Raw genomic sequence first — 114,768 nt, 5'->3', positions numbered from 1 at the left:
TGGTTACGCAAACAACTGTCGCATGAATAGAGCCTTCATTCTAAGAGGAATGGATGATGAAGGTTTTATTCTGGAGGTTGTCGAAAATAGTTAAGTGTGTTCCAGCATAAATGTAGCCCCCCCCCCCCAAGATTCTTGTGTGGAACTCATTACAAAGTGATTACCCTCAACACTCAACAACACACTCAACAACTTGTGAAATAGTGCCTAATGAATAGCCCGTGATCAATACTCTCTTACTGATTCGCAGCAGCCTGTTTCAGTCTGCAGCACCTGTGCTTGGCACCATATAGCATCTCCTGCTTGGTTCCCAGTTCTTTTCAGGGTTATTGCAGTATTTTCAATAGGTAGCTACCTGGATGTAGCTAATAACCTTTATATCTGTCTTTTGTACTGTTGCACAGACCAAATTTTAGTTTTTGCCTTTCTAGTAACTTCCAGCTGGTTCAGGGGCCCCGTTTAAATCCCATGTGTCCATCGATGGTTTTTGTGAGAAGCTATGTCAGCAGGTCCCTCACAGCGATCTGGCCAATTTCTGAAGTCTTGGTATGAAATGCTCAGCGCTCCGCTGCCTTTCCCCAACATACGCTCACAGCAGGTGTACTGATAGCCGAAAGCTGTATGTGACAGCACTTCAGCTCACTGATGCTTTTCTAACACATTATATCGACCATAATAAGTAAATAAATGGTCTACTGTATGTCAGAGAAAAGAAATCAGGAATTCACTGCTGCTTGTCATTGCATTCGGTGATTGTGCTGGTTATCACTGTAACTAATTGCTTATGGCTTTAGTATCTATGTTTAGAATTTCTATAATGTTGACCACTAATTAATGAGGCATACTCATACAATAATATTCTTAAGAATAATATTATTGTACTGTTTAAGATAAGTAGCAGGTTAGGGATCTGGAGTGTTGAATGCTCACTTGCCTTGTGCTCTGACTCAAAAATTACTTTCATTAGTAAATACATGTGTCTCAGTCTCTCATGGAAAGAGATGGGATATGTGAAAACTACCAGATTTCCCCATGGAGATTATTAAAGTACCTCTATTGATTTTGGATTTCACTCACTGTTTGCTCCCTTCGGTACTTTTGCTTAAGTTTATTGATTGCTCAGTATTGGTAATTTGTCCTTTTGGTTACAGTTTCTCCTCTTCCCTTTGGTACCGTCGCCTTGATTATTTGTGTAAACGTTGTTGTCGCCTGCTGTGTAGGAAATGCCTACTGTTTGGTTTCTAGTGTGATTTGGGCTCTGTGGGCTCATGTGGTAGATGGGGAGTTAGGTACAGTGTCTGTAGGTACCACTCTGATAGTATGTGTTGATAATGACATTTCTTTATAGTTTATAATACTTGACAACTGGGTAACTCTTTGGGTAGAACTGTTGTCTTATACTGTACAGTTAGGTCCATATATATTTGAACACTGACACAAGTTTTACTATTTGACCTGGAATATATTCCAATTGAAGTTACACAATGACCATGGATATAAAGTGCAGACTCTGAGATTTCATTTTAGGGTATCCACATTCAAATTGGATGAAGGGTTTAGAAATTTCAGTTCATTAACATGTGCCACCCTCTTTTTAAAGGGGGCAAAGGTAATTGGACAATTCACTGAAAAGCTATTTCATGGACAGGAGTGGGCAATTCTTTCATTATTTCATTATCAATTAAGCAGATAGAAGGCCTGGAGTTGATCTGAGGTGTGTTGTTTGCATTTGGAAGATTGAGGTGTGAACATACAACATGCGGTCAAAGGAGCTCAGCATGCAGGTGAAACAGGCCATCCTGAGGCTGCGAAAACAGGAAAAAACAATTCGAGAAATTGCCACAACATTAGCAGTGACAAAATCCACAGTTTGGTGCATCCTGAGAAAGAAAGTAAGCATTGGTGAACTCAGCAATGCAAAAAGGCCTGGACGTCCACTGACGACAACAGTGATGGATGATTTCCACGGTGAAGAGAAAGCCCTTCGTAACAGCCAAGCAAGTGAACAGGACCCTCCAGGAAGTAGGCGTATCACTATCCAAATTTATCATAAAGGGACGACTGTATGAAAGAATATACAGAGGGTTCACTGCAATGATTCTGTTCTACCCACTGAGTTAAAGCTGACAGTCTGCACTTCAACTGCATCTGACTCGTTTCCTTTAAAATTTATTGTGGTGATGTACAGAACATAAAAGCTGAAACTGTCCAAATATTTATGGTCCTGACTGAATGTTTGAGGTTGTGGGTTTGATATCCTCCCTTGGCTGTTTGTGTTTGTATCGATTTTCTCTAGATGTTCTGGGGGGGGTAAACCTGACATGACATACATCCATCCATCCATTTTCTGAAACCGCTTATCTTGTTCAGGGTCACAGGGGGGGTCCGGAGCCTATTGTGGAGGGTGTGTGCACAAGGCGGGGGGGTGGGGGGGGGGGGGGGTGGGGGGCGCCAAAGCATCACAGGACACACTCACACACCATTCACACACACATCTGCACTTAATCCTGACAAAAAGAGCTGCCATCAACAGACTATTGGAAAAAATGGTTTCCTGTAAAAATAGGGTGCAAAAAGTGTAAAGCTTTGTGCCTTTTACCATTAAAATTGGAAATATTAATGACTCCATAAGCTAATTATCAATTTATTTGAAAGAAAAAGATGACACTGTGGCCACAATAGAGAGAGAGAGAGATGCCGTGGTAGAAAATGCTCAACTAATCTACAGTATGTGCAAGTAGATTACTCCAGTTTTATTTGACATTTAACAGACTATTTCTAACATAACGGATGCAATATTTCACATGAATTGTTCTTTCTGAATACATTGTGGAACCTGTGTTCCTGTGCAAGACAAAATGCATGGGAATTCCTGTCTGTCCATGTTCTGCCATTGCAGGGTGAGGGTTAGGGTTAAGGTCGCTATTACCTTTAAAGCTATGGCTAAAGCTAGGGTTAGGCTTTCTATTCAGGTCAGAGCTGCTAATATGTTTAGGGATGCTGCTAACGTTACTGCTGGGGATAGGGTTAGGTTGCTATTAGCATTAGTGCTATGGTTAGGGTTAATGTTGCTATTAGTGTTAGGGTGACGTTTTAGCCTGTTAGCATGGAGATCAGGGCTCAGCTGGGGGTTCAGCTACTGCCACAACCTTCGATTAAGTTACAGACAGCCTCTGTCCTCTGGACTTGGCTACCATAGCTGGAAACACACCCTAACTGCCATCCTTCAATTAAATGCAATTGTGCAGTTACATTGGCATAGAGTTTTCTTTGAGTTGCACTAATGCCATAAATGCTGTAAGCTTGAAATCAGATGACTTTTAACAATTACTCAGTAATGATCTGAATGGCTTGCTATTAGATACAGTGTCTTTTTAGCTGTGATAAAGAAGCCTAAGCTCTTTTTCCCTGGTTCATAAGAGCAAAGAACAGAATTGAATTCAGACTTAATCCTTGTGTGCTCTTCCTTCTGGAAACCGTCTCAGCTGAACTGGCCTGGTGTATTTTGGCTGGTTTTGTAGTAAAAACAGAAAAAAAACTGACATTCTTCTAAGTCTGGAAATAATTACACATCAAGTCCTTCCTTGCAAAGCAACAGGCCTTTTTTCGTACTGATGCTGTCACCATCTTCATTTGAAATTTGTATTCAACTGCAGTGGGTCTATTATGTATTCTAATTTGAAGCTGTCAATTAGATTTCAGAAACCAAACATAATTAACAGTCAGAGCAGCGCCAGAATATTTCGTGAGAAGTAAATTAGGACTCTTGGTGTATCAGATTAGTTCTTTCTGGGAGATACTAGGCCTATTGTGAACAGCCAAGTGGAGAACCAAGTGATCTGTTTTTTGGAGAAATGGAGGACTGGTAGACAGGTCGCTCTTCAGCCTCCGAACCTCCATTCCCATTGTAGCTGCCACCATGCACATGTTAAACACAAAGTGCTGGTCTGCAAGGCATCAAAATGGAGAGATACCTTCTGCTTCTTATGGGTTTCGTAATGAATTCATACACAATCCCCCAAACTCCAACAGAATCTCCATTATCATCCCTTATTACACTGTTTCATTTTTTGAATATTTTTTTTAAGACGACAATTTGACTTTTGTTTTTTTAGAGATTTTTTCCCCCTTAGTTTCATAAGTACGTTATTAACAGGGATTTGCCTTTAAAAGCGATACGTGTGGCAGTCGATTGATGTAACAGCATGAATGTATTAAAATATGTATTTTATGTGGATTTGCGCCGAAATTATCATGCATTTTAACCTCTATACTGCTAATGAATCTGATGTAAAATTGGGCGACTGATTAGAGTTGTTTCACATTCTCAGACGGGAATAAATTCATATGACGCTCGCAGATGTGCACAAACACCTTGTCTTTCCCTGGGCCCAAAGTCAAAATCACCTGACACTGCATCAATAACAGCTATGAAAACTCTCTGTCGAGCTGCTATCAGGGCTGGAATAATTTTGTCCAATATCCCAGTCACCCACCTCCATTTTCCCAGACCCAGTCTTAATTTTCAATGCTAAACTAAAGTTCAAACCTTCTTTACTGAGTGAAGAACAGATTTCAAGATGTCAGCAGCTGGGGTTACCCTAAGTGAGTAGAGCACTCTGAAGGCATGAAACTATCACCACAGCCAGCATACTGACTGCTAGCTGCAACTCTCTTCAAGTACACAGTCTTGATTGCTTGTCAGCATCTTATCTGTCCAAATTCTTTTATGACTCCGAATGCTGCACTTTCAATATAATTTGTGACTTTTGATTGACAGAACTAGCAGTATTTGGTTGGTTTTGTGCCTTTGTCAGGAACATGCATCATACAATGCCTGATTTATTTTTCCACTGGAAAACTATTAGAATGCAGTTGCGGCAGGCAAGGGGGAATGGGATGGGTCTATTTAGGGAACAAGAGACGACCAAGGGGCTGTGGTCAGCCAATCGGGGCGAAGAACCTCTTCCATCAGATGGGCTGGGATGGGTCCTTTAGGTGGGTCAGCTGGGAGATAGAACTCCGTTTAGGGCAGTAATTCTCCATGCTGTCTCTTTGCAGGCTCAGAGAAAGTGTGAGCAACTAATTTATACTTTTATACTATTCTTCCCTGACCTTCTTCCCAACACAGGCCTCAAATCAGTCCCGGCCTCCTGGTTGGGGCAATTAGCAGCCACCATCTGCATCCTGTTGGCACTGTGTGGACACCACAGTAACCATCAGTTTTTGTGGTCCTGGTTGCCCCTGCTGGTATGCGGGAGATCCGCAGTGCACGGTCACATCACAGCAGACGACCAAGTACAAATTATAAGAGCATAAGAAATTTACAAACGAGAGAAGCCCATTCTGAAAGAAAGAAACCCTACTCAGTTTGAGTAACGAGAGTATTTGTGGTCTTTTTCAGCCCTGGCAAGGTGTTAGTCTTCTCTGCATTGGTTTCACGTACTTCACCAGGAGCAGAAAAGCATTAACCCACGAAGGTCCTGCCAGCACAGGTGGGTTGGTCGTCTCTTCATTCAGTCACACAATAACAGCAGCTGATATGATATGAAAGGCTGAATTCCATTAATGGTCTCATACAGCTCGTCATACCGTGCATATTCAGCAGATGAATCTGAGAAAATTAACAGGATGTCACCATGCTGTTCTGAAACTTGGAATAAACGTAAAACGTCTTTCACTTTAGCGTGAAATCACAGAGGAGCCCATTTTCAGGATAATACCTAAGATTAGCTGCATTGTTACCAAATATGGTAATATAGTTGACCTATTCTCAGATATATATTTATTAGCATCCTTCATGACAGCAAGAAATATACAGTAACAGTAATTTATGTATGTCTGTGAATCTGTAGTTTGATATGTCGTATATGCATTTTAATTCTTCATATTTTGTCATTCAATTTCCATGTTTATTTTTAAAGTTTTATTTTTAAAGCTTTATTTAGGATATACACCATTGATACCTATAGTTCTTCAATAAAAATTGTCACTTGTCCAGTGACATTGCAGACTCTTTCATCTGTAATGCCTTTAAATCAAACAAAATATATACATCGCTTTTGTGCTTGACCAGAAGCACAATAATTGGTTTTAAGAAAATTAGTAACTAATAAATAAGATTTTGTTAAACCTTTTATGGTAGTTTTAAGAAAGCTCTTCTAATAGGAAGCTACTGGGAATTAAGTAATGAGTCTAGAATTTTCCCAATCTATATTCCTGCCTTTTTTTCTTTTTCTATCCATAAGGGGTGAGGGAATCCCATCCCATGCAGATGGGTCTTAAAGGGGGGTTCTAAACGTTTGCCGTTTTGTACTTGTGCAAATACACGCACAGTCCTGCAAACAATCAAGTATTCTGCAGACTATTCGTGATTTTTAATTCCCCTGCCCACATAATGTTGACGAATGCGTTTGCTTGCTCCGTCAGCTTAGGATTCTGGGGAGAAAACTTCGGATCAATGGAGGGCTGGAAGATGCGGAAATCAATATGAAACAGGTGCAGATAAAAACGCTTTCAATCTCGAAGTCAAGTCTCAGTGGTCGACGGAAGATCGTCGTGTTGTCATTGATTTTACCCCAATGAATCACGAGAGGATAGTTTACCAAGTAAGAACCTGTTTCATACTGTATTTAACGTGCTTCCTCATCAATCTTTTCTGCCAATAACACTGATCAGTATCTACACTATTATATTGTCTAACAGTCCATGTTAACCATTCTTGCGTTAGTGGGAGACTACATAGGCTAATCAAAATTTATATCTGTGAAAGACAGGCAGAAATAATTATTTCGGCATAAGGTTTGTATTTAATAGCCTATGTCATTATGACTGACATAAATGCTTTAATATTTCGAATTCAGCTTTATGTATTGTAATTTTCTGTGAACAAGCGATTGATTTCTCAATTTGCATAATATAATACAGAAATTCCAAACCAATAAATCTAGAATGAAACAATTAGTTGCATGAGTGCATATAGAAGAACACTAAATAGCCCTAAATGGAAAAACATTTGGCGACTTCTTTATCCAACACCCGCTCTATACTAGCTCTCAAGGCACTGAGTCGGAGATCTGTTAACTGTGTTAACTGCCCACATTAGTACATTACGGCATTTATTGCAGTATCCATCTAGACACATCCGAGAAAGACTAGATAGCAAATGTGTCAAGAATAACAAAACATATCGGACATAATAATTACTACTTATTTCTGAAAGGGTGTGATCTTAGTCGCCACTCGACATGTAATGGGGGCGACAGGAGAGAAAAGGCAATAGAGTAATAAATTCGTTCAGTTTCTCGACTTTTTTCCACCCCAGAATACGTATGACAGGATAGATAAGGGGGGATATCTGGGGAAAGAGTTAAGAGGTTTACCTGCTTCTGTAAACGTCAGTATGTCCGTGCATCTGGCCGCGCAATCAAGGGTGGCGAGAACAACTTTGAGGAACGGGGGTGGTCTTTAATTTTAGACAATTGGCGATACGTGTGAGGATGCTTGGTACAGCAGCTCGAAAACCCACACCGTCGCCAGACGCGAATGCAGCATTTTCACTTGGATTATGAAGCATCTGATATTCTGCATTTGTTTTACAATAGCAAGTGTTGGTAGTTCAGACTGCCGTGTAATAATTTTGAGCAGATCCTCAGTACTACGTTCGCACTGCGTGTAACACTAAATTGTGGATTCCTGTTGTACCGAACATGACAAGCAGAGTGCTGGGTTATTTCCTACTTTTGTCGATCTTCCCTACACGGTAAGTGATATTGCGGTTACATGTTGAGTGTTAAATTGTTATTTTATTCGAATCACTGCTTTCTTGCAAACAGTTCCAGTATTAGTTAACACACACACACACACACACACACACAGATATATATATATATATATATATATATATATATATATATATATAGACACACACACACATGCAGTGAAATATGTTTCCTGATAAAACTTTAATACTGCATGTTATTTCAAATTTTATCTATGCAAATTAACCTGTGATTTGCTTTACAAAAAGATTTGAATATCACTCAATAAATCTGTTACTTCATTCACAGATTGAATACAGACTCTTGGTTCTCAATAATATGTTTTGCAATTGCCCAAGTCTGGCACCAAAAATCTTATCAGGAAAGGTTTCAATTTCAGCAACAATGATATTTATTATTAATAATCTTATTGATATAACAGGTCTTCCCACACAAAACACAGTTAAGTCCGTAGTTGGTGCAGCAAATGCAAAATGATTTAACAAATGTTGCTTCTGGCGTAGATTATCTGATTTGTTATATTTTGTTGTACTTTGAAGAGTGAGATTACAGGAAAAGTTTATGTTAAAAAAAAAGATATCTTGGGTTTGGTCGGCAGCCTGCCTCGTCTCTTTCTCGTACTCTTACTTTCTGTTATTAAACTGGGGTACAGTATGCATCATTGCCGAATGAGAAAAAAGCTACTAAAATAGTATTAAACGACTTCTGTTTTGTAGTTCCCAGACTCTCGAATATGAAGAGGAATACGAAGATGTTACAGTAAACCAAATGCTGGCACCCAAAACTCAACAGAGAGACGCGACACAAATATTGAACAATTTACTGAAAGAGTATGACAAGAAACTTCGGCCGGATATCGGGAGTAAGTAGCCCTGTTACGTTTTTCCGTGATAAACGTGCTGTATAGCGGGGTCTGTATTACTCAGGGGGTGGGGGACTTTGCTCTGCGCATGCGCCAGCGGGGTTTCGAGACCACATGCGCGCACAGAAGAGAATGGTGTGTTTCTGTTACCTGAAACTTAAAAAAAGATTGAAACCTATGCGTTAAATATGAAATATTGCTATACAGTTGACTTAAAAGATGTAAGGTTGTACTTAAAAGTGATTGATTTTGTAGACAGGTAAAATTGTTACCGATGTTTAGATTTTATGGGCGGGTGCAAGTTCTGTGGTCGGCAGATTGATCTTATCACACAGGGAGTCTGGAGCAGGTAAAACTGCTCAAAGTGCGTCGGATACATACCTGACCCTGTGCTTGTATGCCATGCTTCACTTTTACTTCTGTCCGTATGTCTCATAGGAAGGTAATATGGGATGCAAGAAAATTAAAGAATCCCTGTGTCGGCCTACTTGTAGAAATGGCAAAATAATTCAGTCTTATAAATGACGCTGATTAACTGTTAGCATTTGCCTTAGGACTTAATAGAACTGGTTTGAGATTGTATTCTTACAATGTGTCTGTAGTCATAACCATTCTTCTTTATAGTAGAATGACTTGCCCACTGAGTTTCCCCAAATATTGTTTGATACAACTGAAGTTTGATGGATAAAAGTAAATATGAGATTTAGGTTTCCTCAGAAACCGACTGCAGTAACTGAAAGCTTTAGGTACATAAATTAGTTGAATTAATTAGTTTCCTCAGACCTTGGCCATTGAAGGATGACGTATAAATAATCATCACACCAAGCATGTATGAGAGTGCGGGGATAAAAGACTGTGGAGGGGCTACTAATGGTAACATTTTATTTGGGCGAATTAAAATATCCATCCATTTTCCAAACCGCTTATCCAACTGGGTCGTGGGGGGTCTGGAGCCTATTTTGGATGCAATGGGCATGAGGCAGGGAACAACCCAGGATGGGGGGCCAGCCCATTACAGGGCACACTCACACACCATTCACTCACACATGCACACCTACAGGCAATTTAGCAACTCCAATTAGCCTCAGCATGTCTTTGGACTGTGGGGGGAAACCGGAGTACCCGGAGGAAACCCCACGACGACATGGGGAGAACAAGCAAACTCCACACACATGTGACCTAGGTGGAGACTCGAACCCAGGTCCCAGAGATGTGAGGCAACAGTGCTAACTACTGCACCACCATGCAAATTCAAATATAATTTTTATATTTTATATAGAAATATACTGTAGTCTTCTCCTTATGGATGCCTCTGGAAATCCCCCTCTGCCCTTTGTGAGAATGAGTTTTGCATGTTTTTTGTGTGGGTTCCTGCTTTGAGAAACATGCAGTTAAACTGCGTGGTGTCTCTCTATTGTCCATGTGACTGTTGGTGCCCTACAATGGACTGGCCTTCTGTCTAGGGTGTACCCCAGCTTTGTGTCCTATATTACCTGGGGTGGCCTTCAGGCAGTCCTGACCCAGATAAGCCGTTAAAATATGGATGGATGGTTTTTTATTAATAAGACAAATGAAAGTACAACCTATCTCACATATAAAGAATGCATGGAACATCTCTCATTTCCCAAAACCACTTATCAATGTGGCCCCGGTTGCATAAACAACACTACACAAATGTATTATTCAATTTCAGAAAGGATAAATATGAATTGTATGTTTGTGAGTCTGCGATTGGCCCACATTTTCATTTATAAATATAATACTAGAATGTGAGATAATCTTGTTTCTTCTGCCCTGGAAGAGATCCAGTTTTTCTGTGTCACAGATGAATGGCACAAAATCACCCAGCTACCCCGTCTCATCTATTTTATAAATAAGCAAATGTGCTATTCATATCCATACGATTCACACAGTAAAATGCTACATTGTGCACAGATGCATTTTGTGACAGAGGCAGCTCCATCATAACTCATAGACAATGACAGAAGTCGACAGGGACCAATATATGCTGAGATGTCAACCGGGATCCTGCAGCGATGGGAAAAGCTTTTACCGCATCCTGATGCTCTGTTGGGAGACAGTCACCACCCTGCTGATTCATACTCACATGTCGTTTTGCTGCAAAGTGGTCATGTGTCAGATTGTGAAAAACATATCAAAGCAGTTATACTGTAACAACCAGGAATAATGCAACATTGCAAATGACTTGTATCCGTTGATGGCAACGTTAATAGAAATGACGAATATTTTCTATTGATAATACTGCATCCATTTCAATAACTCAATTCTTAACTTCTTAATAGCAAAGTAGTACTTATCTTCCTTAAGTGATAAGGAGTCAGTGATGTTGCTCAGGACAGTAATTCCTCTGAGTCAGACAGTCAGGTGACTCCCTGTTAGGCTTCTTCTGGTTATAATCCAACAAAGTAGGAAGATTGTAGTCATAGTATTTATTGAGAGTTCTGCTGACTGGTGAGCGAGCACAGCAAATGACTTTACAGCCTTTAAATGCAAGCTTGCAGACAGTAAAGTTAATTTAAAGTGTTCTCCTCTACATCTGAGTACTATATGTAAATGGTAATGTGATCATTATGGTCTGGCTGGAATATGGTGTTGCTAGCCTCTCCAAAATGAATGTATCCATTATATACTACCAGCGTAGTGCTGTGAAGAATATTCTATAAAACATGTTTGTATTGCAAGAAATGTAATTTTGTGTTTGTACAGTAGGATTATTTTATAATGCTGTGTTGTTTTGCAAATGTATGTGAGATGGGAAAAGCCGGTCTGAGGTAAACAATCCTATAAAGTTGGCTTTAAACATTTCTCAGTTCTCACTTGCACATGGCAGATCTCAGTGAGGGCTTTCAACATTTCCCAGTGACCTTTGGTTTCAGAAGAACCTAACCAATACAGTATTACGTCCAACAGGCAGCCTTTAAGGAAAGGTTACATCGCGCTATTGTGAGGGACTTGCAGGACGCTGCCTCTTCACGGGGCCCATCAGCGCCAGTAGAAGTCAAAATAAGCGGCATCCGTAGTGTCTCTGCAGGCTCTTGGTTTTAAATGGGAACACTGATCGTGCCTTTTATGCCCGTGAAGGGGATTCTGATATACAGAAAACTCGTTCTGGCAGCCACTAATCTGTCAAGACGTTGTGGAAGACCACCGGACACCCAAAACTGACGTGGACCATGCTTGGATAAATGATCGGTGTTCAGCTTGAGCATTCCACAGGGTGCATGCCTCCGCATTACAGAATTACAGCGTCTTTATTGTTTGCCGTTGCCCAATATTGTGTAACTGTACAAATAAAGGGACAAAAGCAACTATACAAAAAAATATACAAAATAACCTAACGATATTGTTGCTTGTCTGTTCGTCTAACGGACAGTTTCCTTTGGACCTTGGGGCTTTCCAGTGCTGCAGTGGTGATGCTGTTTGCCAGTGGGGAATGGGGATCCTCCAAAGTGGGTCATCCTCTTTGGATAATGTGGGAATCCAATATAGCAGCTCCGTCTGTATGTAGTGGGACTTGGAAGTTATGATTGACAGCCGGCCGCCGGTCTGTCAGTTGTAATGTACTGGAGGGTAGTTAGCCTTAGATGTTACTCTGAACAGTCCATAAATACTGTACTATGCATGGTGACTCGGATCTTAGCTTCAGGGTATCGGGGAAATCCTTTCAGTAAGCCTTCGGAACAGCAGACTGAAAGCCGACGTTTTTCCAATAACGTGGCCAGCTTGCTGCAGACGACACGCTTGCTAATATGTGACAATCGCTGTTTTAATTCCGATCCCACGTAACACATACCGTGTGCAGTCATGCTCAACCGGCTGCTGTTCTGATTGGCGCATCTGCCCCAGAGGCAAAACGCGAGGGTCTGGCACGCTGGCGACGTCTGTCGCACAAACGCAGACATCTGTGTGCATTTACAGCAGGACTCAGAATGCAGGGGCTCTGCATTCGCCCACAGCCTGTTTCTTAAATAGCCACATTAAAACTTATTGCACTAGTGATGCTGCTTTTTGTTATATTGGTTTATAGTTAGTTCTCTTTCTCAAAGTGTGGCCCTAAAGGTTTGTGTTAAAGGTAAATTCTGTTTCCCAGAATAGCTCATTTGTGTACTGTATACTGTTCAGTTTGTGTGTACTGTACCACGTATACTTGTTTGCACTTTATACTTGTTTGCACTTTATACTTGTTTGCACTTGTGTGCTGTCTTTGCACTTTATACTTGTTTGCACTTTATACTTGTTTGCACTTTATACTTGTTTGCACTTTATACTTGTTTGCACTTTATACTTGTTTGCACTTGTGTGCTGTCTTTGCACTTTATACTTGTTTGCACTTTATACTTGTTTGCACTTGTGTGCTGTCTTTGCACTTTCTCTGTTTTGTACTCTATGCATGCTTATCTGTGTTCTGCACACTTGCTTCTGTACGCACAAGGATTTCTCTCTGGGAACAATAAAGTTATCCTTAATTTTAAAAGTGTGTTGAATTTAGTAAAAGCACGACATCCACGTTTTTTTTCCTTAATTATATCTTTGTGGGGACTCTCCATTCATTTGTGTGGGGAAAGCTCTAATCCCAACATGACAACCTTAACCCCCCACCCAGCCCTAACCTTAACCATAAGAAACCAAACAAAATATGAGACTTTTTTCGTTTATTTTTTTATTGCGGTCACAGATCTTGTGGGGACCTGAAAAAATGATCCCCACATTATGCACTAAACCCAAGTACACTCAAGCAAACCACACGCCCCCCCCCACTTTGGAGGTATGATTCAGCAGTGCTACCCATTGAGACTCCATGCTGTCCTGCTGAACTTTGAAATTATTTATTTTTTTATGCATATGAAGCCATATCCTTTGTGAAACTGTCAAAAATGAGGATATGACAGAATGTCTCATTAGCTGTGTAAATATCCAGACACTTTTTACGGAATTTCTATTAAGCTAAAAGTGAAACTGAAACATCTTAGTGTTGCCTGATGCTTCCGGGGATCTAATAAATACCACTGAAGAATGTTTATCAGCCGCAAAAAGCACTAAAAGCCAAACCCCTGATTCTGTTTTTTAATTTGCTAAATGGAATTGAGAATAATAAAATCTGGCACGACTGCAGTAGACGAGAGGGAGATTATCAAACATTTTTACAAATGGTACATGCTACGTAACACAAACACAGTATGAAATCGGGAAATTGCAGATTTTTCATTCTATCCTGTCATCAGCTGGAAATTTTCCATAAAACCAGAAGGAAGCATTTTTAAGTCTTTGCAGCATATATATTTCACTGTTATACTGGCATTCATTTTTCTTTGTTAGCCTTAGTTTAACTTTTCACTTTTCTCTGGATGGATATTAGGAGAGTGCTTACTCATACAGGGTTACATGGAAGACTCTCTCATGAGATTAAGCCGTGACCTTTTGGTGCTCATCCCACACAATTACCTTTCCCGCTCACACTCCTAGTATTAGTCTTAATTTGCACAATACACGGGGTTGAGGCTGAGGCACTGGTAAGAGAGATGTGCCCACAGCCTATTTTTATCCCTGTTTAAAAGTTTCATGAGCAGTACAGCGGCTTTATGATGAGGCTAGTGATGTGGCATCATTCATATTGTACTTCACTGGATGCAGTTCTTCCAGTTCCTTACAATGACTGAGGAGAAAGGTCTCCCACTGCACTACTGTATTCCAGTGGTCCAAGACAGATGCTGCTTAAAATCCATTCTCCTGTCTTAGCCAATCGCATTATTGATCATCCGGGTAACATTTCTTGCCCACGAAAATCTCAGGCCTTCGATAATCTTTCAGATGCAAGCCTCATCTTTAATTCCAGGCCTAGTTCATCTGACATCCTATAATTTGGGATGTGCACGGAATGCCTTTTTTCCAGCATGCCCTGCACGTGCACGTGGCGGAACTAAACTGGCATGGAAGTGTGTGAATGTGTATGCAGTTGTGCTACGATGTGTAGTTCAATATGTGACGCTTTCTCCTTCTGTCTGAGGAGGTCAGGAGTAATTATAGACCTTTTGGCTGGAAAGTAAGCAGAGTCTGACTGTTCTCCAGTGACACGGAGAGTGGTCCATCTCACCCAGTTTGTTATATGAAGTCTCTCGGTGTACCAGTACTGTGGTGTATTGGGAACCACTGTTTTTGCACCCCTCTCAGTTTGGGGGTTGAAATCCAGCCCCTTACTATGTTGTCATGTTCATGTCAGTGCTTCGATCTTCTCATGCGGTCCGAAGATGTGCAGCCCGGTGTGTGTGATGTGCCAGTGTGTTGATGTTTGTGTGCCCTGCAATGGACTGGCATCCTCTCTTGGCTGATTCCAGCCCCCCCTTGCAACCTTGTACTCATTAAGTGGGTGGAAAATGAATGGAGAGATAAGAATAAAACGTCTTTGTATTGCATTTAATGTTTTTGCAACTATTACATTTACTGTTACTTGAGTGGACGATGTTTTTGCTCAGCTATAAATAGAATCATAGCAAAAACATGCTTCTCCGTAACTTTGACCTACCTCATTAGAAGAGCTGCACACATGGAATGATATTAATGTCCCTAAATCATCTTCAGATTGATCGAAAAATATTGTGCTGAAATGGCCTCTTCAAAGGGGATGAGAATAATACACCTATGGGAAAATGGTGTCCGACCTGCTTTTGAGATTTTATCACTTCAAGTACTATTACGACCAAATGGCAGGGATTGCAGTCCTTCTCCATTATTCCCTGATGGTCTCTGCATCTTTTTCTACAGAAGTGGAGACCTGAGCCGTTTTGCCAAGGGCGTGTCAAAGCTAATTTAGTCATTTGCATAAAGCCAACGTGGTGCCTAGTTTATTTTATACATTTTCATAAAAGCAGATATTTCATTGTGGGACACATAGTCTATCTCTATATTGGGTCAGCATGTTCCTGATTATATTTTATGTATTATTATTGTATTTTTGCGTTTGCTCCTAAATATTGTACATTGATTTATGAGTAATTCAGCAATACGTACTTCATTCAGTGCATAAATATCACAAAGAAAGAAGTAATTATGTGCCCAGCGATGGGCTGGCCCCCCATCCTGGGTTGTTCCCTGCCTCGTGCCCATTGCTTCTGGGATCGGCTCCGGACCCCCCGCGACCCAGTAGGATAAGCGGTTTGGAAAATGGATGGATGGATGGAAGTAATTATGTATTTTTGTTGCCAGTTTGATGTATAACTCTCTCAGATAGGAGGCAGCGTAATGTTCCTGTCACAGTTACTGTAATGTCTTTAATAAACTTCTTATTCTTAGCCTTACTTAACAGGAAGAAGAATGTGAATATCATTCAGCTGCGATTACAATGTTTCCTAAATTACTGCTGTGTCAAGATGTTTCAATCATTGGAATGATTGCTTTCATGAGTAGCAAATGCAAGATTAATCAAATGACCCTAACTTCCAATTAAAAATTAATTTAAGAATCACCTCTTAGATTGATTTCGCAACAATAGTAAATAATAATACCATAAGTTTTAGGAATCAGCAAAATACATTTCAAATTAATGTGTCAAAGCCAAATTGTCATTGATCAACATGAAGGCTTATTCCTGTGTAATGATCTGTGTTTGGGATATTTACATGCATATGTTATTGTCGTAGCCTTTGTGAATTCTACTTCTAAGTGAAAGGAGGCTGGTAATTGATTATGTATGTCTGGGACTTGTTGAAATACTGTATGTAACCACCTTTTCCATGTCGGTTAATCAAATTGCTGCTCCTCCAAGCAAGTGCTGTGTTACTTAAATCAGTGTTTCTCAAACCTTCCGGGAGCTGAGAGGGAGCAAAAACATACAGTAAGGACCTGGTTGAGAAACACTGAGTTAAATAAACAATTTAATTTCATGTCCCATGAAATTGTATTGATGAATAAGTTTGGTGCACTGTCTAATAAATCTGTTGTCCTAAGGTGTGTGTTTACAAGGTGTATGGCAACTCAAAGGTTTGTAACTGCTGTAATAAAAAATGCAGGGACCTATAGACTAAAGTATATTTTAGGCCCTTTGAAAAAAGAAGCATGTGTAGTTTTAAATTGCCATCTTGACACAAATCCAGGAGGTGCACTTATAATTTATAGGGTTAGTAGCTTACAGTAGTGCTGAGAGAATTCTCATCCTTATGACACTTGATTAAGAGCTTTAGTCTATTAAAGAAATAAACAGCAATAATAATAAAATATCATATTTTCCCTGAATGATGCCACAATAAAATGAAGGCTTAATTGTTTTGGTTTTTCAAAGCAAAGAAATAAGTGCTTAACGTCTAATTGATACATTGGGAATTCTGTAAGCAAATTAAATGGGAGCAGAGCTCTGCGTGTTTGTGCATATTTCATTTACATATTTTAAGAGAATGAAAATATACTAGATGCGGAAAAGAAAACAATGTGTGTGTCTGAAAATCTATTAAAATGCAACCAGTGAGTAGGTCAGTCTTTTATAGCATCCAATTAAATCTGGCTTCAATAAGGGCTTAGAGATGAGAGGTCTCCCATTAACAGCCAACAGTTCAGCTGCTGTATCACACGACCTGCTTATCTTTCATCTGCATCACAGCATGCTATTCCTGCCACTGCTATTTAATTATATTTTTCTGTGTAAATTACCTTTGACCTGTGTAAGATAGACTGTTCTATGCCATCTCATACAGTAGGAATGAGTCATGATCATTATCTTTGGTTCTTATGGAGAACATGAGGAGGCACTCAGGGCAGAGAGAGCAGGTGGCTGGCCGGACCTGGCAGCGGTCAGTGGGTCTGCATCTCTGTAAATAGTCTTTGGAAAGGAACAGGTTGGAGAATTTCTGGTCCCAGCTCAGTCTTCTGAGGTTTATTGTTGACTGCTGTTGTTTCCGGTTTTGCTCCAAGTGCCAGCCAGGCACCGATGTTGCACTTTCGTAAAAAGACTCAAATAGCCCATAATGGAAGGTGTTCCCGCTACTGGCTTCTTGCTGAAGGCTCTTATGCACTGGCAGTCACATCCCATCAATGGTTCGCTCCAGCTGAATGGGCAATATCGCTCAGCCTGACATTTCACAGTGCGGCAAGTCTGCGCTCCGAAGCTTTGTTGGTCTGTTCGTTATAATTTACAGAGGAAACCAAATACTGCACGTCCACATGCTTTCGGCAACGTGCTGCATTAGGGGATGTTCATTCAAAAAGAAAAAAACCTTTAAAGTATAATGAAATTTAAGTAAGGAACCCTGCATACTGTAGTGCCAGTGGAGTCAACATGTTTTCCGGTTATAGATTAATAATGACATCTGTGCTTTTTCTCCATGTTGAGAGATGTAAAAAAAAAACTGTGTGAGTGGCACTTGGAACAGGAAGCTGACAGACTTACATTTTGATAACTTTTCAAATCACTTTTTTAATAAGAGCTGTAGTTAAGGCTTCACCGCAGCTAATTCTAATCATGGCTTCACTTCTCCTGTTGAGGGTTCCACAATGGCTAACCCTGCTTACAGTTTCACGATAGTGGGGACTGGCAGCATTTGACACATTGACTGACTAGCTGTGTTAAGAGTCAGACGATATTCCACCAGTGGCTTTTGTGTGTGTTTTTGAGAGAGTGAGGACCCACACCACTCATTGCGACTGATACAGCTCATAACTGGACCACAGTTTCTGAAAATAGAGAGGAACATTTTAATGACTTAAAATTAAGCTTTTACTTTTCATTCCAGGCAGAGATGAGTCAGCAGTGAGGCTCCTTTGATTGGGTGGAGATGCATTAATTTCTCTCTGAGGGAAGGCCAGTAAGAGCTGGGGAACAACTTAAATCTCACAGGCGGATATTTTAGTCAGGTTTCATTTGGCAGAAATATTATAACAATTAGCAATTGCAGTAACACTTTACTTAAAGCTATTATATATAATGTATTGGAGATACCTTCAGGATGCATTGTAATGGTCAGTATGAGAATTAATAAACCATTATAGCATCTTTTGTTGACAGTCATAAGACTTTATAGTGTTGATTATAATACTTCATAAGCTCCATTATAATGGTTGGTATAAGAATTCGGATACTTTGTACTCCATTATGAATGTATCTATACTGCATTATAGATGAGAGCTTCATAAAACATTCATAATACATAGTAAACTTGCTTATAATGTGTTATGCCTTTTTACATTCTTGACATGGGCAAAACCTACATTCACAAGTAGATGTTCAACAGAGAAAACATGAAGCTAATTCTGGTGGTTATAGCTAATGCTAGACAGCTCAAAAGATCCTCCAATGTCAGTTAAATCAGTAGTTTGGGAACATTTTGGTTTCCTAATAGTATTAAATTATGCCTAAGAGAGAGTATAGTTGGTAAGACCAAGACTGTCAGTTCTGTTATACTGAACACAGATATGCTGCTGGAAGCACATCAGACATGTTAACTCATATGAGACGACGTCATCCAGGTGTGTGTATGACTGGAATAAGGCAGAAGCCACCTCTGCAAGTTAGTGTCCAAGTGGCACTGTGTTTCATTTGACAGGAAATTCAAAATAGGTTAAAAAACAAAACAAAACATAAAAAAGACCGTGGTTATGGGGTGTTCATTGTTATAGATATGCAACGATACGCGGTTCTAGGGAATACAGGATTTAGTTCATTATGAATGCAATGATGCAGTCTTCCAGCCATCCATCCATCCATTTTCTGCAACCATTTATACTCTTCAGGGTCATGGGGCGTTTGGAACCTATGGGTGCCTGACGTGGGGTGCCAACCCATTGCAGGGCACGCTCACACACCATTCACTCACACATGCACACCTACAGGAAATTTGGTGACTGACAACCTTCTGAATTCCAACTCAAAGAGCTGCCCCCCCCCCCCCCCCAAAAAAAAGAAAATAAATAAAAAAATAAATCATCTTTGTCTATGTGTGTTCTGTATTGGAATATATTGATATTTTTAAATTGCATTGCTGTCATTCACTAAATGGATTATAACTTATCTGCAGTCTGTGGTTGCATTGTGGATAAGCACCTGAGAGTGGCATTGCAGAGCTGATGGAGCCGAACAGATCTCAGGCAGCACAGTGAGGGTCAGTAGCCAGCATCTGCTAATGCTGACATCTCCCAGGGGACCTACCATTCATAACATCTGTTTTTTGCAAATTCATTTTGCATAGGTTTTCTTCAGTGCCAGATATTTTTGGTTTGCCTTCATTGGACAAGAAGACTTTTTAAGGTCTGAATGTGTCAGATATCAAACACTTTGTTTATTTTACTTGCAGTTAAGCCGACTGTCATAGACGTTGACATATACGTGAACAGCATCGGACCTGTGTCATCAATCAAAATGGTAAGTGAATGTAATTCATATTCACACATACACAAATGCTTAGACACACATGCACACATTTCATCACTACATCCAACTGAATTCACAAAGGGATCCTTGTTTTGTTAAATACCGAAGAATCTTCTAATAGATGCTTCCATGACGCTTGACATTAACTGCACCTTCCTAATGTCTTTATGATGCATTCATAGAACATTTAGTGCACCTCCATAATGCATCCATAATAAAAATAAACCATGATGAGGTGTGCAGTTTTACGAAAAGACTCAGTGGCAACTTGGCATACTGCAGTCTGACGTGAATAGGAATGTATGCCGATGGATTTCCAGGCTCAGCAGTCTCTCTTCTTTGCCTGTTTTTCCATCTCCTGTAAAACATCCAACCAATAGCAGACCAGCAGTCAATAACAGTTCATTAATAAAAGAGATTAAAGAAGGCTACATAAAATTGCTCACACCTACAGTCTGCTCACACCATCTGGCAGTCCAGCACAGTATTGGTGTTTAAAGATACAAATTCCAAATGATACCGTACATAGAGTTATACTTATTATAGCAAAAAAAAAAACTGTTGTTTCAATGGGCTAATGACGCAAAAGACATTGCTGGATTGGCAACAAAGTGTTTCCTGGTCTGAAGAATCCAAGTTCCTTTGGTTGCATGCCGATGGGAGACTAGGATATGGAGAGAAAAAGGTATCCTTATGTTTACCTTGCCATGTATCAGCATTGCAGGCAGAGGAGATGTGACGTACGGTATGAAGAGTGTTTTCTTGTCACACATTGGGTCCTTTGATAAAATTGGAGCTGTGTGAATGCCACAGTGAATATCACTGCCAGTCTGCTACATGTGGTTTTTATGTCAGCAATGTATTTGGCTGTATGGATGTTTTTCAGCAGGATAACGCACCACATCACAGGTGTAATGGTGTCCAGAAATGATGCAGTGATCTACCCAGTCTGCAGATATCAATCCTATTTAGCATCTGTGGAATGAGATGGAACCGGCTGTTGGAAGCTTGTTGACTGTGTGTTCCAACAAACCGAGAATGTCCAGAGGGGAAGAGAGGTTGCAAAGAAATATTTTGAGGCATCCGGAATGTTTTACATATTTTCAGATGCATTTCTAGAGTAAAAAAAGACATAGTCAATATTGTGGAATATGAAAGTGGTTCCTTGTGGTATTTATTTATTATTTGAGTGTACAAATATATCTTGCAGTATGTGGTCCTTTACCACTGGATTTAACATACTGTATACTTTTTGCTTATATTAATTTGTCCATTTGGTTATCATATGACTATGAAAAACATTTGATTATGATTTAATTTAGTTAGCTTAGGTGACATTAGGCTACTGTCCAAGGCTCAACATTTTCATCCCAGGTAAAATCACTTGTGTTTAGTAGTGATAACAATAGATTTTAATATACTCAGTACGCTTTGTTTGTAATTTGTTTAGTTAAGGTAGTTTCATTAGAAAGCAAGACAAAAGAGAATTATTTCCACATTGCATTAACTTTTTCACACATTGCTAAAAAAGGGTTGACATCAGGTAAAACAATTTTTGTAGACAGATGGATAAAGAGAGAACTGGGCGATGGCTTGAATTCACATCAGCATACATACACACACGGGGTGTTTGAGACAAAGGGAAATCGTGGACTTTATTTCTGGCATTCCTGCTTTTCAGAACAAACTGGGATGTGGGGAGATGGATATGAACTACAAAACAAAAGTGAGGCAAAACAAAAGTCTTTTTTTAAAAAACAAGAAAGGTGCATTTGACAGGAACTACCAACAAAATGGGTCTCGGGCTGCACAGTGGCAATGCACTAAACTATTATACAGTGTGACGTACTTTTATCAGGAAAAGCTCATTCCTGGTGACAAATGAGTGCCTATCAAGGCAAGACGGTACACAGGCAGGTGACGCCTCCATCTGCTTATCCAGAAATACCACAACATCTCCGGAAAATAGTCTGAGCAGCCCATCGAGGCACCAGACCCCAGAACCTGAAAATTCCTGGATAGGAAAATATAATTAACATAGATATCACTATAATTAAAAGCCCTACAATAACATTAATTATCACCTACTGAATGAATGACAGTAACAGCTCTTTAAGATAATAGACCAAGAACTTGTCTGCACAGCTGCATCTCAAGCTCCCTGGTAATGCGTTTCTAAGAGGTTAAGAGGCAGCCTGTTTACACACACACACACACACACACACACACACACACACACACACACACACAGTGGCTCTTAAGGTGCCAGATCATAACCATGTTAACATGAGTGTAAATTTTAATTATTTTGCTCACTTCTGTTTGCTTGTTGCTAATAGCTGACTAACTACAGTACCTGATGTTTATGATTATGTGACTGGTTTGAGACAGACAGCACTAATTTACTGATGGAACCATAATGAATCATTAATTAACCTCTCCAATGTCTATTTTTTATTACCGTGCTGTTTAGGTCACTGCAAAACATTTTCTGTTAACATGCAGACCCTGATTTTCACTCCGTTCATTCATTAATCTCCAGGCCACGTTTCCTGGCCAGAGCTTGACTTAGTGATTATAAGTTGTGCATTATATTTAATTACAACTTAATTTTAATTACATTTTATATTAGCAATTTTGACAAGCTATGTCAAGGCCACGAAATAATTTGAAACTGTGTGCCGCGCAGTGCTGATCATCTAAGTGAAAGCACAATGCTATTGCTATTTAATAATTTCAATTTTGAAAAATTAGTCATAATTTTTTCGGAGTGCATGTCCTTGATATTCTGTGTTAGTGGTAATATTGTGACCTAGGTTTGTAAATAAGGTCTTTGTCTTGTATTGCTTAGATTTTGTGAGACAGAGTCACACTAACACCTGGCTTGGATTAAACGCAACATTTGGGATTCCATAGTGGTTGATCTTTTTCCCCAAGATAACAAGTGCCAGAGGTAATGAAAATGAATGGAGTTGCTGGGTAGATGTAGGAACATGGAAAGAGTTTGAATGTGTTTCCTGCTGTTTAACACTTACAGTGTGAATCTGATTTAATCATGCTTTGTGGGAGGGTTAATTGGCATTTTTCAGCTTTTATACTTGGTTCTTTTCCCTTTTAAATGGCTTTGTGTGTAGCGATATTTTAGTTACACATTATCCTTTGGTGCTGGCAGTTAACCTGAACTTCAGGAAAATACGTTGCAGATGGAATCTTCATTATTGCAATATTGCATGGCACTATGGTTCTGGCTGAGGTTATGAATGAGTTCCAAACAAGCACTACAATTTGATTGCTTCTCAACAATTGGCTTTCCTCATTAATAAATATATGTCTGAAATACTGCTAATGTGGGATCATACAAAAAGCTATTTTTAAATGTCTGGGTAATTCTATTTCCAAGGCAACGGTGTGCAGATCACGTGAGTGAGGTTAACCCTGGCAACATGTGAGTCTGAACAGTTCCTTTGGGGGAACATTGAAGGTAGACCAGCAAAATAGAAAGACTGGATCGCAAAATACGGTGACAGACAACAATTCATGAAGAATGTCCTTGATCTGCAGGGTTCATTTTGAGGTTTCACATTTTTCAAAAATGAATTTTAAATTTAACACCAGTGAAATACTGAATATGCATCCATCATTTTTTAGAAATTTAGATAAAATGTGTAAGTTTGGTTTTCCCTGCAAACATTATTGACATGAATTAATGACAACAGGTATAAAACTATGTAGTAAAATTTTCTGACAAATTTAAAATAATTTTTTTTTTTGTATAAAAAAAAATAAAAAATTGTAATAAAAAAAGGATACATTTTAAAAAGGCATTTTGCGAAATCTCACATTATGTTGCACTGAGTATCGGTGCCTATAGTTGATATAAAATGTAAATAAGTCTAATTATGGCTGGATATATAGTTAAAATTCAAATATTTAGTGAAAAAAATCGTTAGTCATTAATCTTAATTTATTATACAAATTCCATGAGGACATGTAATACATCTTTTTAATATGTTGGCATAAAACCTGTATTATCCTTAACATGTTCATTTTATTATTTTACTTCAGTGAATGTTTTGGAATAATTATGAGTATCATTTCAAATAGTCCTTTGAAATAATTCTTGTTGCATAAATGCATGATTTTTGGAAGCACTCTGCAATGGACACGTCTTTGAACAAATATCCAAGTGAGACCATTTCCCATTGATTTCCTTTGTGTCCCGCGGTGTGTCTGGGGATCTGCCCTTTCATTGTCAATCATCTGCTCCATTCCTTCAATCTCAATTCTAGATATTTAGAGGCAGTGCCCAGTGGGCAAACCTTATTGAAAGACTCACTTTGGAGAATATAAAGATTAAATCCACTCAAATGAACTCAACCGTACAAAATACAAGATTCATATAATATGAATGAGGCACCAGGGGTATAATAATAATAATAATAATGTTAATGGATCTTCCTGATTACTGTTGAGATTTTGTGTGACCAAGTGAGGTTGTCTGTCAAGATGACCCCCAGGAATTTGAAGCTCTTCATTGGTGCAGACCGTCGTCGTGGGCAACCCTCTGCTTCCTTAAGTTAATGTCCAGGTCATTAGTCTTGCTGATGTTTAGGGAAAGATTGTTTTCTTGGCACCACTCTGTAGGTGCCCAGTTTCCTCCATGTGATCCACCTTTGACGGTGATGTCATCGACAAACTTTATTATGCAGTAGGAGCTTCGTCTGGTCACACAGTCATGGGTAACAGTGAGTGCAGAAGGGAGCTCAGCTCATGGGGCGAAAGTCGTTGAGGGAATCATTGTTCTTTGAAACTGGGACAATATTGGTGTTTTTAAAAACAGTAGATTTTGTCATGGAGTGATTAAAACTATCTATAAAAATAGCTAAATTGTCTCTGCAGGTTTTTTAAAAAAACAACCTGGATATCCATCAAGATCAGCATCTTTGCGGATGTCGACTCATTTAAAATTCATCCTCGTGTCCTTGGCAGAGAAATTGGAGTCGTGTGGTGCTCTCGGAGATTGCACCAGAGGATCCTTGTTATCAAACTCAAAGCAGGGGGAGAAAGCATTCACTTCGAGATGGGATTTAATTTTCATTTTATGATTTGTGAGAGTCTGAGTGCCTTGCTACAACTATTGAGCAGGAGTGCTGCTGTGTGAGTTTACATTTTGGTGGGGTATTGCATTCAAGCACATTTCATTGCCTTTGGAGAGCATAGTTGCATTTCTTGCGGATAGTTGTGTTTCTGGAATCGCATGGTGCAGTACACGCCATCATTTTCTCGTGTATGCAGTGATTCCACGGATTTTGGTTTGGAAATGAACATATTGTCTTTGTTGGAACACACTGCTCTGTGTGTGATGAATTCCATGGCAACTGGTGTGTATTCTTCCAGATTAGATGAATATCCTCTGAACATGCCCCAGTCCAAAGAACCAAAAAGGTCTGGTCACTTCCCACATGACTGGCTCTACATGCTTCAGGTAATAACTGAAAATAGTACAGAGAGGTGGTCTGACTAGCTGAGGTTCCAACATGGTAAAAACAGAAGGTATCTTTGCTTGCAGTGTAACCGTGCTCCAGCATGTTCACATTGTCACTACAGGGTGCAGGCCATGTGCTCTTAATATTTGGCCAGACCTTTCTGAAATTTGCTTTATTAAAGTCCCCAGCTATGAAGAGGTGTTCTTCAGAGTGCACATTTTCCTACACTGCTCAAAACACTTAAGGGAACACTTAAATCTTGATGAACAAAATAGTCAAATTATAAATCTTTATTGATATATATGTGCAATGCATTGCAAACAAAATGACGTAAGACCGGTCAATAGAAACCAAAATCATTAACCCACTGAGGGCTGGATTCAAAATCACACCAAAAATCGAAGTAAAATAACTTAAATCACAGACTGATCCAACTGGCATGAATTTCATTACAACAACTCATAACGTGGCTCAGTAGTGTGATGGTCTCCACCAGGAATTCATCAATTCCAATCCAAACCAGCAAATGGAACTGGACTTGGAATTTAAATCTTCCTGATCCTTCCGAATTTCCTACATGGGGCAACTTAAATTCCAATCAGGAAAAACTGCGGCAAATAAAATCAGCAATATTTGACCATCGCCCTGCGGTGTCTTGCCGACTACCCAGGGCTGGTTCCCGCTTGTGCCCGTTACTCCCGGGATAGGCTCCGGTCCCCCCTGTGATCCCAGTTGGGATTAAGCGGTTTCAGAAAATGGATGATTGAATGGATATTTGACCATCAGGTACTCCAGATCAGGTGAACCAGTAGATATTTTTACGTCTATACTCTCTACATTTTCTATGAGAAAGCACACGCTATCTACTTTCTTCTTTTTGGATTTCTTATGATACACATAATATATACAGAAACCAGTGTAGGTAGGTAGGTAGGTTTATTTGTCGTTTCAGCCAAATACAAAGTATACAGTGAAATGAAACATTTGTTCCTTCAGGGTCAAGGTGCAGGAACAGAGGGCAGAAGGACAGAAGCAACACAGGGCTACACAAGTGCGAAACCTTGGAGGTCAGCTACAGTATGTGTCCTGGTGCATCTTTGGAATTTTAGTCTTAGATTGACCAGTTCATTGTCCAGCAGCTGAACGTCAGTCAAAGCACGGCTGAGTAGAGGAGGCCAGTGTCTGCAGAGTTTCATCCACACTTAAAAACCTGTGTTCCATCTTGTTTCCCTTATTCACGTTTTTCAGCACTGTAGGAAGACGACTTGTTTACCTGAGATACTATGAAGATGAGATCCTTTGTTTATTTGCTGGTGGGACAGAACCCGTGTTGATCCACTTGAACCAAATGTTCAGCCATTTCTCCAAACCTCTTATCTGGTAACTCTGATCTTAGTTATACAAGGTATCTCATACTCTCAAATGATTGTTTAACGCTGGGGTCACACTAGTTTGCTAACTCAGCCTGCCTTTCATGTAACAGTAAAGAAGCTCCGTAACCACAGAACCCTAACAATCTCTGTTTTATCCAATAGTTCACTTTTACTTGATGGACATAAATTTAATTATTGAGTTGATCAGCAGGGATGTGCTCAATTTACACAATGGATTCTAGCATCACAAACCCCAATGAGGGAATGTCTAGCATTTCAAGGGCTTCTTCACAGTTTAGCTTCTACCACTTCACTATGCGTTTGGTAAAAATTAACATTTTGCTAGTGTTACCATTGCAGTTTTGGCTACACATTCCCCCAAGCTCTTAGAAGATGCAAAATAATGTTTCTAGGCCATTGATACTTGCAGATACCTGTAATCAGTCTCCTTGAACTTTCATAAGTCCCCTCAAGACCAAACTTTTACTTGTACTGTGACCTGATTTTCAACCTTGTGCTTCTCAAAAAAGGCATTCTCACACAAAATGTTACGTATTTCACAAATTTTGGTAAATAATAGGAAGTATAACACAAAATCCAAATATTATTGCAGGCAGATTATTGGAATATAATTATACTTCAATTCAAACAGATGGAAATGCTTGCAAATTAGGGAATTTCTTTATATTACAATAATTTTGCTTTGGGACGTGATCGTAGTCTAAAAATGATAAAGATTATCCAGACTTGTCCTTTCTTTTCCCTACTGCAGATAAAGACAGTGCACATATTCAAGGATCAAAATTAGGGCAGTGGAACTGGGTCTTGAAATGCTAATGAACAGCATTACATGCTTGGATGCGATTCCCCTTTGCCACATGCTTGGCTGCATAGCTTGGAGATGACTGGCTGAGGACCCCTAAATAGTATGAGGGAGAGTCATCCATTGGATCTAATCAAAAGACCCCAGCAGTGGTCCTAATCTCCCACCTCACATTTCTCCGTCTCACAGTTGCCTCTTCACAGCCTCACACCACACAAAGGGGGAGACTCTGCCAAGACCCTCACAGCAGCACCATGTAATTTGTGCCTGGAGACGTTCTGCCTGCTCTAGCCACATGGCAGGGTGCTCCACAGAATTTGTTTTCACATTGGAATAGACTCTCACTCTGTCAACCCATATGTTAAAAGAGGAAATTATTCAGAAGGAAAATAACAATTTTGGTAATGTGCCGTTTCAGTATTTCACGCTGCTGCATTGATGTGATATCCACAGAATCTATATGTGCGATTGTAAGTTGGGTTTGGCTTTCCGCTCTCCACTATTACGCCTGTCACTGAGCATTTAAATCCTATCCATATCAGACTGTGTTTACAGATCCCCCTAGTGGCTAATCTGGGCAATGCTCTCTAGAAAAACACAAGCCGCTATTTAACACGTGCTTTTAAATCTGATTTATTAATCGCCTTCATCACACTTAAAAAAAAAGAATGATTAATATAAACAAACTGTTATGGTTATGAATGCGATTAAATAACGTGAAATATTATCCTTGTTCTGCTTTGACCTAACATTGTCCCTCCAATAAAACAACCAGTGACGTAATTTAATTTTGTGCATTTGTTTCACTGCTATATGTCAAGTTTATGTTATTGTGTTTAATTTTGTTACCCATGAGGGATTTCAGTAATAAAGCAGACAGAGACCCATTATTGTCAGATTTCCTGTCACAGCTTTTTATCATTTGCGTTATTGTCGATAGATTCTGAGTTTGGGCCAAATTTATGTGGTGTTGTAGCTCTGTGTTGTATTATTTGTCTAAAGTGTCAAGGCAGAGACCATGAGATGCATTGTGTGGTTGTGTCATGCGCTTTGATGAGAATTTCACTTGAATCTGTCTTGAGACAAAGGATCCTTCGGGGATTCGGAGTTAGACCGCACACACATACATCTAAACAAAAGGGACCACGACACAGTGTCTGCTAGACACAGGAGAAGCAGGTAAGAGTTCTGATGCTGCAGGAGCGATGGCCTTGTGGCTTTTAAACAGTACCGCTAATGGAACTCAGCCTGGCATCTGTCACAACAGGGAGAAGCCAAGTCTGTAAATGGCAACAATGTACAAGTCATGTGGAGTTGCTTGGAGAAGTAGCAATGTCCCCTGACATGGTTAACTAGCAGAGGTAGGTGACAAGGAAAGGGAAGAAAGTTTACTGGTGATATAGGAGAAGTGTTATTTACATGGCTAAAAAGTTGAACTAAGGGACGTCTGGAAAATTTGATTAGATGCACAAAGAAGGTTGAATCTTGTCAGGGTCTCTTGGTTATGTGGTTGTTCTTTCTGGTCCCCATGACTTTCCAGGGCTGCTTGGAGTCCTTGCCTGTGTGAAACAATGGGAAATGTGAATCAAAAATTAGTTTACATCAAATGCTGCATTCAGCTTTATTGAAATGTCATGAACTCTTAACCTCATCGTCATAACTAACTGAAAAATAGAAAATATTACAGGCACATGTTCAGGCTCTTAAAATGACTGTCGTTAAGTTTCAGATTAAAATCACTGTGACAGCCACCGCTGGTGCCCCCGCCTAAAACCAATCGTCTTGCAAAAAGGTAGTTAATGTAATGTAAGTTGTTACTTTATGCTAATTACAAAATTAAGTATAAATTAGGCATTCTGTATGGTTCAGCCATTTCAGTGCTGGCTCTCCATACACAGAGAAATTTGCCATTAATATAACTCCAAATAAGACCCTTTTTAGTCGTAAGAAGGAATATGCTGCACCATCCAGGGGATGTTGTTGTCGAGTAACAGCAAGAGACGCATGAATGAGATGGATGGATGGATGGATGGATGGATGATAGATAGATAGATAGATAGATAGATAGATAGATAGATAGATAGATAGATAGATAGATAGATAGATAGATAGATAGGATTAATGACGCCATTTTTGTTTCTGTGGCAAACTTTACCATTTTTATGGACCAGCTTTTCACAGTTAAAATGAATGGATGATACCGATGAATAAAGAAAGAAAGAATAAGCATGTATCTGTTTATGTGTTTAAATGACAAAATGAGCAATTTACTTGGATGACTGACTTTAGTCATTGGAGGGTATAAATAAGACACGAAGGAAAAGTAACAGTTGGGTACACAATAGGATAAGAGCATTCGGTTTGTTTCCGTTTAATCATGCAAGCACATATGTTTGCCAATCATGCATGACAATATGTTTACATTACAGCAGAGCCCGTTGTCCGAAACAGCATACCTGTATAACTGAGGAAGCTTGGCATCCTGGAACTTGATCAGTGAGCGTCCAGTACCCCTGCTGCAGTTGGGGTTAGCAGTTGGGACATTCCCACACTGCGTAATCAGTGCAGTATGTGACACTAATTTATTCTGGAATAAAAAAAATTCATTTGGTCTCTATATTAACTGTGTAGCTATAGGACATAATACCCAAGAATATCCAAGAACTTACAATACAAATATTTAGATTGGCTTTTTGTCTAGTGTTTTTTTCCAAAGCATGATGTTGCGATGACCGGAATGGTGGCTCAGTAATTCACAATGGTGCTTCACAACTCTGGGACTGGGCATTTAAATCCCGCCCCTACACCCATAAGTAGGGAGTTTGCATATTTCTCCCATACGACTCGGGCTTCTTCTGGGCACTCTGGTATCCTTCGGCTACCCAAAGACATACACTCAGGTAATTTGAATGTTGAAATTGCCCATTGTGTGTCCCATTCAGAGTGTACCCCTACCTTGTACCCTGTGCATGGATAGGCTATAACTCCCTCATGACCCTGTACTGCAATGTTCCCCTGTCCGGTCCTCAGGGACCTGTAGCCGATCCACGTTTTTGCTCCCTCCGAACTCCCTGCCAGACAGACCACATTTTTGCTCCCTTCCAGTTCCTGGGGAGGTGGAAGGGAGCAAAAACATAAACCGTCTGTGGATCCCCGAGGACTTGATTGGGAAACACTGCGCTACGCACTGTAAGGCACTGAAATTTGAATAGATATTGCTGTATAGAGCAGTTGCTCTTTATTAAGTGTGTACCTGCTTCAAGGATGTACCACTGATATCCATGCACCCCAAAGCCTCCTCTCCACTTCACTGGAATGGTGAACATTTTTGTATTTCTTGTGATTTTAATATAAAAAGATTGTGTAATATTTCTTGAGTAATTTATAATACACCACAAGATGTAGAAGGGAATATTTGTATGTAACCATAAAGCAGGGTTTCTTATAATCTGAATGAAAACAGATCCACTTAAAATGTGGGGGAAAACTATTGCATGCATTGATCTTTCAAGAAAAACAAGTAAGATTTCTTGGTGATATTGTTCTGTTTTTCGCCCTTGGCTCAATAGCAACATTTCAGGCATCATGAGATGTGTAGGATGTGAAATATGATTTCCCATTTTCATATCCATACAGTTTATTAAACCATCCTCTTATTTTATAAAGTAAAATTCTCCTGCCACTCATAACCCATGCTTTGTTGACGGAAAACTCTGCCGTTCTTAGCATAAAAGCACTAATGGAGATATGGATAATTTTTTATTCATCTGGGTTTCTTCTGCTTACAGATATTTGTATTTAGGAAAAGCACAATGGGTTTAATTAGCACAAAGGAGTGAGGAGATAAATTAAATCTTTCATTTTAATTATGCAGTGTTCACACGCAGAGTCAAATTCAAATTATTGCATGACAGCAAAATGATCTCTGATCCTTTGGTTTAAGGCAATACTGAAAGGGAAGATCGAGTCTTCAGCTTGTGCCAAAAATACCCTTTTCCATGCAGTAAATTGTGTACATTTAATGCGATGCACAAATTACAGCGTTATAAGCCATAGTATGTCTATGCCTTGCCATCAACACAGCTATGCAAAGCTAATAAGCTAACAGCTCAGCAGGAGTGACAGACAGTATGTAGCCGCATGAAATCACAATATAGCAATTAATTAATGAAAGTAATCATCTGACATCCAAGTTCTGATGGAGAATATATGTATGGTTTGTTCAAAGAATGATCAATCAATGTAAATCAAGACGCTATTATGTTTTCTAAGATTTACATGACTAATTCGATTGAACGGGGGGGGGGGGGGGGGGGGGTAGGTTTCGCAACTATAAAGACAAATTTGCTCAGTACTTAGTGAATGGAGAGTTATCAAAAACACACATTGTATAGCATGTAAATACGCTGCATTCTACATTCATGCTTGTGATTTTCTTTCGTAGGGACTATTTATGATTATATTTGTTCTTTTCCCTCTTATTTTAATTAGAACCTACGTGACTTAGCAATGGAAGAACAGAAAGCCTTATGATTAGTCGTATTCATGACGTTTTATTTAAGATATTGTGCATCATTCACTGTTTTACACTGTACGTTATGCTTTCAAGCGTCAATTCAGAAGATGGTTTATTTCTGGCCCCTTCCAGGTATAAAATAACATGCAAATCTGTGATCGTGTTTTTGCTTAATGACGGTTATGCAGTTGTACATGATTTGTTGTTCTAGAAACATTTTACACGACATTTCACACAAAATTCAGCACTTTACAAACCTTCCGCATATGGCAGCTAATATTGATGTTCACTTCATAATTATAAAAAAATATTTTCTCCTTCCTTAAATGCGTCACAACCCCCTTAGTCATTTTCAGTTTTGTCATGCTTTTAAAACTACAACATGTCATCAGAAAGAGTACAAATGTTTATTTTTTAAATATATGACATGGCCTCAGTTTATCGGTAGCTTCTAGTACGATGTACGTAACTGATTTTGAGTATTTCGGTTTGTAATTTGACATCTGACACTACAAGAATAGGATGGCCTGCACTGCTCATTGAAAAAATTATATATGTGATATGAGTGTGTGCATGTGTGTTTGTATAAATCAAGCGCGAAAACAAACAAAAAAACAGGAAAAGGGCTTTGAGGAATAACAGTAAACAAAAAGACATGGATCGTGGGCTGCTGCACACAGGTAAGTGCATGGATTAGAAGTTTAATGACTGAACAAAAAGCTTCGCAGTAACTGGCCCACATGTTGCAGGTGCCAGAAACGTTCTTCTGTACTGTGACTCATTTGTGTGTTTTATCGTTTACAGGAATACCAAATCGACATCATTTTCGCCCAGACATGGACAGATAGCCGCCTTAGATACAACAGTACAATGAAAATATTGACTTTGAACAGCAATATGGTTGGGCTAATCTGGCTGCCTGACACCATATTCCGGAATTCCAAAAACGCAGACGCTCATTGGATTACAACACCCAATCAGCTGCTCAGGATATGGAACGATGGGAAGATACTTTACACACTAAGGTAAATACAGCAGTCTTTCTTTTATAAAGAGCCACACACACACACACACATATATATATATATATATATATATATATATATATATATATATATATATATATACACACACACCACATCTTGGGTCAGCTAGATCCCTAACCCTAAAGGTGAGTTTTCAGTCCTCCCTTATACAGTATATAAACATAATGACTATGACACCACTGCCATGTCATGCCTATTATTTTTTTTCTCCTGGTCAGTTTCAGTTACTTATGAGGTGCAAAATGGTTCCTATTAAGGTCCCCAAATTGTAATTTTATGTAATTATCTTTAGCCAAAAAAGGCTGATTATAGCTTGCAAGATGAATGCAACAGATTGAATGTAGCAGATGGTTTACAGACAAAGGTGACAGCAGTGAATATCTGTATTTGTTTTGTTCTAGTGTTGCGCCATTTCACATTGCATTCAGATTTCATTGAAATAATTGCATTTAAATGTTAATGGGATAATTAGCTGGCTTATTACCTTTTTTTAAATGCAAAGTGGTTTGTAGCTTTTTCAATAATGCCAAGTTTGATTTCCGAATAAATATTTAGAGTAGAACAAAAACATATTTACTAATAAAGCTACTAATTGTGGATTTTTTTAAGTAAGGATATACAAGAAATTATGCAAAAGGGTTTTATATATTTGGTTGTTCCCCTCCAAAAAGAAAAACAATCATATTTTTATTGTTAGATACTAAATCAATGAACCCTAAGATGAGCCCACATTAATCTGCAAACACAGACAAAAGCATAATCATTAATCACTTTCCAAATAATGAACATGATTACGTATATTAAGGTTTGATTGAGATAGATTAAAACAAATTGGTGAAAACACTCTACGTCATATCAGTGACTACTATCAAAAAACATGTATTCCTGGAATATAAATATTTCTGAATACATATCCATCTAATTTTGTGAACAGAAGTCCATCAGATTTTTAGAATTAGCTTTAAACATTTTTGTTTCCTTAACGGTCTTAAACATAATATTCCTAAAACTTTAATGACTTATATATGTAAGGGAAGACATGGACCTCATCTTGGCACAGCATATCCGTCTGACTCCAGTGCATTAAGGACTATTTCGACAGCGATTCTATGACTGAGTTGGGTTAACGAGACTAAAACCTGGACGGGAGCCGCACTTGGAAATCGGCGTTCATGGCCACTGGAAAATTTGTATTGGCAATATCAGACAGTTCACAGATAGGGACACCTAAATGTCACTTTTCATTTTAATTCTTCCCGCTCTCTCCCAGTAATGCCAAAGTAAACTTGGGTGGCATTTTGTGTTGCCTCCTGAGTGCTTGTTGGCTATGAAACCGTCACTGTCTTATGGCCCAGATCCACATTGACGGTGCCAGTCAATTCTTTTCTGACATTCCCTTATGAATCAGAATGTTGTTCTAGGAGAGAAAAACATGGGTATCTCCATTGTACTAATACTATCAAAGTGAATGTGACTATTATATATATATTTACATTTAATTGGATCGGCTAATTTGGCATTTTGTTTATTTGATATACAAGAAATTATGTAAAAAGTAATTTATCACTGCACGGAACATACAAGCACTCCAGCGGTATGTGGACTTCAGTAGAAGAAAATTGTTCCTGCATTTAACTGCTCAGTACAAAGTCTGTGGATTATCTTCAATAACAGGGTCATGATTTCTGTTAAGAGACATTGCTGTAAAATTTTTCAAATGTAATTCTCCGCACTTTAATCACCACAGAAATAATGCCATTCACTCCCATTATATTCCAGGGAAGCCCGACATTTCTACGGAAAATATCTCCAAAATTAGGCAACTCCCAGCAGAACAACCTAGATGGATAGACAGCACTAAAGCCCAGCTTTAGCTGTGCACATTTTTTTTAGAGATTTGGACCCTTTAAATATTAAAAGCAGTATATAAATTATTTTATTTATACTGGAGGATGTGCACAGATTATAGCCAAATATGACAGCATTCTATATAAGAGACTTGACCATCCATGAATTTTGGTATTGACGAATGTTACAGTTGGCCATGGTGAAGGGGTGATCCATGTATTGGCTTAAGCAAACAAGGGACTTGATTTTAACTCAAATAAATAAATAAATAAATAAACACACAAGAAATAAGAACCACGAGGGATCAAAAACCAAGCAGGTAGACAACAACCAGTAAGGTAGGGAGCAACACAGAAACAAAGTAGCAAACGAAGGGCAATAACAGCTACAAACAGAGATGATGAGGGTAAAATGAGGAACAGGTGTGAGCCAATTGCAATAAAACAAACAGTAAAGACTTGGGGCAGCAAGAAGGAAATGTGGGCCAATTCACAAATCACTTCAGCCTCAAACTCTAGGAAAAGGGGTGACCAGCGACACCTTCTGACCAGGCAGGGAAACAACAGGGCAGGATCCTGACAACAGGAGGTTCTGGAACCAGTCCCCCCCCCCCCACCCCCCCGTGGATATGGAAGGATGACTGTACTAAATTTCAGCATTGTTTTGTGTGACCACTGGAAACCACTGGAGGGAGGGTGTTTATTTATAGAAAATATGGGGGGGAAGGTAGAAGGGGCACTGGAGGTATAGGGTTAAGGTAGCAAAAGCAGGGAGCCAGGCTCAGCTCCTGGGTCGCTGGGGGTGAAGACGGTGTCCCCTTTGGGTGGTGGTCCTGCAGGATGTCAGTTATCAAAGAGAGAGGAACACAAGCAGCTTACTCACTATTCATGCTCTCTCTCTCTTTTCTTGCTCATAAAGTACTAAGTCGCTCTGACTGGCAGCCATGTCCTGCTGGTACTGGGGATTGTGTGATAGCTATCGGAGAGCATGATGCCGATCATTGTTCACTGGGATTTTGTACACCCTTTAACCAACATAGAAGGCTTAATTATCTCCTCGAAAATTGACGCCGCAGTCATTCTTTAAAATTAAACATTTAATTAATTACTTTTAACATGTAAAATCTTATCCCATCAAATGGGCAGACAGTGATTCTGTTACATACACATAAATGCAGCATAAAATATTTAACTTTGCTTGATTAATATTTCCAGAAATTTTCATTGTTATTTTCTGAACAATCCATTTGTATTTCCCTTTTCTTCATTTGAATTTTGAATGTCACCTTAACGAAAGGCTTTAATGTTTCAATGTCAATCACTGGTTCACTTTTTCAGGCTGACCATCAATGCTGAGTGTCAGCTGCAGCTCCACAACTTCCCCATGGACGAGCACTCCTGCCCTCTCATCTTCTCCAGCTGTGAGTCCTGGCCAGGGGCAGGGAAACAAACTGTCAGTTACCATTCAGCTTCATCTTGCCTGCACCGTTTCACTGGAGTATTGTTGACTCCAGGGATGGATTATGGGTTGTGTGGGCCCCTGGGCAAAATGTTCCCCCCCCTCCCCCCACCACCACCAGCACCACCACCACAACCACCACAATTCAAGGGCCCTTGGCAGCGAAACGCCCTCCCTATAGGGTCAGGGGCCCTTGTAGGCAGAGGATCAAAGAATGTAGGCCCTCTAAAATAGACAAACGAAAATACATTGTTGATAAGCGTTGCAAATTGTTTTGGGCTAGGGGCCCCACGGGCCCCCTGCACCCCAAGGGCCCCTGGGCAGCGGCCCCGCTGGCCCGGTCCGTAATCCGTCCCTGGTTGACTCCCATTCTCATCACATGCCCAAAAGGAACTCTGCCAGATTACATTGACCATGGCTGCAGAGCTCAGTCGTTTTCAGCAGATCTCCACTGGTTTGTGAGATTTTTCCAGCTCAGCGGAAATAAGAATGCTTACGGTTTCACCGAGGAATATTCTTTCCACACTTATTGTCGAGACAGATCAACAACAGTTTTTTTGGCTGTGCAGTAAGGTAATATGTCTTAAGTAGAGATTTAAAAATCGAGCCAAAGGCTTTAACACCAACAGGTATTTAATTTATCCGTGAGGTTGCAAGGTCAGTTGCATTCTGTGATCTTAGTGTATGATGTGGATCGTACACATTACTCAGGTTGTTTAAGTAGGCAGGTGTTAGACCTTTAAGTGTCTTATATGTAAATAAAAGAACTTTGAAATCTTCCACCTAACAGGTTACCTGTGAATAAGCTTGCATGGGTTATACGCTCATACCGGCACCAATTATCAGTTGTGCCCCTCCCGCATTTTCAGCGAGCTTTATGGTTTTCAGTGCATAGTCTCTGGTAACAGAGCTTTACAGTAGTCTAACCTAAGCATGTATTGGCTTCTCAGTGTCTTAAATAGTTAGACACAGTTTTCTTATTGTATAACCTACAGAATCAAAGAGCAGTAAGCAATTTCAGTGAAAGCATCTCTCAATGTCGATACGTAAATCCCCAGGCATTATAATTTTCTCTAAACAAACAAAGTCAGTGTGTACAATGCATATATTGTAAGAATATATGCACAGGCTGTTCAGATTTTAAGTAGCATTGTTTCACATATAATAAAGTCCGTTACGGTTTTTGATTAAATTTTTATGGATGCATAAAGATGCCTGCCAGGGTACCTCCACACCCAAAAGATCGAGGCTTTTGTAACAAATTGAAGCTTCAGCTAAAGAACTGGTGTTTGTGGGTATTACCCACGTTTCTGTTAATATTCACCGGCCTGAACCGGTGTTGAGCACCATGTCGGTAACATTCAATAATCAGCGTTTAACGGTAGCTTCACTTTGTAACTGATTTAATTGCATCAGTGGAGTTTAAATGAAAGTATCAGCACATGAATTTCCTGTAGGAATGTCTAGCAATAGCCGTTAAACTCTGCCTACATTCACTCAGCTCTGCTTTGGAATACATATGTGATTTAGGGGATGTTATGATGCTGAGAATCTCGGTGCCAGAAACGCGCTCAAGGTGGAAGATAAGCAGCCTTCGATTTATGGTCACAAGGCCAAGGCACGAGTGGCTCCCGTGATAATCGGCCAGGCAATTTTGGATGATTTCAGATGGCATAAACTATCCTGCGCAGCTAGGATGGAGACCTCTCCGACCAAAAGAGGTCCCAATTATTAATAAATGCCGTGCTTCCAGATGCATACCAAGTCTCCAAGTAACCAGCGGTTCAGAGAGAGTTCTCTAATATATTGTAGGTTTCAACCCCTCCCTAAATAATTAGTAAGTGACCAGAAATAATTATATTGCGACATTTTCATCCTCTTTGATACCTCTGGTTTTTGGGACTTTATATCATTAGTGCCAGCGTGGCCACAGGGTGGCAATTTGCAGTAACCACTGCTTTACAGAATTGTTAGGAATTCTATCGAGTCTCCAAATGTTAGCGCCTTATCTGCTTCGACAGACGCACTGCTAAGAGCAGATAACCTATTTCGGAGCTGAGTCAGGGACTGGTGTAGAGGAGGTCTGGTCTGTGAGCTCTTGGGTCCCTGTCTGACCGTGACCCAGGAGTCACATGTGCTTGTTGCTGGTGCCGTCGCTGAACTGGAGACGGTTCAGGGTGCAGGAGGGACGACCGCCAATTCTGAATTGGCTGAGTTCTCCGATTGAGCCGTATCTATAAATCCCTCGATCTGTTTAATCTTGAACAAAATGCTAATGTGCCCCTGCAATGTGCGATTCCTGTCCTCCAACTGTACTAGAACTCTACAACTTTGGCATGTAAAACTGGCACGCTAACGGAGCACATATTTAAATCTGATATTGTGAAATGTTTCTCAAGTCGCACCGCCTGTTTGCATTTGAGGGTGGTGCTGAAAACGGGAGCTCTGGGGTCAGATATGGCCCTACCTGTTTCTTTCACTTGTAACGGTGGATGCAGATATTTTGAAATACAGAATACAGGAAACATTATATATTATATATAATTGGTAATGAGCTATAGGTGAATGAATGAGTCACCTTTCCCAGAAATGACCACCTCCCACAGTGTGATTTCGTCATGTTTTGTTTAAAACACATTCTCAACTATTTTGATATTCCTTAAATCAACATGGTGCATTAGTCTGATTGCAAATAAAATATCTGTAAGAGAAGCTCATAATTTATATCCAGGCACTATTTCTCTGAGGAAAGAATCAATGCACGTCAATATATCTGTACCACTAAGGCTAAAACAGATGATTTCATAACATACCACTGGGTGCATTTGATTGGATAATTACAGAGGGAATGAGCCAATGCTGTAATACTTCATACTTGTACTAGGGAATGATATGATTACTTTTAAATGAACTAGGATTAGTCCAATTAGATTATTCTTGGGGAAAAAACCTCTGTTATGTTCTGCTCCTTTAGCTATTTTCAGACTGAAGACTTTTCTAATCACTTTCTTTCAAGGTTTGTGGTGACATTTACATTGAAAATCAGAGACTGTCATTATCTAGAATAGTTAAGAGTCTTGGTGAAGGGCCGAATTGTGAAATCATTCTCCAGACCACAGGATTTGAACTTATAACCTTCTGATCGCGGGTCCTGACTCGCATTGCCACACTCCCCCGGCAGTTAGGTCACAGCTGCCAAGCAAGGGCTGAACTGGCTGTCATCTGACGAGTTATGGAGCATCTGTCCAGTTCACTGAGCAGCTGGTAACAAAGACCATGAAGCTTTGAGCAAACAGGGCTTTTTATACTTGGACGTTTATAACTATTAAACGGCAAACTCTCCAGTTCAGAGATGTATCACAGACGGCAGATTGAAACCTGAAACTGGGAACGTCACGTTTGTGTTGGTCTCCTTTCAGGTCTGAATTGCTTTCCGAAAAGACTTCCTGTGATCTCTCAAGGCAGTTGGCTACTTGGGAAAACGGCATCACCATAAAAGCCCTTTTTTATTAAACGTGTAATTGGAAAAGAAATTGAATTTGTTTCTATCCTGCATAGTATCTGATATTATAAGGAATTTTGGACCTGAACAGGGTTGTTTTCAGACAAAAAAAAAAGAAGATTTGCAGCTGTTCCAAGTTCATTAGTAATACATTTACCTTGAGATTTATTGCAGTAATAAAAAAAGGACTTGGGAATGTTTTAATTTACACCTTAGAGGGGAAGCGGCAAAGGAGTTTGTCACATGTAGCCCTTAGTTATCAGAAGCGCCGGGGACATTAGCTGGTTTGCTTTCACCTCAGCAGGTCTCATCCATTAAACAACTACTATGGTTTATGATTCTGGGGGAGGATGAGAAAATTTAATTTCCCTGATAGTGAATTATGGACAACACAGGTTGTAAGGGGCACTATTCAACTTTCTCAGAATTATATGATTTTTTTTTTTTGTCAACCTGTTAAAAGCTCTTAATTTGTCAAAGTGAAACAGAAAAAAATGACAATTGAATAACCCTTCCAAATATTTGAGTGAAAAGTGTGTTTTACACTATATAAGATTCTTATGTTAATTCCGAGGAGTATGCACAAATAACTCCCTCTTAAAGAACAGGAGATTTACTAACAAAAACAACTTTTCAAGTTCATCATAAAACAGCCACCCTTCTGATTAATCTGATTTTCAGCAATTTTACTGAAAGCAAGAGCATAAATCAAGCTGAGAATTCCATTTGTCCATCTTCCAAACCAGTTACGGTGGTCAGGACACACAGCGAGGCCTGCAGAAATAGGCACGAAGCTGGGGTACAGTCTGACAGCTAACAACTAAAAGGAAACAGTAGTTATTAAGAGTCACGCGAACATCAGTCGACATCTTCATGATCAGTTATCCAGCTGCAAAAAGCCCTGCTTACTTTCAGTGGCATTTATGAGACATTCGATTCCAGGGAAGATGGAATTCAAAGAAAGAATCAAGTCCTTAGTCCAGCTTTGGAGGCTCTTCTGTAAACAGAAACTTCAGGTTTTACGCGCACATCACTCCTGTGTTTCACTCTAAATGATGTTTACTGTGTCTACTGACTATAATTATCGTCTGGATCTGAATGACTGTTGACTAAGGTTGCAGTTCGTGTTATAGTTAGTATAGAGGAAATATGCTGACAGAAAATTGGTTTTCTACAACATCCACCTACTACTGCCTGATTTCCACACCTTTAGGTCTCCTGGAAAATTAATGGAGGCAGTGGGGCATAGAGAGAAGCACATTCATTATGCGCCGATGCGTCCTTCGTGCTTTTCGGGAACGTTGCAGTGCTGCATCGCGGCCGCTCCTGCTTTTTAAGTGAGGTGGTTCGGAATCTGCATTCAAAACATTGTCATGCTGTGTTCAAGACTGATGCCCTTCAGTAGCTAATGGAATGCCAGAAAAGCGATTTGCTAGTGGTTGCCGTATGACCCTTTTTAACCACTAAAGGAGCACAATCATCTACTTATTTACTTTGCACTACAAGATACATATTTATTCTGAATAGTGGTATTACCTGAATGTAATATAAAAGGAACCTTCACCCAACATTGAGGTATTTCAGCATAACATAGCAAATTAGTATGTACTGTAGTACGTAGTAATTCCACTACAAAGGAATTACATCTGTGTCTAAAGCATTAGTGTTTGCATAAATGTATGCACACATTTGCAAATGTCACCGATAAAGTACCTAATCCTGACCTGTTTTCATAATCAGAATCTCACAATCAGCTTTTGTATTGCCGCCAGATATTTACATTTATTATTACATCCTTAGGGCAGAGTCACAAAATGACACCTGTAAGCAGAGAATTCAGTTTAGCTGCCATTCTTCAATTACAATCTCCATGCATGTAAACCGGTGGCGTTGCTGCAAATTCAGTGCTGATTGAAACATCGTATAAAAATGTGTGAGACGATGGCTCCATTTATTATCAAGTCTCAAATGCTGCAACTCAAATACCGAAAATGTCAAGGGTCATATTTATTAGCGTATAACTTCCATTTTGCATTAGCCGTTCACACATTGAACCTTATACTTTATACAGTGTCCAGGGAGGACATGGCAATAAGCTGTGAATGGATCATGCATTTTAGAAGAAATTAAAAAACGATCAGTGATTCATTACTGTTGCATGCTGGGTAGCAGTTCAATACAAAAGACTTGACAAAGACAAATACATTATATTAAACAGTGAAACAGTTCAGAAATGCCATCTGGATGTATATTGTATGACGAGCTTAGAGGGCATCTTAATAGATCTGTCACTGATACTATGATTTCCGTTATATCTCTCCGGAGCCTGAATCAGACTTTTGGGGAACAATTGTGATATGCTAGTAGGTATTTGCTTTTCTTTGTCACTGTGTGATGAGTATGTATGAATGATGCAGAATTCAGCTGCAGTAACAAGCCCCCCTTGGCTATAGACGCCAGCTGTGTATATAATCTCCCTTTGGTCATGCGGGTTTCTTCTGGGCATTTTGGTTTCCTCGCATAATTCAAAAAAATTCCCATTTGTGAGGATTAGTGTTTGTAAGTAACTTTGTGTGTGTGTGTGTGTGTGTGTGTGTGTGTGTGTCCTGTGATGAACTGGTATCCCATCCAGGATGTTCTCTTGTGCTTTGTGGTTCATGGCTAAGTCCCAGGTAAACCTAGACCCCACACTGGATAATCGGTAAGGAAACTAGATTTAAAAAAAAAAACATGTAGGAGGACATTTTTGAAGTTTATTTAAATATATATATCTATCCACCCACAACCCAATGCACACCAAGATGCACATAAAAAGGTAATTAACACTGAGTGTTTGCTGTCTTGCGGTAGGAGCTGGTGTCAGTACACTGGTCACAGGAACCATGCCCCCAAAAAGAGGTGATGTTCAGTTTTATTCATCCTGTCAGATATTGTTATTTAGGAGAAATGTGGAGAAAATGCAGAGGTGTAAATAACACATCTGCTTTCCTTATGAAACAGTAAGCTCTCATAATCCATGGATCGGCATCATCACCAGATAATATACAAAGAAACACTCTTGAGACTTAAACTGCAATGCTTTTCATAATTCATAATGGTTTGCTTGGACAGTACAGTATTCACCAGTGTTATTACTGTGATAAATCATCTGGCAGTCGCATCTTTCTCAAGGTTGTTTGTTTTTTTCTGCATACATATAATTTGCTTCTTTTTAAGTAACCAAGCCTTCGGGCTTCTCAGGAATTTATTAAGCAGCAACTTAGAAAGTGAGTGTTTGAGACAGAGCAGAGAGGACGTCACTGATATCGGACAAACAGTTTCTCAGCTGAAGTGTCCTTTCGGCCCATTTAGTAAATTATTTATTGACAGACAGAAGGGCCGGTATTTAGTTTAATTCTATTTACAGCATGGGGTTGCCCCGCTAAAAGTCAGAGCTTTCTAAAAATGAAAGAGCCATTGTCATCTCTTCTGCATTTTGATTCCTTTTATAAATTCGCTGTCAAGTACGGAAGGGATATGTGACAGAAGAATGAACGGTGTGATAAAATGTCACAAAATATCATAGGATATACAGTAGAGCCTAACCAGCAACTGGGCAGCTCTTAAGGGCTCATTATGAATGTGGACGTTTCTCCGGGTATTTATGTTGAGTTAATCATAATGGCCAACACATACTGTAGGCCTAGTTATATATTTGCCCCTAAATGTCGTTTGGACACCCATATTTGTTTTGTGAAGCTATTTATAAATTGCATGAGCTATGCTCATCATAGAACAGTGGGTTTTAATTAAATTATTTGGCTTTAGTTTTAGAAAACAAAGTAATATGAACATGTGGTTTAACAAACAAGTGAGTTATTTTTAGTAAAATTGATCTTGTGCAGAATCTTTACATGATGTGCTGAAAATTTTATACCTGGAGGTAAAAGTCAATCAAAACCATTTACTTTTGCAATGACATGCATGTTGTTTAGCATTTTTTTTTCCCAAAGCGACATACAAGCGAGACAAATTAGCATATTACAAACATATGGTTGTCAAGGCGTCAACTAGACATAGGTGCAGCTAGACTGAGTTTTCATTCAATGCCCAGGTACAAGTGTAATTTGTACAGGAACAAGAGCTACATAACGTCTTCCAACAAAGTACAAACCTAATGAGACAACTACTGTAAATAAGGAGAAATGCAGTGTAAGAACATTCCGAGAGCATAGAGGGGTGTCAGGCTAGCGGAGGATTTCCTGAAGCAGACGGATCTTGCGGCCTTTCTTGAAGGCAGAGACTTTTCTGGTCAATAGGATTGTTTCAGGTTTTTAAAAAAAAAGTTAATTATGTTGATGTTCCCATTCATTAAATGTCAAATGGGGCAGTGGATACTCATAAAACCGGAACAAACCAGCTCTTCAAATCCCCTCTGCACCATTTGAGATCTATCCATCTTCCAACTGCTCATCTTTGATAGGATAACAGACAGCATAACACAGAAGGCTGGGACACGCCCTGAACAGCATGTCACTCCACTGCAGGGCTTATACACACACAGTACAAACTACATTCAGCATCCATGCATATATGCATGCGTCCATCCATCCATCCATTGGTCAATCCATACCTTTATTGTGAAATGCTTAACTACATACAAGAAACGTACTGGCAGACTTTCAGTCCTCTTGAGGTGTGAGGCAACAGTTTGCTCCCATACTAATTGAATTGCATACTACCTGATAAAACTCTGTTATCCCTACATTACTGGTACTTTGGAAAGTCAGATACTATGTTGTGAATGCAAGGTAATTATTTATGATGAAGATTTATGAAATCCTATTGTAAGAACATGGATTGAGATATTGCAATACTGAGACAAAAATAGCCCCGGAGGTCAGCCATAACATGAAGATGGATTAAACACAACACTTGCTTCCGTGATTTTTTTTCCCTCCTCAGTTTCAAATTAGCTTTTTATTATCTGTCTACAAGCAAAAAGAAAAGTGATGCTCTTTAAGCCCTGCGGCCTAGAAGAGCAAGTCCTTCGTCAGTCTAATGGATGTCGCAGTCTAACATCACACACTGTTTGTGAATACAGATGGATACCCTCAAGATGAGATGGTGTACAAGTGGAGGAAGAACTCAGTAGAGGCTGCAGATCAAAAGTCATGGAGACTTTACCAGTTTGATTTTATGGGCTTACGAAATACCACAGACATAATGAAAACTTCTGCAGGTAAGGAGAGGGTAGTAGTATTATCATAACTATTTTTTCCATGAAAATGTGTAACACTTTGCTTAGTAACTTTGTCACTACAAATCATGAACAAATATAGTAACTACATGAAATACATCATGATTGAGCAATGATGAATGAACATGGAATCGGTACGTAACTAGCACATTGTTTCTAGTTAATCAATACATTAAGTAAGAGTGTACTACTACATTATTTGTGCCCCCTCAAGTAAAGTGTTACCAGAACATCGTGTCCCTGATTGATGCTGATGTATTTCTGCAATTTTATCTATTGCAAGGAAGCTAAAATTGTCTGGTAGCATAATTCTAAAATCCATGCGCTCAATTTCCTGAGCAAAAATACAGTACATGTACAATCATTTATCCTGGACAATGTCCATCCATCCATCTTCTAACCTTCTATCCTGATCGGGGTCACAGGGGACCTGGAGTCTATCGCAAGCAGCATAAGGCGCAAGACTAGGGTCCGGCATGGTCAGGATGCCAATCCACCGCAGTGTTCTCACATAATCATGTTTTATGGACACTTTAGAGACCCCAGTTAGCCTAACTGCATGTCTTTGAGGAAAGTTGACTAGCTGATGGAAAACCACGCTACATGGGGAGACTCCCCACACACAGAGCAGAGGTAGGACTTGAACTTAAGTCAAATGAATGAGACTCGCATATTGGACAATCACAGATAGGGAGAATTTGATTACTTGGCTGAATGTAAAGCATGTGTCTCAGTTCTTGTACTCCTCCGTGTGAATAGCAGTGTCCTTATCATATGTGACATCCCTCTTCACACCGTGAGTCCTTCTGGTCTGACTTTTTCCGCACTTTTAGGAGACCACACTGGAGTTTCAACAGTGGTTGTGCGCACCCATTGGAAAGCAAGACTTTCTCACGTAGGTCCTGCTGTTCAATGGAAAACTGGAGACTGTACAGCTTAATGCTCCCACAGGGAGACAGCAGGGTAGGGAAACTGGAGGAGCTCCCTCTGACCAATCAGTGTGCACTACCGTGCAGGAATGTGTGGTGCTGCCAAAAAAGCGAAGGAGAAAAACAAGTAATTAGATTTGCACAGGAGTTCCTGAATCTTCTGTTAATGAAAGATCGATGTGTCTACTCTTAATTACTTTTAAACATTGTATAATGTTGATATTGAACACTGCGATGGGCTGGCTCCTCATCCTAGGTTGTTCCCTGCCTTGTGCCCATAGCTTCCGGGATAGGCTTCCAGACCCCCCCGCAACCCAGAAGGATAAGCAGTTTGGAAAATGGATGCATGGATGGTATTGAACAAACCTGTTCTTTGTGAATAACACAATAATTACCAGGTCATTACATGTGCTACCCGAATGTACATAATTGGTCAAAATATAGAAAATCAATTTAATGTGATACCAGGCTAGAGATGTACTGGTGTGACTGGTATTTAAAGTTGCTCAGCTGTCGGTTCAGTTCAGTCTTCACCAACATTTACTTTTCATCTGAATGGATTTACTTTTGCCTTCAGCACAAAGAGTCTCAGATCAATCTGAAGCTCTAAAATGACTTTCTCTCCCAGTGATGAATATAATGTCTGTTACCATCCTTGTGTCAGCATTGAAACTTGTTGAGTGCAAGTGCAATTCTCTTTAAAAAATAATGGACTATGTTCTTTCCTGCGGTGTAATATTATAAGATGTTGTATGTACTTTATTCTGTGTATAGTTCATGGCATCTTAATAATCTAAGTGATTTAGGTAAAAAAAAAAAAAGATTGAGTACTATCATGGGCGAAGTTAGGAATTCAGGGCTGCCTGACAAAATGTCATCTGGTCCCTCCCCCCACAGTGGGGGGTAAAATCTGGGGCCCGATATAGTGCTGAGCACCTAAATCTGCCAGGAAACCCATGCCCCTCCCACACTGCCACAATGAGTTAGCATCACCTTTTTTTCTGATTTCCATATCGGCATAAATATCTGTCCTGCTGACTGGTTACATCTTCTTATTTATCATTCATATATGTAGTAATTCGTACAAAAAAATATTTATTTTATACCCAAAATGAACCATGCGCACTTTGCATTGACGCATCCAAAAGGTTCTTTAAAATGCATAAATAATGTTTTCTTATTTGTTTGTTTATTTAGTGATACCTGAAGTTTCCTTTGCTTCAGTGTAGTTTTACCTACATTAAATGGCCACCGCAAACACATTGAAATAAGTGTGGTAGACGTTTTCTTATTTATTTACTGTGAAATACCTTATCGTGTATTAATGCACAATTTAAAGTAGTTTCCCAGTTCACTCTTCCAGATCCTTATCTAAGTTGAATTAAGCATAATTTAAAGGATCAGTATTGGCTACAAGTCAAATTAAGATCCACTTCAACTTTAATTTATCTTTCGCAGAGTGTTTGTATGCTGTTGTGTAGATGTGATGTAGCCCTAAATATAAATGCTCACAACATGTGACAGTGAGACTTAAAATTAATCATTCAGACAAGATGAAATAAGTTACCTCAGATATTAAATCATGCTAAATATCTGTGCCGTGAAGGCACGAAACTCGCAGGCTAAGATCCCAATAGCGGACTTTACAAAAACCAAATCAATAATCAACCCAGAAGGAGAGTGAAGGTACATTAGGCACTGAAAGAGAATTTGTGATAATCCAGAATCATATAAATATGAATAAAGCAAAGATTAATATGGAACATAATCAGAAATGGAGACGTTCACAATTTCTTTAGTTGCAAGGGTGTAAGTAAGCAAGCTGGTATTGTGACACGAGTGAAAACGGGTAAGTGGATCAGACTAATCAATACTCAGTGAGATTGAAGTTTGCTAGGGTATTATAGTCTGCAGTGTAGAAATATTTTAAAGTGCAAAATGAAAACAGTCCAATAGCCTCCAGTAGTATTTGCAATGCCACTGCAATGGCATCACAAGGTGGCATCAGCACTGTGTCCTCGTAGGTCAAGCAAGTGAACACACTGAAATAAAAAACACTGGACGATTCTTTCAAAAGACAAGGAAACTTTCATTGGCAAGGAAGTACAGAGAGGATGGCGGAATGAATTACATTAGACGACCACACTCAGTGTTAGAGAATGCCGGCCTTTGCCGTCTCATGAACATTTTTACTTCAAGTATTTTAGTTTGTTTTTGTGATGTTGAAGTTGCTGCTTGTATCACGTCTAAATGGAATTAAAATTTAACTGATGCCCCTTGGGGAGTCTACTCAGTGTTTTTATTTATAATAGTTTTTTTTTTAAATAGTTTACTGTGGTATTTGGTAAAATATATCGTTAAAGGAAAGATGTGGGGTATTTTCTTTATATGTAATTGCAATCTTCCAGCAAATCCTAAGTCATCTGGAGTGGTGTCGCTAATGTTAATGCATTTGAAGTCTGTACTGGTAGTTGTCTTACAAAAATGAAAAATATCGTATATGGAATGGAAGCGAAAAATCAGGGCAACACTCACTAATTGCGAACTTTCAAAGCGTTTTCAATAAAACAAATGGTGTCACAAAAAGAAAAGGTCATGTTACCGTAATGCAACAGAGAGCAAGTGATTTATTTAGCTCATAAAAAAAGTATATTGAAATGAAAAACTATGGACAAATTCAGCAGATTGTGTGAAACATATATAAAATCTTAACACACCGTATAATAAAAACTGTTTTGTTCACTTAATAAGGATTTCTCGCTGTATTCCCAGTTTCCCCCTGTTATCTGCTAACAAATACTCCAGTCAGTCTCAACCATAGGGACTATAGCCCAGCCTGATATGCTATTATAAAAGGCAGGTTAACACACAGTAAACTTAATCTGAAAGCTGTATCAAACGCATAACTAATTGGCAATTATTTTCTGTTGTAACTTTGCTGGCAAAATGCAGCACTTAATATATATATTTTTTTTCCCCCGTCTCCAGGTGACTATGTGGTGATGACAGTATACTTTGATTTAAGCAGAAGAATGGGCTACTTCACCATACAAACCTACATCCCATGCATTCTTACTGTGGTCCTGTCATGGGTCTCCTTCTGGATTAAAAAAGACGCCACACCAGCCAGAACAGCATTAGGTAGGTTCTCAAAGTAAATGCATCATGGAAAGTTCTTGCGGACACATTCTTGCTTGTACTGATTTGATTAATGAACCAGAGATGAGATAAACTGAACTTCTATATCAAGGCGCCGGTGTTTGTGAAGACCAAGCAAACAGCTCATTCAGATTGTCTGCCGTGATAAAATGATTCAGCAGCGTGACAGTGAGGTCAAACTCTGCTGGAAGATAACAGAAAAGTGAAAAAGTAGCTCCGTGAAAGTCAACGGATTTTTTTCTTCTTCTTCAGGGAATGTCATATCAAAGAGACACTTAAACACTTGACATAAACCATGAAAAATATTAAAACTAAAATATGATCTGGAGATTTTAGAGATGCACTCAGTTTTAAATTCAAACCCAGATGGAATGTGCTCACTCTGACGTGGCATGTGCGTGTTTTAATGCTTCTTTATATATGACACTGTGTTAGCTTTTCTTTATTGGTTGTTTAAATAGTGTGACATGGGATGAGAAGCATCACCTACTAATGCAAGGCCGTGGTACTTTCTCTGAAAAGAGAGGATCGTTTCTTTTAGGTGGGGGGGGGGGGGGGGGGTCTGCCCTTAGTGAAGGAGTTTAAGAACTCGGGATCTTGAGTGATATTAAGAGGGAATCTGCGACTGACAAACAGATTTGTTTTATGACTGCAGAGGCCTGTATAACGAAGCTGCGTTTCTTGCTTAGCCGGATAACTTGTCAGATTTAACAAGTTATCCGGCTAAGTAAGCAAGAAATCCTGCTTCATGATCAAGCCCTCTGGTTTGTGGGTACAGAGGAAATCTGTGGAGAAGAACAATGGGAATTTAGCTGCCAGATGAACCTAGTGGATCACTGGTTAATCTGAGTTCCTGTCCTCACCTCCAGTCACAAACTGTGGGTAATGGCTAAAAGAAAAAAGTCAAGAGTAAAAACAAGGTTCCTTGGTCTTACTCTCCATGACAGGGTGAGGATGTCAGATATCTGGACGTAGCTCAGAATAAAGTTGCTCTTTCAGTCCGAGAGGACATGGTTTGAGAACTTTATATGGACACTACCTAGATAGCTCCTAAGAGAGATACTCTTGGCAAGTTCCACTGGGCAGAGGCCAGGGGAAGACACAGGAAATGCTGGAGGCATGGTGTGTCCAAATGGTGCTGGAATAGCTCCTTAGCAACAACTCTAAGTTTAGAAAAGAATGGATCTTAGCGATGGACACAATCAATATTAAAGGTGTTGTGTAGGATAATAAGCATTGATTTAAAATCAGAGGGAGATTAAAAATATGATTTATGTCCAATATTCTTTATGTTGTTAAGAACATTATAATGTAGCTATCAAAATAATAATCAGGGATGCACCTTGCATTTTGTGACTGCAATGAAAACATTGGATGAAAGTTCATGACTATAAAATGTGAAGAATTCCCCTGTTCGGGCTTAATTGGAATAACGCTGACAGAATTGTATGCCTGCATGTCTTCTGTGCACTTTCTTTCAGGCATAACAACAGTTTTGACCATGACCACACTGAGCACGGTGGCGCGGACCTCTCTGCCCCGCGTCTCCTACGTGACTGCCATGGACCTCTTCGTTAGTGTCTGCTTCTTGTTCGTCTTTGCAGCTTTGATGGAGTACGCCGCCTTGAATTATTACTCCTATAGCACACGTAAACCAAGCTGCAGTAAGGCCAAAAGATCGGTAAGATTGCATTCATGATCTCACTTACGATATACACAACCACGGAAAAAATTAAGAGACCACGGCAACATTTTTTGGTTCACTCGTTTCTCAATTTATGGGTGCGCATCTGTGAACATTTTTATTTTTTTTTGCAAACTGCAGCCTGGTTCTTCCCTGCTTCTCATTATTGAAGGGTTCTTCCTTGCTTTATGGGACTTCAGTGATGCTTCTAGGAGCCTGATATAAACTATCCCAGCAGTGCATCTCACACCTGCACTTAATGTTTCCTGTTCTGCTTGAAGGTCACTTGATGTCATTCTACGATTCATGAGAGACTGTCGGATAAGTTAATGGCCATCTCTAGCATTAGAAAATTGCTTCCACCCTTTACCTGGCTGGTTTCTGGTCGTTCCCAGTGTCTCCTGCTTCACCTTGCTCATGTGTACGGCTGTTTTAGAAATTTTGAACCTGGAAGCATCCTGCTGCTCAGCATAACCTTCTGCCAGCAGAAGAATGATTAAACCTGGATTTAGAAATTCAAATTAGTTTAAAAATATAGAGTGGTTTCCAATAGTAATTAAATTATGCAAGTTGTTCTACAGCTGACACCTGTAAGCTTCTAAATTTAGATTATAAACAATGAACTATTAGCATAATCTAAAGAGACTACAAAGAGTGTTTAAATGAAGAGTGTTTTTAAATGCTGAACATGAGTGTATTTTTACGTAAAACAAGCTCTGCATATTGCATAAATACTGTTCATACATTTCTGGTCTCGTACTTTGTATATTGTGTATTTCTGTATATAAATGTGTCTTTCTATATCTATTGTCCTGTCTGGGCATATTGCATATGCTGTACTGGTGGCTGCTGTGTTGCTAAATGACGTGTAGGTGCCCTATGTGCATTGACAAAATTCTGATCAAATGTATCGAGCTGGAGTTTCCTAGGAAAAGTAGATCTCTAACATACCTTAGTATAAATCCATATACTGTAAGGTATTAAAGATGGTAGTAGCATATAACGCATGGCTACTTTGTATTTTAGTTCATAAGAACTCTTGCAGGTTTGCCCTAAAATTGTTAGGGAAGCATTTGTTCAGCCAGTTATCTGTGCTTTACAGGAGTTATACGCCCAACTACTGGATAAACCGCATTGCTGCATCAATCATTACCTTTTCTGCACCTCTAAATGAAAGCATGGAACGACATTTTTATAACTTTGGCTGTATAGATGAAACAAAGATTCCTGTATACAGTGCATCTATCTTGTATAAAGTACTTCCTACATCCTGCAATATATTTATGAAGCAAATTGGAAACTGTGCTAGAGTTTCGCGACTTAAGTCGCGAGCACAAATCCACCGAGACCAACGAGGTTTTTTCAGTCTGCCCCACAGAACATGGTTACGATATGCTGTCACTTGAATCTAGAATTACTACAACTGATATATTACCACAATCCCAAGGAGGGAAGCCAGCCATTCATTATTCTGACCAGTGATGTTTTATGGCCATGATGTTGTTTAGACACAGACTGAAAAACTGCATAGTAACTGTTAGATTGCAGGAAGACGCAGACGGAACACCTCTTCAATTTTGAAAGAGAACTGCTGTTTAGCATATGTGTCATGCCCGGCTCGTGCGATCCTCGTGTGTGACACGCCCCCTGATCATTCGCGTGTGTTTCCCCAATCATGCCCAGCTGTGTCTTGTTATTTTCGGCTTGTCTTTTGTATTTAGTCAGTGTCCGTCTTCCCCAGACTTGTCATTGACGTTAGTGAATGTTCGTTTGTCGCCATCTGCCCTGGCTCTTCCATCCCTTGATAAACCCCGAATCCCCTGCCTGCCTGCCTCGTCTATCCCCACTTCCTGCTCGCCCGTCCTACCCAAACTCTGCCAATATGTTTCTGGAGGATAAATTATACGTTTATAATAACTAATAAGGTTTTAACATAGAAAGATAGAGATAGAAAAGAACATTTACATTAATGTTCTTAGTCACAGAATTGTTAACACAAAGTCAATCTGAATAATGACAAACACAAGCTATTTAAAACAGAAAAGCATTTTAATGGCTTAATAGATACAGGACCAGATAACCAAGAAGCTAATGTATCCTGTTCACTTTGGGGTAAAAAGGTTACTTACTCAAAATATGTATTGGGCATGTTTTCGTGTAACATTATCAATGACATTTTCCTTCTGTGGGTGGTGTGGGGGCTCAGTGAAAAGCACTGTTTCCACGGTTGGGGGTTGGAAACCGGCACCTGCTCTGCGTACAAAGTTCTCTTGCTGTCCCTGTGTCCTAGGTTTCCTGTGAATACCCTTTTGTGTATTTTCATTTTTATTTAACCACTATTTAACCAGGCAAGTCACTAAGAACCATTACTTATTTACATTCATGGCCTGGCAAAATAACGTTTTAATGACAAGGGGTAAGAGATATGAAGATAAACAGAATAAAACAAATACAAATTACAGTATAAACATGCAATATTTTCATCAGTAACTATTCAGATTTCAGTTGTAATCTCTGTTAAAAACGCTGTGTAAACATTTATCCAGGTTTGTACTAAATAAAATGTATTCTTTAATTTCACCCTGGACAAGGACCCGAGTACCTTTGCAAAAAAACTTTATTTGAAGAACACAAAAATAAAGTTGGGTTTGAGATCAGTGTAAATTCTGTCCTTATCTGATGAGACCCCAGGAGCATATTGTATACGGCATTGTGAGGCAAATATAAATTACACTGACCATATCTGCCCAGGTTTTGAGGTGGAAAGGCTCACGTTTGGGGACGATATCTTCAGATATTGTCTTATACTGTAGCTTTGAGTAACAGCATCAGCAAGCACATATGCATGCATGAGAAACTACTGTATATACTGATGAACCCATCGTAATATTCCGATGAACCCATCGTAAACTGAAAATATGATACAGTAAGTCAAATATGAATTCATAGGTATAGCGGCCTTGTGAGAATTTGTTAAACAGAAAAAAATGCAATTGTTAAACACCGTATCAGGTCACAATGACTTTAGAGACTTCTGTCACCCAGTAAAAGTATAAAGCATTGTACTGAGCATCCAGGAACAGAGCTACCATGCATCGCTATCGTAAGATTCAAATATGAAGTGGAGCGCAGCCGTTTGCCGGAAGTGAGTCTGAAATATAGAGCGGCTGGGTTGGAAGGGATCAGCCATGATCTTCTCATGGCCCGAGACTCGCACAGCATCGGCAGGGTAGGCAGATCAGCAGATCGGACTAGACCTCGCTTAGTGTACAGATTATATTCTTGACAGCTCAGCTATGCAAAAATGCTCAGCCGTGCCTGTTCATACTAGCTCGTGTACATTTAATAACAGCCTACTAACTGAGCATTCTGCTTTCTGTTCTACCTTGCAGAACTATTCGGTGCTTGACATGGGACCTCCCCCAACTGTCATCACCTTAAACAATTCCATGTACTGGCAGGAGTTTGAGGAGGCCTGTGTCTACGACTGCTTGGATGGAAAAGACTGTCAGAGCTTCTTCTGCTGCTTTGAGGAGTGTAAAGAAGGAACATGGAGGAAAGGACGTCTTCATATAGATATCCTAGAACTAGATGCCTACTCCCGTATCTTCTTCCCCACATCATTTCTATTGTTCAACGTCGTCTACTGGGTTGGCTACCTCTATCTTTAGCCGTCTCCTGTTATGAAGAGGAGTCAGGTGCGCCCATATTTACAGAGGAATGACAGAAAGACAGGAAAAAAGATCTTCTGCACAAGCCACAGAAACAGCTCACTGCGTTCACCACAAGAATGTCAGTAACGATAGCTATAAAAAGGTTCGATGTGAAAAAGGCAACCTAATTCTTGAATTTCCTCAAGAGTTATAAAGAAACTTGGGAACTGCTGACTTGGTCAGGATGGTAATAAGTGGGCTATTTTATTCTGATGTTTCCCATCAGAAGTTTCTGCCTTGAACTTCAGGTACCAGAAGTAAAAACACACAGAAACATCTGAAGTTCCCGGTTCCTACTGATGATTACGAGAATATGTAATAATAATGTTAGAACATAATAACTTTTTTTTTTTTTTTTTTTAATGAACTTTACAAGTGCATTTTGTATGTTCCCAACAGAAAATGAAAACCACAAAAATTCCCTCTAGTCATCTCTGGCTGATCTGTTTCCAGCTCCAAGGCAAACCATTGAAATCGTCCTCAGTGCCTTCGTCAGGAATGGCAGCCATCTGCTCATGCAGAGGCACCAACTCAAAGGCAAGGGTGGGACACTCTTCTGTAGCCCATGCAACTTAACTCTAGATGGTTTTATTCCGATGTCTCCCTGTCTTTGATGACCTGCTGTTTATTGCCACCCTCAGCATGTGGTAAATATTGCGGAGTAGCATGACACTCATAATAGTGACAAAAGGAGAATTACTTATTTTTCCGTTTTCACCAAAGCAAACAAAAAAATAGCACGACTACTGACCCCTGCCCAAAGCTATGATTAACGATAATTGATATACATGTACATTCATATATGCACATTTTATTTACAGAATTATTTTAGTTCCATTACATTAAGTAAACACAAAAGGTGCAGACATACACATACTGTAATAACATCCTATCTTACTAGAAGTAAGAAAATAAGCTCCAGAATCTAGTAACTTGTCAAGTAGATAGAAATTTGAGATATTATCAGGGCTGGACCGGTCATCTGGCATACTGGGATTTTTCTGGTGCACCAGCAAAATTTATTTATTGTGGGATCCCCCCCGCGTCCAACCCAGCAAAATTACTGTGGGGTGAAGAGGACCCCCACACTGCTGAACCGAATTATTTAGTGTATGCATTAGCCTAGTGCATTTTAAAAATGGGTGGCGCTTGTTTGAGCATTTTTATATTTTCAGAATAATTTCTTCTTCTTTCTCTACTTCTGTTTGTCAGCTTCATCAGGAAATTCATGACTTTGTAACTTGCCAGTCCAACAGGTTTCATTGACTGGAGAATTTCTGTCCAGTTCAGCACATTCTGATTCAGTACAATTCAGTTAACTAGAATCTATTTCATTACAATTAAATTTTCTCAATTATAATTCATTAGTTGAATTCAGTGTCCTTGAATTTACTTTATTCAAATTCACTAAAACCCACTTTACATTTTAGGTGTACACTCCAATTCATTCCATTCCCGTTTTGCCTTGTCAAGTTAGTTTATATCTGTATTAAATTCAGATCTGAGTGGCCGTTGTTTTCCTGAATTGCTGTATGTATTATTCTGAGGTCATTGCTAAGCAGCCATGTTAGGCTGTTTATTTTTTGGATTTTTTAGGAGAGTTACATTCTATTCCCACATAACCTGTCGCGTTTCTTTATTCTCCGATTCTTATCCTTTTCACTACATTGGTATAGGGAGAGTCCAGAGATTTCTTACTGATATATAATGTCTGTATGACCTGCTCAGTCTTTTAATAAGGCATCCTGCCGACCCCAATCACACCCCCCACCTCAGTAAACAAACTGAGCTTATAATCACCTGATATAAAACATTGACTTGTGGTTACTGTTGACACACAGTCAGTGTATGTTTACTATATCAAACAAAATTAACAGAGTATTAAAAAATCTGGTCCAGAACTGATAAAAAAAAGATAATATTTTGAAAATGATTATAAATAAGGTCAAAGAATTATTACTCGCTCTATCAAATAATTTTTCTCTGAAAGAACACTGAAAGAATACTGAGACTGCATGCGATGTTACGAAAAGTCTAACAGTCATCAGGAGTCATTCAAAACAAAAGGCTACCTGGAGTTGGTTTAATGGAATACAGATTTACTATTTAAATACCATGCATTACATTTCAGTATTTTGAATCCTTATCAAGTCTGTTGAAGCATATTCAATATAAACATATTGACGTAAGCACATATCATTTATTGACATTCAAAAGGAAGTGTTTTAAAACACAAGCAATGAAGCCAAAGAAATAATGAAAGTCACACTGACATACGAAGTAGTAACCAATTAAAAAACAAACAGACATTAAGACATTAAAACGCTTTTCTGTTTTAAATAGCCTGTGTTTGTCATTATTCAGATTGACTTTGTGTTAACAATTCTGTGACTAAGCTGTAATTAGAAGTATTCATAAACATGAGAGTGATTAGAGGTGCTGTTTGAACAGTTTTGTCTTGGTGGCCTGTTTTTCTCGACTGTATGAGTTTAAAAAATTGTATTCTGGATGTTAGTTGTTAAATTAAGTGTATTTTACCCTGAAAACCAATACTGAATTTAGACAGCAATGTTATAAGTCAAACTATAAAAGCACATTAATATGGGGGACACCAATCACTCATCGGCCATCACTGTTTTTTACTGCCCCATATGTGCTCGCAGATGCCTCAGTCTTCAAAAGGAAATAAATTACTTTTATTACATTACATGCATTTCTTACAACTTTGATGCAATTACGATTCAGAGGATATTTCCCAGACCACCCCTGCCTTAAAGAAACATTAAGCATACGACAACAAACTACAGTATGAACTCATCAATTGTGTGTCATTGGTATTTGGAAGATTCCGCCTTTGACATGCATTTGCATGTTTTGACATTGTAAGCATAAGAATCTGAAGGAATGAAGAATTTATCTGAGAGATATTGTGTTGTTCTCTAAGTATAATTACATCACTTACGGTTCTGCGTTGCATACAAGAAATATTTATGTATTGAGACTGTGTATCGTCCGCCATCATTTTCCATGCAATTTCCATATGTTATTTTTATATTGAAAATGTACTTTATAAGGTTAATAACAAAAAAAAAACTTTGTTAAAAGTTGTTCTTTCTGTATTAGTCAAATGTCTTTACAAGGAACAAACACTATTTTATACATAGATACTGTGATGTCAGTTTGGTTATAATTACTAAATAAATGTTTTTACATAAGCCTTTAGATTTGCTGCATTATGAAAATATTGGTGAATTCAATATTGAATTTAAGTTATTTTTCCCTACATTGTAATATACTATGTATTCTACATTTCACATAATTATATCCATGTGCATAACAATTCAACAACATTAAGAACTATTTGAAAGTCTCTCCCTCAGCTAGTAAAGTAATCCATGCCAATATGAAGACAATAGAAAACTTATCAGGAAAGTGATACTGGCATTATATATATAAAGTAGCCATGTTGACAAATCACTGTAAATATATTTTGCCCCTTTTGCAATATGAGGTTCAATACAGACCAACAGCTGCTCTGTTTTCCAACTGAGTGAAACATAAATTACTTTTGTGTTAATATTGATTGGTGGGGGAAAAATATGAAATTAAACACATCGACAGTAGAACTTTTTTAATCAGAGAATTCCGAGGCTCCTGTTGGGTGGAATATTCAAATTATTTTTTTTGTAATGAAAGGAACAATTTATTATCAAAGAATTAAAAATGACCCCAAGGCCTCCTTAAATTAGGAGAACAAGGTGCATGCAAATATATAAAAATTAAATTAGACAATAACCCAACCTGCAAGTGCAAGAAGCTCAACAGCAGGCGTACAACGGACGCTCCTCTGCCTTTTTTTCAGCTTCCACCTGGTTAGAACATTTTTTCTTAGAAGACCAATTATTCAAATCAGGACCAGCTGGTCTTGATTACTCAAAATACATCAGTTGGCAGGGAGATAGTTATCAGAGGCCATAACAATGTTAAATCACCATCGCCCATGTGGTCCCAAGCTGTTATTCCACCTACCTCCAGCTCCAAATAATATTTCCCTGCCTAAGTTTTTAGTGTGTCTAAGGCAGGGGTAGGGAACCTGATGCCGGTGCGGGTGGGTGCGGGTTTTTGGGATGGCCTCTCAATCAGCCAATAACAGTGGATTCCAAGGACTGGAGCTGAGAATCGCTGCTTTATTATTGGCTGACTGAGAGGTCATCCCAAAAACCCGAACCCAACACCGGCTCTCCATGGATCAGGTTCCCTACCCCTGGTCTAAGGTGAAGTACTGTATATGGAATTGTAGTGCCCAGGATATATTTGTAAGGATTGTTAAAATTGAATCACGTTAAATATAAATAAAATGTCATGAAGTAGTTTTTAATTAATTGACATTGTGACAGTAGAGTGTAACATGTCTATAAAAGTGAGACATTGCAGAGCCTAAGAAACGGAGCGGTTATAATTAGAGATGTGATTTAGCTGGGATCTCGTCTGGCCGTGTTTATGAGGTAGCCGTGTCTTTCTCCCTCTGCACATAACGAACCCTGATTATTTATTCATCTGACATATAAGCCCTGAAAGAGAAATTCCTAGTTGTGAGCATTAATATACGGCACTCAGTTTGGCATTCAGTTGTAATGTACATTTACACTTAATGAATTCCTGTGCTTTTGAATGATAATCCCACTATAGCCTAAATCAGCTCTGGTCCTGGAGGACCCACAGACAGTCCATGTGTTTGCCTTCTTCCAGCTCCCGATAAGGAGCAAAAGTGTGGACTCTGTGGCAGGGAGCGGGGAGGGAACAAAAATGTGGACCGGCTGTGAGTTCCCAAGGATCAGGTTGGGAAACACTGAGCTAAAGAGTAAGATTTGGAAAATAAACTGAATTTTGTTTTCCTTCCAGCAAAAAGATAAATCAAAGTTATGAGCCAAGAAAATCAACACTCCCTGTCATAATTCTAAATTTCTGGATGTTTATATGGAAATATCATTCACAGAATGTAATTAATATAATCCGTCTAATAATATTATAAAATATCAGGTGCACTGAAAAACCTGGTTTATGTGTCACCCAGATTTACAATACTGGTCGGGTCCAGCATTTCCAGTGGCTCCATTATTAAAACTACATCTAATATTTTTCATAGTAATTAAATTCAGGGCCGTATATATTGGTAACCTGAAGTATGTGCGTGGCAGATTGCTTTGGAAACAATGCGCAAGATCTATGGAAGTTGTATAACATCACAATTTTTTAGGACTAGGTTTCAAATTAGTATCCGTAGACTTAAAGAAGACTATGGAGAAGTAACAGTTGTTATAAATATCTACTACTGAATAATAACTGTATTAATGGACGTAAAAATAATATTTTTCATATTTCCTGTATCTTCTTCCAGCTCCAGTCTTCCGCATCATGTTAATAAAGGAAGTGATATAACAGATATATTGTCAAATGTTAGATATTTTGGTGGAGTCAGCCCTTAGTGAGAGATACATATACTGCATACTTACACACCGCATATAGGTAACTGACTTAGAGATATTTTACAGTAACTATGAACTATAATAATGCGAAACACAATTTTCATATGCTTCAATTAACCAAAGCAACCCCAGTATGGATGAGTAAGGCCAGCTAGATAAACAATGACTCATATTTAAATTACTTATGAAAAACATGTAATAGAACATCAATTTGAATAATAGAAACCATATCCTTTGCATTAAACTAATATCATGGACATTTTTGTTACTTTTTAATGTATCTGCTACGCTCTGCTCTCTCACCTATCTTGGAATCTGTGACACTATCGGTCATAAAATTATATTTTTCAGCTTAAACGATAGATATTTGCTTGCCGAACGCTTAATGCCCCTCATCTTCCGTTTAGATATGTGTTGTAAATAGCTTTCACAGAAATCCACTGCTTTCAGACAGTTTCCTCCTCTTCGTTCTACAGATAAAGGTAAGCGATGGATTCCCACCAGTGGCCTTCTCTTCATTATATGACCTCGTCTTCACCTTTTTGTACCAGGACCTCAATCTCGCTGAAGTAGCAGCTTTATTTTAAAGTGCACTTTCTCTGATTGGTTAAATGATAGAACCTGGGAAGTGTTGTGTGATTTTGCAGATGTATGGTTGTGGTTGCGCAGTGCTGTCTTCAGTCCTGCGGGTTATCACACGGGCTGCCTGTCAGCTCTGTCATCAGCCTCCTGCAAACTAGTCTTCAGCACTTTATTACCTAGTAGCTCTGCCAGTATCTGCTATGTCCATGAACCGCTCCAGGTACAGGGCAACCGGCCATTTGGAGAGGAGAAGGAAAATGGAGGGTATTACAGATGCTCAAATGCGTTTAACAAAAGCTTAGACAAAAATAAATCAGTGGCATGTTCATGTTGTTCCTAATGTGCATTTAGATTTCTCTGGTAAACAGCTCTTTCACACTAGGAGATGCACTTCTTTAAGCTGCAGATAAAGGTGACTGATGGGCCTCCATCAGTCCTTCATTACATAACCTCATCTTCTGCTCCAGCTGCCTTGATTATGGTAGATAGGTCTTCAGATTCTACTTAAATAGTGAGACCAAAGAGGCACTCTTCATATGCGTTAGCAGACACTTCTATAGACCCTGTGACCTGTGACCCAAACTGAAGGACCTACCACCAACACTTATTATTTATGTGTGGAATTGCAAGAAGGCCCACATTCCACATTTAGAATAATCATTTCAGTTACCTTAGCAGGGAGCTGACCTGTTACTGCCATGTATGAAAGCAGAAGAATTTTAATGTCTATTCTGTAATTAACCGCAAGCCAGTGAAAAGGCAGAGTGTATGCATTGTCAATTTGCTGCAAGCAGAGGTACTGGAAGGAGTTTGACTTTGGGGGAGAACAGCCCGGCGGTCAAATTCAGTCACTAATTCTAAGAAACACAATCCAGTTTCCAAAACTTTTACTTACCCATGCTATTATTAGTGTGATGAAGTAAGTTATGTACATTACTATGAATTATTCATTAGTTATTATTAATTCATTAATTAAGGTCAATGGTGTTATTGAGGCAGGAGTGATGTTAATAAATTAACTGTTTTTTTCTGTTTCTGTTTACAAAAAACAGTTTATTTAATTTAATACCTCTCCTGCCTCAGTAATATATAAAGGGATTGACATAACTTCACATTCACCTTTAAAAGCACCACATGTGGCAATCGATTGTTGTAACAGCGTGAATGGAAACTTGTTTAATTAATGATGAACATGAATGTGTAATGATGTGCAGCCACTTTATATGCATGGTTGATTAATCGTAACTAAGTTTTGGTGGAAAATTGATTGGGTTTCATGTGATTTGTAACTTTCCATGTGATATGTTAAATTGTCTATTCTGCCTATTCTGAAAGCTAAGGGCACAAGGCAGGAAACGCCCCATGACAGGGGGGCCAACCCATTGCAGAGCACACTCACACACCATTCACAGCTATGGGCAATTTAGTGACTCCAATGAGCCTTGCCGTGTCTTTGAACTGCGGGGGGAAACTGGAGTACCTGGAAAAAACCCCATGACGACATGAGGAGAACATGCAACCTGGAGACTCGAACCGGGGTCCCAGAGGTGTGAGGCAACAGTGCTACCCACTGCACCACCTTGTCACCCCCCATTTTGAGAACTATAAAATTGCAAAATGATGTCCTCATATACGTACAGTAATTACTCCAGGATTCACAAAAATGTTCTGGGAATTTGTAATTCTAATTATGTGATAAATACACTCATTTGTCTTTTAAGATCTATATGATAACCCTGTTTTTTAATTACAATGCTGTCATGGTCTAAGAATTGTATAAGACCAAAAACTGCCATAAGTCTGTTTAAGGTTCTCTACATTTGTATCAGGGGGTAGGCAAAAAGTTTCTGACATTAATGATACCATTTTTATAGCAGGTGCAAATCACTAATGGTTACACTCACTGAGGTAAGTACTGTTCTTTAAATGGTTCCTGGGATTAAAAGAAAACCAGTACCATTCCTGAGACCTGAGGAGGAACTCCAAACACAGTGAGAGATCTAATCAGACATTTGCAACCTTTGTCAGTCCACTGAAATTAAGAAATATGTACGGACATTTAAAATCACTTTTTTAAAAAATCAATTAAAATTCCCTGGAACATTGACAGCATATTGATATTGTAAAAAAGCATTACTGTATATTCCTTGGGTTGTCTTGTGTGTGGCTGCATGGCTGCTCAGTAATTCTTTCAATCTGTTTCTTTTTTCCTTCTCTCTCCAGGTTGTGTGCCAGTGTGCTTGGTCTGTGCTCCTTTCAAACCTTTTGTCAGTTCCCTAAAACCAGGACTGGGGCTGGTGTGATTTGGTGTATCCCATACATGCCACCCACAGGAGGACAAAACACTAGTTAACAAGTGCATGCCAATCGCTGTATTTATGAGTCGGATAGTTAAGGTAGGATGCGTTATTCTGGGTTATTAGTACACTAGAGTTTTTTTGTAGTTCGCTCCTGCTTGGTTTTGATCGATTTACTCCTTTGCCATTACCTGTGGTCTCTGCCTGTATCAGATTTTTCCACCTCCGTTTATTCCTCCTGAGTTTCATGATTCTTATATATATTGTAAATAGACACAGTGATCACGTGCCCTGCTGAGCTTCCTCTAAAACGGCAGGACAGACCATAACACACGATCATGCGAAATCTATGAAGCCATACTGTACATCAATCACATCACCCGATTAGTGTTGTATGAGTCCCAGGCTGCAAGGAGCTGAGGCTCACCCTGGATAGCTGATATCCAGCGCAGTACAGCCGTGGCCAAAAGTTTTGAGAATGACACAAATATTAATTTTCACAAAGTCTGCTGCCTCCATTTGTATTTGGGCTATTTGCATATATTCCAGAATGTTATGAAAAGTGATTAGATGATTGCAATTATTTGTAAAGTCCCTCTTTGCCATGAAAATGAACTTAATCCCAAAAAACCCATTTCCGCTGCATTTCAGCGCTGCCACAAGAGGACCTGCTGACATCATTTCAGTCATTCTCTCAGTAACACAGGTGAGAGTGTTGATGAAGACAAGGCTGGAGATCATTCTGTCATAGAATAGCAGACTGGATGCTTTAAAAGGAGAGTGGTGCTTGAAATCATTGTTCTTTCTCTGTTAACCATGGTTACCAGCAAGGAAACAGTCATCATTGCTTAGCACAAATACGGATTCACAGGCAAGGATATTGCTGCTAGTAAGATTGCACCTAAATCACCCATTTACCGTATCATCAAGAACTTCAAGGAAAAAGATTCAGCTGTTGTGAAGAAGGCTTCTGGACGCCCATGAAATTCCAGGGTTGGAATTATATGTAAGGAAAGGCAGAGGGACCACGAGCAAATCAGCTACAACAATCACCAAACTACAGTACTGGGAGGTAATCTAGTACCTATCAAAGTGTCATGGAGAGATGCATATACAATGCATGTAGTTTGACAACTCAGTAGGGATTCAGAATATTTTTTTCATTAACTTATTAGGCAGATACTTTATTTAACACAGTTTGTGTATTTAGCCAGTCTGAATGCATAATAAAGTATGCACTGAGTGTTTTATAGAGCAGTATATATCAACGCAGGCTGGCTGTATGAATATGAGAATGGGAGAATAGGGAATACATTTGCGGACAGGAGTGGAGATGGGTGTAACAACAGCAGCATGGAAGAATGAAAACAAAAGTCAATTTGGTTTAAGAAGAGTGAAAAAACAGGACAGAAAACAAAATGGAGCGATGAGTCATCGAAGGCCTAAAACTGAGTGTGGGGTGGGGGAGGGAGGGGGGGGGTTTGGGGCTGCAGGTGGATTTAATTTGAAGTAGAAGCTGAAGACAGAAATCATTCTGAAGCCACCTGACGGAAAAATACAAAAAACCTGAGAGACACATGAGGGTAATCTGACGAATGGCTGTGTTTACGTCACAATTGTGTGGAAGACCATGGAAGTGATATTCCTGAGGCAGAGAACGCTGCCCAAAGAATCACTCTAGTGAAAGGAAAAGTCACAATGTGAAACATGATTCAAAGGTGCACAAAAGTGATTACTGTTATCTCTCGCCAAACAATCAAAGGATAAACAAAAGTAACTTTAATAAAGACACACAGACTGTAACAAAAACTGCTCTGAAACAGTACTATATATCTATATATCTATATATCTATATATCTACAAAGCGGACTTGGCTGCGAATCTCACTCACATCAGTGAGCCGTCTGCGTCTCCAAGGAAAAAGGCCATGAAGCTTTTCTCGCGAATGTTAATTCACCCCAGGTACCGTCTCACTGAATTAATTCATGAACTTAGCCAAACATCAGACGCAGAACCCATACAAAGACACGGTCGCAGAAAAGAATATATGAGGGAAACTTTTGTACTTGCGAGTGTTCAGTGTAATGAGCGATAATATCTAAGTATTGTGTGAGGACGTTGGAGTTCAGAGTTTTCCACGTAAGATACGTTTTGCAATAGAAGGAGATTTTAACCTGAAATGTCACAGTATACTTTTCGGAAAAAAAAATATTTTTGCTAAAATGTATTTGTTAAAAAACCAAGATAATGTATAATCTCTCTACACACACACATATATACACTCAGTGAGGAAAAAAAGTAAAGCGCCCAGATGGAGTGGTGAAAATGAAATGAATCTGCATATGATGAAAGGTCATGTGACTGTACAGCAACGATTACGATATCAGATCAAACGGACAACAGAGTTGGCAGCATGGACAGACTGCTGGTCCCGTGTCAGTAGGGTGTGGCTGCCCCCCCCCCCCCATCGGGCCTGGATACATGGGAGTCATACAGCCGTTGTATCCTTTCCTGCATCACGTTGGTCCACAGCTGTTGTAAGTGGCCCTCAAGATCCTGTAGATTGGGACTGAGCTGACGTCTGAACTGATCTCACACATGTTTGACTGGGGAAAGATCAGAGGACCGGGCTGCACTGATGCCATCCACCTGTGGGTGTGCGTGCAGCCCTCCACCGACAGCAACTGCAGCAGAAGGTTCTGTATGATAAATCGGCGGCACCACTATCCCCACTTCAGGTGGGGGAGAGGGTGTACATGAAGATAAATGATAAATGGATCCAAGCGATGGTTGTGAGGGTCAGAGGGGAGCCGCGGGCTTTTGACGTCATCACATCCTCGGGTGCTCACTGTCGCAGGGACAGGAGACACCTTCGCCACAACAGAACTCCCACCCCTGATCACCATCGGGATGATTCCAGTCTTTATGATGGCGACGGGGGTGAGACTGCAGAGAGTTGTGCGGAGCATCATCCAGTGGTGGGCCTGGAAGAGGAGCAGACATCTGGAAGAGCACAACAGGCCTCCCCCACATGCGCTGGTCAGTGTGTGCAGCTACCGGAGCGTCTGAAGGACTACGTGCTTTCCTAGTACTAGTAATGGTTCCGAACAGTTGTTTGACATTTTGTCATGTTTAATGGCATGAGTTCCAGTAAGGTTAGGATTGGCACTCCTTAGTGTTTTGTATCTGTATGGGATTCTTCAGAGACGTGACAAGCAATAAACCAATCAGAATGGTGTGTCACCTCACCTTTATTAGGCGACGGCGCATGATTTACTGCACATTGCTATGCAAATGGAGCAATGGTCTCACTCAAAGAAATGAACCTGATGACAGGTAGTGTCATGCACCACAGGCACTATTATGCATGAACACACCCGTAGCACATGAGCCATAACTATTTACATTACATACTAAGGTATAAAATACATGTTTATGCAACTGTAGCATGCCCGTGAGGATGCAAGTTACCTTACCAAGCCTTTCAGCTCCCTTTTCTCGAGTTTTTCGATCCGCCACAGAAGTCAGCTAGGATCTGGGCGGATGAGCTCATTACAGTTTGAATTCACATCTTGCAAGATTCAAGTATATGGGCACTTGATCTCTCTGTAATCTTTCCTGATGGAAGAGCATTGCAGCCAAATATACTGACTACAGAGTCCTCTGTTTGATGTTCGAAGTCTAAACTCTAAATTGTCTGTGAATAGGCTGAGAAAAAAAGGTATTCTTCTGCAGATTTAGTTTTCTAATGTTGTTTTTACTATTTTTCCGTCATTATAGTCTAACCCAGTTGTTCTACCGAGTGAGCTTGATTGTCACAGGTGCAGGTAATTACATCCAGATCATTAGGAAGCCATTAATAATTACTGAATATTCTATTTCTGGGGATTGACTAAGCAATTTGAGATTTATTTTTTCCAAATTGAAATACAAGGACTGTTGCCACTGATTGGGGTCTTACGTTTGCAGAAAAGCGGAGAATTGTGCTGTTAGAAGAAAGGGCGTGCACTGCCGATTCAGTAATATTGAATCTTTTGTATCATTTGAATCCCCAACTCATACTCTTTAAGCATAAAATAGACTAAAATTTCACTTCTGTAAGCTAAAAAAAGACAAAACACACGTCATAAGGACCTGGAAGTACATCTCGTCTTGTTTACAGATCCCTTCTTTGAAACACCCTATTTTTGGTACGTTCCTCCATAAGCACCTCATATCTGCTGGAGATGTACGTCACATATATCTGCAGCTGGTGATTTTTTTTCTGAAACTTTGATGGTTCGTTTGGATTTCGCTCCCCAGGCACTTTCTTTGCAGTGAACAGGTAGAAATAAAAAAATAATAACGATAACGCATACAGTGTTCTGCTTCATTATGAGTTACGGAGCTGTATTACTCATCAGTCACAGGTGTATGTAAAAAGTTTAAATATGGTGAATGTTAAAAAAATGTCACATTATGAGAAATGCTCATGTTGTCACACCCTAGTATAATTTTGGAAGTTAATCTGATATGTATTGTTTATCACTTATTTTCATAATTTCATGAACTCTCAGGATTTTCCCCTGTTTTTCCTGAATTGAAATAACATCAATGTGTTATCAGATGTGACGTTTAAATACATTTTGTCCGTTCAGTTAACATGATCAGTTATTATCTACAGCAGCTTCCCGTGAAGAGAGGCCGGAAATTGAATTCACCCAACAAAAATGGAATCTTAATCAATAACAGATAAACAACACAAGGGCAGAGTGTGGTATCGAAGTTGTGATCTTCACCTGAGAGGAAAAGACGTAGCAGTGTGGCGGGCAGACAAACCCGTTCCAAAGAAGGTTACTACTGTGAAAATGAAAACTAACAGTAAAACAATCTTAGTGAAATGAAATAAAAAATCATAAGTAATCAGAAGATGGTGATGTCCTGAGTCAGCTACGTCTCTTCTGAAGCTACATTAGCTGACCTGCTGCAATCCAAAATCCAATTCGGAGTATGATCCACTTTAAATGCAAAGCAAATCTGCTACTATATGCCGTTATCTCAAAATCTCAACGAAGCTAACCATGTAGAGAGTGGTTGTTTAGTTATAAAGGGTTAACTTGATTTTTTTTTTGGTCAGTTTTCTTCATTTCAGGTCAGAGTTACGGGAACCTAATCTCTGTGATTATTTTAGGATTCATAGGTCATTAAAAAGGCAGAAAAATCATTTAAATTCATTTAGCCAAAATTAAGGTTTTATATGCCATTAAGCAGAAATATGATTCCTAGATCTTATTTCCGATTTTTAGTGCTAGTGATTTGCCCTGGTCTTTATAAGCGTATTGTATAAAATATAAAGTGACTGTATAAAAGGAATTCCAGGTTGATAAGTATTCAGAAGCATGGAAAGATGAAAGGTTCTAGCGGTACCTTGTGTCACAGGCTCCTGATATACAGCAACAAAACTGGAAAGTAACCCAGACAAAGTGACCTGCATTTAGCAGAAGCCCAAAGGAAGAACCTAGCAAAGGTTGACAGGCACTGATGAAAGCTGCACTTTTCTCAGGTCGGGCTGTTACAGATTAAAAGGTCAACTGGTGTCAAAAGAAACTAAGGCATAGATAGAGCTAGGGGTTAGTGTCCCATTTCTGCTCCGCATATGTGAAGGTTGCATGTTCTGTGTGTCATGAGGGTTTCGCTTGCAGTCAGAAGGCGTGTCTTTAGTCTGAATTAGCATGTGGTTGTATGCATGTCTGCGCCCTCTGCTGTCGTGGAATCCCATCCAGGTTGAAGCCCTGCCGTTCGGCCTGTGCTGCCCAGGGGATGGTCCAGCCCACCTGATCCCCACAAACCGGGTCAGTATAGGCTGTTGTAAGATGGATGGATGATGCAGTTTGCAAGCTGGTATGTTGCTGGACACATCTACCCATAGAAATGTTTATTTGTTCTATTCTCTACATTTTCGAATAATTATAAAGACATCAACACTATAAAATAACATACATGGAATTATTCACAAACCAAAGTAGTAAAGCAAAAATGTATTTGTTGGCGGCACTCTGTGGGTAGGGACTCAGAAGGTTGCCGGTTCAAATCCCATGGTCATGGACTGGCTGATCCTGCTTTCTCCTCTATGGATATGAAGTGGCCTCCTGGGATGCTTTTCCAGCTGTCCTGAAGGAGGTCCCACATATTCTCATCGCCCTATGTTGCACCTTTTCCAAGGCAGCAATGTCCTTCCGTGATCTAATATGTGACTGTTGTTTGTAGTTCTTAAAACCCCTCCCCTTAATAACATCCGCTGACTGTTACATGCTTGCAAGAGTGCAGGTTTGGTTTCAGCATCAGTAATAACCAAGTCAAGCCGAACCCCCACCCCCATAAAACACACATGCTACTCCCACAACATTGGTACGGACATGCCGCCCCACATCCATACCCAAATCTACACCCTTGCCTGCTTCACACCACGCCTTTGAGGATGTCACTGTCTGATGGTCACAGCAGGAGCTTGTAGCATTATTTGAGACCCCCAAACATGGACTGAGTTTAGGGCTTCCTTGGTTACAGAATCCCAGGTCTCTTGGGCACAGCGAGCCTGGTCAAACTGGGGCCCTTCCTGGTCAGCCTCTTGTTTTTCCATAGGTGTTAGTCTGACAGCAGTTAGTTTCATTCTAGATTCCAAGTTAAACTGCCGGAAGCCATAATGCAAGCTAAGGCCCAAGATTCCTTCAAATCTGAACTTGACAAGATCCTGCTAACTTTAAATTATTAGATTAATTCCCTGCACGTGAGCTTGACGGGCCGAGTGGCCTCCTCTCGTTTACAACTTATGTTCTTAAAGCAGAGTTTTCTGAAGGATACATTCTGAAGAGCATGTTCAAAAGTCTGCTTTTGAGGGTTGAAAACTGTGGGGTAGTGTGGACAAAATGTGAAAACGGAGAATAACGTTTGCGCTTTTTAAGAAAAGTATAGCAGTGTGTTTGTAGCCTAAGGTTCCCTGTCACTATCAAGCACTATTTTAACTTTGAATGCCTTGCAGTTGAATTATCTTTTTTGATCAAATGTGTGTATTCTCTGTTTGGGAATTTATTTTATTAATATTTTTCATGATTTTCAAAATAAAAACTTTATAATTATTTGGAAAAATATTTCATTAAATAATTACTGAAATACTTTACATTTTATAAATTATATAGGTCTTTTGCACCATGGTCATTTATGATGTTTGAAATAATATTAAAATTTCCATTTAGAAAACTCAAAACAGGGTATAAAACTCAATATAATCTTATAAAGTGCAATAAAATTCTTTGATCACAAATAGTTGATCATGGAAACTTAAAAAGAAATATATGTGAAATGATGACTAGCAGCTATTTTTCTGAGGGTAAACACATAGCTCCTGTTCCTTCACCCAGATCCTCATCTACAATCTTGGAGATAATAAATCAGAGTGGACAGCCATAAGGTTGCAGTCTGGGCAGGATGTTACATCCTGTGGCTTTTGGGGGGGGGGGGGATTTCAATTTACTGGGTTTGAATTTACTGACTTGACCTTTTGCTAGTCAGCATCTCATTTTCCCCAGCAAAAGTCAGGTTTTGTTTCTTCCTGTCCAAGTGAAGATTCCAGTTAATTACTGAAGATAAAAAAAGGAAAAAAATGCATATGACTGCCCGGCAAGAAGCAGACTTCAAATCTCGCGGTGGTTTGGATACTGTGCTGTTTTGTTAAAACAAAGGAATGGTTGACATAATATTCTTCTCAATGATTTATACTATGTAACATTCATCCATTCATCCATTTTCCAAACCGCTTATCCTATTGGGTCGCGGGGGTCCGGAGCCTATCCCGGAAGCAATGGGCACGAGGCAGGGAACAACCCAGGATGGGGGGCCAGCCCATCGCAGGGCACACTCACACACCATTCACTCATGCATGCACATCTACGGGCAATTTAGCAACTCCAATTAGCCTCAGCATGTTTTTGGACTGTGGGGGGAAACTAGAGTACCCGGAGGAAACCCCACGACGACATGGGGAGAACATGCAAACTCCGCACACATGTAATCCAGGCGGGGACTCGAACCCGGGTCCCAGAGGTGTGAGGCAACAGTGCTAACCACTGCATTTGTATTTGAATTTTATTTTACATTATTACACAGTTGTTTCTTATAAAATGACAGAATGTGGCAATTCTTACACCAACACAGATGACAGGCTTAGGTAAAATAATTTATAAATACACTATCCCTGCATTTTTGTGAAACTGAGACCTCCTGCAGCTAACAGAATAGTATCACCACTGGGCTGAATCCCTACTGCTCCAATGATGCTGGGCTCATTCTGCTCTCTCTCCCCAAGATTTCTTTGATTCTATATTGGTTTGGTTAAAGGCATCTGCTAAACGTAAATAAATGAAACTAAAATAATAACAATAATAATCTAATAAGCTGTTTATAGGCAATTGTTCTAGGTAAATTTTGTGCTATGTATCCTTCATATTTGTGCTCATCTATCACCTTATTAAGAAGAACAAAAATCATCCAGTGAGTGATGATGATTCTGTGAGCAGGGACGAATGGTGACGAATGAGGTCAGAGAATGGTCAAGCTGACCAGATGGCCGCAACAGCTCAAATAGCCACTCTTTACAATAATAGTGAGCAGAAAAGCATCTCTGTATGTACAGCACGTCAAACCTTGAGGTAGATGGTCTACAAGAGCTTAAGATGAGGTTCTACTCCAGATGCAGATGGTATAGTCAGGATCTAACACAAACAGCAAGCATCTATGAGACTAATCATCTACTGTATGTGGACTGTACAGTTTGGTGTGAACATTGATGATGTGGGGAATGTTTTGTTGGCACACATTGGACCCCAGTACCAAACACTTAAATGTATGACCGTTGCTACTGAGCAAGTGCATCCCATTATGGCAAAAAGGTACCCATCTTGTGGACTGTTTCCAGCAGTATAATGCACCATGTAACAAAGCAAGTGATCCTGTTCCATGAATATGACAATGAGTTCAGCGAGTCCTTCAGTGAGAGAACTTCAATGGTCTCCCCAGTCCCCAATCCAAATCCAATACAGAGCCATTACAATGCAGTAGAAGAGAAGATTTGTAGCATGACTATGCAGCTGATATAACTGCAGCAGTTGCTTGATGCAGTCATGTCAACATGGAACAGAATTTCTTAGGATTGTTTCCAGAACATTCTTGAGTCTATGCCATGAAGTATTTTAGCTGTTCTGAGAACAAAGGGAGGCGTCCTACTCAAAATAATAATGGTGTCCCTACAGTATTTTCCATGTGAGTATGAAAGTATAATAAATACATATTTTTTTCCTAGTTAGTTGTGCAGCTGCCTCAATCTCAGTGTTTGAGACTCGTGAAAATTGGGGAATGGAAACGGTGAACACCGACTCTTCACCTCGCATTTGGCACAGGGGCCTGAAATTCAGGGTTTAGGCAACTTTATTTCAGTTAAGGGAAACCGCAAAAGGCCACAGGCAGCAAAAATGCTGAAAAGGAAATAAAAAACATTTTCCGCCTTAACAAAAAAAAAGGGTTAATTGCTCCATGCAGCCAATTTAATTTCACGATCCTTAGCAGCAAGTGAATTTTCAGGAACCTCTTTATCTTATGCAATCAGGGAAAATCCTCTTTTCTGTCCCCAGAAACAACCCGAGAGAGCTGCAAATGCTAGACTCCTAGAAAACTGAGCAACAAAATGTAAAAAAAATGCAATTAATGCAGCTAAATCTTATTTATTCCCCTTTGGAGAACGTTTTCGTTAAAGTGTTCTTAAAGCCCGTCAAGCCAGAGACAGCTAATCTCCGCTTTTCATCTCAGCATTGGATTGTCATAGATTTTTATAGGCTGTTTCCTTCTCCATGCACAAGCCAATCAAAACTGTGCAATCAAGTGAACCTCATCTGCACCCACACTTAATGAAGGTGGAGAACGTTATTCCACCGAGCAGCACACAGCAAGCCTGGGCCACTTTGCTATAAATAAGCAGAAACTGGGTCATTCTCTATCCATTATAATGGTCTTTAGGGCTCCAGTAAAAAAGCCAATGAAAGGTAATTCTTCAATAATGATTCTAAGGAAACTAAAGAATAAAAATAATCACAAATGAACAGGTTCTCCCACTTATTAAAAGACAATTGCTTTCTTTATCACGAAGTCTAATTTCACGATACATAAATCCAATGTATTTTTGTAAGGAAACAGCACCTCAGAAAGATTGTGTATCCCCCCATTATAAAGGAGTTTAAGATCGGGAATGATATTATGTTCGTGTTACGTCCTGGATGTCTCAGTTAGGCCTCCTATCTGAAGAAAGACATAGTGAGGAGGAAGTGAGGTCTTGTGATTTGAGGAGATTCTATCAGCCTTTCGTGAGTCACAGAAAACAAGAAGGTCTCATCTAACAGGTAATCAACGTTTTTCACTGTCAGGTTTCAAAGTTTTATATTCATATGCACTATTTTGCTCAGTACAGTGTGCGGTGAAATACACAGTTGTCAAGCCCCAAACTGGAAAAGTTTAAGGGACAAGAGAGGTATTAACAAACATTAAACATTAAATAATAATCATAATCACAGTCACTGTGGTTTCAGTGTCCTGACATTCTTTTGGTTCTTTCAGGTCAACCGTCATATTGTGAACTGCATGGCATTGCTTAATAGCAAAGTATCCAGGGATGGAATGAATGACAAGTCAAACAAATTAGCAAATGTTAAAGAAAATGTGATAAAAATATAAAATGCTAATATTACTGACAGGGCTTTGCCATAATACCGAAAGAAATTGTATTTTATTTGACAATAAAGTATGCAGCAAACACACCAAATAGATAGATAGATAGATAGATAGATAGATAGATAGATAGATAGATAGATAGATAGATAGATAGATAGATAGATAGATAGATAGATAGATAGATAGATAGATAGATAGATAGATAGATAGAAATGATTCACTGAAACACGAGAAAAAACATTTATTACACTAGCACAGCGGTTCTCAAAGTCGGTCCTCGGGCCCCACTGCCCTGCTTGTTTTCCAGCTATCCCTGCCCCACACACTGCTGATTACCTGGATCAGGTGTGTTCTGTCAATCAGAAGCTGAAAGACTGCTGGGACTTGTGTGTGGGGCAGGGATAGCGGGAAAACAAGCAGGGCAGTGGGGCCCGAGGACCGACTTTGAGAACCACTGCACTAGCAGAATAGATTTCATTTTTCACCTTCAGATTTAGGGTTCGTGCACCATAAAAACAGAAGAAAACACCAGTAAAGTGTGTAAAAAAAACTCCCCATATCCAACTCTTTTAATTTTTTGGGTTCCATAAAAAAAGTGTTTGCTTTTGAGTATATTTTGAGCTTTCAGATTTTACAAGTCAAACCCTTATTTGCCTTAATTGCAAGGAATGCAAAGCTCATACATAGAAATGATGTATCAGGTGTTTAAGTGACAAAGCTTAGCATGAAAGCCGACTAAAATGTTAATAAATTATGGCCACGTCTGGATGTTCTATGTGCCGCCTGACCCACTACCTCCGTACATCGAGCAAATAATGCGTATCGTACATTTAACAGGATCGTGGTTCTGTCCTTTCCCAGTCTGTCAGAGATAAAAGAGTCAGGCATGATAAAAGAGACAGATGAAGTCTTCTGCTCTGAAATATAATGTGATTCATGTGCTACCGAAAGAGCTGCACCTGTCATCACGTTGCCGACATCAAAATGCACCAGGCTAAGCAGCCTAGCATCATCAGACAGAGAGCTATGACCCTCATCTTTGAGACTCACTTAAAAGAGAGGTTCTTGCTGAAGGCTCATCAAGTGCTTCTGTAGAGCCCCTGCCAGCTCTGTGGGTCACCATGACCACGCTTACATCAACGCTGGGCTGGTGCCACTAAAGGTTACACACCTGCTTGGCTGCTCAGAGCCTTTTGATACCAGCCATATGTAAGACTACTGCTGCCACAGCTGAGCTGCTGACAGTAAATACTAGATTCTATACAAAATAATGATTCTATATATGCAGTTAGAAAATTTCTTGTTGTCTTTCTGTTTGTTTTCTAGCTACTGAAATATGAGATTCAATTCTATCTACAGTCCAGCCTTGCATATAAAAATTGTAAACTGCTATGGCATTGACACTGAATATAGTGAATTTAGTGATTTTTTTTTGCTATTGTATATTTTTTTGCATCATTGGTCTTTGGTTTGTTCTTCAGTAGATAGACACACTTGAGTTGGGCTGTACATTAGCTTGTTTTCTGCTAACAGAGGGAGTGCAGAATGAAATAGCACTTTAAGAGTAACGAAAAGAGAGACACACGTGGCTCTGACCTTAGCTTTGTGATTTATTCCACAAATATACAAGGTCCAAGGTAGTGTTTGGCTCAGTAGGCAGGGACGCTGAGTCAGTGATTGGAAAGTCACTGGCTGAGTAACTCCTCTGTTGGGTTGATGAGCAAGTCTCTTACCACGCAGTTGCTTCAGGGTCTGTTGGATGTTGTTTTTTCAGGAATGTATGTCGCTTTGGATAAGAACATCTGCCAAAAATATTAAATACATTTGTCTTATCATTCACTTCACTAAATTGCATTATGCTACTAAAATACTGTATCAGCAATAGCATGCAAACAACTTGCAAAATATATCCTGTTTCGTTATTCGTTTTAAGAACAACTCATTTAATTAAATGACAACCGTTACTTGTTAAAAAATACTTTTTCCCCATTAGTAGTTTGAATTTTGAAGCATGGATTCAAAACTCAAACCATTATCTGGAAAGAACAATCAACTCCGCAAATTAAATAACTGAACTGATAACCAATGACAGAATATGTCCCTACAATAGCCCCGCTATTGTGAAGCTGTGTGTTCTGTAAATAGCACATGCAACGGTGCACAAGGTGTTCAATATAAAAATCAGAGCAAGGTTCTGCTGGTTCCCAGCTATAGGGCTGAACACAGCACGATCTGAAATGACGTGCAGTAGAAACACAGCATTTCTGCTTCTACCCATGCCTTTGCAGACCACAGGGACATTATCGCCCCATGTGGAGGCTTTGCAGCCTAATCAGACTTGTACTCCAACTTTTATTTCCACTATTAACCATTGATGCCACTCAGCCTGTGAAACCGTTGCAGTTTTGTTGGCAACATTAGCATGAAAACTAGTTCCACCAAACAGGTGGGGAGGTGTGGAAAAATAGCACATGCATTTAGACTCATTACTAATGTTTCAGAAATCATTTCACATTCAATTTTGGCGTTAAGTTTCAAAAGGCTCTCAAATCAAGTCTTTTTGAAAGTGACTTGTTATTTTTAGATGTTGATGCTGAATGAGTTTTATATATCATGCATGTATGGAAAAAGGGAAAATATCCATTTCTCATTCCTGTACGAAAGCAAATCCTGGCCTTTTCTAACACCCTAAGCTTGACCCCTTTATACATTTTAAGCCACTAACAGCACCTGTCGCTTTCTGGGTAGGTAGGGTTAGGGTTAGGCTAACTACATAGTCTAAAGCTCATAGTGTAGATTTAATATCATGTCACAACCATGTCTATCAATGACAAGTTAGTCTAAGCTTGGGCTGATCTGGCCTTTAAACTGATCTGGTGTAACATTAGTGACAGGGCACAATTCCCCAAGACCCTCCATGTGATCCTCTAGATGAGGATGCTGCAGGATCTCTTTGTTCTTATGTTGCTAGAGAGCCAGTACTTTTCATCACAGCTTCTCTGACAAATGTCCCCAGTGCCACACCTTTTGGGTTGGAAGTCAAATCAACAATTCTCCTTATCGGCAGATCCGGCCTCCACCTCACACATGCAGTTGGTACTCCATGAAACATTTAATTCCAAACAGGGCTCTTAGTTGCTATAAATTTGCTGCGTTTTTTTTTTCCTCAAGCTTTGAAGCAAAGGAGAAGCTCAGTTGTGACCCGTGAACCATGAAACCCTTTAAAGTATCCAGGGTTCTTCACTCGCTTCATCACGACTGACAGACCTCCCTTGCTGAGTGTATCAGGTGTCACTAGAAAAGATGAGAACTCAAAGCAAATGTTTTGCTTCAAACTGAAGCTGAAAGACTGCATCACTGCTGGAGGTAGAACTTATGTTTAGCGTTCACCAGAGTTGAACATTTCAGGTTCAGAAAGTAAAAATCCAGACCAAGATTTTGTTTCAACCAACCAGTTGAGTATAAAGAGTCACAGTCACAGCTTTGAAGCAAAGGAGAAGCTCAGTTGTGACCCGTGAACCATGAAACCCTTTAAAGTATCCAGGGTTCTTCACTCGCTTCATCACGACTGACAGACCTCCCTTGCTGAGTGTATCAGGTGTCACTAGAAAAGATGAGAACTCAAAGCAAATGTTTTGCTTCAAACTGAAGCTGAAAGACTGCATCACTGTTGGAGGTAGAACTTATGTTTAGCGTTCACCAGAGTTGAACATTTCAGGTTCAGAAAGTAAAAATCCAGACCAAGATTTTGTTTCAACCAACCAGTTGAGTATAAAGAGTCACAGTCACAGAGGACTCAACTGGTTGGTTGAAACTAAATCTTCTGCACAAGGTCAGTAATCCTTTGAAGAGATACTTACAACTACACAGCATGTACTGTCACAACCTTCACAGAAAGCCACTGCCTATACGTACATCTGCATTACTAGGTTAGACCAAGTTATCCTTGATAACCACTTGGAAGAATGGAGAGGCAAAAGAACTAGTGCACATTGATTTTCTTGTCTTTCATTTTTTTAAGTACTTTTAACAAGTGAAAACAAATCAAACTACAGATGAAGATCTATAGCTGTTCTCCATTCCTCTGCATGCAGCATTACTCAACACTATAATGTTTACACAAAAAGTAAGGTAGGTCCCTCACATGCTCTTCGCTGTCCCTGTACATTAATCGCAGCACCTGCAGTCCATTTCTGTGTAATGAGGCTACGCTAACAGTGTTATACCTTCTATTAATCTTACTCTGTGTGTGAGACTATAATCATTTGCTTTTAAGTAAAAAAAAAAAAAGAAAAACACGATGGATGTTAATGACCGGACTGGGGAAAACATACCTAACACAGACTTTTGACTAATTGGACCAATGACAGCAATAAGAAACAGCTGGTAAACATGGGGATTCCGCACACGGGGTAGATGAGGGGGCGTGGCACACAGGAGGATTGGACAAGCGGGGCACGACAGTTTGACTATTAGTTAAATTATAAGATACATGTTTAAACAAACATTATTAAAACTAGCTCAAGGTATATGGTTTTGATTTCCTTTCCATATATTCTTCTAGTGTTTACATTGTGTTTCTTTAAATGTTACATCTATATGACACCTTTCAAGACACCCTAAGCACTTTACAGAATCAATGGGGAGGGACGTCCACCACTCTCTAGCCCCCACCTGGATGATGCGGCGGCAGACCACAGGATAGGCAAATCTTTTGGCCACACCAGCACTTCTTCCAGCAGCAACCCAATTTCCTAGATGATTTCTCATCCAAGTACTGAACAGACCCAGACGTGTTTACTTCTGATGGATCATGTAGTCTGGAGGGCAGGTGGTATGGCTGCTGGCATCTGCATGCTGGGCTGGTCCTTGGTTTCCCCTTGTCCAAAAACATACAATTAAATAAACTAGTGTCTCTGAATTGCCCATAATGGCTGATAACATATGTGAGCATATGTCATGAGGATCACTGTTATCCTGTAATGGATTAGCAGACATACACTTCAACCTAAATACAGAATTGCATGGTGGAAAACTGCTAAAAAACTCTGACTCACCCAAAACAGCTGCTTATGCTCATGTTTATTGCATTTATTATTAATATCATTATTACTACAAAATAATGCTTGCGGTTAAACAGACACAGGTAAAAAAAGAAATCTGATCAATAATGTCTATAAGTACAGAATAAAAATGTAATCAAGAATCTAAAATCTAAACTTTACTACCTGGGGTGTGGCAGTAGAGCCCCCCCCCCCCCAGGCATATTTGTTTATAACCAGAGAATGAATTCAGGGAGGCTAAAGGGGGCTTCAGATATTTTTTATGTGTATTCAGATAAACCTTCGCAGGTAATATCTCATGCTGAACGTTTTTGCTTGTTTTACAATCTGTGAGATTTTCATTGAATGGCCTTGATAGCAGCAAGCACAAAAAGCCGGAGACTCGGGGATAAAATGTGAAACTGTGCACCTAAAGTATGAGCAGTTATGGCAAATCAAGTGAAATGAAATGACAAACTCAGGCCCGAATCCTGAGGTCCCATTGATTATAAGAAAACATGGCATATGGAAAAAAATATGCTCTCTAGAAATCTCTCAAGCCAGTTATTTGGAAACATTGTCATAAATATCATTTAATATTTGGCTCAGAATTAACACGCCATGTAAGGTAAACTGCAGTCCTCAGATGTGTTAGATTCTATTCTACATTTATTAGAAATGAAGTATGCAGTTTTGGATACTGTCTGTGTGCAGTGACTTCAAATAAACATTGAAATTATTACTTAAATGCAGCAATTGACAGCTGTGAGAAAGACTGGAAACCAGCCAAGGAATTAATGTTTCTGGCAGCCTGGAGTTAAAATATATGAATTATAATAACTAAATGGTGACATACTGACTTATGCATATAGATAATCAACAGAAATTAAGTGTCATTGAATCGGAAAAGACTTCACACATGGGATGGAAGCTCCAACTGTTCAAATTCTCCCCGTGACAAGAACTGATGCTGAAAACTGAGAAAGCCTGCAGAGATGGGATTCTGTACTTGTCAATCTAAATATGTTCATCAGCCTAAGAAAGTGACTATATAGTTTAGTAAGTAGACTGCAGAGGAGAGGGAGGCTCTAATCAATCAGCATCCTATAACTGCAACCTCTTCCATTAATGCGACTCTGTTAGCTCTGCTCAAACACATGATTTTTTTATACACCAATGGTCTTAACGTATCAGAAGCGTATGATGCACAGAGATTATCTCTGGCTTTCCTGATGACACCTCTTGGGCTCCATAGCACCATCTGAGATTCCTTCATTTTCCTTTCTTTTTTTCCTCCCACCAAATTGAATGTCTTATTTAATAAGCGAAGCCACATTAAAGGCCCTATCCCTGCTTTATGGGAGTCTTGCGAGATAAAAACTGAGCGGTTGGAGTAAACATTAGCCTGACCCTGACGGCTGACTAAATGAGAACAGTTGGTACCCCTTACTCCACATCAAAACAGGGAGGGCTGGCCCCACCCCAAATTGCCTCCAGCCATATAGACTTTTAATTACTACTGCAGCATATGAAAAAAAAAACCTAAGTATTACATTAATGGTTAATTGGATTTTTAATAGAGGTAAATAGGGAAATAGAAATTCTTGCATTGTCTGGCAGCCCATGTGGAACATAACATCCAAAATAATCATGTGGGTAGTAATCCCTCTGGTGAAAATGTGGTAACTGAACAGGGTATTTAACCTCTGCTTTGCTGGGCCATGGTTGATGACTAAAAAAAGCACAATGTAATCGCAATGCAATGTAGGAATACACTTACCATGTCACACTGCTCACTGCGGCTCTTCGTGTGTCTGCAGTGGTGCATCCTCGCAGTTACATCTCCTAAAGGAGCCATGGTGAAACCCCCCCTGATCAGCAACTTTTACTGTCATGGGGTTAATCACCTGTTGCCTTTGGTGAAGCTCTGCCACATCGGGTTTGCTTGCTGTTCCACTTGTGGTCACGCAGAACAATGTAAACAGCTTGATTTTGGTCTCGTCTGACCACATCACATTCTTTCAAGCCTCATTGGAATTATTCAGGTGTCCACTGGTTCAGACGGGCCTGAACACGGGCCCTGTTGAGCAGGGGTACGTTGGGAGCAATGCAGGATTTCAAACCGTAACGGCAGGATGTGTTACCGATGGTTTGCTTGGTGACTGTGGTCCCATCATTAGCGAGCTCCTCCCATGTATATCTGGGGTTAGCCCTCACCATTCTTAAGATCAGTGATGCTGCATGAGATAAAACCTTCCTTGGGGCCCCAGACCGAGGGAGATTGACAGTTATTTTGTGTTTCTTCCATTTGTGAATAATTCCGCTCACAGTTGTCACCAGGCTGCTTGCTGATGGTCATGTAGCCGATTCCACTTTGGTGAAGGTCAACAATCATTTCTCTGCTGTCCTTAGACGTTTCTTTGGTATTTCCCATGGCGATAAGGTTGAAGATGTAGACAGGTTAGTGACTCCAGAATACTGTTTAACAAAGTAATGCCATTAAATGACAACGATGGCTTGGTATCTGTTAATATTTAATTAAGTACTACTTGTGTTGTGTTAGTGCACATGTACTTGACCTAATTTCTTGCTGGCTAGTAGGAGATCAAATACTTATTTCCCTAGATAAATGACAAATTGGTTTGTAACTGTTACATAATGATTTTTTCTTGCTTGTTTTGCTAATAATCTATCTTTTGCTGTTTAAGTAAACATACCAGTGAGATTACAGACTTCTCATTTCTTTATTAATAGGTCAACGTAATAATTCAGCAAGGGGGGTCAAATAATTATTTCTCTCACTTGTACAAATACTCTAAAGGGGACCCAAATTTCAAATATTACAGATGGAGAAACTTCTGAAAGATCATTGTTCAATTTGACATGATTCTGCCACTTTCATTTGTAACTGACCACTTACATTTCAGAGAAAATGAGGCTTGCTGTGTCTATCACTATGCCAGTGGATATAATGACTTCCTAATGGTTCTGTTATTATGTGATCAGGCTCTCCCAAAGCCAGGCCGTCTCATTACTGTTGGCAGCAGCTCTCAGAGCTGGGGAAAGGTGCATTAATGTCAGATTTGAGGGCTGCCATTTACAATTTGATATGGCATTAAGGAGGGGGGGAAATGAATTACATGAACATCTGTAGATCCCATAATGTCATTAAAGTACATTTGCAGAAACGTACAAATTGCTAAATACAATTTCACAGCAACGGCAAACATATTTCACTCCATGCAATTAATTTCTGATGTCGCTTCCAAAGTTTCATGCTGTAGGCACACCCTCTACCTCCAGTCACCCACGTCTGTAATCAATTCATACATCTATTTAACCTCCCCCTGTTTAATGCTTATAGCTCTCACTTTTGGTCTGGATTCTCTTTTTGGTTTTATATCTGTATTTGATCTCTTGGTTCTGTTGGATTCACTTGCTGGGTTTCATCGGTATCTTGGTCCCCTTCGGCTGATCGGATGCTCTTGAAGCTACTTCTTTCACTATATTGGTTTCAGCTCTCTGCTTGAGTCCTACCTGTATTCTGCATATAAAAAATATAAGTGTATTATAAATTATATATAAATACATGTTTTAAATCAGAGTACATTACCATTTTATGATGCATGGAGTTTTATCTTGACTATTAAAAAATAAAGTTAGCGGATCAATTGAATGGTATGGGCAGGATGTGCCATGAAAACAGGGAGGGGGAGTTAGGACAGTTCCTGAGTGACGGGGGTCTTGTGTATTTGTAACATAATTGGATTGGTCTGTAGGGGGGGCACGGTGGTGCAGTGGAACCTGTGTTTGAGTCTCTGCCTGGGTTCCATGTGTGTGGAGTTTGCATGTTCTCCCCGTGTCGCCGTGAGGTTTCCTCTAGATACTCCAGTCCCTCCTCACAGTCCAAAAACATGCTGAGGTTAACTGGAGTTCTCAAATTTCCCAGACGTGTGAATGCTGTGTGAGTGTACTCTGCGAGAGGCTGGCACTCCGTTCTGCATTGTTCCCTGCCTTGTGCCTGTAGCCTCCCAGGTAGGGTCTGAACCCTCCGCAATGCTGAATAGGGTAAGTGGTGACAGAAAATGGATGGATGAATTTACTGGTCTGCATTGGAGGCCCAAGATGATATACATCTGCATGACATAAATGTGCACCAGTTTAACCCTGTGTAATCCATCCCAATGGATCAACTTTATAAATCAAAACAATACAAAGATGTTAATTAAAATATCTGTGATAGCACAGTAATTACATTGATTTATATAATATAAAATATACAAACCTATAAAACAGATTTGTCGAATACTGAATATATGTTTATGTTGATATGGTAGCCCTGTTAACTCTTTAAAAACCTTCCATATAAAAGGGTCCTTATAATATTTTTGTTTAATAATGAAATCCCTGAAAATTCCCAAAACTTTAAAATGCAAAGTAGGCTGTAAGCAATCTCTAATTTGATAGGCTCATTTATTATTTATCATTTTCAATCAAGTATATTTTGAGATCGATAGGTCTGCATGATGTCTTCCACCAATATACTGTATTTCTGACGTAGCATTTGATGTAAATGCATAAGGTGACATGTACTGTTAAATCTACAATGATGATACAAATCAAATCAAATTAAGACACAATTATTTTTGTCACTATGCGAGTTCTGTGAAAACTGTCTGTACCCTTTGTCCATAATAAAATAAATTTCGAAAAAGCCATCTTGCTAGTGGTTAGTGAGTAGAATGATTTATGCCATTACAGTTGCTCATTTATTAAATTCAGTCATGTAACTTTCACTTACACTGACCTTATCCAGTTTCTAAAAAAATGTGATAGTCAATAAATAACAAGTTGATTTTAGACTCATCTAGAATAGAGAGATTAATTGACTAGTCAGGTTTAATGGGCAAATTAAATATTGCAGTGTCAATTCGGTGAGCCTGCAATGACAGCTAATTTCCAGAACATCCTCTGCAAATTAATAAACTTAACCCTTGTCCCAAGCCCCAGACATTAACAGAGCAGGAGACACACATCTTGCAGCATTATGAGCTGTTCACGTCCACAGAAGTGAACACGGCAATAACCATAATTATCAAAGCATCTCTAATATTTTACCTCATCCCACTTGCATCAACGTGCCATTAATGTGTGAATCCCTCCATGAAGATTATTTCAAAACAGGGATCATTCAGTCCTGTTATGATTGCGTGACATCATTGTTTCAGTGATGTAATATGACATCCTTCAGCTAAATGTCAATCCTTTAACTTGCAGCAGTCCTATTAAAAAAAAAGAGTAAATAATTAATTTAAAGAAGTGTTTCCCAATCCAGTCTTCAGGACCCAGAGTCGGTCCATGTTATTGCCCCCTCCGACCTCCCTGCCAGCCAGTCCACATTTTTTGCTCTCTCTCAGCTCCCGGAAAGGAGCAAAAATGTGGACTGTCTGGCATGGAGCTGGGAAGGACCAAAAACCTGGACCGGCTGTGGGTCTCCAAGGACTGGATTGGGAAACACTGATTTAAAGACATTTTTTATTACTTATTGCTTCCACCTGCTGCTCACTTTTCTAAACTGGGGGTTTCGGGGAAATTATGTTCATATATTAGTCATTTTCATAATCAAACAAAAGAAAATGATTGTCACGGGAACGCTCGGGGATCGCGGGCAGAGCGGCGATCGTTCGAGGCGAACGGACAAGAAGGATGCAGGCAGGCGGAAGTCGGGGATTAACGAGGGTTTAATATACAAACTGGGAGCAGGAGACATGTAACGCCAACTAACATCAATGACAGACAAAGCAAACAGGGGAGACCAGGACTTAAATACACCAGACTGAATGACAGCAAACGGAAACAGCTGGGTACAATTCGGGAAACACACGTGGGTAATCAGGGGGCGTGGCACACACGAGGAGCGGACGAGCCGGGCATGACAGAACCCCCCCCCCCCAAAGGCGCGCTACTCCGGGCGCGCCAAGGAAGGGGGCGACGGACGGGACGAGGCAAAACAGGACCTGAAAAACAAGAACAGAATCAACGCAGGACAGGGAACAGGACCGAGGCACAAAACAGAGCGAGGGACAAGACAAAAGACAAAACCTGACAGAGGGTCGGGAAGGCAGACAGGCAAACCAGGAAGGGAGACACAGAAGGAACGGGCGGAACAAAGGGGCCAGGAGTGCAAGGCGGGTACACCGGGGCACAAGGAACAGAGACGGGCGGAACGAAAGGGCGAGCAGAAAACAGAGGGGCAGAGACAGGCGGGACAAAGGCAGGGGCGTAGGGAGACAAGGAGGGGGAACCAGAGGGAGCCCGAGGGAGACCCAGCGGGCGACGGGAGGCCGGAGCCGGAGGGGACCCCGGAGGGGCCAAGGAGACAGGGCGAGGGACCCGCGGAGGGGCCAGGGAGGGAGCAGGAGGGAGCACCAGGGAAGGGGACGAGGGAGCAGGAGGGGCCCACGGCGAAGGCCCGGAGGAGGGGGGAGCCACAGCAGGCGGCGATGTCCGGGGGAGGGCCGGAGGTAGGGGCCCCGCAGGCGACCGAGGAGCCGCCGTCGGGGAACCCCCAGGCGACCGACCAGGACCCGGAGAGGGGAGCGAGGCAGGGCGACGAGGCACCGGAGAGGGACCCGCAGGCGACAGCCGACCCGGAGGGCCAGGACCCGCAGGCGCCAACCGAGCCCCAGCGCAGGCGAGGCAGGGCGAGCCAGGGGGCAGGGCGGGCGGGACCCCAGCCCTGCGTCTGTGTCCCCGCCCCTTACGGGACACGGACATCACGCCCCTCGGTCGGGGCCGAGGACGCCGAGGCAAGGGCAGAGGAGTCACAGGAGCGGGGCCAGGGACAGGAGCGGGGCCAGGGACAGGAGCGGGGCCGGAACGGGGTCAGCAGGCGGAGGGGGCGCCTCGGGAGCTGCTGCAGCGCGGTCAGGGGGCGCCTCGGGAGCTGCTGCAGCGCGGTCAGGGGGCGCCTCGGGAGCTGCTGCAGCGCGGTCAGGAACAGGAGCTGGCTGCAGTGGGGGCGCCTGCCCGGGATCTGCAGCAGGCGGCTGCAGAGGGGGCGCCTCTGCAGGAACAGGAGCGCGGTCAGGAACAGGAGCGCGGTCAGGAACAGGAGCTGGCTGCAGTGGGGGCGCCTGTCCGGGAGCTGCAGCAGGCGGCTGCAGAGGGGGCGCCTCTGCAGGAACTGGAGCGCGGTCAGGAACTGGAGCGCGGTCAGGAACTGGAGCGCGGTCAGGAACTGGAGCGCCAGCCCGGGAGCTGCAGCAGGCGGCTGCAGAGGGGGCGCCTGCCCTGGAGCTGCAGCAGGCGGCTGCAGAGGGGGCGCCTGCCCTGGAGCTGCAGCAGGCGGCTGCAGAGGGGGCGCCTGCCCTGGAGCTGCAGCAGGCGGCTGCAGAGGGGGCTGCAGTGGGGGCGCCTGCCCTGGAGCTGCAGGCTGCTGCAGTGGGGGCGCCTGCCCGGGAGCTGCAGGCTGCTGCAGTGGGGGCGCCTGCCCGGGAGCTGCAGGCGTTCTCCGGAGTTGGATTAGCCTCCGGAGGTCCTCAGCCATTTTCTCCAGATCTGAAAAAGGGGAGTCTGGAGTAAAGGAGTCGAAGTCCTGCCCCAGCTGTGCGGCGAGTCTTTGCCCCTCCAGGGGGGCCTGTGGGGCCGGTTCTCCCATCACCCTCCAATAAAGCCCCTGGAGGGTGAAGTATCGGTCAGCTAGGACCGCGGGTGGCGGCGGCAGCGAAGGCGGCTGCGCAGGCGGCGGCGGCCGCACTGGAACTGGGTCCGCCGGCAGCGGCGGCCGCACGGGAGCGGGGTCCGCCGGCAGCGGCGGCCGCACGGGAGCGGGGTCCGCCGGCAGCGGCGGCCGCACGGGAGCGGGGTCCGCCGGCAGCGGCGGCCGCACGGGAGCGGGGTCCGCCGGCAGTGACGGAGGGAGGTCCTCCGTACTGGCGATCGCCGTTCTCCTCCGTCTCCCTCGCTGGCGCCTGGCGGTTGCGGGAGGCGGCGCGATGTCCGTGAAAACGGACGGTGGAAGAAAGGCTTCCGGCTCCGGGTAGTGGAAGGGCTCCTCGTCCTCGTCCTCACTAGAGAGCCAGTACTTCCACGCAGGATCGGGGACGCGTGTGGTCGGCCCCCGGGCTGGAGGTAGGGCAGGTACCTCCCTCTCGTCCTCCGCCGGAAGCCAAAGCCTGGAGAGCGAGCAGGCGCCGAGAGAGATCGGCTCTTGTGGGAGCCTCTTCCTCCCTCTCCGCTTCTTTTTGGGGTCTGTCATTCTGTCACGGGAACGCTCGGGGATCGCGGGCAGAGCGGCGATCGTTCGAGGCGAACGGACAAGAAGGATGCAGGCAGGCGGAAGTCGGGGATTAACGAGGGTTTAATATACAAACTGGGAGCAGGAGACATGTAACGCCAACTAACATCAATGACAGACAAAGCAAACAGGGGAGACCAGGACTTAAATACACCAGACTGAATGACAGCAAACGGAAACAGCTGGGTACAATTCGGGAATCAGGGGGCGTGGCACACACGAGGAGCGGACGAGCCGGGCATGACAATGATGAGGATCACATCATGATAATTGAAGTTTATGTACAGAGAGTTAAGGTGACTGCATTTGAAATGGAAAAGCTCATTTTGCGCTTGTATAACCGAAGGTTACAACCAGGTCACTGCTGAATGGTGAATTAATGTTGTAGATGCATGTTCCATACATTCCTAAGCACCGGCATTATATTTTGATTTGAAAAATCTTTTTTTAAAAGACTTGCACTTGCACTTGCAGACTGTGTGACAATATATCCAAATTTATTTTACATTACTTCCCATCTTTGGAATTTATAAAAAAAAAAAAAATCCATGCATTTCAATACATGTTCGTTTAATATTTCTTCCAGTGAAATCCTATTATTAAAGAATACCTTGTCAAGAAAGAGGAAGCCAGGCTATTTAATTAAACGTAAATAGAGTGTAGAACTGTAAAAATAAGCAGCACTTAACCATTAATTTCAATTCAAACAAAGGGCCAGATGCTCCCCATACCAATACCAAGACACTGAGTCTATGAAGAACAAAGAAATTGGGGAAATGAATGTTCTCAGCAGTGAAGCACATTTAACCAAAATTATTTCTGCCGTAATTCGTTATTCTGTGCACCAGCAATGGACCCAGAATACACTTCCGTCATAGAAAAGAGGGAAACATGTAGAGATTTAAAAATCTTTGTCATCCTATTGTTCCAAGGCAGTTAAAAGGGAAAAATAAAGCCTGATTGGTGTAATTTTAGATCTCAGCTAATGTCAGGCCTCATTTAATCCATCCATCCATCCATTTTCCAAACCGCTTATCCTACTGGGCCGTGGGGGGTCCGGAGCCTATCCCGGAAGCAATGGGCACGAGGCAGGGAACAACCCAGGATGGGGGGCCAGCCCATCACAGGGCACACTCCACTCACACAGGCAATTTAGCAAGTACAATTAGCCTCAGCACGTTTTTGGACTGTGGGGGGAAACCGGAGTACCCGGAGGAAACCCCACGACGACATGGGGAGAACATGCAAACTCCGGAGACTCGAACCCGGGTCCCAGAGGTGTGAGGCAACAGTGCTAACCACTGCACCACCCTGCCTCCCCCCTCATTTAACCAAATGTTAATAAATATTTACATATTCATTACTATCAGATTCACCTTGCCTTAAAAAATACATGTATTTTATGTTTTTAATTTTTCCATTTAGATGATTAAGAGATTATTAGAGCTGGTTTTCATAAACCTACATTCACCATACACCAATTTATTTATGTAGATAGGGGCCATACTTTTAGTACGTACGCACGGGGGGGTCTAAAAATTTGACCGAATTTTGCGTACGTGTGTGTATGCTGGAGGGGGTGGTGAATCAACTTAAGAAATTAAAAAATTAAGTGTTTCGTTCACGATACCTGACCTGCTGGACTGCGTTCCATACGTGCATGTAACTCAAAACGTCTTTAGTTCATCTCCCGATCATCAGCCGGCCGGCCAGCGGATAGTCCATAAACATCGAATCAACACGCAAGCAGAATTATAAGCATGCAACACTAACCATTATTATTAATGTCTGTAACAACTGTTCGCCTGATATACATATTCAAATAATTCCAAGTTGAATAGAAAGTTTGACGTTAGCTCCCTGAGTGTGACATGAGTTTTTTAGGACGATCGGTCTCTGTTTAAACAATATCTCATAAATGATCTAAAAAAAACAGGTTTGCAATGCACCACGGACCTCCGAAATAAAAGGTGCTGACCCATTTTGTTTTATTTGAAAGTGATTTTATTACAGTAAATCTCATGACATCATTCTTTTGTTATCCCTAAAGTTAACAGGAACGTTTGTAGCTCCAAAAAGCAGTGCATAAGTCGACTGACGATCGCCCATGCATGTGTACATACGGAGGGGGGGGGCGGGGGTCAACTACCCAGCGTATGTGTGCGTACGGGGTGGGAGGGGGGTCCAAAAAATCAGTAAAATGTGCATACGTACTAAAAGTATGACCCCATATGTCACAGCCAGTCCTATCCATCCCCCAGTATGACCAGCAGAGGCCGCTGCTGGTCCTCCAGATCCCTCCGAATTCTCCCCAGTTGTGTCTTGCTCGTTATCCCCAATCCTATTTTGGCAACCTTCCACACCTGCATCATGTCAGTCCCTTGTTAGTCATGTGTATAAGTGCTTCCCAGTCCTGTGTTCCCCAGTTCCTTCATTAGTGCCAGTCCTCTTGTTGCCTGTGTCCTTCTCAGTGCTAATCTTCCTGTTTTGACACCTTGCAGGCCCATTTGTTTCCCTGCTTCTGTTGGGTTTGGTTCAGTAAAGCTCTTTCCTGATTAACTGGAATGGAGACTGCGAGCTGGCTGTTTACGTCCGACATCAGTGCCGAGACAAATTCTCCTTTGGATGAATGGGCAAAAATTTCCATAGACACACTCCAAAATCTTGTGGAAAGCTTTTCCTTGAAGAATGGCAGCTGTTATTATATTGATGCCTATGGATTTAGAATGGGACGTCATAAAAGTTCCTGTAGGTGTAATGGCCAGGTGTCCCAATACTTTTATCATATACTGTAGTGTATTAGGGTATATAAATATCATTGTCCTGATCACCCTCCACTGTCGCTGGCCATCCCATAATCACCTTATTACCAGCCCTCATGACTTGACCCTTCACAACAATCTATCAGTTGCCTATCCTGTTCCGTGTACATATGTACCTGCCCCCATTGGTCCCCAGCTCAGTCATTGTTGTTATATGCAAAGTCTGGTGTCCATCCCAATGAAGTCCTTTGCTGAAAGGCTACTGCATCTAGGTCGTGCCTTTCCAAAAGCTCGCGACAATCATATCACAGTAGATAAAGTTTGCTAAAATGATTTCAGTTTGATCGCAAGCCTATGGGATAAACATTTGCCACTCTTTATACACAATGTATCTTTTTAAAAAAAAAAAACTGAATGAGAAATTCCAATTCTATATTTGAATTTAGTTTAAACTAAATCCCCAATCTGCACTCAACGAAAGGGAGAGACTCTGCAGTAATGGATTGAATCGACACTCCATGAGATTACAAAGTGCCTGTGATTTGTCCTGGTAGCTTATTTATCCTTGTTAGCAAATAGACCACTGCTGTCTCTTGAAAGCAGCTGACCTTCCTTCCTGAACCAGACATTCACCACAATCCTCTGAAAATACCAGGTCTGTCAGCTTTCTTTTGGGTTGTAATGTGTAGCGCCATTACAAGGAGAATCCAGATTATAGCATAGCATCATCCATTTCTGGCGGATATAAAGCAGACAGACTACAGATATAAGGATCAAGGCCTTGGTGAAATGATTTCCGTTGACCCTGAAAACAGTATAGCAAAATCGTCATTACATCTCAATTTTCACATAGTGGATAAACCTACACTGAACAAAAATATAAACGCAACACTTTTGTTTTTGCTCCCATTTTTCATGAGATGGACTTAAAGACCTACAATTCATTCCAGATACACAATATTACCATTTCTCTCAAACATTTCTCACAAATCAGTCTAAATGTGTGATAGTGAGCACTTCTGCTTTGCTGAGATAATCCATCCCACCTCACAGGTGTGCCACATCAAGATGCTGATCTGACATCATGGGTAGTGCACAGGTGTACCTTATACTGCCCACAATAAAAGGCCACCCTGGAATGTGCAGTTTTGTCTCACAGCAAAATGCCACAGATGCCACAAGCATTGAGGGAGCGTGCAATTGGCATGCGGACAGCAGGAATGTCAACCAGATCTGTTGCTCGTGCATTGAATGTTCATTTCTCAACCATAAGCCGTCTCCAAAGGCGTTTCAGAGAATATGGCAGTACATCCAACCGGCCTCACAACCGCAGACCACGTGTAACCACACCAGCCCAGGACCTCCACATCCAGCAGGTTCACCTCCAAGATCGTCTGAGACCAGCCACTCAGACAGATAATGCACGGCCCCATGTTGCAAGGATCTGTACACAGTTCTTGGAAGCTGAAAATGTCCCAGTTCTTGCATGGCCAGCATACTCACCGGACATGTCACCCGTTGAGCATGTTTGGGATGTGCTTGACCGGCGTATACGACAGCGTGTACCAGTTCCCACTAATATCCAACAACTTCGCACAGCCATTGAAGAGGAGTGGACCAACATTCCACAGGCCACAATTGACAATCTGATAAACTCTATGCGAAGAAGATGTGTTGCATTGCATGAGGCAAATGGTGGTCACACCAGATACTGACCGGTTCTGAGTCCCCAGACCCCCAATAAAGCAAAAAACTGCACATTCCAGGGTGGCCTTTTATTGTGGGCAGTATAAGGTACACCTGTGCACTACCCATGATGTCAGATCAGCATCTTGATGTGGCACACCTGTGAGGTGGGATGGATTATCTCAGCAAAGCAGAAGTGCTCACTATCACACATTTAGACTGATTTGTGAGAAATGTTTGAGAGAAATGGTAATATTGTGTATCTGGAATGAATTGTAGGTCTTTAAGTCCATCTCATGAAAAATGGGAGCAGAAACAAGAGTGTTGCGTTTATATTTTTGTTCAGTATAAAATAGAAATTTGTCACATACACACAAACAAGCCCTATAGTTCACTTTTACTGACTTGCACAAAATAAATCTGAAGTAAGACATTACTCAAATTATTAACATTAAAATGGATTTGTTTTGCAAGGAACTGGCATGGGGGTTAGCACTGTTGCCTCACACCTCTGGGACCCGGGTTCGAGTGTCCGCCTGGGTCACATGTGTGCGGAGTTTGCATGTTCTCCCCATGTCATCGTGGGGTTTCCTCCGGGTACTCCAGTTTCCCCCCACAGTCCAAAAATTAATTGGAGTCACTAAATTGCCCATAGGTGTGCATGTGTGAGTGAATGGTGTGTGAGTGTGCCCTGTGATGGGCTGGCCCCCCATCCTGGGTTGTCCCCTGCCTCGTGCACAGAACACAAGGCAGGGAACCCCCATGATAAGCGGTTTGGAAAATGGATGGATGGATGGAACTGTCAGACGACACTAAGGGAGGATCCACATATTGTGCACCAAGCATTACAGAACCCCATGAGATCTGCACCTGCCATCCGAACACAGGTATTGGACTCCCTACACCCCCCCCCCCCCCCCCCCCCCCCGTTGTCATTGGAATCCCTACACCCCCCCACGTCATCCCACACCTTGTCCCAATAGCTGGCATCAGCCAGACTTGCAACAAGTCAAAATCGCCATATAGTTTATAAGCTGTGAAATATAATTTGTATGAATAACTAACTAGAAATTGAAATGAAAATATCTTCAAAGTGAACAGGGAAAATACTGCCAATATCTGCACAGATATGCTTTGTGTAGGCAGGACGTAAGACACGCATCTTTTATAAAGCAACAAATTCTCGATAGAAGAAAATAAATCACTTGTGTAAAGCATGGTCATGTGTACATGCTTGGTAGGAAACTGTGTTGCAGTGCGATATAACTTGATAAGAGAAATACAAATTATGAGAGGTCTCAGTCACTGGAAAATTTGGGTAATTTTACTAAGATTGCTTGAAAATGTAGACTGCTTAGAGATAAATAATAAATCTCTGGACAGCTGACTTCATGTAGCAGCCTTTATAGGGTATTATATTTGATTTGGATCTAGTTGGTACCATCTGGCTCTGCAGAGGCTGCCCCCCCCAGGCTAGCAGCCCACACCACAGGCCCCCACAGCTGGCCTCCCAGACCAATCCTCCGCAAACACAGACAGTGTTGGTATTGGCTGGGATTCCCAGCATGCATGTGGCTCTCTGACCGCGTTCTGTACGCGTTCTGAAGGCTGAAGCCGTTTCTTGCTTAGAAGGAAATAATTAGAGGTAACAGGGATTGAAAAGGAAAAAGACAGTTGATTTCAATCTTTCAGTTGCTATCATTCTATATCTTCTGCAAAGTTTCCGTTACGGCAGTAGTGCTTGAGGTCAGCATGGAACACACTGGTTTGTAGTAGATGAGGAGCATGAACATCCCAGTTTTGGGCAGAGCCTGGGGACAAACCCATTCCTTTGCTTCACCTACTGTATGCCTGATTAGCAGCACTGGGAATTTGGATTCAGTTTTTTCTCTCGGACTGCAGGATGTATATTTTCATACCCTAACCTGCACCCCTGGACCCAAATCCAGTCTTGTTCTCCCTTTTATTTCTTTTGTACTGAAGCTGTGTCTGGATTAACCCCCCCTCCCCCCCCCCCCAACTATTTTATTAAAACTGTTTCTACACCCATTCCCATATAAACTCCCCATTCCCATCTACCCATCCCAGTTTTGGCGTTGGCCGTTTGATCTGGTCATTCTACCAGCCTATCTGTACGTCATTTTTCAATTCACAGTGAACAGATATCTCCACAGTATCACTGCAGAAACTGTGGACCGGTTTCGTTTCAGGATAAACATGCGGCTAAAACCGCCTGATTGCCTCGTGTGTTTACTTATTGATAGATGAGAGTAATTACTGCCCGTAGCTTCTTCTCTCTTTGCAAATTTCAACAAGTCCCTTGTGCGGTGTGTTTATAGATAGCTTTCATACAGATGCCTCTGCTGCTACTGCTGTAAGGGAAGTTTTAAAATGTGTAAATCAGCTGCAAGGAAAAGTCTACAGTGGCGCTGTTCACAACCTCTCAATTCTCACGTTTGCGTAGCGCCCCTAAGGTTTCAGTCACAAACTGTCACTAGATGTCAAAGATAGGAAGTTTCTGACAGAAAATTTGCATGAGCTGACCAGTTTCATCGAAAACAATGAAATTCCTGATGCAGGTGCATCAGACTTTTGGAGAGGGGCCTCTGCTTTAATTCTTGGAAGGGCAAAGCCATTTAAAACTTATATTTTGCATGCAATGCTGTAGTTAATCATCTAATGCAGCAAAATATAAGGAAAACAACCCTGAAGGCTAAGACTAAGGATGACAAACTAGGTGTGCATGGGCCTAACTAATCAAACCGACGAGACGAGAGTGAAAATAGAGTGAAAAGAGAGAACGGAGTATCGTATCGGTGCATATGTGTCTGACTGCCATAAAACACAAAAGATGTGATACCTTTGTACATGTACAGCACAGCAGGCAGGCCTCCATTAGTGCCTGGCGAGAGCAAAGTCTCCGGGATTATAGTGCCCTCTACAGGGCATGTATGGTAAGGACAGCAAAACGAAAGCAGTCAGTCAGGGCAATAACGCAAGTTCAGGGAGGTGCACAACCTCAAGGAAGAAATGTAACACCTGTAGTCAGCCGAGTCCCCATTCTGCCACTTCGCATCTGATCATACTCTGCCTCATATTAATTGCTAGTACGTCTGTGACTAATGAACTTGTACTGCTGGATCTTGCAGAACAGACAGGCTCAGAAGGTCCTTTGTCCCTAGGGCCATACAGCTCTTCGGCTCCACATGGAAGGGGGGGAGTGTGATGGACATAAGTGTTTAGGCCTGTATAGCACTCTAACCTCCTGTTATTTTCCTTTGTATTGTTGCGGTATGTATGTGTGCGTGAATGTGATAGGTCTGTGTGCCTATGTGTATGTATACTGTGTATAAGTTACTGGAAACCTAAATTTCCTTCTGAATAAATAAAGTAAGTCTGTCTGTCTGTCTGTCTGTCTGTCTGTCTGTCTGTCTGTCTGTCTGTCTGTCTGTCTGTGTGTGTGTGTGTGTGTGTGTGTGTGTGTGTGTGTGTAACCTTAACCTTGTCTCCAATGTACTGCCTGCCTGTACACAGTCTTAACAAAAAACCTGGTACTTCCCCGGCTGGATCCTCCATCTCATCAGTTAATAATTCAGTCAAATTCAATTTATTTTCAATTTATTATATAGCGCCTTTCCCAACACAGTTGCCCAAAGGAGTGCGTGGAAACATTATATTAATATACAGATACTAAATGTCTCATGATATAGAGAAAAAAATGAAAATCCAGAAGACAATGGAGGAGAGGAACAAAAAAACCTCCGTAGGCCCGAGGTCGACTGGCTGCCGACGCCCTGTGCATGCTCATGTTGTTTAATGCAGAGAAAATGGTCAAGATTTATAAATGTAAGATATCAAGATGTGGACCAAGCCCGTCAGCGAGTCAGCTCTCCATGCAGATCTCTGTAAGCTGGTAGATCATAGACCAAATCCGCAAAGTCAAACCTCGATCCATGGGACTAAATGCTCCAGCTCAGATGGTGCTCACCCCAGACGCCATCTGGACATGTGGGGAAGGAAAAGGGCTTGAATGGTCAGAACAGATGTAGACACTTTGATGAACACAGACGTCCATGAGGGCATGTGCAGCAGTCCCAGCAGCCATAGTTAGAGTGTGTTATGTTTAAGGCATGGGTAGGCAAGCCTAAAGTAATTTAGGATTAAAGTGCACCCCATGACCAATTCAACATCCCGTACGTAAACTGACAGACAGTTACACAATTAAGGTATTTGCCGCCATCATTTATTTTACTTATATGTGGATAACAATGAGATCTGCTTTCTGTAATCTGAGTGTACGATGTGGATACAGTTAAGTGGACTGTTGTTTGACCTTTGAGTGTCATATTTAAGCAAAACAGCTAGTCTAAACTACTGTATACAAAACAATGTATTAGTTTCTCAGTGTCTATAATGGGCAATGTATTGCAACTGCAGGAAGCATATCTTTGATGCTGCATCAAAATGAGATTTGAATGAGAGATTTAATCTAAGCTGACGCCGAGATTATGTACTAAGCGACTGAAGAAAAAGGCCCTCAGAGATGAAATGCTGAAATTATAGCAGTGATATCTCTGCTCTTGCCACCAAAACACAGAACCTCAGTTTTTTTCTGCATTGTGTGACAGGGAATTCTCTCACATTCCAGTCTTTTAAACAGCAGTTACCTAAATAGATGAGGTATCATTGATTTTATATGTGAGTGTCATTGGCATAGGGCAGCTTTGTTTTCTTATTATCTAATAGCAGCATGTACAAGGAAAACAACACAGGGCCACGTATGGTCGTCAGACTCCCTCTCAACGTTTAAGAAAGTTCTCAAGACCCATCTGCTCTGGGAACACCTCTACTCAATGTTCTTAGTGTTGCTTTGCTTTTTTCATTGACAATTCCATTAGGTTCTTGTTATGTTTGAAATGCATTATAGCTCTTGCCTGATACTACTTACATGTTATGCTGTTGGGTGGGCATTCATTGAAAGCTCAGCCTAGCTACACTTACGCTGTCTGTGTGTATTTGACTGCTTGACAGCTGCCAAATAAATGTAAATGTAAGGAGGAGTCTTTGACCAGCTCAGAAAAATCCTTTCATTTTTTGTTCTGTAAGACTGGTGACTGAATGCCCTGCCCAATCAGAATCCGAGCAGTGATGAGTTATCGGACTTCTGTGCTAACCGCAGTTTGTCCATAAAAAACAGCACACTTAAACATAAGGGTGTCCATAAGTGCACTTGGCATCAGAGCGCCCTAGGTCGCAGTTCGATGACCGATTTTGTAATTGTACCGTCGGATCTGCGTCTGTATATTTTGGACACTTGAGTGAAGAGTGGAGCTCAGCTGTCCACTGATCACCACCTGGTGGTGAGTTGGATCCGATGGCGGGGGGGAAGATGCTGGATAGACCTGGTAGACCCAGATGCATTGTGAGGTGGATTGCCCTCTCCTGCTGGGGGATGAGTTGCTGCCCCAAGCGGAGGTGTTTGAGTATCCTGGGGTCTTATTCACAAATGAGGGAAGAAGGGAGTAGGAAATCCACAGATAGGTCAATGCAGCATCAGCTGTAATGTCGTGCTGAAGAGGGAGCTGAGCTGAAAGGCGGAGCTTTCGATGTACCAGTCGATCTACATTCCTACCCTCACCTGTGGTCATGAACTCTGGGAAGTAACCAAAAGATTGAGGCCGCAGATACAAACTGCAGAAATGAGAAAAGGGTCCAGGCCTGAAGACAGAGTGAGGAGCTTGGACATTCGGGAGGGGCTCAAAGTAGAGCCACTGCTTCCCCGCCTGAAAGGAGCCAGTTGAGGTGGTTCAGGCATCTATCTAGGATGCTTCCTGGACAGCTCCCTGGGGAGGTGGATATGTCCAACCAGGAGGAGACCCCAGGGCAGACCCAGGACATGCTGGGGAGATTTTATCTTTCAACTGACCTGGGAACGTCTTGGTATTCCCCCGGTGGAGCTGGAGGAGGTGGCTGGGGAGAGGGAGGTCTGGGCATCCTTGCTTAGATGCTGCCCCTGCCACCTGACCACAGATAAGTGGAAGAACATGGATGGATGGACTGGTGACTGATTAGTGAGTAGCTGGTATCATCAGGGGCATCCTCTGCTGATTCAGTGCCGTGGGAATGTAGACCGCCCTATTCACACACATGGCAGTGCAACACACAGTTAGTCTCATGGATAAGCACGTCACAGTGTCACGCTGAGCAATGACTGTTTTGGATGAGTGTGAGGATGAGTTCTTAAACTCGTCACTGAATCAACAAACACTGGCAGCATTTTCCAGCTGACTTGCAAAGGACCAAATAAATCGACGTACGTCAACAGTCTGCAGGTGGTCTTTGACTTTATATGGCCTCTGTATTTCTGTAGCAAAAATGGCAGGAAATCATATTAATTTGTGTCTTCCCAATAAACCCAGTGCTTCACATGGCTTTAGTACTGATTCGGTATATTAGGCAGAGGGATTACAAGGATTTATATCAATAATCCCACTGAAAACCTGTTACCAAAATCATGGCATGTTAATTGTTTTTTAATCTACAATAAACATGACTTGAACAGCCCCAAACTTTTCATGCCCGAAGAAAATAATAATTTAAGTGTATTTGACAGGAGAAATGTGGTTTTGTTAAAAAAATTTTATGGCAAAATTATATATGCACAGTACATATGGTACTTCGTTGCTTAATGCTGAATTTTTGACTTAATCTTAATTTCTTCAGTAAAACATTAATTCTAAAATATGAATACAAGTCAGTTTAAATGGTTACAGAAAATATAATGAAATGTAACTATGAACTACAGTACTAGGACAGCAGTGTTAGTCAAAGGAGATGCAAGCAACATATGAAGAATGGCTTTGTTTTCCTTCCTTGCCGTTTCACAGCTCTCTACACTGTTGCATCAGAATTGTGAGAACCAGTTCAATCAGTAATTTACATGCACCTGACTCACAAAAGGTTCAACAGTGTTTAACTATCCACTATTGTTTTCTCAGGGCATTCTCAGTGCAATGTATTTAATCTTTTTTTTGGGGGGGGGGGGGGGAGTTTGCCATCAACACGCACATGGTGTTAATTTCACTGCTGGATCTGGATACTGAGTCCAGGTCGCTCTCTGTCTATTCTCAGTGTTTTAACTGGGACTTGGTCCTTCGTCTTCACAGCATTAATTACTTACTTCCGACAGAAATGCCCACGTCGAACCGTGTGTATGAACGTCTAGACAATGTCTCACGCATGGAAATCTTAGGAACCAAGCAAAAAATAACCTCAAACGCAACCTTTGTCTGATAACTATAAATAACTGTCCAAATAGTGTTATATACATGAAGTTTTTCGGTAAACACAGACACATAAGTAATTCACACAGCTGGAAATTATACAGGAACACCTCAGATTAAGAACCTTTTCAGAGCTACTAAGGAATACAGAACACTGCTCGGTGTTCGGTGGTATTTATAGTCATCAATAAAAATTTTGTGTATATGTTCATCACACCATAATTTGCTGTCTGCGTATGTGTATGTTCTTCACATGACCTGGGACCCTTCTGCAGATTTTTGGCCACGTGAAAGCATATCATATTCAATCCAATTGTGACCCTCAGGGGCCCTTCGAATCAACTGAACCCCCTGCCCCACACACACACACACACACACACACACACACACATCATATGTGCATGTTTCATAAAATATCAATAAATTGTTTCAAAAGAAGAGACTGTTTCAGCAGTGGCTCCCACCCACAGATCTGTACCAGCATGAGGTCCTACGCAGAGCTACTGCTATGCAATTTCTTCTCAACCACCTGAATGAATAATTGCAGTGTGATGTTCTTATTCCTGCAAGAATTTGTGCTGCTGCTGTGAAAGCCGGTTAGATATCACTGCTTGATGGCACAGTTCTATTAATACCTCATACATGAATGTTTTTCTGACTGAAAATAAATAAATATGTTTTTAAAAGGATACGTAAATACATTACTAAAGCTCCATTACGTTACATGCTCTCAGCACATTACTTGGTCCAGATGAAGCATTTCACACATATGGACACAAAAAGCACAAGAAAAATCCCTGAAGTGGCTGTACTGCAAGTTACAGTCACCTGCAGGTTAATCAACCATAACTATATCAAAAGTGTAGCTGCAAAAAAAAACATCTTATTAATCCTCTCACTTTATTGCCATTGTAACCAATTATTGCCACTGTCACCAATATTCTTTATTTATGGCTGATATATATACCGATCAGCCATAACATTAGAACCACCTGTCTAATATTGTGTATTTCTGCCTCGTGCCACCAAACCAGCCCTGACCTGTTGAGGCATGGACTCCACATGACCTCTGAAGGCGTCCTGCGGTATCTGAAACCAAGATGTTAGCAGCGGATCCTTTAAGTCCTGTAATTTGTGAGGTGGGGCCTTCATGGATCGCACTTGTTTGTCCTGCCCATCCCACAGAAGCTCGATTGAATTGAGATCTGTGGAATTTGGAAGCCAGCTGAACACCGTGGACTGTTTTTCATGTTCCTCAAACTATTTCTAAACTATTTTTGTAGTGTGGCAGGACACATTATCCTACTGAAAGAGGCCACTGGGGAGTACTGCTGCCATGAAGGGGTGTGCTTGGTCTGAAACAATGTTTAGGTAGGTGGTATGTATTGAAGTAACATCCAAATGGATGCCAGAATCCGGTGTTTCCAAGCAGGACATTGTCCAGAGAGTCACACTGCCTCCGCTGGTTTGCCTTCTCTCCATAGTACATCTTGGTGCTATCTCTTCCCCAGGTAAACAATGCACACGCACCTTGCCTGATGTAACAGAAAGCATCACTCATCAGACCAAGCCATCTTCCAGCATGAACTTTTTCAGCAGTCTGTGCTACAGTACTTCTCTTGTGAGATCGGACCAGATGGGCTAGCCTTCGCTCCCCATGAGCTTCGATGAGTCTTGGCCACCTATGCCCAGTGCTGGTCCACCGGTTGACCTTCCTTGAATCACTTTTAGTAGGTACTGACCACTGTATACTAGAAACACCCCACACCTGCTGTTTTGGAGATGCTCTGACCCAATCGCATCACAATTTGGCCCTTGTCAAAGTCACTCAAATCTTTGTGATTGCCCATTTGTCCTGCTTTCAACCCATCAACACTCACTTGCCTAATATATAATGGCACCCTTGACAGGTTCCATTGTACCATGATAATCAATGTAACTCATTGCACCTGTCAGTGGTTTTAATGTTACGGCTGATTATATGCGGTACATATAGCACCGCAATCTGGGGAAGGTTACTCAGTGTGACCTTAAGCAGGGTGCTGGATATGGGTGATGTGACAATAAAGTCCCACTTGATCTGACATGCGAATGGAATGGACTGATAGCATGGTCCACTGAAACAGTCAACCGCACATGTATTCACAGTAGATAAATGGAGAGGTTGTTTGGCCAACATCAGCTTCCTGCTGCGAAAACCACAGCAGAAAAGACAGTATGTTTTCCTTCTACAACAGATTTCTTAAACAGTAATGTCACAGTTGAATGAAGAAGCATACAAGTCTATGAAGTTGAATAGACTCATAAAGTACATAATCAATGGTGACTGTATTGAGTAAATCATGATGGATGGATGGATGGATGGATGGATCTGTAATCACATCTTCTCCAGTGAACTGCTATTGGTACAAAGCAGGTATCATTTCACACAGTCCAGAGAAGCTGTTCCATGCAACTTCAAAAGTACATCGAAAGCAACAAAAGATTCATTACTGACTCACAATGAGTGTGTCAGTAAGTGTAAGACAGGGGTCTCCAACTCCAGTCCTGGAGAGCTGCCATCCAGTAGGTTTTCTATCCTACGTGGCTTCTGATAAGCCACACCTGCTCTCAGGTAAATACCAGGAACAGTTATGGCTCATCAGAAGCCAAGTGGGACAGAAAACCTACTGGATGGCAGCCCTCCAGGACCGGAGTTGGAGACCCCTGGTGTAAGATATATCAAGTCAATGCATATCCAATCAAATCATGTAAAAATGTTAACCTTATCTGTGAGATGATTTTCTTTTGCCAGAAATGGACTCTATGAACTCATTTGATTGTTAAACAAATCAAGTTTGTTGCAAAGTCAACAAACAACAGTCCAAAAATCAGGTAATTCCTAAAACAATTACTTAAAAAAGTTGATTCACCAAAATATTTAATACTGAAAATAACAATGGTGAAAATGGCTTTTAATTGAGCCAAATGATTTCTTTTCAGCCTTTGCATGTTGACATGAACCAATACTGGAATATACATTTTGTGGAGATCTGAGACGCTTAATGCATCCCCACTATGGGTCTGCTGTAGCTGATCTTCCTGGAACGGAAAGTTTGCTGTAAAAGAGAGACCTTTACCGCCAAGGATCTCTGGCTTAATTCCTTAGTCATTAATCGGGCAGAATTGCTTATCTCTGTGAGGATATTACAGTTACTGTACCTCCTCAAAACTCTGACTGGATTCCCAATATCCATAACATCAGAAGCTCAATTTCACCAAAACCAATTCAATATAAAATTTCTGCATATTTCTGCAGCTTCTGGCTATGAAATCTGAACTACAGTACTGGCTAAAGATTAAATACAGTAAGTCTACAGTGAAGATATCCTATACACATTTAAAATACATTAACATTTGGCTCAGTACCACCAACTTCCATAAGTAGGGTACAAAGCTCAGGGATAATAAAAATCGGTTTTCCATAGCACAATATACCTTCTGAGGATTTCTCAGGTTGTATACTGCAGTCTTCTGATGAAAATCTCTGTAATTCCCAGGGTGCAAACCAACTTTCATAGGCCCTGAGCCGTAATGGCATCCAGCAAGTGAGGCCAGAGAATTACATCGAGCAGCAGCACATATCTGGGGTCTAGACTAGGCACCACTGACAGCCTGCGGGATGAAACATAGAAACGGAAAAGCCCTCGGGTCATGATGTTTTGGAAAACACAGCCTGGTGTGTAGGGGAAGCTGAGCAGTGCAGGCGGCCTGCCCTGTGGGGGTGGGGGGAAGGGGGAACGGGGCCTGTGCAGCCTGCGTCTGGCCAAACATCCCTGGACAAACACCACGGCGCCTCCATGCTGCCATTGTAATGCGCAGGCTTCTGCTGAGCATGGTGGACAGAGATAGGGAAAATCTATTCAGTTTCACTGCAACATGAAAGCACTTACTTCTCATGAATAGGTGGCTTTGCACTCTGTGAAATTACAAATGTTACCCATTACGTGTTTGTATGTAGCATAATGCGACAAACTTAAAAATATTTTCAACCTTAGTCTGGCAGGCTTGGTAACAGAATATAATTGAGGCTATTCAGAGGACAGCTGCATGTTTGCAATCTGAAACGGATTATTTCTGGTCCTTAAAAAGCACTCCTGATAAGCTATCTCTGGAGGACACAAATATAAATAATCACTTCGGTACAAATAGTATGAAAAACATATTTAACTAATAATGGGTGCCATCTTAATTGCCCTTCTTTTTAAGATTTCCGAGACATTAGGATTTATAAATAAAAATAAATATAGGTTGCGACAGAACAGAAGAAAGGGTGGATTAACTGAGTGATGATTTTCGTTTTTTTTTTTTTTTTTTTTGTTCCTTTTTCCTGCACTTTGTGCAGCTGTCGAGTTACAAATGGCGGGTTTAAAAATGAACCGCACTGAGGTGGAAAGGGTTCTGGAGAGGGGGGGGGAGACTGTAATTCTGCGTCACACCAAATGAAGCTCAAAGTAAGTACGATACTTATAAGGGTTTTCTCAAGGGTGCCCAAAGGAGTCTGTGGCACCTCTAAACATAGCATCAAATTAAAGCTGATGCAGTAAGATGCAGTAAGATGCAGTAAGCTAAGATCTAAAGCAGTGAGCGGGGAGCAGACGCCAAGAGATGCGTGTGTCTGGAACGAACGTAAGCAGTGGGATCTCCCATTCCAAAAGAGCTCTGTACATCGCTGCCGTAAGTCAATCAGCGGCACAATGACCATGTTTTACTATATTCATATATGGTTGTACTCACCTCACTCGGAAGCACTGCCACTGAATACAAGGATTACAGTGACTGCTGCCAGTGGAGAAGGCAGTGCAGCTTGTTTGCATTTCTCTGGAGGCCTTTCTTAGGGCTGAATGAGTTTGTTTTTGTGCACAACGAAATAGAATTTTCTTTGTCGGTTCTTTTATGCTGCTGCCTCGAATGTTGACAGTTAAGATCGTTAATTATAATTTTTATTAATGACTCCAACCTTTCCCACAACAGATCGCATCCAAATCTGACACTCTCTGGAGTGCTACTTGGATTCACGACACTAAAAAACAATCAATACTTCAAGCATTACTTCAAGCATAAATTGCTGTTTTTTTTAAGTAAAAGTTTTACTTTGTTACATGCTGTAAGTACAAAACCATATAAGAACCTAAGAAAAGATCAATTAAAATCCCACCACAATGTGTCAACCTGAGGAAGCTCGTCCAAAACCTCAGCCATCATAATGTTAGATGATCCCCAGTATGGAATGTTCTTTTGATTACCAAGGAGGTCACCAGCACGACCTCTGCTGTTTTCTAAGCCAGAACTAAATTTAAATAGAGACCAAAACACCTCAAGATGGTCCCATCAACACGACACAGTGACTCAGGTTGTCAAAATGCAGCCTGGCAAATGTAATCATCTCACTTCACACCTCACACCTAAACACCGAACTGTCAGACATCCAATATCCTTTATATTCCTGGAAAGGATATAACAGGTTTTATGGCAAAAAAATAGCTATATTGAAAAATAAGACAAAAATGAATACACATTTCTGTACATACTATAAAATGATGATTCCATTTCAGGAGAAGTTGCATTTTAACAAGGATCAGTCTGGCTATGCTTAACTCTGGGGAATGGCTGACTTCCTGGATTCTGCATACATTAGTGAGAACTGTCCAAATGTCCATTGAAATTACAACTGATTTGATGTGTAGGGTAAGCCTTTTACCGGGGCGCTGTGTTGACTTATTGAGTAGCGATGTGGATTCATCTCTAGGGCTGCGAGTAAAATTCCACCCAGGTTCCTCGCTCTCCCTGTGTTGCGCAGGCTTTCTCTCGCATTCAAATAGGATTTGATTAGGCGACTTCCATGACTCTAAATTCCTCTCTGATGGAGCAGGGTAACTGGGGTAACACCCCGGTGTTGTACCTGTGCTTCATGGGACAAGCTCTCTACAACCAATAAAGAATAAGCAGCTGGAAGATGAATACAATTAATTTCATTTTCAAAGTGTGTTTTACCCCCAAAGCAAGTCAGGATCAGGGAGGAGGGGGAGCACATGCTGGTGCAGCACATCGCCACACCCACCACGCAACCAATAACCACAGCGATGAGAACTCAGCACCACACTGGTGCAAATGGAGCAGAACACTGTGAGTTTTTTTCCCAGTGGCTGGAGTGCCAGTCCTGCCACCAACACCCAAATTTTCCCTGTAAGTTGGAGGACCTGCTTGCAGGGCTGGATGTAGATTGACATCATACCCAGGATGAAGCAATTGCAGGTTAAGGGCCTTGCTCAAGGGCCCAACGGAGTAGGATCACTCCTGGCATTCATGGGGTTCAAACCAGCAACCTTCCGATTGCCACCACTCCGCCTACATGATCAGAGGTGGCTCATACAAACTTCCTAATTGTGTTCCATCCATAATATTCTTTAATATCGGAACAGAAGGCTGAGAAGCTGGCTAGATTCATAGGACAGACCTGTACTGGTCTAATTTACTCTATTAATCACCCAGCTTGATTATTTGCCCCCAAATCCTGCATCAAAACAAAAATAAATACAGGCATAAATAAAGGGATAAATCAGGGATAAATGTGTAATTATAGTGTTTCTCTTAAAAGCTACTTTGTTGCCTTCATTAAACACCAGTGTCTCGATTCACTGGGTTCATTAAAGGTTAGGGTGGCAGTATTGGGAAAAAGTAACAACTACTGAAATAGCACTGCTGTAAAAATAAGTGACCCCCCCCCACCACCCTACGATTACATCACCACTGGCATGGTTTTCAACCTTCCGAGATCAAAATCATTATTTCCACAAAGTTGGAAAATACTTGAAAAGTATTATTATTCTTTTTCCATTCCCTTTTTTATAAAGAAAATGAAATTCGTCCTCTAATTGCAGTTGTTTTTTTTCCTATGGAGAAAGGCTTTGAAAATAGCGAGATCCAAAAGAACATGCAAATCAGTGGCACAGGAGAGGGGGATTGTACTGCAATAACTTACGCCGATGCATTTTTAAAATGTATACAGAATAGTGGTAGCAACTGTGAAACCCCCCCATGCACAAATTCTAGATATATGGTTATTCAATTTATATCAGTTGTATGTAGTTCTATCTGTAAGGCCATCTGCTGCTCTCCGCCGTCTCACACATACGTAGAGGGATTTTGCAGACATCAACGAAGTGAAAAAGAGGAAAAACTAAATGATCCTGAGTGATTAACTGAATTTAAAAAGTAACCTTGGACTGTTGTTAGAAACCCACACAAACATGGCGTGAACTGGAGGCGAGGATAAACTCACAATCCAGGAGGTATGAAACCGCAACGGCACCCAAGGAATCGCTGTCTTATCCTAATAGTTACATTCGTAATTGCAAAATTACGCTACCACAGTATGTCAGTCATTTCAGATCAAAATGGATTTTATGACTGTCGTGCAATTACACATTCATCTTTAGAATTCCATCCAGAGACCAAAATTAATTTTTAAATGTGAAGGGTGACATGTTCATTTAGGAATGATAATAAAATAATTTCCATACCAGGAGTTCATTAAAATACTAAAATATTTAAATTTCTTTAATGGTCCTACGATTAAATTATTATGATTGCTGATTTTAGCATTTTTATGCTTTATTAATTGCTAACCTTGCCCTCTCAAAAAGAAATGAACCACAATTTTGAATCATAGTTTATATAATTTTATTAGGAATTCCGTCCTTAGTTTACGTGAAACGGTATTGAAATGAATTTAGTTTTTTGCTTTATGTGGATGACATGATGGCTTAGTGGGTAGTGCTAGCGCCTCATACCTTCAGGCTGGGAAGACTGAACGCCCAGCTCTGCATTTCAGTGTTTCCTGGGATAGCCCCCCAGGAGTGATGGATGGATTCACTAGGACATGCTGATTCAGCATGTGTGTAATCACATAACTGACATTCCCAAAATATGTAAAAAAAAAAACAAATAAACTACAAAAAAAGGCAAATGCTCTGGCTTAATACTACTGATAAACATATTTAGATTTAGCAGATTTGGTTGTGCTTATTTCCTACTTGGTCAGTGTTCATATGACAACACTTACCAAGATATAATCATGAGCGCAAACACAAAATAACCTCAGAGTATATAAAAGAGTATAAAAGAAGATTCTAGAAGCACCAAAAAAAAAAAACCACAACCTTTCTTCAACCATTGCGATCACCTTCAGTAAAATTATGGCATCCGAGATGAAGCCACATTTCTTAAAGGGAGAGTACATAACAGCCATATGCTGGTTCCTCTCATCTCACTCCACATTTCACATTGTTTTCTTGGACAAAGCGATGATTCACCTTCAGAGGAGCTGCGCATCTGTTAGGATTTGATGAGCAAATTTAAGGGACAGTTAGCACTTTGTTTCATAGAAGAAGAGCATCTCCTTTCACATTTCATTATGAGGTCTGTCATCCTAAATGCACCAAGACATTCACGCTCACTTATTATGGGCTTTTATCCAGAGGGACATACGTTTGAAACACTGGGCGCGCCAGTCCCCAGAGCAATTAGGGTTAAAGGGCTTGCACCCAATGGTGTAATCCCTCTGCCATCCACAGGATTTGAACCTGCAACCTTCTGAAGTGCTGTACAGTAAATAACTTAAGAAAAATGGATAAAATGAAACAGCATCAGGGGGCAGCATGGTGGTGCAGTGGTTAGCACTGTTGCCTCACACCTCTGGGACCCGGGTTTGAGTCTCTGCCTGGGTCACATGTGTGTGGAGTTTGCATGTTCTCCCCATGTCGTTGTGGGGTTTCCTCCAGGTACTCCGGTTTCCCCCCACAGTCCAAAAACATGCTGAGGCTAATTGGAGTTATTGTAATTGCCCGTAGGTGTGTGTGCGTGTGAGTGAATGGTGTGTGAGTGTGCCCTGCGATGGGCTGGCCCCCCATCCTGGGTTGTTCCCTGCCTCGTGCCCATTGCTTCCGGGATAGGCTCTGGACTCCCCGCGACCCAGTAGGATAAGCGGTTTGGAAAATGGATGGATGGATGGATAAAAACAAACATCTCACAAGGTGTCAAAGCCCAGGGTATAGAGATGGGTTTTCTGAAATGATTTCAAAACAGACAGAGAATAGTCCTGTTTGATCTCTAACGGCAAATTGTTCCACAGTTTGGGAGCCGCTACAGCAAAAGCACGGTCTTCTGTAAGTTTACACTTAGTCTTGGGTACATTCAAGAGCAGCTGATTGGCTGACCTGAGAGAGCAGGTGGGTGTGTAAGGCAGTAACAGCTCAGAGAGATAGGATGGGGCAAGGCCATGGAGGGCTTTAAGAGCAAATAAAAGAATTTTAAAATGAATCATAAAAGAAATGGGCAGCCAGTGGAGTGAAGATAAAATGGGGGAAATGTGCTCAAACTTCCAAGTGCCAGTTAAAAGACGAGCGGCAGCATTTTGCACCCTCTGGAGGTGAACGATGGATGAAGCGCTGACCCCTGTATAAAGTGCATTACAGTAATCCAGCCGGGTGGTCTCAAAGGCATGGATTACGGTCTCAAAGTGCTACTGAGAAAGAATTGGCCTTATTTTAGCCAGCTGCCTCAGCTGGAAGAAGGTTGATTTCACGGCTGCCTTAATTTGACTGTCAAACTTGAGCTCAGCGTCCACGTTTACGCCCAGGCTCCTGACAATTTGCTTTTTATACTGGTCCAAGGAATCTAAATACACATTGGGGTTCTCGGTGGGGTTACCAAAAACCATCACCTCAGTCTTCTTATCATTAAATTTTAAAAAGTTACGAGTCATCCAAGCTTTAATGTCATCGAGACATTGACGTAATGGCAGCACAGAATATGTGCCTTTTTTCTTTAGAGGGACATAGATCTGACAGTCATCAGGATAAAAATGAAATGCAATGCCATGTTTTCTCAGTATAAAACCAAGAGGGAGTAGACAATGAAAAGAGGAGGGGGCCTAGAACTGAGCCCTGTGGGACACCAAGCAGTAAAGGAGCGGAGTGGAGCACAAGGTCACCGAGACACAAAAGGTTCGTTCTGCCAAATAGGACCTGAACCAGTGCAGTGCTGTGCCTCTGAGGCCCACCCACTGCTCCAAACGAGAAAGTAAAATGGCATGATCCACTGTATAAAATGCAGCCGTCAAATATAAAAGCAAAAGAACAACACAGTCACCAGAGTCAGTAGCTAAAAACATGTCATTAAAATTTTTTAAAAGGGCTGATTCAGTGCTGTGTAAGGATTTAATACAAGATTTTGAAAACCTCTAAAACATTTTCTTCAGGTTTTTAAAACAGAGGTTGGACTACTGCATGTTTAAAATCTGTAGGGATTTACACCTGATAGCAAACTGCGATTTATCAGTTTAAGAACCAAAAGTCCAACTGTGGAAAAAAACTGCTTGTGTGAGTGTGCCCTGTGATGGGTTGGCAGCCCATCCTGGGTTGTTCCCTGCCTTGTGCCCGTAGCCTCTGGGATAGGTTCCAGACTCCCTGCAACTCTCAATAAAACAGTGGTTTCAGAAAATGGATGGAGTTCACAAACGTCACATACAACAACCTGAGCCCCCATGCTGATGCGAAGGGATGAGTAAGTCACAAGTATGGGGGCTATTTGACAGCTCCACTGGCGATCAGGATACTGATGGACAAGGGGAATCGGTGGAGGCAGGAAAGAGGTAATTATTTACAGACTGACATCGGCTGCATGTAAAAGTCGACCTGTCGTCGTTTTTTGGGCCTAGAGTTTTTTTTGTCTAATAAATTAAAAAAGAAAATGTTAATAGGGTCCTGAAAACAAGCCTCACTTGCAGAAGGAGTCTGTGACACAGGAGGAGCAGAGGACCTGCTTATTAACCTGTGGTGGACACTGATATGCATCTACCCCTAATTCCAGGAAAGTCTCTTCAGCCTGACAGGGTTTTTACACTGGCAAACGTGGACTGCAGAGATATCACAAGTGAATGCCAAGTGAAGTTCATAACAAATAACAAAAAAAGGGGGAAGCAGGGAGATAGGGCGTGAAAAAGCAGGAAGTGCAGCCCACAGTCAGGCAGATGGTACGGACTAACGGCATTGGTGTATCCACAGCCGGGCTTGTGGTGTACCTGAAAGGCACGGTCTTACAGGGAGCTGGACCAGCAGGTAATACAAGTATTGGAGTCCTTGGCTCAAGCCAACCACTGGAGCAGTGCACCAATGCAAACCACTGCCTGGATACGTAATACCAGAGTTCAGTGACATGTGAAGGCTGGGCTTCATTGTTCATTGCAGGGAACTAGGTCATAGATGGGGTGGGGGTGATCATCCATTAATTACAGTTGCTCCTTGCCGAGGCCAACACTGGAGACCCCTACCTGCACAATGAAGCGTCTGCTGAAGACTTGGGCTCCAGGGCCCGTCTCCGTCGCGTGAGCAGCAGCCTTCGGCGCCTGAAAGGACTCGGACAGACGGTCCAAAAGCAAAACATTTTCAATATACTTGTAAGAAAAAACCTTGCCTTGAGAATTTAGCTTCTCATGAACTCCCATTCAGAAAAGTAATTAAATCAAAAGAGGAAAGTTTATAAATCAGTTTATGCCACATTGAACATCCCCATTAATAGTACATTTACTAATCAAAACATGTCAAGGTCTGTTACACCTTTAATAATTAAAACCTAGAATATTGAACATAGCAGTGCTCTCCTTCTGAGAATCGGAAAAAAAAATGCAATTTAAAAATTTCATACACTTCAGTGGCTGGAAATTAATATAGTGTAATCAGCATTCTTAATCCTAATGATTTATCTCGCTTAATCTTTCATGGGCTATGCATTTTGCCCAAGTAAAACGAAGGAAAAAAGTTGAAGTCTGGTCATTCCCTAGGCGGTGTGTTAATGGTGAAAACCTGAAACGCCTTTGGAATGGGGCCATGGCATGGACATTTCATCAGTCATCTAGGCCTAAAAAAAGATTAAGAAGACGAAGCAATATCTGTTTAATTGTAGTAAAGAAAAGGTAGTGATAATGATCTTAGTAAGTCTGGCTATAAAGTTTATAACTGATCAAACTGCAGGTCTTAAATTACCTAATGATATGATTTAATTAAAATAATAACTTTGTATCCAGCAGGCTTTAATAGAGAAGTGTAATTAATGGTGTAATATTATGCTTATTAAGTATTCTTCTTGACATTTTATGGTATTAAATTGACTCAGTCTTTAAATTCACCAATATCAATAAACTGATCCTTATCAATAAATCGAGAAATGACTGAATGCTGCTTGAATCCTTTAGCTTATTTAAGGTTAGTGCCATTCAAATAGGAAGCAGAGGACAAAGCACACTGTGGATGGGATTGCGGTCCATGGTAAGATGCACACTCACACATAATCACACACTACTGGGAATATGCAACATCTAGATACACAGAGCTGGGAGCAGGAACTGACCCAAAACCCTGGATGCATGAGGCGACAGTGATTCCTGCTGTTACGAAAAAGGTGTTTGAAAATGTTCTGTGCTGCCTTTGTTTGAAGTCCTTTTTGTTCTTGACTGGCTGTAATGAAACATTAAGTAACAGGCTGAAAACTGAACTCCAGCAACAGCCATGTTGTTTAAGCCACTGCAAGATGACTGACGGTGGTGTTTTTTTCGGCGGTGGCGGGAATCTGCTTTGTCGTCACTGCTGAAGTGGTGGAGGGAACAAAGCTTTGAAACGACCTTCATTTATTTGCAATCATAAATGTAAAATATCCAGTGCTATTTAAATGTTCAGTGCATGCTGTGATGTAAACTGAAATGTGGCTCGCACAGACCATTCCGTACGAAGCAGTGCTTTCCTTGTTGAATAGCCATAACATCCATTATCGATTTTCCCTTACACACTGACTGTGCAGTGTCATAGCAATCTGTCAGTTTCCTCTAGGTTTATGGATACGTCAAGTTTTTCTGTATGGCGCACCGACTGCATAAAATATTTGAGACGCAATAACCTTCGGAGATCCTGAAGGGACCTGTTCAAAAAAATTTTAATGCTTCTACTTTCGCATACACAGGAGTGTTTGTATCACTGTACATACTGCACCAAATTATACTGTATTAAAGAAACACTTGTTAAGACAAATATGTGCACAAAAGTGTTTGCTTGGAGTGAAGTTGTGTTAATCCCTGATATACCACCAGAAAGTGATTCTTTGAGTTTATATGTATACATTTATAACAGACTGATCTAATACTGTAGAGAAGCCCTTAACATCTGCTCTCCCCAAGGAATATGACAAAAGTACCGCACTGCCACTTCATCTGTTTTGTTAACAATTCAGGATTTTTCAAATTAAGTTAAATTAAATTAGAATTAAAAATAAAGCCATTTTTTTGGCTTTCTGTGTTTTTTCTATTCATTGTTTTGCATTTAAAAATAGGTCTTGAATGTTTCCAAAACAGAAAATAATCTTAAAAATGAAACCTCCAGCAAATCTTTGGCATACTTTTTCAAATGTCAAAATTACTACAACTAACTGTTGAAGTACTGAAATATTTCAGTAATACTTTTATTCTTATATTTTTGCTGATAACTCATTTGCACACATGTACATTTTTCATATTCAAAGGATCTTTAGGGACTTAAACAGATCAAAGCAAAGTTTGTTTTACCTGTGCTATATGCATCCTTTAAATAATCCCTACTCCAGTTAAAATTTTATTACTTTCATGAAAAATGAATATTCCACTGTTTAATGAATATTTTATACAGTTGGAGAAAACATTAGTAGAGAAAGTGTTTTTTTAAATAATTTATAAGCCTTATTCCTGCAGCAATAATAAGACGTGAATCAATATGAAATATATTTAAAATAATGCATCGAATAAAAGGTGTAGGTTATTGTGTAAAACGGCATAATTGGATATGTCGTACCTTCTTATCTGCGGTAAGGAGGCAGGGGAGCAGGCAAACACACTGAGGAATGAGGTTTATTTAGGGAAGAGAGGAAAAGATATACAACAGAGCTGGTGGGACGAAAGGGGCTGTGTCTGTCAGGTCAGGGAAAAGTACAACAAAGGCGGGGGGGAGGGATTTGGGAGGGGGCGGCACCTTCAGGGCAGATTCCCCCAAGCCAGCTATTTACAGGCCAGAGAGAACATTCACAGCTAGGGTTCCCTTTTCATTTCTCACTGGACCGTAGGCACAGTCCCACCCCCTGGTTGGGGCAATTAGCAGCCAGCAGCTGTTTCCCGTTGGTGCTCTCAGCAGCTGACCGTGACAAAGCCATGGTTACTGCTGCCCTCCCCAGTGCAGATCGCCTCCTGCCAGGAGGATTCCCAGTGGCCTGTCACGTCGGAGTAGCTTATCACCAGACACAAACTGCTCCATGAAGCTGATCAGGATGCCAAACTTGCTCATCATTATCTGGGATGGAGATATAAGGGACACAGAAGAGGCGGGAGGGGGGGGTCACTGCTGCTTCTCCAGAACCTCTGCTCACCACCTTGTAAAATGTAGCAGCTCCTTCAACAAGCAAATACTGAACCTGCCTGCATCAAATAGACCCTTGATATTTATGATCTATATATATGAATTTATAAATTCATAAGCTGAATTCATCTGCTACAGCCTACAACCCGGACAGATGCAGCAGGCTTTTATAATTCATATTCCTCAGGGTTACCCAAAGGAAATGACTGATTGTAACCCCCATAATTATTCTGTATTGTTCTCATTTACACCTTCCTGCCTAAATTATCCCTGAGGACATAAGCTAACATTTACTTTCAGGGGCTTGAGACCAAAAGGTTCTACTCCACAGTGCAAATACTACAAAACACAAGTCAGCTAGCTGATAAATAACAGCCAACTCATTATAATAATCAGCCTTCAGTGACGTGATTCCGGGGTTAAAATTTTACACGGTACTAAGTACAAGCAAAAATATTACTGTCAAATAAAACTGTCTGTAGGATTGTCTCCAGTCACCCAAGGCGTATAGCTTCTCATTGGTATTAACGCAACGATTAGGCGGAGTAATTTATGGTCTCAATGACGTCATTGCATTACAGAAACTTCCGGCTTCCTCAAAACTAAAGTGTATGACAAGACGTACTTGTACGGTTCCGTACAACCTCATCCCAAAAGAGTGCGCCAATCCGTCCAAGACCGATAGAGTAACAGCGCCATCTGGAGGCAGCATAAACAATCAAGAAAACATTCCCTTTGAGTTGAATCCCGCATATTTTGCAGGAGAACTGATTGTCGGTAAATTACTAATAATGTTAAAACTGAACTGAACATTATTTCATAATGAGAACACACTTCTATAAAATAATCAGCATATAGCATCAAAAAATAATTATTAATAAGGTATTTTCCACGTTTCCAATAAATCTAATCATTGGATTAGAGGGAAATTCGATCCGTAGATGTGACATAAATTGGAATTATTTACCATTTAGAAATCGATTTAGAACAAAAAACTTCAGTTGAAAAATATGAATTGTTTCCCTTTTTGGGAAACACATTCACATTTTATGATAGAGCATTTAAATTTCACTTAATTTTAAATACTTTAAAAGTCATTTGCGCAAGTGGCAGATGGACTCAAGATTCGACTTTGCTAACAAGGGTGATCCTGGGCTATGAATTTCCATAGCGGCATCTCCAGCTCATTGTAATCTTGAATATAAGTGTTTTTCTTAGCCAAAGTCTTTAAAAAAATCAGTAGATTATGGGTACCAGCCCTCATAGAATGACCAATAACAACTTCAGGTGCCTATAAATTTTAGTCAAAAAGAATAGC

The 114,768-nt window shown here is 40.8% G+C and overlaps 1 protein-coding gene and 1 long non-coding RNA gene across 3 annotated transcripts; one reads left to right on the top strand and one right to left on the bottom strand.

The window, feature by feature from the left end:
• The first annotated feature begins 7,472 nt into the window (after positions 1-7,472).
• Positions 7,473-57,914, top strand: LOC125710309 (gamma-aminobutyric acid receptor subunit gamma-3-like). The gene is made up of 9 exons (XM_048979891.1): positions 7,473-7,762; positions 8,498-8,643; positions 19,938-20,005; positions 33,017-33,237; positions 36,444-36,526; positions 45,150-45,287; positions 49,223-49,375; positions 50,875-51,074; positions 54,470-57,914. Exons 1-9 carry the CDS (start codon positions 7,710-7,712, stop codon positions 54,746-54,748), a joined length of 1,341 nt encoding a protein of 446 aa, XP_048835848.1. The 5' UTR covers positions 7,473-7,709; the 3' UTR covers positions 54,749-57,914.
• A 17,654-nt stretch (positions 57,915-75,568) lies between these two features.
• Positions 75,569-84,294, bottom strand: LOC125709610 (uncharacterized). 2 transcript variants are annotated; one of them, XR_007382768.1, is made up of 6 exons: positions 84,068-84,294; positions 82,321-82,493; positions 81,870-82,005; positions 80,730-81,427; positions 78,582-78,786; positions 75,569-75,709 (listed from the first exon to the last, which is right to left on the bottom strand). It is a non-coding gene; the product is annotated as an uncharacterized LOC125709610 (long non-coding RNA). The 2 variants fall into 2 exon arrangements; XR_007382767.1 differs by having other exon boundaries at positions 81,870-82,493.
• Between the last annotated feature and the right edge of the window lie 30,474 nt (positions 84,295-114,768).

Source organism: Brienomyrus brachyistius, chromosome 16 (genome assembly GCF_023856365.1).
Source record: "Brienomyrus brachyistius isolate T26 chromosome 16, BBRACH_0.4, whole genome shotgun sequence".
NCBI classification, from domain to species: domain Eukaryota; kingdom Metazoa; phylum Chordata; class Actinopteri; order Osteoglossiformes; family Mormyridae; genus Brienomyrus; species Brienomyrus brachyistius.
This window is presented reverse-complemented; position numbering and strand designations above follow the sequence as displayed.

What these genes read in the sequence shown, in the direction of transcription:
- LOC125710309 (XM_048979891.1), top strand. Translation starts at nt 7,710, where the DNA reads ATGACAAGCAGAGTGCTGGGTTATTTCCTACTTTTGTCGATCTTCCCT. An exon ending in ACTTCGGCCGGATATCGGGA is followed by an intron (nt 8,644 to 19,937) that starts GTAAGTAGCCCT and finishes TTTTACTTGCAG; the next exon opens with TTAAGCCGACTGTCATAGAC. An exon ending in CCCTCTCATCTTCTCCAGCT is followed by an intron (nt 36,527 to 45,149) that starts GTGAGTCCTGGC and finishes TTGTGAATACAG; the next exon opens with ATGGATACCCTCAAGATGAG.